This window comes from Urtica dioica, chromosome 11 (genome assembly GCF_054948205.1).
Source record: "Urtica dioica subsp. dioica isolate 48M chromosome 11, U.dioica_male_clone48M_v1_H2, whole genome shotgun sequence".
In the NCBI taxonomy this organism is placed as follows: domain Eukaryota; kingdom Viridiplantae; phylum Streptophyta; class Magnoliopsida; order Rosales; family Urticaceae; genus Urtica; species Urtica dioica.
The window spans coordinates 23,163,175-23,302,435 of NC_142766.1; the positions used below are offsets into that span (position 1 = coordinate 23,163,175).

At 35.7% G+C, this 139,261-nt stretch overlaps 15 protein-coding genes and 1 pseudogene across 15 annotated transcripts; 8 read left to right on the forward strand and 8 right to left on the reverse strand.

Moving 5' to 3' along the window:
* Positions 1–217: 217 nt before the first annotated feature.
* On the forward strand, positions 218–2,714 carry LOC149382623 (1-acyl-sn-glycerol-3-phosphate acyltransferase 3-like). The gene is made up of 10 exons (XM_089630865.1): positions 218–627; positions 725–847; positions 948–987; positions 1,049–1,122; positions 1,214–1,273; positions 1,360–1,437; positions 1,514–1,672; positions 1,772–1,897; positions 2,009–2,101; positions 2,179–2,714. Exons 1-10 carry the CDS (start codon positions 547–549, stop codon positions 2,488–2,490), a joined length of 1,146 nt encoding a protein of 381 aa, XP_089486991.1. The 5' UTR covers positions 218–546; the 3' UTR covers positions 2,491–2,714.
* Positions 2,715–2,849: 135 nt separating this feature from the next.
* LOC149382624 (xanthine dehydrogenase 1-like) lies at positions 2,850–9,206 on the forward strand. The gene is made up of 14 exons (XM_089630862.1): positions 2,850–3,113; positions 3,234–3,333; positions 3,420–3,528; positions 3,902–5,410; positions 5,528–5,770; positions 5,849–6,163; positions 6,309–6,548; positions 6,657–6,941; positions 7,057–7,278; positions 7,409–7,570; positions 7,693–7,827; positions 7,947–8,183; positions 8,277–8,450; positions 8,825–9,206. The coding sequence occupies exons 1-14, from the start codon at positions 2,978–2,980 to the stop codon at positions 9,065–9,067; spliced, it is 4,110 nt and encodes a 1,369-aa protein (XP_089486988.1). The 5' UTR covers positions 2,850–2,977; the 3' UTR covers positions 9,068–9,206.
* Positions 9,207–12,696: 3,490 nt separating this feature from the next.
* Positions 12,697–14,828, forward strand: LOC149382625 (uncharacterized). The gene is made up of 2 exons (XM_089602080.1): positions 12,697–14,386; positions 14,542–14,828. Exon 1 carries the CDS (start codon positions 12,791–12,793, stop codon positions 14,354–14,356), a length of 1,566 nt encoding a protein of 521 aa, XP_089458206.1. The 5' UTR covers positions 12,697–12,790; the 3' UTR covers positions 14,357–14,386; positions 14,542–14,828.
* A 3,210-nt stretch (positions 14,829–18,038) lies between these two features.
* On the forward strand, positions 18,039–19,928 carry LOC149382626 (uncharacterized). Its single transcript, XM_089601727.1, has 2 exons — positions 18,039–19,558; positions 19,711–19,928. Exon 1 carries the CDS (start codon positions 18,137–18,139, stop codon positions 19,535–19,537), a length of 1,401 nt encoding a protein of 466 aa, XP_089457853.1. The 5' UTR covers positions 18,039–18,136; the 3' UTR covers positions 19,538–19,558; positions 19,711–19,928.
* A 3,058-nt stretch (positions 19,929–22,986) lies between these two features.
* LOC149382627 (uncharacterized) lies at positions 22,987–25,146 on the forward strand. Its single transcript, XM_089601726.1, has 2 exons — positions 22,987–24,681; positions 24,861–25,146. Exon 1 carries the CDS (start codon positions 23,047–23,049, stop codon positions 24,637–24,639), a length of 1,593 nt encoding a protein of 530 aa, XP_089457852.1. The 5' UTR covers positions 22,987–23,046; the 3' UTR covers positions 24,640–24,681; positions 24,861–25,146.
* A 3,256-nt stretch (positions 25,147–28,402) lies between these two features.
* On the reverse strand, positions 28,403–30,797 carry LOC149382628 (uncharacterized). Its single transcript, XM_089630651.1, has one exon. It carries the CDS (start codon positions 30,760–30,762, stop codon positions 28,606–28,608), a length of 2,157 nt encoding a protein of 718 aa, XP_089486777.1. The 5' UTR covers positions 30,763–30,797; the 3' UTR covers positions 28,403–28,605.
* Positions 30,798–35,396: 4,599 nt separating this feature from the next.
* LOC149382629 (uncharacterized) lies at positions 35,397–37,923 on the reverse strand. Its single transcript, XM_089630650.1, has one exon. The coding sequence runs from the start codon at positions 37,892–37,894 to the stop codon at positions 35,600–35,602; it is 2,295 nt and encodes a 764-aa protein (XP_089486776.1). The 5' UTR covers positions 37,895–37,923; the 3' UTR covers positions 35,397–35,599.
* A 4,098-nt stretch (positions 37,924–42,021) lies between these two features.
* LOC149382630 (uncharacterized) lies at positions 42,022–43,576 on the reverse strand. Its single transcript, XM_089630654.1, has one exon. It carries the CDS (start codon positions 43,535–43,537, stop codon positions 42,161–42,163), a length of 1,377 nt encoding a protein of 458 aa, XP_089486780.1. The 5' UTR covers positions 43,538–43,576; the 3' UTR covers positions 42,022–42,160.
* A 4,150-nt stretch (positions 43,577–47,726) lies between these two features.
* On the forward strand, positions 47,727–50,187 carry LOC149382631 (uncharacterized). The gene has a single exon (XM_089630653.1). The coding sequence runs from the start codon at positions 47,751–47,753 to the stop codon at positions 49,812–49,814; it is 2,064 nt and encodes a 687-aa protein (XP_089486779.1). The 5' UTR covers positions 47,727–47,750; the 3' UTR covers positions 49,815–50,187.
* A 2,996-nt stretch (positions 50,188–53,183) lies between these two features.
* On the reverse strand, positions 53,184–54,123 carry LOC149382632 (uncharacterized). Its single transcript, XM_089630656.1, has one exon. The coding sequence runs from the start codon at positions 54,048–54,050 to the stop codon at positions 53,403–53,405; it is 648 nt and encodes a 215-aa protein (XP_089486782.1). The 5' UTR covers positions 54,051–54,123; the 3' UTR covers positions 53,184–53,402.
* Positions 54,124–60,140: 6,017 nt separating this feature from the next.
* Positions 60,141–61,137, reverse strand: LOC149382633 (uncharacterized). The gene has a single exon (XM_089630655.1). It carries the CDS (start codon positions 61,061–61,063, stop codon positions 60,368–60,370), a length of 696 nt encoding a protein of 231 aa, XP_089486781.1. The 5' UTR covers positions 61,064–61,137; the 3' UTR covers positions 60,141–60,367.
* A 6,022-nt stretch (positions 61,138–67,159) lies between these two features.
* LOC149382634 (uncharacterized) lies at positions 67,160–68,150 on the reverse strand. The gene has a single exon (XM_089629887.1). It carries the CDS (start codon positions 68,076–68,078, stop codon positions 67,383–67,385), a length of 696 nt encoding a protein of 231 aa, XP_089486013.1. The 5' UTR covers positions 68,079–68,150; the 3' UTR covers positions 67,160–67,382.
* A 5,895-nt stretch (positions 68,151–74,045) lies between these two features.
* LOC149382635 (uncharacterized) lies at positions 74,046–74,989 on the reverse strand. Its single transcript, XM_089600972.1, has one exon. It carries the CDS (start codon positions 74,915–74,917, stop codon positions 74,270–74,272), a length of 648 nt encoding a protein of 215 aa, XP_089457098.1. The 5' UTR covers positions 74,918–74,989; the 3' UTR covers positions 74,046–74,269.
* Positions 74,990–80,334: 5,345 nt separating this feature from the next.
* LOC149382636 (uncharacterized) lies at positions 80,335–81,809 on the reverse strand. Its single transcript, XM_089600971.1, has one exon. It carries the CDS (start codon positions 81,734–81,736, stop codon positions 80,549–80,551), a length of 1,188 nt encoding a protein of 395 aa, XP_089457097.1. The 5' UTR covers positions 81,737–81,809; the 3' UTR covers positions 80,335–80,548.
* Positions 81,810–85,024: 3,215 nt separating this feature from the next.
* On the forward strand, positions 85,025–87,197 carry LOC149382637 (uncharacterized). Its single transcript, XM_089601518.1, has one exon. It carries the CDS (start codon positions 85,025–85,027, stop codon positions 86,894–86,896), a length of 1,872 nt encoding a protein of 623 aa, XP_089457644.1. The 3' UTR covers positions 86,897–87,197.
* Positions 87,198–134,019: 46,822 nt separating this feature from the next.
* LOC149382638 (pectinesterase pseudogene) lies at positions 134,020–135,362 on the forward strand (annotated as a pseudogene).
* Positions 135,363–139,261: the final 3,899 nt, after the last annotated feature.

Sequence of the window (139,261 nt, forward strand, 5' to 3'; positions counted from 1 at the left end):
ACAATTTTTCATTATTAATCGGAATAGAACTCATTTGGGATGGATCCCACTTTTTTTTTTATTAATTTATTATAATAAGAACAAATAGAGAGGCTCCAGTTGAATATTCATAATTTAATACTGTCACATTCACATAAGCCAAAACGGGTTTGTTTCGTTAACATTTATATTTTATTGTTACTAGAGTATTTTGGCTTTATACGAAGGGAAAAAAAAAAAAAAAAAAAAACCAGCGGAAAAACAGGGTGTTATGACGATCGTCAATAACTACTTACTCTTCTTCATAAAGATAAGGGGAAAAAAAAAATAAATATCAAGAGCTTAACTAAAAAAAAGGGAATAAAAATCACAATGAAAAAAAAAAATTATAATAATAATCAATAATAGTATGGAGCGGTATGGTGTATTCGAAGCAAAAAGTTCGTTAATTCATTTGATCTCATTATCAACCACCTCTTTCAAATTTCCCAAAAAATCAAAGAAAAGAAAAGAAAAGATCTCTCTCTCTCTCTCTCTCTCTCTCTCTCTCTAGTCTCTACGTTGGCCATGGGTGTTGTAACTTCTCTGGTTATCGTTCCAATTGCAATCCTCTTTATCGTATCTGGTTCCATAGTCAATATCATTCAGGTTCTTTTTTCTTCTTCTTCGGAATCTAATCAGAGCAATAATGGCAAACAAATTATAAATATATTGACATTGGTTGGGATTGCGATTGCGATCTCAGAGCGTCTTGTTCGTCGCCGTTCGTCCCTTCTCGAAGAATCTGTATCGGAAAATCAACAAAGTGATCGCAGAGTTGTTGTGGTTAGAGCTCATATGGCTCATTGATTGGTGGGCCCACATTAAGGTTTGATTTATTTTAATATATATATATATATATATATATATATATGAACATTATTAACAAATGATAATACCATATTGTTGACTGGAGTTTGTTGACCCAGATTGAGCTTCATGCAGATTCAGAAACTCTCCAATTACTAGGTCAGTTTTATTTCAATTAAATTCAAATATCAAACCATAAACTATAAATTGTGATTGGCAGGCAAAGAACATGCACTTGTCATATGCAATCACAGGAGTGACATTGATTGGCTTGTTGGGTGGGTCTTAGCCCAGGTATATTATATACTAATTAATTTATTTAGTGTTTATGGATTGAATATATTAATAGACCTTATATGTTTGTGTAATTTAAATTTAATAACAGCGTTCAGGTTGCCTTGGAAGCTCACTAGCCATAATGAAAAAGGAAGCCAAGTTCCTCCCAGTAAGTAAGCTCTCAAATTATCACAATCAAATTTGTTTTGTTTTCATGACAATTAATTAATGGGTTTTGAGTAAAACTATATGCAGATAATTGGTTGGTCTATGTGGTTCTCTGACTATGTCTTCTTGGAAAGAAATTGGGCCAAAGATGAGACCACACTTAAGGTATTACTATTATTTACTTACAACAATGTCTATATTTTCTTTGTTCTTATTCGAAAGTGATTTTTCGAATGTACAGTCGAGTTTTCGGAGGCTAAGTGATTTCCCAATGCCGTTCTGGTTGGCTCTCTTTGTCGAAGGAACTCGATTTACTCAGTCGAAGCTGGTCGCGGCTCAACAATACGCCGCTTCGAGAGGCCTTCCCGTCCCAAGGAACGTTCTCATTCCGCGTACCAAGGTCAATAACCAATGAATTTTTTTCTTTCGATTCTGTTCCTTGCGAAGCAAGTTTCGGAAAAAAAGTTGATTTTTTTTTTCTCCGGTGAATATTGGTCAGGGTTTTGTGTCGGCGGTGAGTCATATGCGCTCGTTTGTCCCGGCGATTTACGACTGCACGGTGGCTGTTTCCAAGGCTCAGCCTTCTCCGACACTCTTGAGAATATTCGGAGGCAAATCCTCAATGGTAACAGAGGAAACTCGAATCTCGATTTTGTTACTCGCACAACAAGGTTCTTTTTTCTTTTTTTTTTTAATGTTCAAGTCACAAGCTTTTTTCCCCCCCACTTTTCAACAGGTAAAAATACAAATCAAGAGGTACTTAATGCAAGAACTACCAGAAACAGAAGATGGCATAGCACAATGGTGCAAAGATCTATTTACCACAAAGGTAAATGTGAAAATTGGACTAAATAATCCTGAACAATAATATTGAAAAATAAAATATTTTACTCATTAATCTCTCAGGATGCTGTGCTCGAGAAGTACTTCACAAATGGCGTGTTTGGTGAGTTGGAATATCGGGAGATCGGACGGCCCAAGAAGTCCCTCATCGTCGTGATTTTTTGGAGTTGCCTTGCACTGTACGTCACTGTAGAATTGCTGGTGTCGTTTTCGGTGATGTCGTCGTGGAAAGGCGTCGCGATCTTCATGGCTGTCCTCGCTGCCGTGACGCTGATTATGCAAATCCTCGTTCGATCGTCAGAGTCCGAGCGATCGAATTTGCCCGAATTGCCGTTTCATGATCCAATGAAGAAAGCACTTATCAACACAATTTAAGACATGGGAAAGAAAAACAAAAAACCTTTTCATATTGATTCTTTTTTACTTTCTCTAAGCTGTTGTGCTTAGAATGGGTGCATGGTGCATCTTTTGCAAAATTGTATATAATGCCTTTTTGCATCCAAATTTTTGCTCTCTATTTTTTATAGCAACTATTTTTTAGTGTGACAGCATGGAAGACACCACTTTGAGAATCAATGATTTATTTTAGAAATGAAATATGCAGAAGAGGAAGATTTGGAGTCATATTCTAAAAAAAGAAAAAGAAAAATTAGTCATATCATAATATAATAGATTCATTATAATGATGATGTTTTTTAGAATAGGACAAAATAGTGAGTCAGAGAGCATGGAATTTTTTTTATGTTTTATTATGAGACATTGTTGAGATTCAGACGGCAACGAACCAACGCTCATCGGTAATCACTTATCTCTTCTAAAACAACTCAACAAAACACCCAAATATTTGCGAGTGAGAGAGAATATGGGGTCGTTGAAGAGCGAGGAAGAGCTTGAGAAGATTGGAGAAGCTTCCAAGGAAGCCGTTCTGTTCGTCAATGGAGTTCGGAAAGTGTTGCCAGATGGCCTGGCTCATTTGACTCTTCTGGAGTACCTCAGAGGTACGCGAGAAAGTCGAGTGCTTTGGATTCGTACAGATTAGGTTTCTCATGTTGAGTCTAAAAGGACTCTAAATTTGGTTTAATTTTTTTTTTTTTTTTTTTTTTTTTTGGCGACGATAGATATTGGTTTGACTGGAACGAAGCTCGGTTGCGGCGAAGGCGGTTGTGGAGCTTGTACTGTCATGGTTTCATATTACGACGAGAAATTGAAGAAATGCCTGTAATCTTTGCAGTTTGAACAAAGAAGAAGAAAACCCTAGCATTTCGATTGATGGATTTTTATAACTTGGTTGCTGTGTTGTTCAGGCACAACGCCGTGAATGCGTGTTTGGCACCGCTGTATTCTGTGGAAGGAATGCATGTGATCACCGTGGAGGGGATCGGAAACCGCAAGTCGGGATTGCATCCACTTCAAGTAACTTCTCTTCTTCGGTCCCGTTTCTCGATTTCATTTTTTAGAACCGTGGTTTAATTCATCACATGTTTTTGGGAATGTGGTGAACTTTGACATTTTGCATTGATATAGCAGAGTTCATCATCTGATTTTGTTTTCCGAAATGTCTGCTTGGTTGTTTTGTTTCGATGTAAAATTAAAGAATGGGATTGAGCATCGCTCTATAATTTATCTTCGCTTTGTAACGAATTTAGTTCCGAGTGCCGTTGTATCGGTTATGTTTCTTGTACAAACAATTAGTGGTTGGTTAAAAACAGGACTTTCTTTGTTAAGACTGGTGTCTGACTTTATGGGCATGGAAGTTTCACTATTTGTTATGTCATTTGCTCTGCAGGACTCGTTAGCACGTTCTCATGGTTCACAGTGTGGATTTTGTACCCCTGGTTTTATAATGTCAATGTACGCCTTACTTAGGTCTAGTCAAACGTCGCCCAGCGAAGATCAGATCGAAGAAAGTCTCGCTGGAAACTTGTGTCGCTGTACAGGTTACAGACCGATCGTTGATGCATTTCGAGTCTTTGCAAAAACTGACGACTTGTTGTACACCGAAGCGTCTTCGCTGAGTCTTGAAGAACGAGAATTTGTTTGTCCTTCTACTGGAAAGCCCTGCTCGTGCAAATCAAAAACTGATAGCTATAACAAATGTGCTACCAGAACAGGTGCGAGTGAGAGGTTTGAACCGATCTCATATAGTGAGACAGATGGAAGCAAATATACAGACAAGGAACTAATTTTTCCTCCCGAGCTTCTTTTGAGGAAAACTACTCCTCTAAATTTGAGTGGGTTCGACGGGCTTAAGTGGTTTCGACCCGTAAGGCTTCAAAATTTGCTGGAGTTGAAAGCAAAATACCCAGAGGCTAAGTTATTGGTTGGTAACACCGAAGTAGGGATAGAGATGAGGTTGAAGAGACTTCAGTATCGGGTTTTGGTCTCCGTTACACATGTACCTGAGCTCAATAATTTGGCTGTGACGGATCAAGGCATTGAGATCGGCGCTGCTGTAAGGCTATCTGAACTCATGAAAGTCTTTAGGAAAGCCATAGTGGAGCGTAATGCCCATGAAATTTCTTCTTGCAAGGCCTTTGTTGAACAGCTGAAATGGTTTGCAGGTACGCAGATCAGAAATGTGGCATCCGTTGGCGGGAATATATGTACCGCCAGTCCGATATCGGACTTGAACCCATTGTGGATGGTTTCGAGAGCAGAATTTAGGATCATTGATTGCAAGGGAAATGTCAGAACTACCCCGGCAGATAAGTTTTTCCTGGGCTATCGTAAGGTTGATCTGGCGATGAACGAGATTTTACTGTCGGTGTTCTTACCATGGACGAGGCCTTTCGAGTTTGTGAAAGAATTTAAGCAGGCTCATCGAAGAGACGATGACATCGCGATCGTAAACGCTGGAATTCGTGTTTATCTCGAGGCAAAGGAGGACGATTGGTTCGTTTCAGATGCGTCAATTGCTTACGGTGGAGTAGCTCCGCTTACTATTTCTGCCACATCGACGAGTAAATTTCTTGTAGGAAAGAGTTGGAATGAGGAGTTACTTCAAGGTTCTTTGAAAGTCCTAGACAAGGATGTTTTGCTGAAGCATGACGCTCCGGGTGGAATGGTGGAATTTAGGAAGTCGCTAACTCTTAGCTTTTTCTTCAAATTTTTTCTGTGGGTTTCTCATCAGATAGATTCAGATAAAGAAGGAAGCAGAAAAAGTGTTCCATTATCCCATCTATCGGCTATAGAAAGATTCCACAGACCACCTGTTATTGGAAGTCAGGACTACGAAATTAAAAAGCATGGAACTGCTGTTGGTTCCCCTGAGATTCATCTTTCTGCAACACTCCAAGTAAGTGCTTGTAACATTGTTGCTTCATGATTTTGTAATTTCTTTTTCTTCAATTTTATTTATTTATTTCTATTTTTTTTCCGAGTTTATTTACTTTGTAATATTGAATTCAACTAGGTCACAGGAGAGGCTGAATATGCCGATGACACACCATTGCCTCCTAATGGCCTGCATGCTGTGTTAGTATTGAGTACAAAGCCTCATGCTCGAATTCTCTCCATTGATGATTCCAAAGCAAAATCTTCACCCGGGTTTGCAGGCATATTTCTTGCTAAAGACGTTCCGGGCGGTAATAAGATCGGAGCCATCGTTCCGGATGAGGAGCTTTACGCTTCGGAATTCGTCACTTGCGTTGGCCAGGTGTGAACAAACGAAATGCAAGCACTCCAATGTGTTCTGATTACTGGTTGACCCTCGTTTTTTTATTTTTATTTTCAGGTTATAGGGGTCGTTGTCGCCGATACGCACGAAAATGCAAAGTCAGCAGCGAGAAAAGTTCATGTTGAGTACGAAGAGTTAGTGCCGGTATTGTCGATAAAGGACGCCATTACTGCTGATAGTTACCTCCCGAATACAGAGAGGTGGATGAGAAAAGGAGACGTTGATTCGTGTTTCCGATCAGGGCAGTGTGATAAGGTCATAGAAGGCGAAGTAAATGTGGGAGGACAAGAACACTTTTACTTGGAGCCAAACAGCACTGTGATATGGACATTGGATGGTGGGAATGAAGTTCATATGATTTCGTCCACACAGGTAAAATCAACATATCCGTGCCCTTCTTACTAGTGCTATCATTACACTCTTTCCAGCTAGCAATTTTATCATACAATATGCTTGTTCATTCTGTATTTACATCGTCATAAGGACCTTTGTTTACATTGTCATAATTACTGTCCAGGCCCCGCAGAAGCACCAGAAATATGTTTCTCATGTTCTTGGTATTCCAATGTCAAAAGTGGTTTGTAAAACCAAGCGCATCGGTGGTGGTTTTGGGGGCAAGGAGACTAGATCTGCTTTCATTGCTGCCGCGGCTTCGGTCCCGTCATACCTTCTGAATTGCCCGGTCAAAATTACATTAGACCGTGATACTGACATGATGATCACGGGCCAACGACACAGCTTTCTTGGAAAGTACAAGGTTCCTTCTCGATACATGTTCTCAATTACATCAGACCGTGAAACTTGAATGATGTTGTTTCAGTATTCTTACTTTGACAACTAATTTGTGGGTTATCATGGTAATTAGGTTGGCTTCACTAATGATGGGAAAGTGCTGGCGTTGGATCTTAAAATTTATAACAATGCGGGGAATTCTCTAGACTTGTCCGGTTCTGTGCTTGAGCGAGCTATGTTTCATTCGGATAATGTTTATGACATACCGAACGTGAGGATTGTGGGAAAGTCGTGTTTTACTAATCTCCCATCTAACACTGCTTTTCGAGGTTTTGGTGGTCCTCAAGGAATGATGATTGCAGAAAATTGGATACATAGAATTGCCGTCGAGCTCAAGAGAAGTCCAGAAGAAATCAGGGTATGTTATGCGATGCTTGGTTTCTTTGTTTGTCGGTACATACATTCTATAGGCACTATGGTTTTTCTCTTATTTTATATTAGTTACCCATCAGCTTTCTATTTCCTTTTTTCAGGAAATTAACTTTCAAGGTGAAGGGTCATTATTGCATTATGGCCATCAACTTCAACACTGCACTCTGTCCCAGGTCTGGAACGACCTCAAGTCATCTTGTGAATTTTCAAAAGCTCGCCAAGAAGTCGATCAATTCAACAGTCAAAATCGGTGGAAAAAGCGTGGAATTTCCATGGTTCCTACAAAATTTGGCATATCCTTCACAACAAAGTTCATGAACCAGGTATGCATCTAGATCTCTCATATAATAAAAACCACAACTCAGAATTTCAGGACTATAATAATTTATTATTATTATTTTTTTATATCGAGTCTAATTTCAATTATTCGGATCCCTGATTACATGAGTGAAGGCTGGTGCTCTTGTTCATGTGTACACCGATGGGACGGTTTTAGTTACACACGGCGGTGTCGAAATGGGACAAGGTTTACATACTAAAGTTGCTCAGGTCGCCGCTTCTGCCTTTAATATTCCTCTCGCCTCCGTCTTTATATCAGAGACAAGCACTGACAAGGTAATCTTTGTTTCCTCTCAAATCTTAATCTCTTAAGAAACCGCCATTCTATTTTACCGAGACAAGCTCTCTCTCTCTCTCTCTCTCTCTCTCTCTCTCTCTCTCTCTCTCTCTCAATTAAGGTTCCAAATTCATCACCAACGGCGGCTTCTGCGAGTTCAGATATGTACGGTGCTGCGGTTTTGGACGCTTGTGAGCAAATCAAGAAACGCATGGAGCCCGTGGCTTCACAGCGTAATTTCAGCTCTTTTGCGGAGGTAGTATCGTCTTTTTTTGCTCTCTCTCTCTCTCTCTCTCTCTCTCTCGTTGTTTGTTTGTAGTAAAAATATTCCGCTTTGAAATCTCTCGTCTTTAACGATTGTTCTTATATCCTCAGCTTGCAGTTGCTTGCTACATGGAGCGGATAGACCTCTGTGCGCACGGTTTTCACATCACTCCCGACGTTGACTTTGACTGGAAAACCGGCACGGGGAATCCGTTCAGGTACTACACCTACGGGGCTGCATTCTCTGAGGTCGAAATCGACACCCTAACTGGGGATTTCCACACTAGAGTGGCAAATATTATTTTGGACCTCGGATATTCTCTCAACCCAGCCATTGATGTTGGTCAGGTAAGATCAAGAAAACACCTTTTTTTCGTCTTCTTGATATATTTTTCAGTTTCTTAAACAAACACCTTGATGACCCGAACTCGAAAAATGTAGATTGAAGGAGCTTTTGTACAAGGTTTGGGGTGGGTAGCTTTGGAAGAACTGAAGTGGGGCGATCCGGCTCATAAGTGGATACAACCGGGTCATCTCTACACAAGCGGGCCAGGAAGTTACAAAATCCCTTCTCTCAACGACGTGCCCTTCAAATTCCACGTTTCACTCCTCAAGGTATTCCTGAACAAGCGCGAGTCACATTTTGGTGTCTAGACTATTCTCTAGAGCAAAATGTTACTCAAACTATTGGTTTTGTCACATTTTTTTTAATTTTTTTTTTCTTCATGATATATAATGCCTGAACAACTTAAAAACATTTTACAAAGTTAAAATGTTTGTTTATAATTTCGAAAAAGTATAATTAACGCAAAATAATCCTTTAAAAAAATTAGATTATCTAACTTTTATTTAGTGTTTTTTGGGCTCATAATTTTAATATAATTAGTTTTTTTCAACAAGTTACACGAGTTTGTAAATACTTTTGAAGTTGTTTAGGTGCTAAATTTTAATCACCTACTATTGGTCTTGACTTGGTGCTGTTTTTGTAGGGGCATCCGAATGTGAAGGCCATCCACTCCTCAAAAGCCGTGGGAGAACCGCCGTTCTTCTTGGCTTCGGCCGCCTTTTTTGCTATCAAAGACGCGATCGCAGCCGCGAGAGCTGAGCTGGCAAACACCGATTGGTTTCCTCTCGACAATCCGGCAACGCCTGAGAGAATACGCATGGCTTGCCTCGACCACCTAACCCAGCATTTGGTCAGCCCCGATTTCCTCCCAAAGCTTAGCGTTTGAAACTACGCCCAGTTTTTCGTTTGTTTTATATGTATTTCGGCCATTGTTTGATAACAGTTTAACGTGTAGAACTAAAATGCCAACAAAATCCCAAGCTCGCATGTATATTTATGCATATATTATTATTAGCTTGTTGGAATTTGGATATATTTATGCATCAAATACTAGACATATTTTGTTCATAATAAGCCATCGGACTAAATACCAGATTTATATATTAGTTCTTAGAAAGGTGTGGCTTGGTCTCTGTACCAATCAGTTCCTGACAAATGAAGGAAAGTCAACTTTTGTTGGCCAATTCATGGATTTGGGGAGGGAAATGAACGTTATTATGCTAAATCACAATACAACGAGTCTTTTGTTGTCACTTCTCATTTTATATATTTTTATTACTCTGTTTTGAAATTTTGGTCCGATTTCCAGAACTCAATTGTCGACGTATTCAGTATCTATGGAGATCTTTTGAACAAATCAACATAAATTTATTATTTCTTTTGGTCAAACTAGAATCAGTCTTCCTAGAATTATTTATTAAAGCTTATATTTCCTTTTGCTCAAAAAAAAAAAAAAAGCTTAAATTTCATTGCGAAGTAGACATGCTAAGATTCTTCCAGCGGGTAAATAAAATTCAAGAAATGAAATTTATTATCAAATTTAGTTTTTACAATATTTAAAACAGTTATTTTTTTTTAAAGATTTTACTGAATATTTATTAAAATTATTGTTTGACCCTTAATTATTTTAATATCAATTAAAAACATTTGTAACTTTCATTTGTAAATTGTGACTGATAATTATAAAAAAGAAAAAAGTATTCGTTGAAACTAACCAATCCTCTACCTCTTTTTAAGGATTTAGTCAAAATTTCATTTTATTAAGAAAATAGCTCACGAAGCCGAAGTTAATTAAATTTATTGTTAAGTTAATTTATTTAACTGAACAGTTAATTTAATTAATTTCGATCAAGTAAGCTAGTTTCTTACTAAAATGAAACTCGAGCATGGATTATTGGGTTACTGTCCTGATTGCCCCAAAAACAAATTGACAACATTTCTCAATAAACTGTAAAATTTTAATTAATGAATTTTAACAATTCTCATATAATTGCGAATATTGAGAATAAACTATGAGGATAATTTATTCCAATACATGTTCGTTTGATTGTGTTTGACTTAGTTTATTAGGCTTGATTTTAGCTTTTTCTAAAGTCTTACTGTTTTAAAGTGTTTTGTAAAATAGCTTTTAGTAAAAATTAAAAATTGTTTTGTAAAATATAAAAAAAATGGAAAAGTAAGATTTTCTTAGTTTTTGAGAAAAACAGCTTTTTACAAAAGCAGAATTTAAAAGCATTTTTTTAACCTGACTATTCGCTTTTACATGTATATGAACGTTACAAGAATTTTTCGTTTTTAACAAGGACCTTAATTTATTTATTTAAATTTTTTTTTAACAGTAATAGAAAGGTCATTACAAAAAAATTACATACTTACTTTCTTTGTCAATACTTGAAAACTACCAAACTAATAAATGAATGGAGCCAAACTTACATGTAACATTAATTTGCTGAGCCGTGGTTTATTCCCACAAAAGGCCTTTAGTTCCATCTATTGTTTATATATATATATATATATATATATATATATATTGAAGAAAAAATTAGCCAAAGAGTGAGATGCAAGTCTTTAGACGTTATTAATTTTTTTTTTCTTTTCAGTTTAATGTTTTCTGACCTTGCGAAATTGCGATTGATCTCTTCTAGTTTTTTTTTTATAATGAATAAATTATAATTTGCAGATTGCATTGCATGTGATATTTTTTTGGCTAATTAATTTATATTATGAGTATGATATAAATAGTGCATTGATGGAGGGCAGTTGGAACTTGGATTCCAAGTAAGCGGAATCCCTATATGTATATCCATAATAAAATATAAATGGCTCTATCAATATGATCATGCATATATGACTAATATCATGAAACGGAGATCATTGCATATCCATATATTTTTACAAATTTTAATTGATCAAGTTACATTAAACCAATAATTGAGCAAATGTAAGCTCAACCTATTTATTTCTGGAAAGTTAACGCAAATAATCACCGGCCAAAATGAAGATTACCAACTGATTGAATATATTAGAAAGGATAGAGATGTAAATAAAACTTTGGTGGATCTGAGGTAACAAAAAGTGAAAGGAAAATGAAAATAATGGGAAACCAAAGAAAAACATTGGAATAAAATAAATGTACGTAAAGCAGGATGTGATTTCAAACTTAATGACGTAACATATTATTAATTACACTGAGAATAAAGATATATATGGATCCATTTGGCCTTTTAATCATGCTACAATTATAATATTTGTGTGGTTTTTCTTGCAAGTTAATAAAAAAAAAAACACGCAAACAGTGACACAGACTCACAAAACTAAACAAAAAAGACTTAGTCTTTTCAACTTAGGGCATATGATGCTATTGGCCTGTGGTTGTGGATCTATACATCACATTTGAAACACAGATATGATATTTCAAATGAAAACAAAAGATGATCCAACAAGGGGTTGATTTCTTTTATTTATTTATTTTGAATAATCAAGTTGTGTTAGATTAGTAAAACGATAGTTAGTTGAAAAACTACCATGCTTCGCCGACGTATTAAAAAATAATATCACAAATTTATCAAATAATAAACTAAACATTACTTTCATCACTTGAAAAAAATAGTAATTAAATTAGGTTTGAAATTTTCTTACCCCTGAACGTTTATCTCAGAGTTTATGCGAATCATTCAAATTATACTAAATAGTCTAAAAACTATATGACACGCATGCTTAATTTAACTACTCATTTATTTATCAGCACCTTTGATTAAAGAGCTATATTCTTACTGACCATACATGTAAAAAAAATGATGTTCCATAATATTGTTTGTTAATATTAATATGCAGGCTTTCATATTAATGACATGCATGCTTAATTTAACTACTCATTTATTTCTCAGCACCTTTGAAGAGCTATATATTCTTACTGACCATATCTGTAAAAAAATGATGTTCCATAATATTATTTGCTAATAGAATATTCTTGTTAATATTAATATGCAAGCTTTCATTAAGGTACCAGTCGGGACATTAGTACGGTGAATGTACTATTAATTTTTATTCAATAGTTTAATTTAATCACAATAAGTAGCGTAATATCTGATCCTTACGGACATTAGTTTCTTATCTAAAGCTTCACTCATTCCTCAAATTGTCAGCTTGACTATGTATTAGTTTTGATTTTTGGACCAAGTACTTGGATATTTCACATACCAATTAGTTAAACTGTCCTAATCCAGATTACTTGTTGGAATTATCGTTTCTTAACTAATCCTTTCGACAACATATTGCTGATATTTCATGGGGCGGTTGAAATAGTCTTAGCAAAAGAGGACACGTTCAACAATAAATATGTATAAAAGATCATAGAACACATCAAAGAATAAAAGTTTGCAAAAATATTACAAAGTTGACTATTTTTTTTAGATTAAAGAATAGGTTAGTTGGAGGGTCGGAAACTTCAGGGAGACTATACTAAAAATATTGTGCAAATATAGATGAAGAGATCATTATATAAAGTGTACTCTTCCAAAAGTATTAACTCACTCACATCAAACCCTAAAACTTAAGAAGAAACTAAAAGCTTAAGTTTTGAGGCTTTAACAATCAACCGTTTCTAAAAATGGCCAATTATTGGCCAAGCCTAGCCTGCGCGGTGGCAATATGCTTTATTGCCACCCAAGTAGCCGCATACGAATACAACCCTTACACTTATTCATCTCCGTCTCCTCCGCCGTATGTCTACAAGTCTCCTTATATACCACCGTATTCTTACAAGTCGCCCCCGAAATACGATTACGAGTCACCTCCACCACCCAAATATCACAACAAGCCTAAGTATGATTACGAGTCGCCGCCACCACCGAAATACTACTACAAATCTCCACCACCACCGAAATATTATTACAAATCACCCCCACCACCTAAATATTACTACAAATCGCCGCCACCTCCCAAGTATAGTTACGAATCTCCACCACCGCCATACAAGTATGAATCACCTCCACCACCACCATACAAGTATGAATCACCTCCACCGCCACCATATGTCTACAAATCCCCACCTCCACCACCCTACAAATACGAATCTCCACCTCCTCCACCATATGTGTACAAATCTCCTCCTCCTCCACCATACAAATACGAATCTCCACCCCCTCCACCGTATGTGTACAAGTCTCCACCACCACCACCGTACAAATACGAATCTCCTCCCCCACCACCATATGTTTACAAGTCCCCACCACCACCACCATACAAATACGAATCGCCTCCACCACCGCCATACAAATACGAATCTCCTCCACCACCGCCATACAAATACGAATCGCCTCCACCACCGCCATACAAATACGAATCGCCTCCACCACCGCCATACAAATACGAATCGCCTCCACCACCGCCATACAAATACGAATCGCCTCCACCACCGCCATACAAATATGAATCTCCACCACCCCCACCTTACAAATACGAATCTCCTCCACCACCGCCTTACAAATATGAATCTCCACCACCACCACCGTATGTGTACAAGTCCCCACCACCACCGCCGTACAAATACGAGTCCCCTCCACCACCACCTTACAAATACGAGTCTCCTCCACCACCACCGTACAAATACGAGTCCCCTCCACCACCGCCGTACAAATACGAATCCCCTCCACCACCGCCGTACAAATACGAGTCCCCTCCACCACCGCCGTACAAATACGAGTCCCCTCCACCACCACCATACAAATACGAGTCTCCTCCACCACCGCCGTACAAATATGAATCCCCACCACCGCCGCCATATGTCTACAAGTCTCCTCCCCCACCACCATATGTTTATAAGTCACCCCCACCTCCTCCATATGTTTACAGCTCACCGCCATATGTTTACAAACCGCCACCATATGTCTACAAACCACCACCATACACTTACAATTCACCACCGTATGTCTACAAGCCTCCACCGTACGTCTACAAGCCCCCACCATACACGTACACTTCACCACCGTATGTCTACAAGTCTCCACCGTACGTCTACAAGCCCCCACCATACACGTACACTTCACCACCGTATGTCTACAAGCCTCCACCGTACACTTACAGCTACAAATCACCACCATACACTTATGACTCACCTCCGTACGTCCACAAGCCATACAGTTACAGCTCACCTCCACCGCCTCTTGGTTACTAAGAAATTAATAAGTTTATGTGCACCTTTCACGTAAGTAATACTACATGCATGCATGCTAGCTCTTAAAACCTTCAATATTTTAGCTTTCCTTAAGATCGAATTCCGTACCATCAATTTTAATTACGATTTCACATGGTTTGCTTATACTAATATCTATTTTCTGTGTTTTTCTGTTGCATGTGCAGTTTATGCGTAACCGAACAAATAATTGCTGAAAAATATAGTCTCCTCGTTATGGTGCTTTTACGATATGGGCTGGATATTGTCTTGCGATCAAGCCGATTCAAGTACAAGAATAAAAGTGCACTTCAACATGGCGATTGGATTATTTGTTTTCGCAGATGTGATCTTTATTTTAATCGTTTGATATTTGTTTATAGAGAATATTGGTTTCGTTGTCGTTTTATATATCTATATTGATTAATAAAATTTATGATTTAAATACCCTTTAATTAATTTGGTTATGGATCCATTATTCGTGTCTCTCACCATGCAACAAGGTTTACACCGGTATTTTGTGTTACAAATAGTGAATACAAGATGGTTATTGATCAAGCAAAGGTATACATGAGAAATTTATCATTTTTCATCACCTAATAATCTATACTTGAACTGCAGATAAATTTACTTCACAATTAAACTAGCAACGTATAAATGACTCGCATAATCTAAACTTATTATTTAACAATTGCTTACAAAAATTACTAAATTATCCTAATATATTAAAGTACATGGGTATAGTGGTAGTAATGGGCCTACAACGAGGGATTGATTCTTAATGTGAGGTTAATAGAGGGCTTGAACTTGACAACAGCACTTTCTATTGACAACAGCACTTTCTATTGTTACTATCTTTGATGACTTGTTACTTCGGAGCTTCTGAAAATGGGAAGAAGAATAAGTAGAGAAGAAGGATTGAGGAAAAGCTCTGTATTAAATTACAGGGCAAACTATTATTCATCAACGTATTCAAATATCAAGTTAAAGGTAATATTTAGCCCTGCAGGACTTACTTACATGTCAGCAATGTTTAAAGAAATAAAATAAAACCTACTTATAACTAACTGAACGTAAACTTACATAATAAACAGTTTAATTATCTCGGACATTCAGCTGCGGCGAGAAGAGTGTTGTACGAAGGATTTCAAAGTCCGTCGTACATATATAACTGAAAATGAGTTTTCACCGCCGCGAAGTTTATGTGTGAAGTATTGTATCTCATTCTTTTATTCTCTCTTGTGCCCTTAGCCCAGTCACTGAAACTCGCGAAAGTTGTTCCAATCGAGGTATAACCCTTAATTTCTCTTCTTTTCCTTTTAATCGAAAGAGGAAATTTTAGGGTTTTTTTTTCGAATTTTTGAATCTTCGAATTTTAGCTTATTGGTTATTGCTTGTTTGTGTTGATTCAATGAATCCTGTCCAATCTCACGAGTTGATTCCGTCTAACTCTGAGGGATTTGAGTGTCCAAGGTTTGCTTCCTTATTCTATTTCTCATTACTTCGTTGTTATATGCTTACCATGTGTTTGATAAAGTTATTGCTAGAAAAGTTTTATTATTCATCATAAATTTTACCATGTGTTTTAAGCCGATTTTTGTAACTGAAGATTGATATCGTAGTGATAATTCCATGTGAATTTCTTCGAATAGATCACCATTAAAGAAAGCGTTGTTCACATCCATTTGATCAAGATGCCAATTATTTGTAGCAAATAAGGCTAGTTACTACTTGACTCTTACAAGTTTAGTTATCAGTGGCATCGTGTCCAGGTAATCCAAAACTTCATATTGGTTGCAGCCTTTTGGTACAAAAACTTCATATTTGTTGCCTATAGGTAAAAAGGAAGGTATTCTTGTAAACAAAGAATAATTAAGTACAAAAATGATAACTAATTGATAACTAATTCAAAATTTGGATAATTTTGACTCATTTGCTATACCATTAAGCCACTTGAAACGTTAGAATTTTATGTTAGCCAACGTTTTAATTTTTCAAAAACAATTAGCCTTCAGGCTGATGTGGCAAATAAAACCAACTATTCTATTCCTAATTTACCCCTATTAATTAAGTAATTATTTTTATATTAAAAAAATCAATTTCCTAATTAGTAGGATATTAATAATTGATTGAAATTTGAATTTATATTAGTCTCTCTCCTCAAAAATCGATATCTCTCTTTCCAAAATCGCTATTTCTCTCTCCAAAAATCATTCTTTCTCTCTGATACAGTATTGGAACAAGATGCAACGTCGGAACTTCGCGAATTAGTAGTGGTTTTCTAGTGTAAACGGACCAACAAAAACAACTAAGTTTCCAAATTCTATCGTTTCGGGCTCCAAAACGGTGTTTTCCATTTTCATTTTCTTTTATTTTCGTAAATTTTTTGTAAAATTCATTTTTATCTCGTGGTGGTTCTTCATCTTTCCTAACCCCTAATCTATATCATTCTCTCTTGGTTGAGTTTGTATGATTTTTTGAACTTTTCTACCAAATTACGTAGTTAATAATAAATAATAATAGTTAAATTGACAATTATTTTTTCTTCGGTTTATTTTTTTTTAATGAATTTTCAGTTAATTTTGGTTAATTATTGTTATTAGGTCGTTGAGTTAGTATGATATTTTTATTTTTACTTTTGAATCGTCATTAAATTTTCGTTAAATATTGTTAATAAATGACTGCGTTTTCAGATTTTTGGTGCATTCTAATTTTTTTCCGATGAAAGAAAAATCGAAGTGTAACGATTTTTTTATTTATTTTAGAAAAAATTAATTGTGTATATTTTATAGAAGTAGTTACTTAATTTGTGAAATTTTAATTACTTTTCTTTTTAATTTCTGAAAATAAACAATTTTAAGTAACATGTCATAAATAATTAATTAAAAGTTTAAAACGTTGGTTTAATTGAAATCTAACGTTTTAAAATGGTTAGTTCGCTTGTTTTTTTTTTTTTTTTTTTTTTTTTTTGTTAAATATTAATTTTGACTAGTTGGATGGAGGCACTCACCGTCTCAGCTATCCTACTTAGTCTATAAATTCTTTGTTTTTTTTTATTATAATTTCTTTGATTTAAACACACTCTTTATGAATTTTTCTTTTCGCTACAATCCCCATAAAAAAGCTATTTTTTTTAACTCTTCATATGTGGTTTTTATTAAGAGGCACAAGTGGTACATTGTCACGACCCTACTATAAATTAATTTCTTAATTAAAAAACATTGAATAGGACCTGATCCAAAAGGCATACTATTATTTTAATTTTATTTTATTGAAACCTTCACTTATTCCTCAAGTTGTCAGCTTGATTATGTATTAGTTTAGATTTTGGACTGAGTACTTGTTCTTTAACATATACGTACGTAGTGGTTAAGCTGTCGTAATCCAGGTTTCTTGATGAAATTATCGTCTCTCAATTTATCTCTCTTACAACATATTGCTGATATATTCAGGGGGTTGATACAGTCATCGTATAGGAAGACCCGTTCGCAACAAGAGTTGTATAAAAATTTATAGAGATAATTTGTTTTCTAAAAATATGACGAATTGACTTATTTGATTTCGATTAAACAATAAGTTAGTTAGGTGGTCGGAAACTTCAGAGAGACTACTAAAAGAATTGTGCAACCATAGCTGAAGAAATCATTATATAAGTGTAGAAGCTCTTCCTAAAGTATTCATACTCACTCACATTAAACCCTAAACTCACATTAAACCCTAATATTTAAGAAGAAATTTGAACCCTAGAGTTTTGAGGGCTTTCAACAATAACAGTCTCTAAAAATGGCCAATTATTGGCCAAGCCTCGCCTGCGCGGTGGCAATATGCTTTATTGCCACCCAAGTAGCCGCATATGAATACAACCCTTACACTTATTCATCTCCGTCTCCTCCGCCGTATGTCTACAAGTCTCCTTATATACCACCGTATTCTTACAAGTCGCCCCCGAAATACGATTACGAGTCACCTCCACCACCGAAGCATTACCAGTATTATCATAAATCTCCACCATACAAATACGAGTCTCCACCGCCACCGCCGTACAAATACGAATTGCCTCCACCACCGCCGTACAAATACGAGTCTCCTCCACCGCCGCCATACAAATACGAGTCGCCTCCACCGCCACCATACAAGTACGAATCGCCTCCACCGCCGCCATACAAATACGAATCGCCTCCACCGCCGCCGTACAAATACGAATCGCCTCCACCGCCGCCGTACAAATACGAATCGCCTCCACCGCCGCCGTACAAGTACGAATCGCCTCCACCGCCGCCGTACAAGTACAAATCGCCTCCACCGCCGCCGTACAAGTACGAATCGCCTCCACCGCCGCCATACAAGTACGAATCGCCTCCACCGCCTCCATACAAATACGAATCGCCTCCACCGCCTCCATACAAATACGAGTCGCCTCCACCGCCGCCATACAAGTACGAGTCGCCTCCACCGCCGCCATACAAATACGAATCGCCTCCACCGCCGCCATACAAATACGAATCGCCTCCACCGCCGCCATACAAGTACGAGTCGCCTCCACCGCCGCCATACAAGTACGAATCGCCTCCACCGCCGCCATACAAATACGAATCGCCTCCACCGCCGCCATACAAATACGAATCGCCTCCACCGCCGCCATACAAATACGAATCGCCTCCACCGCCGCCATACAAGTACGAATCGCCTCCACCGCCGCCATACAAATACGAATCGCCTCCACCGCCGCCATACAAATACGAATCGCCTCCACCGCCGCCATACAAATACGAGTCGCCTCCACCGCCGCCATACAAGTACGAGTCGCCTCCACCGCCGCCATACAAGTACGAGTCGCCTCCACCGCCGCCATACAAGTACGAGTCGCCTCCACCGCCGCCATACAAGTACGAGTCGCCTCCACCGCCGCCATACAAATACGAATCTCCTCCACCGCCGCCATACAAATACGAATCTCCTCCTCCACCGCCATACATGTATAAGTCACCGCCACCACCTCCATATGTTTACAGCTCACCACCGTATGTCTACAAACCACCACCGTATGTCTACAATCCACCATCATATGTTTACAGCTCACCTCCATACGTCTACAAGCCACCACCATACTCGTATGGCTCACCGCCGTACGTCAACAAACCATATGGTTACGGCTCCCCTCCACCGCCTCCTCTTGGTTACTAAGAAATTAATAAGTGTTTTCACGTAAGTTGTACTACATGCACGTTAGTTCTCAAAACTTTTAATTAACTAGTTTATCCTAAGCTAAAATTCTTTACCGTCACTTCTAATTAGGGTTTCTAATGCTCTATATATACTAATATTTTGTCGTGTGTGTTTTGATCTTATATTTGCAGTGTATGTGTAGTCGAACGAATAATTGCTGCAAAATATAGTGTCGTCATGGTGCTTTTACGATACGGACTGGATATTGATCACTTGCTATCAAGCCAATGAAAGGGTACAGGACTGAAAGTGCATTTCAACATGCCCGACTATATATTTTTTTGCCGCTGTGGTATTTACTTATTTGTTTGATATTAATGTATTTAATTTCTGTGTAATTATAGCGTCTGATGGGGTGATGAGGTGTTATCTGCTTTCTTGAGAATATTTGTTTATACAGTGATGAGGTGTTATCTGTTTTCTTGAGAATATATATTTGTTTCTTGGTCATATTATACTTTTATATATATTTTAATATATATACATATATATTGATGAATAAAATGCCTCAAATTTGTTTGATCGCGAATTGTAATGTGTGAGTTTACCACCATGTCAAAAGGAGTCACTAGCACAACACAACCATAACTGAGACAGTTTTTTTTTTCCTAAAAAATGAGACAGCTCTTTGTGTCACAGATTGCGGTGTTAAGGGTCATGCTCGACTGAGATCCGCACGCAAAAAAAACTATATCTTAGATCTGAGATTCAAATATAAAGAAACATTTAAAACTATTTCTATTACAGATTTGGGATGTACAAAAACCAGATCTAATAGGTTTGGATTATTAAAACATAATAAAAAAGCAAAACACGAAGATCAAAAAAATAAAAACAAATGTATTTTCCACTAGATCGAGATTCTTTCATTGGTCGAGAACACCGAAATCTTCGTATTTTAGAGAAGGCGATGACACTGAAGATTAAAAGCACAAGTCTTGATTTTTTGGGAGAGAGAACGGGGCGACTAGAGTTTAAGTAATATAATTTTTTTTTTAAATATAATAGTTATATATATATATATATATATATATATATATATATATATATATCATTTTCAGCTATCTAATAGCCTATGGGAATCCCGAAAAAGAATGAGAACCATTAAGATCTATGCAACGAAAGTTCATGATTCTTGGTTTAGATAAAACCGGATCAGGATCTTTCTTGGTCGTATATTATTTATACTACATTTTCTAAACTAAATTTAATCATTATAATCTTACTCCCTTGCATGTACCTATAGCTGATTCTGTAGATAAATGTACTATTGTTCATTAAGTGCATCAATGGGACATTATAAAGAAGACTCGTTGCGATGAGCAAATACTGAAGCGCTTTTTAAAGGTCTCTACATGAGATGGAGGCTGTGATCGATGAGCTTTGTGATCTTGTTAGCGAACTGGAAGATCTGAATTCCACTGTGATTTTTGTTATTTAAAATGAAAATTAGTCACTTGGCATTTTTGTCCCTTAAGTCGGTTAATAATTTAGCTGACTAAGCCTGGGCAAGGGAGTAGTTTCTTGTACAAAAAAGTTAGCTCATTACAAAAAGTTAGATCAAACCTAGATAAAAGCCTATTTTTTGTTATATTAACATTTTTTTTTAACTTTCATTACGACCTTGAATACCGAAGGCTATACTTATTCTGTATGTATAAATATTGGCATATAGATATGCAATATTCTTGCATCACGTGTGCTCACTTGATACGAACATAACTAAAATATTATTGCGTCAATTTTTGAAACATACTAAGCGTAAGAAATAATTGAAGCATGTATATGTCTGGCTAGTTCTAATTTGTTTTCTAATCATTCTAACGAATATAGTGCACTTACGAGCATACCAGAATATTCTCCTTTTCTCTGTACCATATTATTTAGAGTGCGCCTAACCCTAGAACAGTCAGATCTCTACATGTAATTACAGCATTAACAATTAAGAGTACGGTTACAAAGGAGTCGGAATATATGGACATCTTTGATCAAGGGAGCTATAGAATTAGATTGCCTAATTGACTTTTTAAACTCTTCTACAATGATGATGAATTCGTAAAATTACTTGCACCCAAAAAGATAAATAACCAATCTAACCAACCGTTGTCAGTCTTATTATGAATTTGAAAATCATAGTAAAGCTGATATATTTACGTAACAAAGTAAAATCTTATATAAGGGTTCATACCTGATTGTTGGATAAATATATATAAGGAAAAATGATATGATAGCCATTTAAAACTAATTGATCAATAATATAGTAAAAATTTTAAATTTTTCAGTAAAATAATCAAAGATGCGTGATAATTTTTTTTTTGACATCAAGATTATTATTTTTTTTTATGATTATTTTAAGTAATTTATCACTTTTAAAAAAATTAATCCTAGAGTCAAAATAATTTTTAAAATCTGAATATTGCATATTTTGACTATTTCACTCATTGTACATAAATTTTGGTTATTTTTTGCAAATTATTATTTTGAATTGACTATTTAGCTAAATCACCTAATATATAATATGAGAATTAAACACGAAAATTAAGTGTTGATTATCTATACAAGAGATAAGTTATATTGCTTGATATTTAAAGCATCTAAGCGTTTGCATGATAAAAGTGCAATGTCTCATTAAAACTTCGGTTTTGAAGAAGTAAGTTAGGCCAAATTTTAGGCCAGAATAATAATTCACTAGTAGTTGGTGCAGAAAATTAATAGAGATGGAAAATGAAATAACATAAAAAGGAAGTACGGTGAGAGGGTTTGGGGGGGATCAATTAATTCGTTATAATTAACAAAGTCGTCTCAGCTTATATATATATATATAAAAAAAAAAAAAACAAAACGTGATGTCATATATATTATAACACCATGTATACAATACAAACAGAATTGGAGTGTCGTATAGTGTTATAATTTTTGAACTTGTTGATCGACATATATATGAACGGAAATAAATTTGTTGTTTTCATTTTCTTTTAAAATACCTGTTAAATATCTTTAATAAAAACTCGCCTAGATATGCGCGCTCATATATAATATATATATATATAATATATATATATATATATATATATATATCTATATATATATATATTATATAAAGAAAAGAGTCAGTGTGGTCTCCAAATATTGCATGCGCTAATTATAATGCATGCATATGAAGAATATATTAATGGACGATATATATCATAAAGACGTCGCCAAATTCCCTATCTATGAAATAGATCAGTGCAACGTACTTCTATGAAAAAAGTCAAAAGAAAATGTATGGCTAGAGTTGATCATAGCTACCTGATATATAGAGAATTAAATGATGATTAAAGGCATGTATCTTAATTACAAGCAATTCAAGTAGAAAAAAGTTGGCTATATAAGGAGAGAAGTTGCGAGAATGGAAACATAACACACTACTGATCGTCAATCCAGTTTAATAGCAACAATAAGTTTGTGGTGCCATATAGAGAAATATGGGTCAGAAACTATTGCCTTCTGGGTTGATGTGGGTAGTTTTGTCTTTATGGATTGTAGTGATAATTGGTAACAGCAATATTGTGGAAGCAGTTACTCCTCCTCCTGATGACAAGTCAGCAATCATCAGTGAATCTAAGATACTAAATATTTTCTCTCCATTTTTCCCACCGATCACAATAAACCTGCCAGGCTTGCCACCGATCACAATTCCTTTTCCCTTCCCCCGGCGGCCACCTCCACCGCCGCCAACGGCCCGCCCGCCCCCACCACCACCACCTCCTCCGCCCCGACCCCCACCACCGCCACCTCCAACGCCCCCGCCACCATCACCTCCTCCGCCCCGACCCCCACCACCGCCCCCGACGCCATTACCGCTTACTCCTCCTTCTCCAATGCCCCTTCCGCCTACTCCACCGCCTAGACAACCGCCAACTCAGCCACCCAAACAACCGCCGACTCAACCGCCTAATAAGCAACCACCGACTCAGCCTCCCATGCAACCACCAATTTCTCCGCCGACTCAGCCGCCCAAACAACCGCCGACGCAGCCTCCCATGCAACCACCAACTTCTCCGCCGACTCAGCCGCCCAAACAACCGCCGACTCAGCCTCCCATGCAACCACCAACTTCTCCGCCAACTCAGCCACCCAAACAACCGCCGACTCAGCCTCCCATGAGACCACCGACGTCTCCGCCAACTCAACCGCCTAATAAACAGCCACCGACTCAGCCGCCCACGCAACCACCGGCTTCTCCGCCGATTCAGCCTCCAATGCAACCACCGATTTCTCCGCCGACTGAACCGCCTAGACAACCACCGACTTCTCCGCCTACTCAGCCTCCCATGCAACCCCCAGCTTCTCCGCCGACTCAGCCTTCAATGCAACCACCGTCATTTCCGCCAACTCAGCCGCCTAGACAACCACCAACTCAACCTCCCACGCAGCCACCGAATTCTCCGTTGACTCAGCCTCCAATGCAACCACCGATTTCTCCCCCAACTCAGCCGCCTAGACAACCGCCAACTCAACCTCCCATGAAACCACCGACTTCTCCGCCTACTCAGCCTCCCATGAAACCACCGACTTCTCCGCCGACTCATCCACCAGTGCAACCACCTACTTCTCCGCCGACGCAACCACCAATGCAACCATTGACTTCTCCGCCGACTCAGCCTCCCAAGCAACCACCGACTTCTCCGCCGACTCAACCACCAAGGCAACCACCGATTTCTCCGCCGACTCAACCTCCCATGCAACCACCGTCTTCTCCGCCAACTCAACCACCTGGACAGCCTCCGACTCAACCCCCAAATAGACAACCGCCGACTCAGCCACCTAGGCCACCTACAACTTTACCGCCAAATAGACAACCGCCTCCTCCGCCTCCTCCTAAAAATCCGAAGTCTCCTCCGCCTCCTCCTAAAAAACCGAAGTCTCCTCCACCTCCTAAAATACCGAAGTCTCCTCCGCCTCCTAAGAAACCGAAGTCTCCTCCACCTCCTAAAATACCGAAGTCTCCTCCGCCTCCTAAAAAACAGAAGTCTCCTCCGCCTCCTAAACAACCTCCACCACCTAGGCGTGTCTAGCATAATTAGCATATAAAGTTAAGCTTTCTTCAATGGTGAAAGGTGAGTTAATTAGTACCTTTAATAATTTAATTTTTACTCTTTCTATAAACTCATCGTTTAATAGAAAATCTAATTTATATTTAGACATGTTAATTATTTTGTCATGTATGTGTGTTTACTCTACTTACATTTTATTGAGTAGAATATCATTAAACTCTTCATTTTTGTATATTTCGTAGCGCGCTCATACGTGTACCGGCAAAATGAATAATGGCTGCATGGCTCGTCATACCAATTTGTTTCTATCAACACTCAATCAGGACAACCGTTGATGATGAAGAAATCTTGGTTTGGTCTAGTTATTTGCAGTTTTTTTTTTCTTTTTTCTTTTCTTCCTAAGGACACTTTATTATATCACAATGCACGTACTATGGGTATGCCGTAATTTGTAAGATCTATGTACTAAAATGAAATATTATATATGTATTCCTTGTTAAAAGGATGATGCTATTATGGTTTTTTCTTCATCTTTTTTTTTTTACTTGCATTGAGTTTTCTACTCTATCTCCGTAACTCTCTTAACTAATGATTGATGATCAGGTGATACATATGCGATGTGTCTATGAATAACATATTATATTATTTTTATAAAGAAAATCAGAAAAGTAGTCCACTTAAACGTTTAACATTGCTAAATAGTCAACGTTTGGTAAATCTTAGGTAAATAGCCGTAAATAATGACGTAGCCTAATATGTGGAGGTGACTATTTATCTAAGATTTACGTATGTAAATACATGAAAATTTATTTAAGATTTATCAAATATTAGCTATTTAGTAATATCAAACGTTTAAGTAGACTATTTTCCTAATAGATCCTATTTTTTATATAGCTGAGCTGAGAAAAGTTGCTATATATATATATATATATATATATATATATATATGAATGCAACTATATATATATATATATATATGAATGCAACTTTTCTCAGCTCAGCTATATACATACAATTAACAAAGTTATCGTCATTTTGCTATTAATTAACTTACTACAGTAAAAAAATGAATGTGTAATAATAATAATAGAATTTTGTAACTAACTAATCCATCTTAATCTTAGCGTTTGAGATTTAGCCAACGTTTAGAAAGTTATGAGAAAATAGCCAAATGTATGAGGTGACAGTGGAGGTAATGAGTTAAAATTCCAAAAGTGTCATTGAATCAATTTAGCGGTTTTTTTTCTCCTAAATTTGTCACTTTCTCTCATCTTTTAGTTTTGAATTCGTCACTTTCTCTCTCCTACTTTTTTCAAAACATTTTTTTTTCAACCAAACTTCAAAAATCCATATCTATCTCATATGAACTCGAAATTGAGTGATTCCAAATCTTACGGATTCGTGGCGCCAAGATCTTAAAAAATAGACCCATATTGTGTTGAATGAAAAATATTTTTAATGCCATAGATGTAGAAAAATCATGTTACTGTCTTAAATATGGAAATAACTGAATTTTTTTTTAAAATCATCTAAAAATAAATGGAAATTTATTGAATATTTCTGGAAAAGTCATTACAAACACATGTAAACATGACGCATTAAACATGTTTTTTCATCAAACACAATAGATCTATTTTTGAAGATCTCGGCACCACGAATCCGTAGGATTTGAAATCACTCAATTTCGAATTCATATGAGATAGATATGTAATTTTGAAGTTTTTATGAAAACAAAATGTAGGAAAGAAAGCAGGAGAGAGAAAGTAACGAATTCAAAACTAGGAGAGAGAAAATGACGAATTTAAAAAGCTAATGTCATAAAAGTAATTCTTATTAGGTATCACTTATGCCACACAGGCTGTTTGGCTATTTTTCAAAAGTTTGCAAACGTTGGCTATTTTCAAAACATGAATATTTTTGTTGGTTATTAAACTACAGTGCTCATAATAATACACTCATATAAACACAAAATTTTTATGTGCGTGGAGCTATAGCTTATTGATTGATGAGAATTTAAACACTTCACAAACTAAATATCAAGTGACCTTATCGGATATCAAATCCATAAAGACGGTAATTGGAGGTTGTTTAACTAATTACTAAATATAAATTGAGGGAAAAATTTTAGATTCAAAAGACTTATCTCAGTTATAAAAAATTGAATGATCGATATCAATTTCACTTTACTTTCGACTGGTCATTTTGATATTTTATTTTACCTAAATATTCTAGTTTATTGACAAAACTAGAAACATCAAGCAATTTATCAGATTAGAGACGTTAAATAAATTGTAAAACAAGAGACAAATAAATGGCAACTCAGTTCGGCCAGCCGGACCTACTTTTGGAGAGATGATACTCCCGGTGAAAAGAGAGCTTTACTAGAAGGTAGGATATGTACAACAAAAGACAACCACGGATGATACCCTTCCTGATTTCCTAATCTTTCAAAACTACCCTAGTGGCTTCTAACTCAAGCTCCCCCTGTGTTTGATCTCCCCTCATTTTTCACTTAAAAAACTCACCAAGTGTTTATAGAACGTTTATAACAATACGTGTTTTACAATGCTCGAAATACAACAACTTTGTAAACATGTTCCAATAATGGTAGTAAAAAATAACAGGAATAAACACACAAAGTACAAAGTTTTTCGGCGATGACGATCTGCTCAAAACATAAGTGTGTAACCTCACTCAAAAGGGTAAATATTTTTTTTAAATGACACATTTTCAGTTGTGTGTCATTGGTTAGGATTTCCCAATGCACCTGGAGAAACATATAATGACGCTTGTCTTAAACTAGCATGACACACTTTTATATTGTCTATTTCAATATAACGACTCGTATAGAAAGTAGAAACAAGAACAATGTAAGTCTTGGCTAATTTCATATAGGTACCAAAAACAACAAACTGAATCAAACACCATAAAATAATATGTTGAAAAAACTATCCGAATCCTACAATAAGGACATTATAGTGAATAGGGAAACACCCGATCGGTAATTTACCGTTCGAACGCCCGTATTGGTCCACACCACGAACCTTCGAGATCTAAGAAAGTACACGAATATCCTATGAACAAGATTTCCAATTAATATTCAGACAAGTTCTGATAAAATATATAGCAACAAAAAGATCCCTAAAAATCATGACAGCATATCATCCAATCATTTTAGATATCTTTGATAAACCGCTCGAAAGTTCAGAAAGGCTGCTGCTATGTCTCTCGACCCGAACAACTAAAAAACATGAAATAAAATAATCTCATCTCTTACAACGGTAGTGATTCTCAAATGATTACATAAGCTATGTTAATGCCAAAAATCATGTATAAGATTATATTTCAACATACAAAAATACAGCTGATTGCATAATTACACGATGCATACTAAAACGTTATATCTAAGCTTATATATATATATATATATACACACACATATATAAGCTTATTATAATATTTAAATAATAGGATAATATTTTAATCTTAACATAGGAAAAATAATAGCTACTTAGTAATGGAAATTTAAATTTGGGAATTTTAAGCATGCTCTTCTAGTCTTAGTTTTGTAAACTTCTTTTATAACGTTTATATTTAACTGAGTGTACGAGATAATTATACTCAAACTTAATTCTCCGCTTTCAGATTATATTACTATTTGTATTACAGAAGTTGAGGTAACTTTACAGCTAACCACTATAATTTTATGTAATTTTTTTTTTAGTCTTTTATAAGGGTAGGTCATTTTGTGGACTAAAAAGAAGAAAAAAAAAACGCTGAAAACTAAATCTTTAAAAATGCAACGATAGTTATGTAAAATAGATGTTGAAATAAAACTCGAACAATTTTCAAACTCTTATTACTCAAGAGAAGTACATGTGACCATCAATTAGTAATCAAACAAGTGCAAATATTTTGTCGATAAACACAAACAAAATTAAAAAATTTCAAATAAATTGAACCCTGGCTTTAACCACCATATTAAACTTAGTAGTATTGAGGAGGAGGAGGTGGCAAGCTGTAGACATAAGGTGCCTCAACGTGCATAGGTGGTGGTGGGGACTTGTAAACGTACGGTGGTGGGGGTGGAGACTTGTAGATGTAAGGAGTCTCGACGTGCTTCGGTGGTGGGGGTGACTTGTAGACGTACGGTGGTGGGGGTGGGGACTTGTAGATGTAAGGAGTCTCGACGTGCTTCGGTGGTGGCGGAGACTTGTAGACGTACGGTGGTGGAGGTGGGGACTTGTAGATGTAAGGAGTCTCGACGTGCTTGGGTGGTGGTGGGGACTTGTAGACGTACGGTGGCGGGGGTGGAGACTTGTAGATGTAAGGAGTCTCGACGTACTTCGGTGGTGGTGGCGACTTGTAGACGTACGGTGGCGGGGGTGGGGACTTGTAGATGTAAGGAGTCTCGACGTACTTCGGTGGTGGTGGCGACTTGTAGACGTACGGTGGTGGGGGTGGAGACTTGTAGATGTAAGGAGTCTCGACGTGCTTGGGTGGTGGTGGCGACTTGTAGACGTACGGTGGCGGGGGTGGAGATTTGTAGATGTAAGGAGTCTCGACGTACTTCGGTGGTGGTGGCGACTTGTAGACGTACGGTGGCGGGGGTGGGGACTTGTAGATGTAAGGAGTCTCGACGTACTTCGGTGGTGGTGGCGACTTGTAGACGTACGGTGGTGGGGGTGGAGACTTGTAGATGTAAGGAGTCTCGACGTACTTCGGTGGTGGTGGCGACTTGTAGACGTACGGTGGTGGGGGTGGAGACTTGTAGATGTAAGGAGTCTCGACGTGCTTGGGTGGTGGTGGGGACTTGTAGACGTACGGTGGTGGGGGTGGAGACTTGTAGATGTAAGGAGTCTCGACGTACTTCGGTGGTGGTGGCGACTTGTAGACGTACGGTGGTGGGGGTGGAGACTTGTAGATGTAAGGAGTCTCGACGTGCTTGGGTGGTGGGGGTGACTTGTAGACGTACGGTGGTGGGGGTGGAGACTTGTAGATGTAAGGAGTCTCGACGTGCTTCGGTGGTGGCGGAGACTTGTAGACGTACGGTGGTGGGGGTGGGGACTTGTAGATGTAAGGAGTCTCGACGTGCTTCGGTGGTGGTGGCGACTTGTAGACGTACGGTGGTGGGGATTTGTAGATGTAAGGAGTCTCGACGTGCTTCGGTGGTGGCGGAGACTTGTAGACGTACGGTGGTGGGGGTGGGGATTTGTAGATGTAAGGAGTCTCGACGTGCTTCGGTGGTGGCGGAGACTTGTAGACGTACGGTGGTGGGGGTGGGGATTTGTAGATGTAAGGAGTCTCGACGTACTTCGGTGGTGGTGGCGACTTGTAAACGTACGGTGGTGGGGGTGGAGACTTGTAGATGTAAGGAGTCTCGACGTGCTTGGGTGGTGGTGGGGACTTGTAGACGTATGGTGGCGGGGGAGGAGACTTGTAGATGTAAGGAGTCTCGACGTACTTTGGTGGTGGTGGAGACTTGTACACGTAAGGAGTCTTGACGTATTTTGGTAGTGGTGGAGATTTGTACACGTAAGGAGTCTTCACGTATTTTGGTGGTGGGGGTGATTTGTAGTAGTATGGACGGTGCACGTACTTAGGTGGGGGTGGAGATTTATAATAATACGGACGGTGCACGTACTTTGGTGGAGGAGGCGATTTGTAGTAGTATGGACGGTGGACATACTTTGGTGGAGGTGGTGATTTGTAATAGTAGGGACGGTGAATTTTCTTCGGTGGTGGTGGGGATTTGTAGTAGTATGGACGGTGGACGTACTTCGGTGGAGGTGGAGATTTGTAATAGTATGGGCGATGGACACGTTTTGGTGGCGGAGGTGATTTGTAGTAGTATGGACGGTGCACATACTTTGGTGGGGGTGGAGATTTGTAGTAATAAGGAGGATGACTTATGTGCTTAGGTGGCGGCGGTGGAGATTTGTAGTAATAAGGACGGTGAACGTATTTTGGTGGTGGTGGAGATTTGTACTGGTAAGGGTGTTTAACCACATGCTTTGGTGGTGGCGGAGGAGAAGAATAGACATAGGGCATGTAATAATCGGCAACCACATTTGTGGCCACAAGGCAAAATGCCAAAGCAAAGACTAACGGAGGCAAATGCCTCGGTAGTCCAAGGCGGATCATATTTAGGTGATTTTTGTGTTGGTGAAAACTGTGAGTTGATTGATAATTGCAAGAGATTAGCGCTATTTATATATTTAGCCCGGCACCATAATTATAGGGCAATTTGTATTTGTTTATTGAAAAAAACAGCCTGGAATTGCTGTCTAAGTATTACAACTATCTCAAATGTCTACTTAAATGATTTTTTATTATTATTAATAATTCATTATTTTAACCCTGATGAATATTATTTGGGAGTATTGTTTAAATTTCGTGTAGTGCCTTTCCACAACTTTATGACTTTATTTAATTGAATTATTTTTTTCTCATTACAGACCATTAGATTATAGTCAACGTGCAATAACGTTAGGTGATGCTATTTGGCTGGAATCTATTTATTGATCATGTTAAAAATTAAAATCCCAATATATATAATCATTTTTTTCCGAGTGAAAATAAAAATCGATTTAATTTTAATTTTAAAGAACTTCTGATTTATCATGGCGCATGAGGAGTACTCCAGCAGTTGGATTAAAAAAAAAGATGAAGGAAATGTTCAATATATCCTTGGATTTAGTTAGTATATATATATTATTTGCCAGCTAATCAGCGAGAACAATACATGTTTTTACGAGTTTGTAGAAGACTTGTAGGAACCATAATAACTTGTGGCTTTCTTCGTTCGTTCCTAAATTCACCTTATGACTAGTTCCTAGAGTATTATTGAGTAAAGGTTATACATTAAACTTATGTGTTTTTTCTTTTTATATTCACCGACATAAAATGATTGGATTATTTAAAATCAGTTCAGCCTTAGTATTCAAGTCGTGCTTCAATTTTCCAATAAACTTGAATCAATGAATGGGATCACGAACCTTATGGGACTTACTATGATATATTATTTCATTTTCTTCTGAATTTTAAAATTAGAAGGCTTGCTAATTTATTTATTTCTTTCTTTTTGAAGGTATCGTAACGATTTTTTTTTTTAGAAGTTCACAAATATGCTAGTGGTTAGCAGGTCAGTCTCTCATTATAATTGATCTATTTTTTTGTTCGTATATTTTAATGTTGTTGTGATTTTATACTTTTTGCATGTTTATTTACCTAATCCCATCATGTTGGTGAGTTGTCACATTGATTTTGTCACTATATTTTTCGATTTTCGGATGTTGCTTTCTTCTGGTATCCATACCCTAATTCACGTAAGGCGATTATTAACATCTTATGGTCATGTTTCTTGCTCCGTAATTTCTATCTTTCTTTCTCTTTTTTACCACCTGTCTTTTTATTTTTCTTTTTTACCTGTTTTGTTGCTCATTGTTCGTTGTCGTCTTAAATAAATGTTGCTATTTTATAATGACTAGTTATGTTTCGGTGGTTGCGGCGATTTGTAAATATATATAATGCCTAGATAATACGAAGATAAAAAAATGTCAACTTCGATTAAAACTCACTTTTCTAAATTAAAAAAAAAATTATGATTGACCTATGTGATATTCGATCCACGATTTATATATCGTGATGTCCCACCAAACATCTCAGTTTCATAATTATTATTATCTCGTCAATGTGCTTTCTGTCCGGATATTCTTTTATTAAAGACATACCGCGTAAGCTCATTTGAATAATTGGCCCAATCAAATAATTGTGAATGTTTTGTGTCTTCAATTTTTTTTTCTTATTGAATGAGTTGACCAGGCCAAGTTGTACGGAATTGACGGTGTAAGTATATAAAAAAAAATACTGGTCGTCCCTAAGATCAATTAAGCGTTAGAGCCTTGTCAAGACATAGAATTAACTGCTACAAGTTGCTGGTACTAGCTTTTACTCAACTAGATTGTTTGTTATCATAAAATTCGTATAGACGGTACAATCGAACTCGGAATGAGAAATTTCGTATAGAATCCGAGCTTTGTCAAGGTTGCTTATTCAATGTGTGCTTTGATCGGTTCTTTCTATATGCGTGAGACCACGGTATATCCGCTATATGTTGATAAATGCCGGGTTACATAAATTATAACTTCCAAGATCGTGATCTACACAGTTCATGACCACGTTTCGATATTTGTTTGACTAGTCTTTAATGATCGGGTCTGCTCGATGGTCTATCCGCGATCTTAGCTTAGTTATAAGTTCAGTTTGCTTCTCTCTACACGTGCGAGCTTCTTAGGCACATTGTGGCATACTCAGCTAATTAATTATGGTTAGCTTAGATTATTTACCATTGTTATCATAACTTCTATTAACATCAACGTGGAAATGGTTTTACTTTTAATAATTAATAGAATTCATATTAAAACTAGTCTAAAAATTATTGACATGAAACCATATTAATAGTTTTGGTTCATTGGAGTATGATTTCTTTATAATTAATAAAATATTTTAACAATAAGCAAAAAATTATTAATAAGTTAATTTTCTCTCAATTTTAAACAAATATTCAATTTGTATTTTATATTTTAGCCAATAAATTTTATTTAAAAATATATTGATGAATACATATATATTTATATATATATATATATATATATATATATATATATATATATATATATATAAAATAAGATCATACCCTCGATTCCTTATGATTATAATACACATGTATATAAATGATTTCCTTTCGAAAGTCCAATGCAGTTAATTGACCTTATCAAGCATAGCTGGATTTTTTTTTAGTCAAGAGAAAGAACAATTATGCGTAAAAGCATTGTCAAGCCATAAAAACTGGAACGAGCTTAGCATCGATAGTGATGCTGGTTTGTACCAAACAAGGTTGTTTCTTAGAAAATTCGGAGAAAAGGTACAATCGATGTAGCAAACTCTAACCCGGAATAATAAATTTGATAAGCTTATGGGTGGTGTCTCTCTCTCTCTCTCTCTCTCTCTCTCTCTCTCTCTCTCTCTCTCTCTCTCTCTCACTATATATATATATGTATATATATTATAATCAAGGTTCAATAGAAAAATATTAATTATAAAACAAGCGAACATTTATTTTTGTTTTTTACTGGCTAAGCTGTAGATATAATGTGCATAAGTACACGTCTATTTGAATCGTATTCGTTCAAAGTCTTATGCTTGCTATTCGTACGTAGCTGGATACTTATTATTTAATAATAAATTTACAGCTTTTCGATGGTGATAGTGGCCTCAACGTCGGAGAGAGATTGACTTAGTCCCGGTAAAATTAATTAAACTGATTGCAACTTGGATTTATTGATATAGAAACAATAAAAAGGTATAATGAGAGCTTTTACTGCTGACTCAGGATTACAGGTATCAAACATTATTTTTTTTTCCACAAATTACTGCAAGACTTCAAAATATTATATATGCTTTTCACTAAACTAGGTCAACACTGTGCAAAGCTTGCAGCAAAATAAAAGACATGAAGGTTTAATCAACTTCAAATACATTACTGACGACCTTACAAAATAATCACATTAGTTAAATATTGGATTAAACAACACAATGAAGTGCACCAATAAATAAATAATTATGTTTTGTTATATACGAAAATATCATTGAGTTCCATCTTAAGACCAATTAGCAATGAGAGCAGTAATTCATGACTTTTATAAGTACTTATTAGTTCTCATTCACTTTAAATGCGGGATTCCTAACACGTCTCTCAAGATGACGCCTCTTTGCGTTCGCTCATTTTGGTCCGAATCTCAATGATTGTATCGGATACCCGTTTGGGCTTAATGGATTCTGATACCATATGAAAATATCACGTGATTCCATCTTAAAATCAATTGGCAATAGAGAGAAATAATGCATGACTTTTATAAGTACTTGTTAATTCACATTCACTTTCAATATGAGGTTTTTAACCTACCGCACTAACAAAGAAGTTATTATATTCAAGATGTAAACCGGTAAATAATTCCAACATTTATTTATCTTATATTGGTAGACTAATTGACACCAAACATTCAGTTAAAAAACATACCAAACATTCACAAAATGAGAACAGTACCAATTTTTAAATGACCATGACATTGAATTTTACGTACAACAACAATATAGAAGGGAAAATCATAGAAAAAGAGCTTCATATCCCTAGAACATATCGACGAATCTTATGATCGATATCCATTTATCTTCAGCTTTCTGGCACTACCATTGTTTTTTTTCTTTAATATTTGTGATCCTGCAAATTGTTTCTAATAAAAAAAAAACGATAATTTGCTATAATCATTTAAAGTGTATATATAGACATTACTAGCATTTTACTTGAAAAACTACATATAATTATTAATGCCATCTCGTCTCAGGGCGATGAGCTGGATAACCTCTGATCAAGATAGCACATATACTCAAAGAACATAGTAATCCAAATCGAGGAAGGCTTCAAATGATCATATAGAGAAGTACGTTTGGTACTGGAAGGTGTAATAAAAGATCTTTTATAAACAAAATAACGAATTACGGTGCCATTTAATTTTTCCAACTTCATACAAAGCAACACTATTACTAAACATTTAACACGTCATGCCTACAAATAATACTATTATAATGATCTCAAATATTTTTTAATAAATACCTACAATTAGAATACCAAGAATTAGGTTCTACAACGTTTGTTTAAATTTTTTTTTTCCATATTTTCATAATAAATTGCAAAAAAGAAAAACAAAAACGGGGGATAAAAATAATTTCACGAAAAAAAAATACCATAAATAAAACATAACCAATGCTGGAATAATTTTCAGAAGCTTATTATTGAAAGTAGAGTACATGGGATTATGAATATTGAAAATAATACCGGAAATATCATAATGAAGAAAACATATATGAATAGTTACTCAAACAAGTTCAGCTGCATGGATATGGTTTTTTAACCTCATACTTAGTAGTATTTAGGGGGTGGTGGTGAACTGTAAATGTAAGGAGTCTCGACGTGCTTCGGTGGTGGTGGTGACTTGTAGACATACGGTGGTGGGGGTGGGGACTTGTAGATGTAAGGAGTCTCAACGTGCTTGGGTGGTGGTGGAGACTTGTAGACGTACGGTGGTGGGGGTGGGGACTTATAGATGTAAGGGGTCTCGACGTGCTTCGGTGGTGGTGGAGACTTGTACACGTACGGTGGTGGGGGTGGAGACTTGTAGATGTAAGGAGTCTCGACGTGCTTCGGTGGTGGTGGGGACTTGTAGACATACGGTGGTGGGGGTGGAGACTTGTAGATGTAAGGAGTCTCGACGTGCTTGGGTGGTGGTGGAGACTTGTAGACGTACGGTGGTGGGGGTGGAGACTTGTAGATGTAAGGAGTCTCGACGTGCTTGGGTGGTGGTGGAGACTTGTAGACGTACGGTGGTGGGGGTGGGGACTTGTAGATGTAAGGAGTCTCGACGTGCTTTGGTGGTGGTGGAGACTTGTAGACGTACGGTGGTGGGGGTGGGGACTTGTAGATGTAAGGAGTCTCGACGTGCTTCGGTGGTGGTGGAGACTTGTAGACGTATGGTGGTGGGGGTGGGGACTTGTAGACGTAAGGTGGTGGGGGTGGAGACTTGTAGATGTAAGGAGTCTCAACGTGCTTGGGTGGTGGTGGAGACTTGTAGACGTACGGTGGTGGGGGTGGGGACTTGTAGATGTAAGGGGTCTCGACGTGCTTCGGTGGTGGTGGGGACTTGTAAACGTACGGTGGTGGAGGTGGAGACTTGTAGATGTAAGGAGTCTCAACGTGCTTGGGTGGTGGTGGAGACTTGTAGACGTACGGTGGTGGGGGTGGGGACTTGTAGATGTAAGGGGTCTCGACGTGCTTCGGTGGTGGTGGCGACTTGTACACGTACGGTGGTGGGGGTGGAGACTTGTAGATGTAAGGAGTCTCGACGTGCTTGGGTGGTGGTGGGGACTTGTAGACGTACGGTGGTGGGGGTGGGGACTTGTAGATGTAAGGAGTCTCGACGTGCTTCGGTGGTGGTGGAGACTTGTAGACGTACGGTGGTGGGGGTGGGGACTTGTAGATGTAAGGAGTCTCGACGTGCTTCGGTGGTGGTGGAGACTTGTAGACGTACGGTGGTGGGGGTGGAGACTTGTAGATGTAAGGAGTCTCGACGTGCTTCGGTGGTGGTGGGGACTTGTACACGTACGGTGGAGGGGGTGGGGACTTGTAGATGTAAGGAGTCTCGACGTGCTTCGGTGGTGGTGGCGACTTGTACACGTACGGTGGTGGGGGTGGGGACTTGTAGATGTAAGGAGTCTCGACGTGCTTGGGTGGTGGTGGCGACTTGTACACGTACGGTGGTGGGGGTGGGGACTTGTAGATGTAAGGAGACTCGACGTGCTTGGGTGGTGGTGGCGACTTGTACACGTACGGTGGTGGGGGTGGGGACTTGTAGATGTAAGGAGTCTCGACGTGCTTGGGTGGTGGTGGCGACTTGTACACGTACGGTGGTGGGGGCGGAGACTTGTAGATGTAAGGAGTCTCGACGTGCTTCGGTGGTGGTGGGGACTTGTAGACGTACGGTGGTGGGGGCGGAGACTTGTAGATGTAAGGAGTCTCGACGTGCTTGGGTGGTGGTGGAGACTTGTAAACGTACGGTGGTGGTGGTGGAGACTTGTAGACATACGGTGGTGGGGGTGGAGACTTGTAGATGTAAGGAGTCTCTACGTGCTTTGGTGGTGGTGGTGATTTATAGACGTACGGTGGTGGAGGTGGAGACTTGTACACGTAAGGAGTCTTGACGTATTTTGGTGGTGGTGGAGATTTGTACACGTAAGGAGTCTTCACGTATTTTGGTGGTGGAGGTGATTTGTAGTAGTATGGACGATGGACGTACTTCGGTGGAGGGGGAGATTTGTAGTAGTATGGGCGATGGACACGTTTTGGTGGTGGGGGTGATTTGTAGTAATATGGACGGTGCACGTACTTTGGTGGGGGTGGAGATTTGTAGTAATAAGGAGGATGGCTTACATGTTTAGGTGGCGGCGGTGGAGATTTGTAGTAATAAGGACGGTGAACGTATTTTGGTGGTGGTGGAGATTTGTACTGGTAAGGGTGTTTAACCACATGCTTTGGTGGTGGCGGAGGAGAAGAATAGACGTAGGGCGTGTAATAATCGGCAACCACATTTGTGGCCACAAGGCAAATTGCTAAAGCAAAGACTAACTGAGGCAGATGCCTCGGCAGTCCAAGGCGGATCATGTTTAGGTGATTTTTGTGTTGTGTTATTGAGTTGTGATATTGTCCTTGAATCGGGACTCTATATATAGTGATCTTTCGGACTTTGCTATTTGTTTTAATATGTTTGTTATTTCTTTAAATACAGGCTGGATTTGTCGTGTTACCAATATGCTTGATAGTAATGTCAACTTGTGCTTTGTCTTGGCTGTTGATGATTTAAAAGAATCATTGACTTAAATAGTTAATAAAATAAGCTTGTTATATATTGGTATCTTATATGCAGTGCTTTCCCACTAACTTCCTATATTCGTATTTTATTATTCAAGGCAGTGCAAGTTTATTTGTACGTTTTATTTTTTGGTTAGATATGATATTTTAATATATGTAAGTTTTTGACGTTTAAACAAACTTCATATGGTCCATTTTTCCATGTCGGGACGAGTCTACACACAATTTATATTATTGAGTCATAATTGCTTACTCAATGAAACGATGCGGTTTGATATTAGCTAGAGAAAAGGAAACAATTTAACAACCATAGATATTTAGACACGTAAATTCATGCATATATGTTGTCTCAGTAATATACAAAATACTCATGATGTTGAAACTGTAGGTAATGTATCAATTCATAAAATTATATCCCTTGTTATATAATATATCCACATCAAGAGAGTTAAAATGTTTCATTCACGCACCTAATATCGTTAATTGAATATTCGTATTCTATATTTTATATTGCTTGGAGCTTTGCAACTACTAGATAATCTGGGTAAGTTGATCAGTTTCGACCCAAATGAAAAAGGTTACGTGACAACTTAATCCTTCTGAAATTTTATTGGGAGCCCGAATCCTTTGCTTGATAGCTAAAGTAAAGTTTCAATTAATTTGTCATTGTTCGATAAACTTTTAATTAAACAAATTAAAATTATACAGACAGTTAAATGAGAAGTTGGAATCATAATCAAAAACCGTATTATGAAATGTGATATCGAAACTTTTATCCCAGAACCATCCGAGAAATGAAACGAAACTGGGATCCTCATTTAGTATCATATTTTTAAAGTTGTATTTTTTAATCGAAAATATAGGAATTTTAATTTTTTTTTAAATGCATTCATGATTAAAATAAAATGAAAAAATAAATATGGAAAATATGGGATTTTCTGTTACCATTTTTTATGGTTTCGGGAGTCCCATTTTCCCGCAAAATAGGGGGTTAGTCCAGGGGATCCCATTTTTCGGATTCCATATGATCAGCTTTATTTGCTGGTGAATTAAAAATTTCCTAATCCCTGAGAGAGAGAGAGAGAGAGAGAGAGAGAGAGAGAGATAGAGGTTTTTATTCATATTTAAAAATAATCCAATTGAAAAAAAACTAATAAAAAAAATTAATTCATTGCTACATCATTAAAAATGATTATTTTGTATAAAATACCGAAACATTGGATGTTTTGCAATTTTATTTGGCTTACATAGAATAACTTTTCCCCAAAAAAGTAAAAAATACACTACACATTCGAATTTTAAACGAAAAGAATAATTAGACTTTATTTAATTTTTAACATATATATATATATATATATATATTTTCTTGAACAATTATCCTCATTTACTTCTTTTTTTTTCAATTATTTCTAATGACAAATTGGTAAAAGAAAAAACAAGGTTTTCTTTGACTTTTAATGAAATAATACGACAACAAGGATATAAAAAAAAAAGTTGAAAACAAAAACGTTTGTTTGAAATTATTTTATATGATTTATTTGATCATTTATGTTTGTTGCACGGCTTATAACTGTAGGCTGGGTAGGAAGGGGCGGAGCCTTTTTTTTGCTCTGAAGGGGCGGAGCCTTAGGTTTAGGAGAGGTAGCCCCACATAAGAACCAGCAAATGTCTCACCTGAATTTTTAGAAATTGCAAATTTTATCTTAAAATTTTAGTATTTTTTATTCAAATTCATATAATTTTCAAATATGTCATTTTTTCACCTTAACTTAAATTTTTGACTCCGTCCCTAATTTTGGGAAAGACAAGTATCCACACTGATAAGTGAAATTCGTTCACACTTATCTATGGCTCTTAGATAAGAATCGGAACTTGTTCTTAGTGTTTTTGATGTTATTTTGTAGTTTTTTTTTTTTTTTTTATGTTTTCAGGATAAAGAGAGTGAGAGAAGGCTGTGGTGCGAAAACGGGCTGAATCGGAGCTAAATCGAGGAAGTTATGGCCTTTTGAAGTCAAGTCAACAAAAAGTCAACGACGGTCAACAAGAAGTCAACGTTTCAAGGTTGGCGCGCCACGCCTATTGTATGGCGCGCCGCTCCCTGATGCTTAAATTTTACACCGAGAGCTCGAGCAGACGACGCGCAAGAAAGGCGCGGCGCGCCTTCAGAATTTTCATGAGTGGCGCGGCGCGCCTGTTATGTGGCGCGCCGCGCCAGTTACTTTTTCAGTGTTTTTGGAGCTCGTCTTTTAAATCATTTTTGGCCCTTGGATCTCATCCAAGGGTCCATATTTGCTCCGAAAACCTCTCTTAAACTCTCATATACACTTGTTCAAGGAGGAGGGGGACAAGCTTTAGAATAGAACATTTTTTACTTTTGTTTTGAAAACTTGAGAAAGAAAGTGAGAGAGAGAAAGCTAGGGTTTGACACTCATTTTGTTCTTGAGCTTGGGGGTGAAGAAGAAGAGGGAGAAGTGACAACCTCCATCATCCTCATCACCTCCATTTGTTCATCCTTAACTCTATCTCTTTTATTTATTGTTCTTTATTTATTTACTCCACTTATTGCTTTGTTGAACATCTTTTAAGCTTTCAAGTATTCTATTTGAGTTTTTGTTGACTTCCTTTATCTATTGAGCATTGAGTATTGTGATTACTTTATTGTTTTATCTAAGTGGAATATTGAAGTAGTGCTTGAAGTTAATGAAAGCTTTATTTGGTTGTTGAGATTAGCATTCAATGTCTTGTTTCTTTAATGTTTTACTTCTTTTACTTATTTCAATTTTACTTTGTTTATTCTTAATCATGAGTAGCTAAGTAGATTTGGGGTGCGATGCAGTTGAGTAGTTGAGTTGGTTGGTCAAACATTTGGATTAGATTGGTGCTTCATGGTTGGGTTGAGAGTGAAATTCTATGGGTATGGGTGTGTGTTAGCGCTAACTAGAGTAGCTACCTAGTTAGTGAATCTTAGACAAGTTTAGACACCGAGAGGTAATAAACGAGTGAGCTCTTCCCATCCCATCTTTAACCTTCCTAGAGCTATAGAAAGACTAGGGGGTAGTTGTAGTTGATTGAAATTCCGGGCTAAATGCGGTTTTGTGTTTTAATAGAACTCAAACCGAGAGGTGTAAGTTCGACACATAGCTAGATTCCTAAAGACTCGAGAGAGATTAGTGAATGTTATAGGAGGGATTGAGACAAAGTTTTAACACTCTAAACCCGAGCTTAGAATCGTATCTTGACCGACCGACTCGATAAAATAACAAAATCGTGCCCCTTCCTTTTAACTTGTGTTTAAATATTGTTTTCACTTTTGTTTACATTTCATCTTGTTCTCAAAACAATAAAAAAACCCCCATTTTTTTATTTCCATAACTCGAAAAAGAAAGCTAGTGAGTTTGCTTCGGAAATAATCTAGAGTCTTTGCGGGATCGATATCCGTGCTTTTGCACTCTATTACTTGACGACACGTTCGCTTGCGTCATGTAGAACTTTTCTTTATTTAAGAAAATTCCCATCACACACCTGTCAATATGATTTCCCATGTCTCCTTAAATACTAACCTATTGTGTATTGCATTAATTGGAGAATTATTAAAACCTCCAAAACAGTTGCAAAACAAATTTGGGTAATTTATGTTCTCTTTAATGAATGGTGTAATCGAGCGAGTTTAGCTCAATAAAGCTAGTGTATATTCCTATATATACACCTCTCTACAAACAATATTTTGACTAATTATAATGATTGTGATCCTATATATTACCAAGCATAAGAAATATGGCTACATAATGACCTGGGATACAAGTATCCCGTCACTAAGTATCCCGTCACTAGACATACAGAAACATAAACAACGATAAGTTAGTTATAAAAAAGTTCATTCTTGAATTTAGAGTACACTAAATCATGAATATTAAAGGAAATAAGAGAAAACTCACAATAGAAACAACAGAACATACATAAAACATTATTTTAAAAAATGGAGCATCATAAATTTTTACGTATCATATGAAGCTTAAGCTGTGGTGGAGATTTGTAGAAATATAGCCGTGTGGATAGAAACTAGTAGATGTAAGGAGTTTCAACATGCTTAGAAGGTGGTGGTGACTTGTAGACGTATGGTGGCGGGGGTGGAGACTTGTAGATGTAAGGAGTCTCGACGTGCTTCGGTGGTGGTGGCGACTTGTAGACGTACGGTGGTGGGGGCGGGGACTTGTAGATGTAAGGAGTCTCGACGTGCTTCGGTGGTGGTGGGGACTTGTAGACGTACGGTGGTGGGGGTGGAGACTTGTAGATGTAAGGAGTTTCGACGTGCTTCGGTGGTGGTGGCGACTTGTACACGTACGGTGGTGGGGGTGGAGACTTGTAGATGTAAGGAGTCTCGACGTGCTTCGGTGGTGGTGGGGACTTGTACACGTACGGTGGTGGGGGTGGAGACTTGTAGATGTAAGGAGTCTCGACGTGCTTCGGTGGTGGTGGGGACTTGTACACGTACGGTGGTGGGGGTGGAGACTTGTAGATGTAAGGAGTCTCGACGTGCTTCGGTGGTGGTGGCGACTTGTACACGTACGGTGGTGGGGGTGGAGACTTGTAGATGTAAGGAGTCTCGACGTGCTTCGGTGGTGGTGGGGACTTGTACACGTACGGTGGTGGGGGTGGAGACTTGTAGATGTAAGGAGTCTCGACGTGCTTCGGTGGTGGTGGGGACTTGTACACGTACGGTGGTGGGGGTGGAGACTTGTAGATGTAAGGAGTCTCGACGTGCTTCGGTGGTGGTGGGGACTTGTACACGTACGGTGGTGGGGGTGGAGACTTGTAGATGTAAGGAGTCTCGACGTGCTTCGGTGGTGGTGGGGACTTGTACACGTACGGTGGTGGGGGTGGAGACTTGTAGATGTAAGGAGTCTCGACGTGCTTCGGTGGTGGTGGCGACTTGTACACGTACGGTGGTGGGGGTGGAGACTTGTAGATGTAAGGAGTCTCGACGTGCTTCGGTGGTGGTGGCGACTTGTACACGTACGGTGGTGGGGGTGGAGACTTGTAGATGTAAGGAGTCTCGACGTGCTTCGGTGGTGGTGGGGATTTGTACACGTACGGTGGTGGGGGTGGAGACTTGTAGATGTAAGGAGTCTCGACGTGCTTCGGTGGTGGTGGCGACTTGTACACGTACGGTGGTGGGGGTGGAGATTTGTAGATGTAAGGAGTCTCGACGTGCTTCGGTGGTGCTGGTGATTTGTAGTAATAGGGACGGTGAACTGGCTTCGGCAGAGGCAGTGATTTATGGTGGTATGGGTGGTTAATCATATGCTTAAGTGGTGGGGGAGGAGAAGAGTAGACATAAGGCGAGTAGTAATCGGCGACCACATTTGTGGCCACAAGGCAAAATGCCAAAGCAAAGACTAGTTGAGGCCAATGCCTCGGCTTCCCAAGGCTGATCATCGTTTGGTGATTTTATGATGTGAAAGTGAGTTATGATATTCTTGTTTGATTGGCCTTTATATATAGTGATCTCTTGGACTTTCCTATATATATGCTTACCCACAATTGTTAATTGTTTAATTGCTAGATTTATCGTGTTACCATTTACCAATATGCTTGGTACTTTGTAGTGATGTGAAGTTGAGAGTTGCTGTCTGTAAAAAAAAAAAAAAAAAAAAAAAAAAAGAAGCTTATTGTGTTATCGACGACTAAATTTTTTTTATTGACCTAAATAGTACTAAAATAAACATGTGTTATCTAACCGCACCATATTTATGTAGTAGTGCTTTCCCACTAAGTTCGTGTATATATAATTATATTTGTCACACCATGTTAAATTGTATTTTGTTTTTTTGGTTAGTTAAGATGTTTACTGTCAATAAATATGATTGGTTAATTATTAGAGGCATATATTATCCGCATTTATAAATATATTTCGCATATCCATATATTATACACACGGATAATTATATTCATAGCAGTGTTTTTATTTTATTTTTATATTATATGTCCATCTCAAGAAAGTTAGAATGTTCTATTCACGCACTTATAAATATTCATGTAGTTTATATTGCTGGGAGTTCTTTACTTTCCAACTACTAGGTAATCTGGGTAAGTTAACTAATGTCGGTGAAATAAACAATTGCTTTAAAGTTTTATTCTTTCCATTCGTTAGAAACTGAGCACCAATATGATTGCATCTCTGCTTGTTATTAAATAACTTTTGGAACCCAGTTGGAACGTACTCCTTTGAGATACTATTGGGTTTCTCTAAATTCACTGAAAATAGTGCTTCTTAATATCTAATGGTTTATTTTAACTGATATTGTATAAAAAAAAATGTTCAAAATTTTGAAACTTGGGAGGATATATAGTCATAAAATTAGTGATAAAAATGTCAAATGAAATTTAGTGTTTTTTTTTTATATTTTTTTTTTATTATATAATAAGTGATATTCAAGCTCAATTCTCGAAGTTATTTATTCCATTCGGTGTAGGATTTGCCGCATGATGTTAAAAAAAATACGTCTATTTTAATATTAGACACTTAAGACAATGAAAAATAACCTTTCTTTAATTCTAGTTTGCACGACGGAAGAAAACTTTTGTATAAATTAAGTTTGACTCTACGAGTAAAATCTTCCATTTGTAATTTTCCAGAATAAGACAACGGAAAAAAAATTATATAATGATTTTTTTTTCTATTGTATAATCTCCAAGTTGTACTAGTGGCGGGGCCCCTGCAAGAAGGGTCGGAGAAGAAGGACGAGCTCTGAAATTGTACTTTTTTTGGGGGGTAATTTAGCTAAATAGCAAATTTAAAGTATTCGATTTGTAAAATAGTCAAAGTGTGTCCAAAATTAGTGAAATATCTAAAAATGTGCAGTAATCAAGTTTCAAAAAAAAAAAAATTGACCTTATGATTATTTTTTTTTAAGTGATAAATTACTTAAAAATTTAATTTTCATGTCAAAAACAATTTGACAACGTAGTTTTGGTTACTTTTGCTGAAACTTTGGCTATTTTACTAATCAATTAATTTCAAGTGACTATTTTGTATAATTTTTTCTCCTTTTTCTTCTCTTGTAATATATCTCCATAATAACAATTCATTTTATTCATAGCGAAAACAAAGTAATTTATATACATTGTTGACATGCAAAAATGTTACAACAATTGTCATTGCGAAGAATACTAGGCTCCGAGCACATAAAGGTTCCAGATATGATTTTCTCTAAATATAGACGAATCTAGTAAAATAGAATATAATTGAGTGTGGTTTCTGATAGGTGAGTCTTATGGCGTGTACTTGTGTTCAGCCTCATTTCTTTGTTACTTTGCTTTCCTTTTATAGTGGTGAGTTTGAAGATCATGGAGTGATCAGGCCTATGTTGTGCTAGTTCCTTTATAAATTCTCCTTATTTCTTGGGAGTGGATGGTTATTTTGTATAACCGCTTAGAAGTTATTTTCACTAAGGTAATCGTTGAGCACGTATTCTCAACCTGTTATTATTTAATTATATGATGTGGCCACGTTTTTTTTAAATTTGACTAGTCTTTTGACCTAGTAGCTTATCTTCTCTTCGAAGTTCTGCTCGATAGGGTTAGTTCTTATCTTATGGTTGTTCCTTAAACTTAATTAATGAGCTTTCGGCCCTAATTGACTTGGGTTCAGTACTGAATTCTTACTGTTCTCGAAAGGTCCGAGCTCATGTTCGGAGTGTCCAAGTACGTGTTCGGACTGTGCTAATTAATTATATGAATAACATAAATGGAAATAAAATTTTACCTTAGTTAATATGAATGAAGCTTCGTATTGGAATAATTGCATGAATCATGGAGGGTTATATAGTTAATATAAAAATATTCCCGCGAATCGGGTTGGTTCGTAATTGAAGGCCACGACACAGCTCTAATCCAGAATATGGAGACTTCGTCATTATTCTGTGAATTGTGATACGGAAAATATATAGCTGTTAGACGTGTATTATATTATGGATATATTATTTAGTCAATGGCAGCCCAACATGAAAAGAGGAATAATTATTTGCCAATTTGGGAAACATGCAAAATAACGCGTTCAAGTTTTTAATAAGAAAATCATATCATCCTATCATTTAGCTATATATCTATATATTATATTATAGATACACCCAATTGTCACAATCGTCGTCTAGCATTACTGATTATATTATTATATAAATATATGTACGTTCAACTCTCGCTCCATGACATGCTCAGCATGAATACTATAGATAACATTAAAATAAGATGCAAGTAATGACTCTATTCATGAATCATACGATGGATACATTGTCGGATTTTTCAAAACACACGTCTTCTAATCATTGAGTTTATCAATAAAAATAATATGCACAAAACATCAAAACTGTCCAAGTAAAAATAAAAGGCTATAATAGCCTTTTTAATCTTAATTTATCTTTACCATAAATTTATGTCAACCTCAATCACAAAAAGTTTTGTAATTAATTTTACCGCATGTAAAATAACCGAGGAATTTACACATTATAGTTGAGGTTATTTACATTTTAATTTTAATAAATTTCACGGTGTGATAAATTGATCATTTTATTTATTTATTTAGCACGAATAGCCTCTAAATTTTGAAAGCATCTATAAGTTTTTTTTTCTTTTTTATATCTTATTTCCATTTTTTTTTTATAAAATCTCAAGAGTAGACCCTTGCCCTTATTAATATCTAAAAAAATGAGTACATGACAAAATCATAAGCAAAAGAATTCTTGAACGGAATTTTGTTGATTTGATGATTATAAGAAAGTGTACTACAAATTTTGTTGTTCAACTTAATATCGTTGATTTGGTGATTATTTGTTTCACGTGAACTTATTATTTTACCATAAACAAAAATTTAATGCTACCTGATAGATCGTAAGAAAATCAAGGAAAGCTTAACCCAAATCAACCTTGAGATTCAGAACATTTAGGGAGAACAAATATAAATAGGCTAAATAATTGAGATATTGGTTGGTTTTGAAAGGAGATCCTATTGTGTTTAAACCTTGACAAACTCAACAAATCCTCGACAAGTTAAAGCAGTATAATTTTTTCTTTATCTTTAAATTCAAATATCAACATTTAAAGACGCAACACACAATTTAGTACATATATGGTAGAAAATATTATAACTAATATAAACTTTCAAGGAAGAATCGAACGAGCAAAAAAAATGGAAGGCTCCTACATATATGTATTTGTGAAATTTTATGCTTTCGTTAAGACTACGGTTTGTTTATTTTTTATTTTATTTTTACTTTTTTAATATAAATTTTCTATGTAAAGAAACAAACTTGGATGTAACATTCTGAAACCATACCAATCATTTTAATACCTACTTTTCTAATTTAACTAATTCACATACTATATACAGGGAACGCAACATACACCACGTTCAGATGGAAACATAAATAAATAAATAAATAACTCAACTAGAACATTTTATTTTGAGACGTTTGGGTCAACGAAAAATTAAAATTTGGAAAACGTCGAATTGAAATTTCAATCATTATATAATATAAGACTAGAAATACCAGCCTGTTTAAAAGGATCACTATATAATGAGAAACCATCCCAACCCATCAACACAATGAACAATCATTTGTTAGAAAAATTGAATAGAAAACAAAAAGAATTTATGGGAGTCTTAGGAAAGCCGAGGCATTGGCCTCGACTCCTTTGTGCTTTGGCATTTTGCCTTGTAGCCACTAATGTGGCTGCTTATGACGACTACAAGCCTGATTTCTACGCTTCTCCAACCCCACCAAAACAAGTCGAACTTCCTTATGTAAACAAACCATTGCCTTCGCTATCATATGTCTACGAATCTCCACCACCACCACCGTACGTCTACAAGTCTCCACCACCACCGAAGCACGTCGAGACTCCTTACATCTACAAGTCCCCGCCCCCTCCACCGTACGTCTACAAGTCCCCACCACCACCGAAGCACGTCGAGACTCCTTACATCTACAAGTCCCCGCCCCCACCGCCGTACGTCTACAAGTCCCCACCACCGCCGAAGCACGTCGAGACTCCTTACATCTACAAGTCCCCGCCCCCACCACCGTACATCTACAAGTCCCCACCACCCCCGAAGCACGTCGAGACTCCTTACATCTACAAGTCCCCGCCCCCACCACCGTACGTCTACAAGTCCCCACCGCCCCCGAAGCACGTCGAGACTCCTTACATCTACAAGTCCCCGCACCCACCACCGTACGTCTACAAGTCCCCACCGCCCCCGAAGCACGTCGAGACTCCTTACATCTACAAGTCCCCGCCCCCACCACCGTACGTCTACAAGTCCCCACCGCCCCCGAAGCACGTCGAGACTCCTTACATCTACAAGTCCCCGCCCCCACCACCGTACGTCTACAAGTCCCCACCGCCCCCGAAGCACGTCGAGACTCCTTACATCTACAAGTCCCCGCCCCCACCACCGTACGTCTACAAGTCCCCACCGCCCCCGAAGCACGTCGAGACTCCTTACATCTACAAGTCCCCGCCCCCACCACCGTACGTCTACAAGTCCCCACCACCCCCGAAGCACATCGAGACTCCTTACATCTACAAGTCCCCGCCCCCACCACCGTACGTCTACAATTCTCCACCACCGCCAAAGCACATCGAGACTCCTTACATCTACAAGTCCCCGCCCCCACCGCCGTACGTCTACAAGTCCCCACCACCGCCGAAGCACGTCGAGACTCCTTACATCTACAAGTCCCCGCCCCCACCGCCGTACGTCTACAAGTCTCCACCACCGCCAAAGCACGTCGAGACTCCTTACATCTACAAGTCCCCGCCCCCACCGCCGTACGTCTACAAGTCTCCACCACCGCCGAAGCACGTCGAGACTCCTTACATCTACAAGTCCCCGCCCCCACCGCCGTACGTCTACAAGTCCCCACCACCGCCGAAGCACGTCGAGACTCCTTACATCTACAAGTCCCCGCCCCCACCACCGTACGTCTACAAGTCCCCACCGCCCCCGAAGCACGTCGAGACTCCTTACATCTACAAGTCCCCGCCCCCACCACCGTACGTCTACAAGTCCCCACCGCCCCCGAAGCACGTCGAGACTCCTTACATCTACAAGTCCCCGCCCCCACCACCGTACGTCTACAAGTCCCCACCGCCCCCGAAGCACGTCGAGACTCCTTACATCTACAAGTCCCCGCCCCCACCACCGTACGTCTACAAGTCCCCACCGCCCCCGAAGCACGTCGAGACTCCTTACATCTACAAGTCCCCGCCCCCACCACCGTACGTCTACAAGTCCCCACCGCCCCCGAAGCACGTCGAGACTCCTTACATCTACAAGTCCCCGCCCCCACCACCGTACGTCTACAAGTCCCCACCGCCCCCGAAGCACGTCGAGACTCCTTACATCTACAAGTCCCCGCCCCCACCACCGTACGTCTACAAGTCCCCACCGCCCCCGAAGCACGTCGAGACTCCTTACATCTACAAGTCCCCGCCCCCACCACCGTACGTCTACAAGTCCCCACCACCGCCGAAGCACATCGAGACTCCTTACATCTACAAGTCCCCGCCCCCACCACCGTACGTCTACAATTCTCCACCACCGCCAAAGCACATCGAGACTCCTTACATCTACAAAGCACCTCCACGTCCTAAACATGTTGAAACTCCGTATGTGGTCCAATCTCCACCTCCACCGGCATATGTCTACTAATAACTTTCGACCTCAAACATTTCCATTCTTCTTTTATCCACAAACCCCTGCCCTAGCCACCTAAATACGTCCAAGCTCTTCACATTCTCTAGATAATGAGTCTCTCCATCCACCACCATATACTAGCCGCCCTGCTGAATTTGTATGTTAATCACTTTTACTACCTTGCATGTTATTTAAGTGTTCCTCCAGCCATCTCATTTGAATGCTTTACTTCGCATGGATTGTCATGAGATGTTATATGTGCTTATTTATTAGTATTTTTTTTCCAATCTTTAATCATTTTTATTTGTATTTTTTGTGATTCCCTGCATTGTTTTCCTTCTATAACATATTCATTTTGTTGCAATTATGCAATTATAAAGAGTGAAATGCATTCAATATATATATATATAATTTTTATCTCTTATGTTGTTCTTTTTGTTGTGTTTTTTATTCTTATAAAAAAAGAAGAAATTTATTTTTTCACGTATCTAATATTTTCTGTTTTTTATATTAAGAGGATTTTAAATATTTCCCGCGAAATGGAGGAAAACGATTAAAAGCAACAATCCGCTTTTAATGTTGATACTAAACTGTTTTCACCATTACACGGGAGCGTCATTTCAGTGCAAAAAAAGTTTGACTTATAAGTGACGCTGAAGGTGATTAGCTTTTAAATATATCGCTTAGAAGCGACTGACATTTAGAAGCGAACCTTTAGAAGCGACTTTGTTGCTTCTAAAGTCACTTTTAAAAGTAAAATATAAGCGACATTTTTTACTTTAGAAGCGATACTATCCGTGAATTTCAACTCAGACTGTGGTGCTCCTTGTGGTGGATGTTAACAAGCGCACGACGTACTTTTTTGATCCCATGAATTCGAAAAGAGTGCCGTCTCATTTGAATTCGATAGTTGACTTGTAAGTATATGAACTTAAGTTTATGAATTTAAAATTAATAATTATGATAGTAGAATTTGATTTTGAAATATTGAATGGATTATTGGAAATGTTCGAACCTATATTGGTATGTTTAGGTTTGGATTTTGGTGTATTCGAACCTGTGCGGGAAATTTTGGTAATATTCGAATTTGTATATTAAAAAGAAATAAAAATACATTAAATGACGTGCATATAAAAATGCCTTTAAAACTTGTGAATTGCGAGAAAGACATGTGGATTCCACGTCGGATAGCTTTAAACCACGCTTCCATATAACCGTTTTCTAAACCTTTAGACCGTTCCTTGTAACCGCCTTCTAAACCTTCTGCCCTCAAATTTTACGTGTCTCCTACGTGCCATAGCTTTAGACTATGTTTTTTTAGACGCCGTCTAATAGTTTTAACGTTATGCGATACGACGTCACTGTTTTAAGCGCATTCTTTAGTTTTCCAAGGCGTTTATAAAGTTCCTTCTATCACTGTTGTTGTAGTAGTGGACCTCATCATCAAAATGATTTTGAGTATTAGTAACACTGGAAGAACTAACAACAGTAGACAGAAACATAATTGAGAATATGTAATTCTTTTTTCTTTGCCAAATTTTAACTAATTGTTTGTAGTTTGACTGAAATTTTAGCTGTATTAAGTATTAACCATCAAAGTCAGATTTTCAAACTGGTAATTAATTAGGTAAGTATGCAATATAAAAATCACGCAATACTTTTTAAAAAAATAAATAAATAAATAAAGTATTGCGAGATTTTTTTGGTAATGAGGTAAGTATACAATATAACAAAATACATAGTACTGGAATTTTTATTTATTTTTAGGTTAAAAAGCATTGCTAGATTATTTTTATTATAAAAAAAAAAAAAAAAAAAAAGTCTGATAAATTGCTCTTCTCAGGTCTATGCATAACCGAAATATTTGAGAAAAATATCTCCACTCCACGAATAATTTTTGCAAGTAATTAACATATATGTCAGAAGAAAAAAAATTAGGTAGAACGTGATTCACGCGAAAACTTTTTTTTTTTATTTGCTGCAGAACCTTTTATAAATCTTTCGTTTTGAAAGCAACTCGGCAGCGTACGTAGTCTCTATCTGAGACGTTTAGTGCATTTCGGTCTAAATTACAAAGAATACATTGTCAAAGTTCACATTGATCCTGTATTTATGGATAGAGTGAGAGAAGCTTTTGTCAAACACACAGGATTGGAAATTCCTGACATTATTTTTGCTATAAATACAAAACTTGTGGGACCGTGAATCATGCCTCTTGGAAACGACTCGCAGTTTCTAGTTATTGTCGAGCACACATATGATGACTTATCACTGTAATGGATATGCAATTATCATGTATCTAGCTGCTATATCAACTTATGTACTTTGGAATTAATTTATATATGTTTGACAAACAAAAATGCTTTGAAGACGTATAGAGCACAATGAATATTTAAAATTTAAGTAGGATTGTCCTTTAATATAATTACGAATCTAGTACAAGTGAAAAATCAATTAAAGGTATCAATGTGTGAAATTTGTAGCGTTAATATATAATATAGACAGTATTCATGGATTATCATATGGTTCTGTATATAGAAATAAAAATGGATTTTTATTTATTTATTTACAAAGTAGTCAATTTAAACTAAGTGTTTAGTAAAATAGTCAAAGTTTCATAAATTAGTGTATTTTAACAACTTATATTGTAAACATACTAATATACCATTAATGTTCGGGTGAACCCGTTTTTTCATAATTTCAAAATAATTAATTTAGGTGTCAAAAATTTAATCCTGCTCAGTCACAATGAGAAGGCAGCGACGTGTCAAGATATTTATCCTGCTTTTAAAAAATTTAATCCACTGTTCAATAACAAAAACATTCAAAACCGAAAACGAAAGAAGAAGAAGATGCATGTCAAAATATTTAATTATGCTTTCAAAAATTTTAATCCACTGTTCGAAAACAAAAACACTCAAAACTGAAAACGAAAAAGAAGAAAATGGTGATGGTGATGACCATCAAAACCCTGTCAGACGCGCCACTATTCTGGATCTCGATCAAGGAGGCTCAAATCCAAACTCAGACCCCGAGAGCCAACCCGGCCGTGCCTCGAACTCTGTCGTCGGTGGCGAAAAAGCTTCCGTCTCCTTCGAATTCTCGATCCAAACCTTCGTCGGATCAAAGAGGATGAAGATCGTTCAAAGTTTGGCTCAATCCTTTTGATTTAAAATATGAGTATTTTTGTGATTTTTTAAATTTTGAACTATTTTACCTCAATTTTGCAAAATTTAACTATTTTGCTAAGTCCAAAGTTTAAATGACTAGATAGTCGAATCACCCAACAAAAATAAACATTATCATTTTTACCCCATATCTCTATTCATCATTATGTACTTTTTACGCATCCATTTATTTCTTCAAGCACAATTTCGACAGGGATGGAACAAAACACTTTAGACTTTTTTCATGAAATTAATGCAGTACAATCGATAATACATATGGGTAATCACGAGACCCTTATTAAAAATAAAGGTACAATTGCAATAGGTATGAAAGTAAAACCATTAAAAGAAATTCTTAAAACCCACACACATGAAAACGACTTATTCAAGTATAAAAATCATATATTTTTATGGTAACCACGAATATAAAATACGCTTAATAGTGAGTGGGAGGCGGCGGCGATCGGTAGTAGTATGGAGGCGGAGATTCGTTGACATATGGCGGCGGTGGTGATGGAGACGGTGGTGGCGGAGACTTGTAGACGTAGGGAGGTGGTGGGGACTTCTTAGGAGGGGGAGGGGATTTGTATACATATGGGGGCGGTGGGGACGGGGAAGGTGGCGGTGGTGACTTGTAAACGTACGGAGGCGGTGGTGATTTTTTGGGAGGAGGTGGAGACTTGTAGATGTACGGTGGTGGCGGTGAAGGTGATGGTGGTGGTGGAGACTTGTAAACATAAGGAGGCGGTGGTGACTTCTTAGGAGGCGGCGGAGACTTGTAGACGTACGGAGGTGGTGGGGACGGAGAAGGTGGCGGGGGAGACTTGTAAACATATGGGGGCGGAGGTGACGGGGATGGTGGTGGTGGGGATTTGTAAACGTATGGTGGAGGAGGAGAGTGAACCGGCGGCGGTGGTGATTTGTATTGGTACGGAGGAGATCTGATGTATTTTGGTGGTGAAGGATAAACCACCTGTTTTGGTGGCGGTGGAGAAGAGTAGACGTAGGGTTTGTAATCGGCAGCCACAGCTGTGGCTACCAGGCAGATTGCCATGGCATAGTAAACTATCTGAGAGCTCACCATTTTCTGGCTAGCGCTCGGTTTCTTTAACTTGTGTTTGCTTAGATAGGTTCTAATGCTTTCAAGTGTGTTATGATTTGTGATTTGCATGGTCTTAGAGCCCTTTATATAGTGGTTCCCTGACTTACTGAAAAGGATGACGTCATTATTTAGTCAACAAAACAGGCTGGATACGTAATTATAAATTAGTATGGTTCAAAGAGCCCCTTATTTAATATTTTTGGTATTTAGCAAAATTTCAATGCTCACATCTCGAAATAATTGATAAGTGACATACACCCGCCTAACTTTTTCCCTTTATTTTCCTTCGACGTGATTTTGTGCATTCCCACCACTATATACGACGTGTATTCTCTTGAAATATAGCGGAGGATAATGTAAATAATGATAATTACAAAAAACAAAATGCTATGGGACTCCAATATTACGAGAGAGAACGAACATCGATGTATTTCTTATGATTACAATATATTTACAAGTATAGACTATTATAAGAAATATGATTAATTATGAGCTTTACTATGTTTTGTTACAGAGCCCATCTTACATTTGTTTCAGTCTTATGATGTCTATTAATATGTATCATTGTACGAATAACGCTGGCCGTATGTGCATAACTTGTTTTTAATTACATTCCCTAGGTAGACTTCAAAATTTAATGTGAGTTTCATTATTTGCATGCATGGTTTGTCCATAAATCATCAAAAATTGTGAAGAAGCAAATGGTGAAGTCAAGAGAGAGTAGGTTTGAAAATTAAAGAAGATGTATACATGAACGTACGACTACAAACTTGATTGAAGTGTGTTAGGTAAGCAATGCTCATATTTTTCTTTTGTATTTTTTGTTATTATTTGGCAGGTAGACATTGAAATAATAAAATATATATATATGAAGTCAAAGTCTATGATTGTAATTGTAGACATGGGACCACATAGTCTTAATTCTAGTTATTATTTTGAATATTATCAGAAGAACCATATATTACCACAAATAATATATGCTGGAAGTTGTATGGTTTTCTAATTATCTAAACAGCCGTAAGAAATTAATAGCTTTGTAAAATATCTGGTATTTCTGTAAATATATTAACAAAAAATTAGCTTAATAATCCACCGAAAGTCTAAGAATTTCTAGATAAGCCAACTTTTTGCAAATTTTTTATAAATAACTATCTCAACTTATTTACGGCACTCAAAAATACAAAAATACCCAAAAATATTCCCACCTATTTTGAGTTTTTTTTTTTGTCTTTTTGAGTGCCGTAAGTAAATTGAGGTGATTATTTACATAAAATTTACAAAAAATTGGCTATTATACAAAATGTTATAAGTCAAATGGCTATATAGCTAAAAGACCCATATATTAAAGTAGTTCATATACGATAAATTTCAAAATTTACATGTATTAAAAAATGAAGCTAATATTTGTATCTACAACATAAATATTGTCAAATGTTTTTTGGAAAAACGAAGAACGCAAAGATCATAATTGAAATAAAATAAATTCGTGAAATAAAATATTGATTGAATGCGACTAAGATATAATTGATAAAATGAGTTCATCACACATAATGAACAAAAAACATTGAGTGATAAATATTATGAATATAATTTGAAATTAAGATATTTTATTTACTGTCTAAATATTTATACAATATCAAACACTATGGAAAAACAAAGAATGCAAAGAAAAGAAAAAAAAATGGAAATGTGATGAAGAAATCATAACATGAATTCTCATACAATTTCAAGCACGATTTTTTCACATTGATTTAAAAAAAAAAGTGAAAAATATTAAAAAAAAAAAAAAAAAAAAAAACAACAACAACAAAAAAAAAAAACTAAAAAACTAAAAAAACAAAATCAAGTAACCGCGTCGGATTGCTTTAGACCACGCTTCCATATAACCGCTTTCTAAACCTTTAGACCGCGCTTCTTTATAACCGCCTTCTAAACCTTCTGTCCTCAAATCCTAAGTGTCTACTACGTGGCATAGGTTTAGACTACGTTTTTTTAGACGCCATCTAATAGTTTTAAAGTTATGCGATACGACGTCACTGTTTTATGCGCAGTCTTTAGTTCTTCAAAGCGTTTATAAAGCGCCTACTATCACTGTTTTTGTAGTAGTATTTTGAATATCAGTAACACTGGAAGAACTAACAACAGTAGACTCATCAGAAACATGATTGAGAATATGTAATTTTTTTTTTCTTTGCCAAATTTTAACTAATTGTTTGTAGTTTGACTGAATTTTTAGCTGTCTTAAGTATTAACCATCAAAGTCAAATTTTCAAACTGGTAATTAATTTGGTAAGTATGCAATATAAAAATCACGCAATACTTTTTTCAAAAAAATTAAATAAATAAAGTATTGCGAGATTTTTTTTGGTAATGAGGTAAGTATACAATATAACAAAATATATAGTACTGGAATTTTTATTTATTATTTGGTTAAAAAGCATTGCTAGATTATTATTATTATTAAAAAAAAAAAAAAAAAGTCTGATAAATTGCTCTTCTCAGGTCTATGCATAACCGAAATATTTGAGAAAAATATCTCCAACGAATAATTTTTGCAAGTAATTAACATATATTTCAGAAGAAATAAAAAAATTAGGTAGAACGTGAAAACTTTTTTTTATTTGCTGCAAAACCTTTTATATAAATCTTTCGTTTTGAAAGCAACTCGGCAGCGTACGTAGTCTCTATCTGAGACGCGTAGTGCATTACGGTCTAAATTACAAAGAATACATTGTCAAAGTTCACATTGATCCCGTATTTATGGATAGAGTGTGAGAAGCTTTCGTCAAACACATATGATCGGAAATTCCTGACATTATTTTTGCTATAAATACAAAACTTGTGGGACCGTGAATCATGTCTCTTGGAAATGACTCGCAGTTTCTAGTTATAGTCGAGCACACATATGATGACTTATCATTGTAATGGATATGCAACTATCGTGTATCTAGCTGCTATATCAACTTACGTACTTTGGAGTTAATTTATGGATAAATTACACTCGTACCCCTTGAACTTCTGACCATTTAACAACGTGATCCCTACTTTTATTTTTCTTACAGCGTCGTCCTTAAACTTTCATATTCTTACAAACTTAGTCCTTTCGTCAAATTTTTTCTATATTCCGTCTATTTTAACTTGTGTAATCGACATATTACAACTTGAATATTTAAAATTACCTATATATCATTTATTTAATTATATAATATTTAAAATTAATAAATTAAAATTAAAAAATTTCATTTTTCATTTTGTTTGTTGTCTTTTTTTAATACTTTTTTTTATACATTTCCATTATACTTTTTTTTCACGATAATAGAAAATTAATAATAAATAATAATTCATTTTTACAATTCATTTTTCTTAAAAATTCATATTTTACATAATTATTTTATTTTTATTTATTTTTTATATAATAAATAATAATATTAAATAATTATAAAATCAATATTTTTTGTCATTTTACAATTTTGTCCCTGTTTAAATAGTCACATGCCAATCACATGGGCAAAAATGGATGGATGCTATAAGAAAAATAGAAAATAAGGACCACGTTGTTAAATGGTCAAAAGTTCAAGGGGCATTTATGTAATTTATCCTTAATTTGTATATGACAATCAAAAATGCTTTGAAGACGTATAGAGCACAATGAATATTAAAAATTAAAGTAGGATTGTCCTTTAATATTATCATCAAGGATTGAAATCTCGCATCCCACGGCCATACCGCACCTCTAATTTTGGGGTATCTCGTCTCGTACCGTGGTATTCCGCAGTATTTGATGAACGTTCGGGGTATCTCGTACGTACCGTGTGGTAAACCGCATTCCGCGGGATATATCGTAAAAAAATGATATTCCGCGGGATATTTAAACAAGAAATACAATTTGAAAAAATACTTTTCAATTTTCATGCGTACATAGATAAAACATAAATTTAAACAAAAAAATTTCGCATAGAGTTTCATTCATAAGCATAGTTCATATATATACTAAAACTTAATAATTATTTTAAAAGGTATTACAAATTAATATATATATATATAATTAATATTAAGATCCAATAATAAAGTTAATAATATATTTAATATTAGATATATATGTATATTTGTTTTGTTTACCCATTAATATTTGTGTATAGCTTTTTGGCATATATATATATATATATATATATATATATATATATATATATTCGTGTATGGTTTGAGTTTGGCTGTAGAAAAATGTACACAATGATGTGAGCCAAAGTGGAATTGGAATAAAAAATTGTGAGATAAAAGCAATAACACTACACGCTGTAGAAAATACACTTGAATGTGTGATTATTTTGACATCATATCATTATCCAACGTCTTAAAACTTTTATCTCACACATTCACTTTGGTATGCAATTTGTATAGCAAAAAAAAGTCCCACATCATTTGTGTATACGAGTTATCTTAGTTTTGGCCATTATAAATAAAGAAGGGAACTTTATTCAATGTTAAAGATTCAAATTGTAAATAGGCCCGTTGAAATGAACGGCCCATATACAATTTAAACTTTTTTTAAACGTGTTTTATTTTTTGTCGCGAGAGGAAAGCGCGAGAATTTGCGAAATTTAACAAAGTTTGCGAGATATATTCATCTCCCTCTCGCGCGAGAATTTGCGGAATGTAACAAAGTTTGCGAGATATATTCATCTCCCTCTCTCGCGTCATTGCGAGAAACGAGATCTCGCGCAAGATTTAAATCATTGATTCAAATCATTGCTTGATGTATATATATAAGCTGTGATTTTATCTTATATTATTGCATGAATATTAAAAATTTTAGGATTGTCCTCTAATATAATTACGAATCTAGTACAAGAGAAAAACCAATTAAAGGTATCAATGTGTGAAATTTCTAGCTTTAATATATAATATAGACTCAGTATTCGTTGATAATCATATGGTTCTGCATATAGAAATAAAAATGGATTTTTTTGTTTGGTAAAAGTAATCCGTTTAAATGAAGTGTTTAGCAAAATAATCAAAGTTTCGTAAGTTAGTGCATTATAACCACTTATATTGTAAATATATTAAGATACTTTTAATGTTCGGGTGAACCTGTTTTTTCAAAATTTCCAAATAATTAATCTAGGTGTCAAAAATTTTAATCCAGGTCATCCACAGCGAGAAGGCAACGACGTGTCAAAATATTTGATCCTGCTTTCAAAAATTTTAATTTACTGTTTAATAACAAAAACACTCAAAACCGAAAACCGGAGAAGAAGAAGATGCGTGTCAAAATATTTAATCCTGCTTTCAAAAAACTTAATCCATTGTTCGATAACAAAAACACTCAAAACCGAAAACAGAAGAAGAAGAAGAAGAAGATAGCGGTTGTGATGATCGTCAAAACCCCGCCAGATGCGCAATCGTTCCGGATCTCGATCACGGAGGCTCAGATCCAGACTCGGACCCCAAGAGCCGACCTGGCCGTGCCTCGAACTCCGTCGCCGGTGGAGAAAAAGCTTTCATCTCCGTCGAATTCCCGATCCAAACCCTCGCCGGACCGCCGATCGAAGAAACCTCAACCGGATAGTCAAGAGAACCCTATCTCGAATAGAAACCCTAACTCCAGACAGATCTTGGCGGAGATGTCGCTGGACAATCCCGATATAGGCATGTTCCTTCTGAAGCTCGCGCGAGACACTATCGCTTCCGGCGATGGTCCGGTGAAGAGGCTTTGGACTTCGCAGTGAACGGATCTCCGGCATCGCGGAGTCGCCAAAGATGACGACGATCCTCCGCCGTCGAACTCGTGGATATCGACGAAGACGAGGAGCTAAGAGTCTCTCGTGCAAGGATTTGGACCAGAGAGCTAGGATGAAGATCATTCAAGGTTTGGCTAAGTCCTTTTAAAATATGGGTATTTTTGTGATTTTTTAAATTTTGAACTATTTTGCCTCAACTTTGCAAAGTTTGACTATTTTACTAAGTCCAACGTTTTAAATGGTTAAATAACCAAATCACCCAAAAAAAATAAACATTTATCATTTTTACCCCATATAAGAATCCATTTATTTATTCAAGCACAATTTCGATAGGGATGGAACAAAACACTTTAGACTTTTTTCATGAAATTAATGCAGTACAATCGATAATACATATGGGTAATCACGAGACCCTTATTAAAAATAAAGGTACAATTGCAACAGGTATGAAAGTAAAACCATTAAAAGAAATTCTTAAATATCCCAAACACACATAGAAAACGACTTATTCAAGTATAAAAAATCATATGTTTCTATGGTAAGCACAAATATAAAATACGCTTAATAGTGAGTGGGAGGCGGCGGCGATCGGTAGTAGTATGGAGGCGGAGATTCGTTGACATATGGCGGCGGTGGTGATGGAGACGGTGGTGGCGGAGACTTGTAGACGTAGGGAGGTGGTGGGGACTTCTTAGGAGGGGGAGGGGATTTGTATACATATGGGGGCGGTGGGGACGGGGAAGGTGGCGGTGGTGACTTGTAAACGTACGGAGGCGGTGGTGATTTTTTGGGAGGAGGTGGAGACTTGTAGATGTACGGTGGCGGCGGTGAAGGTGATGGTGGTGGTGGAGACTTGTAAACATAAGGAGGCGGTGGTGACTTCTTAGGAGGCGGCGGAGACTTGTAGACGTACGGAGGTGGTGGGGACGGTGAAGGTGGAGGTGGTGACTTGTAGACGTACGGAGGTGGCGGTGATTTCTTGGGAGGGGGTGGGGATTTGTAAACGTAGGGCGGCGGTGGTGACGGGGATGGTGGTGGTGGGGATTTGTAAACGTATGGTGGAGGAGGAGAGTGAACCGGCGGCGGTGGTGATTTGTATTGGTACGGCGGAGATCTGATGTATTTTGGTGGTGAAGGATAAACCACCTGTTTTGGTGGCGGTGGAGAAGAGTAGACGTAGGGTTTGTAATCGGCAGCCACAGCTGTGGCTACCAGGCAGATTGCCATGGCATAGTAAACTATCTGAGAGCTCACCATTTTCTGGCAAGCGCTCGGTTTCTTTAACTTGTGTTTGCTTAGATAGGTTCTAATGCTTTCAAGTGTGTTATGATTTGTGATTTGCATGGTCTTAGAGCCCTTTATATAGTGGTTCCCTGACTTACTGAAAAGGATGACGTCATTATTTAGTCAACAAAACAGGCTGGGTACGTAATTATAAAATAGTATGGTTCAAAGAGCCCCCTTATTTAATATTTTTGGTATTTAGCAGAATTTCAATGCTCACATCTCGAAATAATTGATAAGTGACATACACCCGCCTAACTTTTTCCCTTTATTTTCCTTCGACGTGATTTTGTGCATTCCCACCACTATATACGACGTGTATTCTCTTGAAATATAGCGGAGGATAATGTAAATAATGATAATTACAAAAAAAAACAAAATGCTATGTGATTCCAATATTAGGAGAGAGAACGAACATCGATGTATTTCTTATGATTACAATATATTTACAAGAATTATGATTAATTATGAGCTTTACTATGTTTTGCTACAGAGCCCATCTTACATTGTTTCAGTCTTATGATGTCTATTAGTAGGTATCATTGTACGAATAACGCTGGCCGTATGTGCATAACTTGTTTTTAATTTAATGTGAGTTTCATTATTTGCATGCATGGTTTGTCCATAAATCATCAAAAATTGTGAAGAAGCAAATGGTGAAGTCAAGAGAGAGAGTAGGTTTGGAAATTAAAGAAGATGTATACATGAACGTACGATTACAAACTTGATTGAAGTGTGTTAGGTAAGCAATGCTCATATTTTTCTTTTGTATTTTTTGTTATTATTTGGCAGGTAGACATTGAAATAATAAAATATATATATGAAGTCAAAGTCTATGATTGTAATTGTAGACATGGGACTACATAGTCTTAATTATTATTTTAAATATTATCAGAAGAACCATATATTACCACAAATAATATATGCTGGAAGTTGTATGGTTTTCTAATTAGCTAAACAGCCGTAAGAAATTAATAGCTTTGTAAAGTATCTGGTATTTTTCTAAATATATTAATAAAAAATTAGTCAAATAAACCACCGAAAGTCTAAGAATTTATAGATAAGCCAACTTTTTACAATTTTTTTGTAAATAACCATCTCAACTTATTTACGGCACTTAATAAGACAAAAATACCCCAAAAACATTCCCACCTATTTTGAGTTTTTTTTTTTTAGTGTCGTAAGTAAGTTGAGGTGACTATTTACAGAAAATTTACAAAAAGTTGACTATTATACAAAACGCTATAAGTCAAATGGCTATTTAGCTAAAAGACCCATATATTAAAGTAGTTCATATACGATAAATTTCAAAATTTACATGTACTAAAAAATGAAGCTAATATTTGTATCTACAACATAAATATTGTCAAATGTTTTTTGGAAAAAGAAGAACGCAAAGATCATAATTGAAATAAAATAAATTCGTGAAATAAAATATTGATTGAATGCGACTAAGATATAATTGATAAAATGAGTTCATCACACATAATGAACAAAAAAACATAGACTGATAAATATTATGAATATAATTTGAAATTAAGATATTTTATTTACTGTCTAAATATTTATACAATATCAAACACTATGGAAAAACAAAGAATGCAAAGAAAAGAAAAAAAAATATGGAAATGTGATGAAGAAATCATAACATGAATTCTCATACAATTTCAAGCACGATTTTTTCACATTGATTTAAAAAAAAAAAGTGAAAAATATTAAAAAAAAAAAAAAAAAAAAAAAAAAAAAAACTAAAAAAAAAAAAAACAAAAAAACAAAATCAAGTAACCGCGTCGGATTGCTTTAGGTACGCTTCCATATAACCGCTTTCTAAACCTTTAGACCGCGCTTCTTTATAACCGCCTTCTAAACCTTCTGTCCTCAAATCCTAAGTGTCTCCTACGTGGCATAGGTTTAGACTACGTTTTTTTAGACGCCATCTAATAGTTTTAAAGTTATGCGATACGACGTCACTGTTTTATGCGCAGTCTTTAGTTCTTCAAAGCGTTTATAAAGCGCCTACTATCACTGTTTTTGTAGTAGTGGACCTCATCATCATAATGATTTTGAATATCAGTAACACTGGAAGAACTAACAACAGTAGACTCATCAGAAACATAATTGAGAATATGTAATTTTTTTTTTCTTTGCCAAATTTTAACTAATTGTTTGTAGTTTGACTGAATTTTTAGCTGTCTTAAGTATTAACCATCAAAGACAAATTTTCAAACTGGTAATTAATTTGGTAAGTATGCAATATAAAAATCACGCAATACTTTTTTCAAAAAAATTAAATAAATAAAGTATTGCGAGATTTTTTTTGGTAATGAGGTAAGTATACAATATAACAAAATATATAGTACTGGAATTTTTATTTATTATTTGGTTAAAAAGCATTGCTAGATTATTTTTATTATAAAAAAAAAAAAAAAAAAAAAGAAGTCTGATAAATTGCTCTTCTCAGGTCTATGCATAACCGAAATATTTGAGAAAAATATCTCCAACGAATAATTTTTGCAAGTAATTAACATATATTTCAGAAGAAATAAAAAAATTAGGTAGAACGTGAAAACTTTTTTTTATTTGCTGCAAAACCTTTTATATAAATCTTTCGTTTTGAAAGCAACTCGGCAGCGTACGTAGTCTCTATCTGAGACGCTTAGTGCATTACGGTCTAAATTACAAAGAATACATTGTCAAAGTTCACATTGATCCCGTATTTATGGATAGAAGTGTGAGAAGCTTTCGTCAAACACATATGATCGGAAATTCCTGACATTATTTTTGCTATAAATACAAAACTTGTGGGACCGTGAATCATGTCTCTTGGAAATGACTCGCAGTTTCTAGTTATAGTCGAGCACACATATGATGACTTATCATTGTAATGGATATGCAACTATCGTGTATCTAGCTGCTATATCAACTTACGTACTTTGGAATTAATTTATGGATAAATTACACTCATGCCCCCTGAACTTTTGACCATTTAATAACGTGGTCCCTATTTTTATTTTTCTTACAACGTCGCGCTTAAACTTTCATATTCTTACAAACTTAGTTCTTCCGTCAAATTTTTTCTATATTCCGTCTATTTTAACTTGTGTAATCAACATATTACGACTTGAATATTTAAAATTACCTATCTATCCTTTATTTAATTATTTTATATTTAAAATTAATAAATTAAAATTAAAAAATTTCATTTTTCATTTTGTTTGTTGTCTTTTTTTAATACTTTTTTTTATACATTTCCATTATCCTTTTTTTTTCACGATAATAGAAAATTAATAATAAATAATAATTCATTTTTACAATTCATTTTTATTAAAAATTCATATTTTACATAATTATTTTATTTTTATTTATTTTTTTATATAATAAATAATAATTTTTAATAATATTAAATAATTATAAAATCAATATTTTTTTGTTATTTTACAATTTTGTCCCTGTTTAAATAGTCATATGTCAATCACATGGGCAAAAATGGATGGATTGTTGAGAAAAATAGACGGAAGGACTAAGTTTGTAAGATTGTCAAAGTTCAAGGGTGACGCTATAAAAAAAATAAAAATAAGGACCACGTTGTTAAATGGTCAAAAGTTCAGGAGGCATTTATGTAATTTATCCTTAATTTATATATGACAAACAAAAATGCTTTGAAGACGTATAGAGCACAATGAATATTAAAAATTAAAGTAGGATTGTCCTTTAATATTATCATCAAGGATTGAAATCTCGCATCCCACGGCCATACCGCACCTCTAATTTTGGGGTATCTCGTCTCGTACCATGATATTCCGCGGTATTTGATGAACGTTCGGGGTATCTCGTACGTACCGTGTGACAAACCGCATTCCGCGGGATATATCGCAAAAAAATGATATTCCGCGGGATATTTAAACAAGAAATACAATTTGAAAAAATACTTTTCAATTTTCATGCGTACATAGATAAAACATAAATTTAAACAAAAAAATTTCGCATAGAGTTTCATTCATAAGCATAGTTCATATATATACTAAAACTTAATAATTATTTTAAAAGGTATTACAAATTAATATATATATATAATTAATATTAAGAACCAATAATAAAGTTAATAATATATTTCATATTAGATATATGTATGTTTGTTTTGTTTACCCATTAATATTTGTGTATAGCTTTTTAGCATATATATATAATTTCGTGTATGGTTTGAGTTTGGCCGTAGAGAAATGTACACAATGATGTGAGCCAAAGTGGAATTGGAATAAAAAATTGTGAGATAAAAGCAATAACAATACACGCTGTAGAAAATACACTTGAATGTGTGATTATTTTGACATCACATCATTATCCAACGTCTTAAAACTTTTATCTCACACATTCACTTTGGTATGCAATTTGTATAGCAAAAAAAAGTCCCACATCATTTGTGTATACGAGTTATCTTAGTTTTGGGCATTATAAATAAAAAAGGGAACTTTATTTAATGTTAAAGATTCAAATTGTAAATAGGCCCGCTGAAATGAACGGCCCATACACAATTTAAACTTTTTTTAAACGTGTTTTATTTTTCGTCGCGAGAGGAAAGCGCGAGAATTTGCGAAATTTAACAAAGTTTGCGAGATATATTCATCTCCCTCTCGCGCGAGAATTTGCGAAATTTAACAAAGTTTGCGAGATATATTCATCTCCCTCTCTCGCATCATTGCGAGAAACGAGATCTCGCGCAAGATTTAAATCCTTGATTCAAATCATTGCTTGATGTATATATAAGCTGTGATTTTATTTTATATTATTGAATGAATATTAAAAAATTTAGGATTGTCCTTTAATATAATTACGAATCTAGTACAAGAGAAAAACCAATTAAAGGTATCAATGTGTGAAATTTCTAGCTTTAATATATAAGATAGACTCAGTATTCATTGATAATCATATGGTTCTGCATATAGAAATAAAAATGGATTTTTTTAGTTCGTAAATGTAATCCGTTTAAATGAAGTGTTTAGCAAAATAATCAAAATTTCATAAGTTAGTGCATTATAACCACTTACATTTTAAATATATTAAGATACTTTTAATGTTCGGGTGAACCTGTTTTTTCAAAATTTCCAAATAATTAATCTAGGTGTCAAAAAATTTAATCCGGCTCATCCACAGCAAGAAGGCAGCGACGTGTCAAAATATTTAATCCTGCTTTCAAACATTTTAATCCACTGTTTAATAACAAAAACACTTAAAACCGAAAACCGAAGAAGAAGAAGCTGCATGTCAAAATATTTAATCCTGCTTTCAAAAAACTTAATCCATTGTTCGATAACAAAAGCACTCAAAACCGAAAACAGAAGAAGAAGAAGAAGATGGCGGTGGTGATGATCGTCAAAACCCCGCCAGATGCGCCATCGTTCCGGATCTCGATCATGGAGGCTCCGATCTAGACTTGGACCCCAAGAGTCGACCTGGCCGTGCCTCGAACTCCGTTGCCGGTGGAGAAAAAGCTTTCGTCTCCATCGAATTCCCGATCCAAACCCTCGCCGGACCGACGATCGAAGAAACCTCAACCGGATAGTCAAGAGAACCCTATCTCGAATAGAAACCCTAACTTGAGACAGATCTTGGCGGAGATGTCGCTGGACAATCCCGATATAGGCATGTTCCTTCTGAAGCTCGCGCGAGACACTATCGCTTCCGGCGATGGTCCGGTGAAGAGGCTTTGGACTTCGCAGTGAACGGATCTCCGGCATCGCGGAGTCGCCAAAGATGACGACGATCCTCTGCCGTCGAAATCGTGGATAGCGATGAAGACGAGGAGCTAAGAGTCTCTGGTGCAAGGATTTGGACCAGAGAGCTAGGATGAAGATCATTCAAGGTTTGGCTAAGTCCTTTTAAAATATGGGTATTTTTGTGATTTTTTAAATTTTGAACTATTTTGCCTCAACTTTGCAAAGTTTGACTATTTTACTAAGTCCAGCGTTTTAAATGGTTAAATAACCAAATCACCCAAAAAAATAAACATTTATCATTTTTACACCATATATAAGAATCCATTTATTTATTCAAGCACAATTTCGATAGGGATGGAACAAAACACTTTAGACTTTTTTTATGAAATTAATGCAGTACAATCGATAATACATATGGGTAATCACGAGACCCTTATTAAAAATAAAGGTACAATTGCAACAGGTACGAAAGTAAAACCATTAAAAGAAATTCTTAAATCCCCAAACACACATAGAAAACGACTTATTCAAGTATAAAAATCATATGTTTCTATGGTAAGCACAAATATAAAATACGCTTAATAGTGAGTGGGAGGCGGTGGCGATCGGTAGTAGTATGGAGGCGGAGATTCGTTGACATATGGCGGCGGTGGTGATGGAGACGGTGGTGGCGGAGACTTGTAGACGTAGGGAGGTGGTGGGGACTTCTTAGGAGGGGGAGGGGATTTGTATACATATGGGGGCGGTGGGGACGGGGAAGGTGGCGGTGGTGACTTGTAAACGTACGGAGGCGGTGGTGATTTTTTGGGAGGAGGTGGAGACTTGTAGATGTACGGTGGCGGCGGTGAAGGTGATGGTGGTGGTGGAGACTTGTAAACATAAGGAGGCGGTGGTGACTTCTTAGGAGGCGGCGGAGACTTGTAGACGTACGGAGGTGGTGGGGACGGTGAAGGTGGAGGTGGTGACTTGTAGACGTACGGAGGTGGCGGTGATTTCTTGGGAGGGGGTGGGGATTTGTAAACGTAGGGCGGCGGTGGTGACGGGGATGGTGGTGGTGGGGATTTGTAAATGTATGGTGGAGGAGGAGAGTGAACCGGCGGCGGTGGTGATTTGTATTGGTACGGCGGAGATCTGATGTATTTTGGTGGTGAAGGATAAACCACCTGTTTTGGTGGCGGTGGAGAAGAGTAGACGTAGGGTTTGTAATCGGCGGCCACAGCTGTGGCTACCAGGCAGATTGCCATGGCATAGTAAACTATCTGAGAGCTCACCATTCTTTGGCAAGCGCTCAGCTTCTCTAACTTGTGTTTGCTTAGATAGGTTCTAATGCTTTCAAGTGTGTTATGATTTGTGATTTGCATGGTCTTAGAGCCCTTTATATAGTGGTTCCCTGACTTAGTGAAAAGGATGACGTCATTATTTAGTCAACAAAACAGGCTGGATACGTAATTATAAAATAGTATGGTTCAAAGAGCCCCTTATTTAATATTTTTGGTATTTAGCAAAATTTCAATGCTCACATCTCGAAATAATTGATAAGTGACATACACCCGCCTAACTTTTTTCCTTTATTTTCCTTCGACGTGATTTTGTGCATTCCCACCACTATATACGACGTGTATTCTCTTGAAATATAGCGGAGGATAATGTAAGTAATGAAAATTACAAAAAAACAAAATGCTATGCGACTCCAATATTAAGAGAGAGAACGAACATCGATTCATTTCTTATGATTACAATATATTTACAAGTATAGACTATTAAAAGAAATATGATTAATTATGAGCTTTACTATGTTTTGTTACAGAGCCCATCTTACATTTGTTTCAGTCTTATGATGTCTATTAGTATGTATCATTGTACGAATAACGCTGGCCGTATGTGCATAACTTGTTTTTAATTTAATGTGAGTTTCATTATTTGCATGCATGGTTTGTCCATAAATCATCAAAAATTGTGAAGAAGCTAATGGTGAAGTCAAGAGAGAGAGAGTAGGTTTGGAAATTAAAGAAGATGTATACATGAACGTACGACTACAAACTTGATTGAAGTGTGTTAGGTAAGCAATGCTCATATTTTTCTTTTGTATTTTTTGTTATTATTTGGCAGGTAGACATTGAAATAATAAAATATATATATGAAGTCAAAGTCTATGATTGTAATTGTAGACATGGGACCACATAGTCTTAATTATTACTTTGAATATTATCAGAAGAACCATATATTACCACAAATAATATATGCTGGAAGTTGTATGGTTTTCTAATTAGCTAAACAGCCGTAAGAAATTAATAGCTTTGTAAAATATCTGGTATTTCTGTAAATATATTAATAAAAACTTAGCCAAATAAGCCATCGAAAGTCTAAAAATTTATAGATAAGCCAACTTTTTACAAATTTTTTGTAAATAACCATCTCAACTTATTTACGGCACTCAAAAAGACAAAAATACCCAAAAATATTTCCACGTATTTTGAGTTTTTTTTTTGTCTTTTTGAGTGCCGTAAGTAAGTTGAGGTGATTATTACAGAAAATTTACAAAAAAGTTGGCTATTATACAAAACGTTATAAGTCAAATGACTATATAGTTAAAAGACCCATATATTAAAGTAGTTGATATACGATAAATTTCTAAATTTACATGTATTAAAAAATGAAGCTAATATTTGTATCTACAACATAAATATTGTCAAATGTTTTTTGGAAAAACGAAGAACGCAAAGATCATAATTGAAATAAAATAAATTCGTGAAATAAAATATTGATTGAATGCGACTAAGATATAATTAATAAAATGAGTTCATCACACATAATGAACAAAAAACATTGAGTGATAAATATTATGAATATAATTTGAAATTAAGATATTTTATTTACTGTCTAAATATTTATACAATATCAAACACTATGGAATAACAAAGAATGCAAAGAAAAGAATAAAAAATATGGAAATGTGATGAAGAAATCATAATATGAATTCTCATACAATTTCAAGCACGATTTTTTCACATTAATTTAAAAAAAAAAAAGTGAAAAATATAAATAAATAAAAAACAAAATCAAGTAACCGCGTCGGATTGCTTTAGACCACGCTTCCATATAACCACTTTCTAAACCTTTAGACTGCGCTTCGTTATAACCGCCTTCTAAACCTTCTGTCCTCAAATCTTACGTGTCTCCTACGTGGCATAGGTTTAGACTACATTTTTTTAGACGCCATCTAATAGTTTTAAAGTTATGCGATACGACGTCATTGTTTTATGCGCAGTCTTTAGTTTTCCAAAGCGTTTATAAAGCGCCTACTATCACTGTTTTTGTAGTAGTGGACCTCATCATCAGAATGATTTTGAATATATCAGTAACACTGGAAGAACTAACAACAGTAGACTCATCAGAAACATAATTGGGCTAATACTGTCACAGATGTTAGAGAAGATGAAGGGTTTACACTTGTGAATCTTCATGATGGGTTGAATCAATTTCAGAGAGATCCATTTATTCTAGCTTCACAAGCAAAGCAAGTATTCTACTCTAGAGAAAATGAATCATCGAGTTGGTACGTTGTGCTGAAAGCGCCACCAAGAGGATTTCATGAACTAGATGAATTTGATGAAAATGAATATACTACTTATGCACCACATGATGTACACATGCTTTTACAGAGATGATCACATTGTGTGATATGCTGGTACTTTTGTTAATTTTGTTCCAGTATTTTTCATATAAGATTACAATTTTATTGATTGTAAGTATATTCTCTATTTATTTGTTTATCATTGGTTTTATGTTTGTTTAACTTATATATAGTTTTATCTTTTAAAAAAATTATGTACCTCGACATTGTAAAAAAGATGTTGCAATAAATGTTATGACTACATTTTTACGATGTCGTTACATTGAAGATTTTGCGACATTTCATTATTGTCACTTAAAGTGTATATCACGACACTTTATTCTCTAATGTCGCTAAATCATCCAGTCTAACACAATTTTACGACATTTTTAACGAAAATGTCATTGCACACATTAAATGCTGACATTATCACCCAAATGTCATTAATTAGGTGTGGGGAAAAGACATATTTCTTGTAGTGCTTAAGTATTAACCGTCAAAGTCAAATTTTCAAACCGGTAATTAATTTGGTAAGTATGCAATATAAAAATTACGCAATACTTTTTTCAAAAAAATTAAATAAATAAAGTATTGCGAGATTTTTTTTGGTAATGAGGTAAGTATACAATATAACAAAATACATAGTACTGGAATTTTTATTTATTATTTGGTTAAAAAGCATTGCTAGATTATTTTTATTATATAAAAAAAATAAGTCTGATAAGTTGCTCTTCTCAAGTCTATGCATAACCGAAATATTTGAGAAAAATATCTCCAACGAATAATTTTTGCAAGTAATTAACATATATTTCAGAAGAAATAAAAAAAATTAGGTAGAACGTGAAAACTTTTTTTTTATTTGCTGCAAAACCTTTTATATAAATCTTTCGTTTTGAAAGCAAGTCGGCAGCGTACGTAGTCTCTATCTGAGACGCTTAGTGCATTACGGTCTAAATTACAAAGAATACATTGTCAAAGTTCACATTGATCCCGTATTTATGGATAGAGTGTGAGAAGCTTTCGTCAAACACATATGATCGGAAATTCCTGACATTATTTTTGCTATAAATACAAAACTTGTGGGACCGTGAATCATGTCTCTTGGAAATGACTCGCAGTTTCTAGTTATAGTCGAGCACACATATAATGACTTATCATTGTAATGGATATGCAACTATCGTGTATCTAGCTGCTATATCAACTTACGTACTTTGGAATTAATTCATATATGACAAACAAAAATGCTTTGAAGACGCATAGAGCACGATGAATATTAAAAATTAAAGTAGGATTGTCCTTTAATATTATCATCAAGTATTGAAATCTCGCATCCCACGGCCATACCGCACCTCTAATTTTGGGGTATCTCGTCTCGTACCGTGGTATAATTCCGTGATATTCGATGAACGTTCGGGGTATCTCGTACCGTGTGGTAAACCGCATTCCGCGGGATATATCGCAAAAAAATAGTATTCCGCGGGGTATTTAAACAAGAAATACAATTTGAAAAAATACTTTTCAATTTTCATGCGTACATAGATAAAACATAAATTTAAACAAAAAAATTTCGCATAGAGTTTCATTCATAAGCATAGTTCATATATATACTAAAACTTAATAATTATTTTAAAAGGTATTACAAATTAATATATATATATATATATATATATATATAATGAATATTAGATCCAATAATAAAGTTAATAATATATTTCATATTAAATATATGTATGTTTGTTTTGTTTACCCATTAATATTTGTGTATAGCTTTTTGGCATATATATATATATATATATATATATATATATATATATAATTTCGTGTATGGTTTGAGTTTGGCTGTAGAGAAATGTACACAATGATGTGAGCCAAAGTGGAATTGGAATAAAAAATTGTGAGATAAAAGCAATAACACTACACGCTGTAAAAAATAATACACTTGAATGTGTGATTATTTTGACATCACATCATTATCCAACGTCTGAAACTTTTATCTCACACAATTTGGTATGCAGTTTGTAGAGCAAAAAAAAGTCCCACGTCGTTTGTGTATACGAGTTATCTTAGTTTTGGGCATTATAAATAAAGAAGGGAATTTTATTTAATGTTAAAGCTTCAAATTGTAAATAGGCCCGCTGAAATGAACGCATATACAATTTAAACTTTTTTAAACATGTTTTATTTTTCGTCGCGAGAGGAAAGCGCGAGAATTTGCGAAATTTAACAAAGTTTGCGAGATATATTCATCTCCCTCTCGCGTCATTGCGAGAAACGAGATCCCGCGTAAGATTTCAATCCTTTATTCAAATCATTGTTTGATATATATATATAATTAATTTATATATGACAAACAAAAATGCTTTGAAGACGTATAGAGCACAATGAACATTAAAAATTTTAGGATTGTCCTTTAATATAATTACGAATCTAGTACAAGAGAAAAACCAATTAAAGGCATCAATGTGTGAAATTTCTAGCTTTAATATATAATATAGACCCAGTATTCATTGATAATCATATGGTTCTGCATATAGAAATAAAAATGGATTTTTTTGTTTGGTAAAAGTAATCCGTATAAATGAAATGTTTAGCAAAATAATCAAAGTTTCATGAGTTAGTGCATTATAACCACTTACATTGTAAATATATTAAGATACTTTTAATGTTCGGGTGAACCTGTTTTTTCAAAATTTCCAAATAATTAATCTAGGTGTCAAAAATTTTAATCCAGCTCATCCACAATGAGAAGGCAGCGACGTGTCAAAATATTTAATCCTGCTTTCAAAAATTTTAATCCTCTGTTTAATAACAAAAACACTCAAAACCGAAAACTGAAGAAGAAGAAGATGCGTGTCAAAAAATTTAATCCTGCTTTCAAAAAATTTAATCCATTGTTCTATAACAAAAACACTCAAAACCGAAAACAGAAGAAGAAGAAGATGGCGGTGGTGATGATCGTCAAAACCCGCCAGATGCGCCACTCAGATCCAGACTCGGACCCCAAGAGCCGACTGACCGTGCCTCGAACTCCGTCGCCGGTGGAGAAAAAGCTTTCGTCTCCGTCGAATTCCCGATCCAAACCCTCGCCGGACCGCCGATCGAAGAAACCTCAGCCGGATAGTCAAGAGAACCCTATCTCGAATAGAAACCCTAACTCGAGACAGATCTTGGCGGAGACGTCGCTGGACAATCCCGATATAGGCATGTTCCTTCTGAAGCTCGCGCGAGACACTATCGCTTCTGGCGATGGTCCGGTGAAGAGGCTTTGGACTTCGCAGTGAACGGATCTCCGGCATCGCGGAGTCGCCGAAGATGACGACGATCCTCCGCCGTCGAACTCGTGGATAGCGATGAAGACGAGGAGCTAACAGTCTCTGGTGCAAGGATTTGGACCAGAGAGCTAGGATGAAGATCATTCAAGGTTTGGCTAAGTCCTTTTAAAATATGGGTATTTTTGTGATTTTTTAAATTTTGAAATATTTTGCCTCAACTTTGCAAAGTTTGACTATTTTACTAAGTCCAACGTTTTAAATGGTTAAATAACCAAATCACCCAAAAAAATAAACATTTATCATTTTTACCCCATAAAAGAATCCATTTATTTATTCAAGCACAATTTCGATAGGGATGGAACAAAACACTTTAGACTTTTTTTATGAAATTAATGCAGTACAATCGATAATACATATGGGTAATCACGAGACCCTTATTAAAAATAAAGGTACAATTGCAACAGGTACGAAAGTAAAACCATTAAAAGAAATTCTTAAATCCCCAAACACACATAGAAAACGACTTATTCAAGTATAAAAAATCATATGTTTCTATGGTAAGCACAAATATAAAATACGCTTAATAGTGAGTGGGAGGCGGTGGCGATCGGTAGTAGTATGGAGGCGGAGATTCGTTGACATATGGCGGCGGTGGTGATGGAGACGGTGGTGGCGGAGACTTGTAGACGTAGGGAGGTGGTGGGGACTTCTTAGGAGGGGGAGGGGATTTGTATACATATGGGGGCGGTGGGGACGGGGAAGGTGGCGGTGGTGACTTGTATACGTACGGAGGCGGTGGTGATTTTTTGGGAGGAGGTGGAGACTTGTAGATGTACGGTGGCGGCGGTGAAGGTGATGGTGGTGGTGGAGACTTGTAAACATAAGGAGGCGGTGGTGACTTCTTAGGAGGCGGCGGAGACTTGTAGACGTACGGAGGTGGTGGTGATTTCTTGGGAGGGGGTGGGGATTTGTAAACGTAGGGCGGCGGTGGTGACGGGGATGGTGGTGGTGGGGATTTGTAAACGTACGGTGGAGGAGGAGAGTGAACCGGCGGCGGTGGTGATTTGTATTGGTACGGCGGAGATCTGATGTATTTTGGTGGTGAAGGATAAACCACCTGTTTTGGTGGCGGTGGAGAAGAGTAGACGTAGGGTTTGTAATCGGCGGCCACAGCTGTGGCTACCAGGCAGATTGCCATGGCATAGTAAACTATCTGAGAGCTCACCATTCTTTGGCAAGCGCTCAGCTTCTCTAACTTGTGTTTGCTTAGATAGGTTCTAATGCTTTCAAGTGTGTTATGATTTGTGATTTGCATGGTCTTAGAGCCCTTTATATAGTGGTTCCCTGACTTACTGAAAAGGATGACGTCATTATTTAGTCAACAAAACAGGCTGGATACGTAATTATAAAATAGTATGGTTCAAAGAGCCCCTTATTTAATATTTTTGGTATTTAGCAAAATTTCAATGCTCACATCTCGAAATAATTGATAAGTGATATACACCCGCCTAACTTTTTCCTTTATTTTCCTTCGACGTGATTTTGTGCATTCCCACCACTATATACGACGTGTATTCTCTTGAAATATAGCGGAGGATAATGTAAATAATGATAATTACAAAAAACAAAATGCTATGTGACTCCAATGTTAAGAGAGAGAACGAACATCGATGTATTTCTTACGATTACAATATATTTACAAGTATAGAATATTTAAAAGAAATATGATTAATTATGAGCTTTACTATGTTTAATTTGTTACAGAGCCCATCTTACATTGTTTCAGTCTTATGATGTCTATTAGTATGTATCCTTGTACGAATAACGCTGGCCGTATGTGCATAACTTGTTTTTAATTACATTCAAATTTAATATGAGTTTCATTATTTGCATGCATGGTTTGTCGTCCATAAATCATCAAAAATTGTGAAGAAGCAAATGGTGAAGTCAAGAGAGAGTAGGTTTGGAAATTAAAGGAGATGTATACATGAACGTACGACTACAAACTTGATTGAAGCGTGTTTAGGTAAGCAATGCTCATATTTTTCTTTTGTATTTTTTGTTATTATTTGGCAGGTATATATACATTGAAATAATATATATATATATATATATATATATATATCTATATATATATGAAGTCAAAGTCTATGGTTGTAATTGTAGACATGGGACCACATAGTCTTTTTTTTTTTAAGGCAGCTTAGCTGCAGTGGGGATTGAACCCACGACCTCCACACAGGAGGTGGTGTGGAATTACCACTAGGCTATACTAGGTACCACTGATCACATAGTCTTAATTCTAGTTATTATTCTGAATATTATCAGAAGAACCATATATTACCACAAATAATATATGCTGGAAGTTGTATGGTTTTCTAATTAGCTAAACAGCCGTAAGAAATTAATAGCTTTGTAAAATATTTGGTATATTTCTGTAAATATATTAACAAAAAATTAGTCAAATAAGCCACCGAAAGTCTAAGAATTTCTAGATAAGCCAAATTTTTGTAAATTTTTTGTAAATAACCATCTCAACTTATTTATGGCACTCAAAAAAATAAAAATACCCAAAAACATTCCCACCTATTTTGAGTTTTTTTTGTTTTTTTTAGTGCCGTAAGTAAGTTGAGGTGACTATTTACAGAAAATTTACAAAAAGTTGGCTATTATACAAAACGCTATAAGTCAATGGCTATATAGCTAAAAGACCCAATATATTAAAGTAGTTCATATACCATAAATTCCAAAATTTACATGTATTAAAAAATGAAGCCAATATTTGTATCTACAACATAAATATTGTCAAACGTTTTTTGGAAAAACGAAGAACGCAAAGATCATAATTAAAATAAAATAAATTCGTGAAATAAATTATTGATTCAATGCGACTAAGATATAATTGATAAAATGAGTTCATCACACATAATGAACAAAAAACATTGAGTGATAAATATTATGAATATAATTTGAAATTAAGATATTTTATTTACTGTCTAAATATTTATACAAAGAAAAAAAAAATATGGAAATGTGATGAAGAAATCATAATATGAATCCTCATACAATTTCAAGCACGATTTTTTCACATTGATTTAAAAAAAAAAAGTGAAAAATATAAAAAAAAAAAAACAAAAAAAAAAACAAAATCAAGTAACCGCGTCGGATTGCTTTAGGCCACACTTCCATATAACCGCTTTCTAAACCTTTAGACCGCGCATCCTTATAACCGCTTTCTAAACCTTATGTACTCAAATCCTACGTGTCTCCTACGTGGCATAGGTTTAGACTACGTTTCTAAAAATTTACACTTTTGACCCATTTTCTAAAAGATTTACATTTTTTATCCTGAAAATTTAAATTTTTATTAGTATTATAGGGCACCAAAATATTGAATCGTCTTTAACCCCGATGAGTTTCGGCCGGCCCTGCAAGTTTATATGACCATACGTGTTTAGGCTTTGCTTTAGACATCTCAATTTAATTTAATTATTTATTATGTGTGCGCTATTCAAATATTCACGATGGAGGTAATGTTTCAATTCATAACAGTGTTTGTTTATTCTATATGTCCATCTCGAGAAAGATAAAATGTTTTCTTCACGCACCTAATACTCATGTGTTTTATAGTTAGCTCAAAATCCATTTATAGAAAGTAGGTTAAAATACTCCCATATTTATTTTCTTTTTCTTTTTTATTTCCTTTTCATCTGAAATATAGCAAATTTACATCATTACCCTCATAGAATCTCAGATCCTATAACCCTTCTCTCAGCCCATTTCACCCTTTCACACCTTATTGTTGTAGATTGTATACTCGGGAGCTTCGTATGAATTATGGAGCCCCAACTAAGTTCCACATCCATAGAAAAAGTGAATGCATTTATCAGATATGAGGCTAGATCTAATGAATAAAAAAAACAAAAATTGATGGGATCTGAGATCCAATGGTACTAAAATCATATATAAATATGGATATTGTTGAAACATACTTCAAAAAAAAAAATAATAATAATTCCAAAAAATAGTGGTACAAAGGTCAACCCCGTGATACGTACAAGACGAATCACGGTGGTAATAACGGCCCTTATCTCCAAACCGCATCCCCGACAAGTCAAGAAATACTATCCCACCACCGCACAAGAAATTTTTTTTCGCCTGTGATAGTATAATTTTTTTTTTTTTTAAGGCAGCCTTTCTACAATATCCCTTGGAATTAAGGGTAGGGTAATAATAAACTGCCAATATATTTGATGATTTAGAGTCAATTGAATAAATATATGTGTCATCAATGGAAAAACAATTAGAAATTGTCAAACCCTTAAACTAGATGAAGTCGAATAAAAATATTTAAAAATGTTAAAATATGATAATTAAGAAAATTATTCACAACTAATATTAAAATATGTATTTTGTATTCTTTTCAATCGATGGAAGAAACAAATGTATATAAAAAAAATAAAAAATAAAAAGTATATAGTTTAAGGGATTAATTTGGTCTAATTTTTTAGGCGTCAAATTGAAACGAAATATACAATTCTGGGGGGAAATGTAATTTACCCACCCTATTGATATATTATTTATACATATAGGAAGTCCACTGAAAAACAAGTTGAGCTCACAAACATTGAATTGCGATCATTTTGGTTTACATTATCACATTGTCGTTCATGCATTTGGAACTAATTTAATATTCTGTTATCTTTCCATATATATCATCTTTGTCAAAGATGCTGAATGACATTGGATGCATTAATTAGCATTTGTGTAGATAAAATATACATGGAGAGAGATGATAAAATTGAATTTACCAAATGCATAATCCGTACAAACAATCAACCGAGTCTTCAACCATAGCATTAGACTTGTTCGTTCCCTAGCACGTACCAATCTGATGTACTAGAACATTTCAAAAACATATATATGATTGAAAAGCTTGAGAATAGCAAAGTTAGGTGAATAAACAAATCACTTTATCATCGGCCAAACAAACCATTTATTTACACTTCAGAGAAATTTTCTCCCATGTGCATAATAAGCTTTCTATTTACTATTATGACTAAAATATTATTACGCCGTCAGTCGAGAAAATTTCAGTAACCATTTTGTGTTTGTATTTTGACTGTTTGAATGAACAATCGTAACTATTATTCTCATAGATATATTAGCATACAGTAATTGCTCTTTCAAAAGAAAAAAAAAATGCTAGAGCATTCATTGGATGATATATATATATATATAATCAAATGGAAAACACCATTACTATATTTATCTAATGTGTTTGAATGACACGTTTATGGTGTACGTTTGACAAAATCATCACATATGTAGTTAATATTTATACCTCAATTAAACTTTGTGGTTACGATGAATGCCAATTTTGACAAACTAAATAATTTGGTCGAGTTTTACACGCCAAAAAAAAAAAAAAAAAAAAAAATACTCTAATAATTATGTGCTTCAAATAAATTATTGAATGATTTTATATATATATATATATATATATATATATATTGAAGCTATTGAAATTAAAGATCAATTGTGAGGAACTAGTCATATTTGACGAATTATTTTGTCTAAATAGCCAAAGTTTGTAATGTCATTTGTGAGGAACTAGTCATATCTATATGCATTACTTTTAATACCTTATGCAAAAAGAAAAGGAAAAAAAATAAGCATGTTAGACTAATTTGTATTGATATAACCTCGAATAAATGTCATTCCGTTGAATTTTCGCTTTCATTTATTCTAATTTTACGTTTGGCTAGATATTTTTGCGGATTTGTTCATGCGCTCTTCGTGTAAATCCAACTGTGGGTTGAGGAAGCAGCATCTATAGCCATAGTTTGAGTTTTATTTATTTATTTATATTTCGAGGTTATGAAGGTTCGGAAGAGTTTTTAGTGTGAAAAAATAAAGGAGAATGACAGACATCACTACTCACTAACACTCATGTTTCTTTTTTCTCTCGTCCTCTACTTGTATATCATATGCTCGTCATGTGAAACCATATTGGGGGTCAAGGAAGCATCTCTTTTGTCATTTTATGATTTTATTATTATTATTATTATTATTATTATTTAAGGGTTTGAGTTTTTTTTTTTTTTTTTTTTTTTTTTTTTTTTTTTTTGCAAGACGTCGAATCCATGATGACTAAAATTTCTACTAAGATTAGTTATTTTGGGATACATCTCGCGTGGTGGAAACATTTTTTACAATTTTTTTTACTCCACAAAATGCTGAACCGACAATGATTATTATTTTTTTTTCTAAGAGTAACAAGTCACCGTGGGTTCGAGATTGTGTGTGGTGGAAAAATCGCAATGGTTTTTCAACGTAAATACAGCCATATGTGTAATAAAAAAATGTCGTGATATATCAAGTACTCGTGACTCGTATCAAGAAACACCTTATATTATTTCTTTCACACACACGTAATGTAAAATAACGTCGAGTGATACAATATTAATGTATAATATCCACTCAATGCTCATTTATACTCATACTGTTAAAAGAACAAATAACATTATCATTTTACTCACATCTCTAGTCTATATTCTGCACTTTTTCTCCTTTTGTAAGGGTCCATCCATTTATTTAAGTGTCATTTCGATAGGGAACACTTTAATAAGGATCAAAACATATAGAATTTCATAAATTAATGTAGTACACTCGATAATACGTACACGAGATGATTTCGAAACCTTAATGAACATAGAGGCCCTCTAGAAAGGTATAATTGCTCATATAAGAAAGACAAATCATGAAGAAGAAAAAAAAACATTATTCAAACCCAAATGGAAAACGACTTATGCAAGTATAAAAATCATTATATGGCATACACAAATTTAAAATATGCTTAGTAACGCGTGGGAGGAGGCGGCGATCGGTAATAATATCTGGGAGTCGGCGGTGGTGGAGACTTTTGGACATACGGAGGCGGTGGTGATGGAGACGGCGGTGGCGGAGACTTGTAAACATACGGGGGTGGCGGAGACGGAGATGGTGGTGGTGGAGACTTGTAAACATATGGGGGCGGTGGAGATGGAGATGGCGGCGGAGGAGACTTGTAGACATACGGAGGTGGAGGAGACGGTGATGGCGGTGGTGGAGACTTGTAAACATATGGGGGCGGTGGGGATGGAGATGGCGGCGGAGGAGACTTGTAGATATACGGAGGTGGAGGAGACGGTGATGGCGGTGGTGGAGACTTGTAGACGTACGGTGGTGGTGGGGATGGGGATGGTGGTGGTGGAGACTTGTAGACGTACGGAGGTGGAGGAGACGGTGATGGCGGTGGCGGAGACTTGTAGACATACGGTGGTGGCGGGGATGGGGATGGTGGAGGTGGAGACTTGTAGACGTACGGAGGTGGAGGAGACGGTGATGGTGGAGGCGGAGATTTGTAGACATACGGTGGTGGTGGGGATGGTGATGGTGGAGGTGGAGACTTGTAGACGTACGGAGGTGGAGGAGACGGTGATGGTGGAGGCGGAGATTTGTAGACATACGGTGGTGGCGGGGATGGTGATGGTGGTGGTGGAGATTTGTAGACATACGGTGGTGGTGGGGATGGGGATGGTGGTGGTGGAGACTTGTAGACGTAAGGCGGAGGAGGCGATGGAGAAGGAGGAGGTGGAGACTTATAGATATAAGGAGGTGGTGGTGAAGGAGATGGCGGAGGCGGAGATTTGTAGACATACGGTGGTGGTGGAGACGGTGAAGGTGGAGGTGGTGACTTGTAGACGTACGGAGGTGGCGGTGATTTCTCGGGAGGGGGCGGGGATTTGTAAACGTAGGGCGGCGGTGGTGACGGGGATGGTGGTGGCGGAGATTTGTAAACGTATGGTGGAGGAGGAGAGTGAACCGGCGGTGGTGGTGATTTGTATTGGTACGGCGGAGATCTGATGTATTTTGGTGGTGAAGGATAAACCACCTGTTTTGGTGGCGGTGGAGAAGAGTAGACGTAGGGTTTGTAATCGGCAGCCACAGCTGTGGCTACCAGGCAGATTGCCATGGCATAGTAAACTATCTGAGAGCTCACCATTTTCTGGCAAGCGCTCGGTTTCTTTAACTTGTGTTTGCTTAGATAGGTTCTAATGCTTTCAAGTGTGTTATGATTTGTGATTTGCATGGTCTTAGAGCCCTTTATATAGTGGTTCCCTGCCTTACTGAAAAGGATGACGTCATTATATGGTCAACAAAAAAGGCTGTATTTTTTATTATATAATTCAAAGAGCAATTTAATGTCTTTGTATTGAGCAATATTTCAATGGTTACATCTCGATATATAATTGATAAAAATGACATACACGGTACACGTACCTAACTTTTCCCCTTTATTTTCCTCCAACCTGATTTTGTGCATTCCCACCAATACATACGACGCGTATAGCGAAAGATAATGTAAATTATATCATTACAAAAAACAAAAACAAAAACAAAAAAGAATATCGGTGTATTTCTTATTATTACAATATATTTACAAGTACAGGTATAGGATAAGATTTCGGATGAAGAGAGAGATTTATTATGAGCTATACTATGGTGCTTCATGATGTGAATATCCCTTTCCATGTATAGTAATTCAGTTAATTATAGACTTCGTAATTTAGTATAAGAATTTTCTCATGTGCATGGTTTAATTTGTTAACTTATTCATTATATACTGTATCGGTGTTAGAAAACGTCAAAGAAGCTAATGGTGAAGTCAAAGAGAAACGTCAAAGCTAATGGTAAAGATATTTAAGGGGATGTACGATAACCAGATGTTTTTTTTTTTTGTGTATACTTGGAAATTTTAAACAAATCAAAATAACCAGATGACCTATTCGCAATATAAAAAATTAATATTCCGTAGATGAATTCAAATAGTATGAGTGTAATATCGAAATATGACATAATCCGAGCAATATATACTGGCACAAGATATGTTTATTGCATTTGAGCAAAAAATTATAAGAAAATAATCACGGGCGTTAAAGACCACAAATTTTCAAAGGTTATTTTAAAAATCGAAACTGAATTACACAAAATCAAACTTTTACACATATTTAATTGAATCTTAAATATATGCGTTACTTTACTTAATTGAATAGCCTTAGATACATAGTTTTTAAATAAAAATATTTCAACATTTTAGTTGACCACTGTAGTCACGTGCGTTGAGTTAAATGGAAGAAAGGGGTTTTTTTTTTTTTGTTATAAGACACATAGTTCTATATATTGAAATTATGTCTTTGAAGTAGTTTTGAAAGTAAGAAATATATATACGTGATAAATTAGAAATACATTTATATATATTATATATTAAAATTACATAATTTGTGCAACTGTTACATAAACTATTTCATGCAATTTCTGCAATATTACTATTAATGAGTAGATCATGAGAACGTAATAGATGTGGAATAGGTACGAACACATGAATTGGTACTCCAATTTGACCAATGATGCTTGTGTTTGAGGAGTATTTTTCCGATGGAAAAACAATTTACTATAATAATACGATACACTATAGATTTACACCCAATAACTCCCTCACTAGCTACTCATCGTAAGTCTATATATGAACTATAACTCATGCATGCTCCCCAAAAAGCCGAGATCCCCTCGCTTCCACATAATATCTTTGAGACTTCTACAAACATGTTTTCTGTTATAAAAAAAAACTATAAACCTAACTATAGCTTCTAGATCAAGCGAAAAAAAAAAAAAAAAAAAAAAATCTAGCTAGCAGAGGGACAATACAATCTCTAAAGAGAAAGCAACAAAAGTCGTTATTTACTCTCAAAAACTAAAACTAATTCTCTAAAATAATAAAATCGTAGTTTTGATGTGTCCAAATTTCTTATTAGATTAGATTTAATTGGGCAGAAATCGTCGCAGATCCTCTCAAACAATTCATGTAACATTTCGCTGAAAATGTTCAAGAAGCCCATTTCGACCTATAACCTTCTATTATATATTTCTCGATTATTGTAGTCATCAACCCAATCAATAAAGCCCAACAAGTTGAGCAAACATTGAGTTGAGATCATTTTTGACTTGTACTTTTGCTCATACATTTTCTTTATTGAACTAATTCTTTAATATTCTGTTATCTTTCCATATTTCCTCTTTGTCAAAGATGCCTTTTTTTTTTAACAAAACATTATCAGAGATGCTGAAATACATTGGATGCATTATTTAGCATTCATTTAGATTAAAAAAAATAAAAAAATTACTATTTATTTTCCGTAAATTTGTCTGCAGAAATTAAAACGTAACTAAATTTACCAAGTATAAGTTCCGTACAAGCAATCAATTGATCGTGTCCTCAACTAGCACTGCTAAAAGAGTCAATGTTTATTGGGGGCTATAAGACCCGCGAATTTTTAATGTATGTTTATAAGTTTGTCTTCAGATTGATCTCAGAGATGAAATTAACATAGTTGGGCAGTGATAGTGAAACGCCACTCCGGAAATGAGTCAAAAATTGGTTGAGTGAATCGCTCCCAAATCATGCATAATAACAAGGTCATTAATAAACTGGTTGTGAATTTGTGATAAGAAACTCCCGATTTTCTCTCCCTCAATTGGAAACGCCAAAGGTGGTTCAGTTTAATGATCACGAGATTACAGGTGAGATTTTTTTTTTTTTTTTCCGGTTATATATTTACTACGTTTCGAAAGAAAATTTGGGTTGGATTCTCTCTCGATGAATAGCCCAATCATTTGATATGTCGATTCATACAATCATTCTGATGTCGGTAAATAAATAAATAAAAAAAAAAAAAAAAAAAAGCAAAATCTAATACTTGTCATAAAGTTGAATATGCGAGCCAATGAAGAAACCCCACAAGTATTAATATAACTAGGATGATTCCTTCAGGGTTTCTACTCGCAAAAACATGTCTTGCACTCGTTGATTTTTTCTTCATTTATTATATATATATATATATATATATATGGGATTCCAGCATGAAAATAAATAAATTCCACCAAAAGAGCATCTTACCGAACGTTATCGCACATTGACTAATAATCTAATAGACGGAACGAGCAATATTTTCTATTTATTTAAATAAAGTTATGAAGTAATGCGAAGGCACAACTACAAGTTCGAAGTCACGAAAATAATTTTCTTTGGGAGATGAAAATAATGAATTGTTAATACAGACAGTTTGTCAACTATAAATTTGAGGTAGTTGCAATCCTTATTAGGCAAACCAAGCCTGTTTTATTGATTAACAAATACAACTTGTCCAAAAATTATGGTGCATGGCTAACTATAAAAGGACGAATATCTTGCCATTATCATTCAATTCAATTTTAAACAACAAATTGCCAAAACATGATCAGCCTTGGGAAGCCGAGGCATTGGCCTCAACTAGTCTTTGCTTTGGCATTTTGCCTTGTGGCCACAAATGTGGTCGCCGATTACTACTCGCCTTATGTCTACTCTTCTCCTCCCCCACCACTTAAGCATATGATTAACCACCCATACCACCACAAATCACTGCCTCTGCCGAAGCCAGTTTACCGTCCCTATTACTACAAATCACCACCACCACCGAAATATGTGCACCGCCCATACTACTATAAATCACCTCCACCACCAAAGTATATCAACCGTCCCTATTACTATAAATCTCCACCACCACCGAAATATGTGCACCGCCCATACTACTATAAATCACCTCCACCACCAAAATATGTGCACCGCCCATACTACTATAAATCACCTCAACCACCGAAGTATGTCCACCATCCATACTACTACAAATCTCCACCACCACCAAAATATGTAAAGACTCCTTATGTGTACAAGTCTCCACCACCACCGAAGTACGTCGAGACTCCTTACATCTATAAGTCTCCACCACCGCCGCCGTACGTCTACAAATCCCCACCACCACCGAAGTACGTCGAGACTCCTTACATCTACAAGTCCCCGCCACCACCGCCGTACGTCTACAAGTCCCCACCACCACCGAAGTACGTCGAGACTCCTTACATCTACAAGTCCCCGCCACCACCACCGTACGTCTACAAGTCCCCACCACCACCGAAATACGTCGAGACTCCTTACATCTACAAGTCCCCACCACCACCACCGTACGTCTACAAGTCCCCACCACCACCGAAGTACGTTGAGACTCCTTACATCTACAAGTCTCCACCACCGCCGCCGTACGTCTACAAATCCCCGCCACCACCGAAGTACGTCGAGACTCCTTACATCTACAAGTCTCCACCACCACCCCCGTACGTCTACAAGTCTCCACCACCACCGAAGTACGTCGAGACTCCTTACATCTACAAGTCCCCGCCACCACCACCGTACGTCTACAAGTCTCCACCACCACCGAAGTACGTCGAGACTCCTTACATCTACAAGTCCCCACCACCACCACCGTACGTCTACAAGTCCCCACCACCACCGAAATACGTCGAGACTCCTTACATCTACAAGTCCCCGCCACCACCACCATACGTCTACAAGTCCCCACCACCACCGAAGGACGTCGAGACTCCTTACATTTACAAGTCTCCGCCACCACCGCCGTACGTCTACAAGTCCCCACCACCACCGAAGTACGTCGAGACTCCTTACATCTACAAGTCTCCACCACCACCACCATACGTGTACAAGTCTCCACCACCACCGAAGTACGTCGAGACTCCTTACATTTACAAGTCCCCGCCACCACCACCGTACGTCTACAAGTCCCCACCACCACCGAAGTACGTCGAGACTCCTTACATCTACAAGTCTCCACCACCGCCGCCGTACGTCTACAAATCCCCGCCACCACCGAAGTACGTCGAGACTCCTTACATCTACAAGTCCCCGCCACCACCGCCGTACGTCTACAAGTCCCCACCACCACCGAAGTACGTCGAGACTCCTTACATCTACAAGTCTCCACCACCGCCGCCGTACGTCTACAAATCCCCGTCACCACCGAAATACGTCGAGACTCCTTACATCTACAAGTCCCCGCCACCACCGCCGTACGTCTACAAGTCTCCACCACCACCGAAGTACGTCGAGACTCCTTACATCTACAAGTCCCCGCCGCCACCACCATACGTCTACAACTCTCCACCACCACCGAAGCACGTCGAAACTCCTTACATCTACAAGTCTCCGCCCCCACCACCGTACGTCTACGATTCGCCACCACCACCGAAACACGTTGAGACACCTTACATTTACTAGGTGATCTTCAGACCGATGCGTGTGTATGTCTACAAATCTCCGGATCCCACACACTATACATTTGAAGAGCTCGTATGTATGAATCATTTTTCTTCCCGTCCCCTCGCATATATAACCATGCCTATTTGAATGATGGGTTTCGCATGGTTTGTCATAACATGTCTTATCTGTTTTAATATTTTTTCGAATAATGAATTGTTGTGTTTTTGTTTCAAAATTCCTTGTAATGCTTCCCTTCAAGAACAATTTCAGTTTGTTGCAATTATGCCCAAAAAAAACAAGTGACAGTCGTGATTCCCTATTATTTATTATTATTGTTATTTTTTTTTTTTAAACGTTGGCGGAACGAAATTTTTTATTCATAACTCTAGGGATGATCAAAGAATTTCACATATGCACGGATGATTCAAAGAGGATAATTTTTTATAATAGCGCAATTACCGTTCTTTAACAAAGCATCAATGTTCAGTTAAAAGACCGGTACTACGGGCTGTACAACTCAGCCAAGAACCTAAGCTTTAATTAATTATTATTATAATTACTATTATGATTATTGTTATTATTATTATGTCAATTGTTTCTCGTGTGATTAGAATACCATATTCTCACCAGCATATGTGATTATATTTACTTCTTTACAAAGGATAGTTAATTAGATCTGGTAGTTCTGATCTTTGTGCGAACTAGGAGTACTTTATCCAAATATACATACAATAAGTTATTTTACCGCAACTCGGAGGCCTATAAGATTACATTCTTTGTTGTTCCGGACGATCCTTGAAAGAAAAAATTTGTGCCGATTTTCATTCAGTCAGACACCTTCATGTTGAGATTTGTTAACAAGTAGCCTATTTATAAAGGTGAAATTAAAATTATAGTCAAACTATCATTATTTTCAAAGAAATAGCTAATTTTATTTTGATATCCAAAAATACCCTTTACATAGCAAATCTAAAGCGATTTAATTTGTTGTTCATCGGCGATTTCACAAATTAGCTCGCCGAGGAATACGATCCGTACAGAGAAGATCTACAGAGAGTCACGATTTTTTGTTCTCGGAGTTGAAAGTAGAGCTTCGGGGATCAGATTTGTGATTTCGTATCCGTTGAGGTAATCCAAAATATTGACAGATCGAATCTCGGACCAAAGTTAGGGTTAGGAGATTAAACGAAAATTCGACCGTTCTAGTGTTTTGGGCGAGCTAAGGGATTCATGGACTCATGATCAATCAGTCATTGATAATTTTTCCTATTAAATCATACTTTTCTGTGAATCAGTCTGAGAGACACGAGCGATGTCGAAAAGGGTGCGGCTTTTTGCGCCCGGGAATATCGTGCGAGTCGCCAAGAATCTTCGGGGTCTATGGGGATTGCCACGAGACCGCCAAGTTCATCTCGACCACGTTCTCGAGGGAGATTGTTCTCAGAGACTCGAATCGGTTTCATTATTTCAAGAATAGGTCTTGTTCTTGCAGAGGCCTTTGGTAAAAGAAGATTGAATAGTTCATAGATATCGTGTTCCTAATTTTATCCTCAATTTTGTATTAAAAGGCTGTAATATATAACCAAACCCTGCCTTTTGAGTCATGGATTTTCCAAAATATGTTAATAGTTGAGTTATAATTTTAAAGTAGAAGTGTTGTTTTGGCTAGTTGTTTAAGTCAGAGCACACTCTACAAAATTTATCCACTAAACAAATATTAAAAATGTAATTAATAAATAATTGACTTAATAGAATTTAACGACTTGCCTTCTGATAATTAATGGTATTTTCATCCAAAATTCCTAAGAGGGGTTTTTTTTTTGTAAACTTTAATGCGTCAGTTTTTATATTTGAATACAATAGAATTACTTTAAGATATATATACTCATTTATCATTTTTTTAAAATAAACTCATTACCAACATATATCCATATCTATATTAAAGCACTATATCTCCCGGGATCAAAATATGTTCACAAATTTTCATTTGCACTTTTCTTGAGATTACTTAATATCTATCACATAAACTTAAAGTCTGTTTGGTTTTCATGAAAATTTCTTTCTTTTTATTGACATCAACCAATCTGAAAATGATCTTTTTTATTTGGCGTAAACGAAGACTTGGGATAATGAAATAATAGAAAGAAAAAAAAATTCACATAAAGGGTACTAGTACTCCCAAAATAAGAATGAGAAGTAAGATATAATAAGAAAACGTTTCGAAAACGAAATAATCCAAATAATTTCCACAAAACAAACAAGTTACAATTGTTCACATACTTAGGTCGGCCGTAGCTCCTAAAGGCCTCTTCGATTTTCCTATTTTCTCACTTGGGCCCCTGAAGACTCCGGGCCGACCCGGCTCACACACTCGTAGTAAGACAATGATTATAAGAAAAAAGAAAAAATAAATACTCATAAAAAAAACAAAGCACAACACGTAGAAAGCCGAGTTGTTCAAACACAAATTGCAAATATATATTGGTGTCATGGTAGAGAGTGAAACACTATGTGCTAGGTGGCGGAGGTGATCTGTAGTAATATGCGACCGCGCGATCTGTAATAGCCACGTGAGCTTCGAGCCATGATTTGTAAGGGTCCCGAGACGGTGATAACAGTGACGGTGGTTTGTGATCGGCAATCACAACAGTGGCTACCAAGAAGATTGCCAAGGCATAGTAAACTAGTTGACACCTCACCATTCTCCGGCGATCTATATGCCTTCCTTCTTGTGCGTGTGTTGTGAATTTCATGGTCTGCGGGGACAATTATATAGTGGTTCTTTCGATGACACCGGATATGCCTTATTGTTTTGGTCAACAAACATTTGTCTTAAAATAATATGATTCAACTAGTCATTTTTATTTTATGTTCTTGGTTTTTAGCAGTATTGAAATAGTCATCTCAGTATATTTTTTTTTCTTCTTCTTATCATGTGTTATTTTATGCATTCCTCTTCGATTATAATCTTTCGGGTGGAAGAAAATGCGAGTTATTTTATATCACGTTATTTATATATGAAATTATACAGTTGGCGAATGCTTATACATGGTGGTAGGTGTGATAATTTCATGATTATATATATGTGAAATTATACAGTTGGCAAAAGCTTAATGGTTATTTATCTATATTTATAAGAATTTAAACGTATTTGACCTCGCGGAGGATCACATGATTCACATCATATAGGTAACTTCTTAGAAAGTTTACTAAGGAAACGCACGAGTGATGACAATATATGCTTGGAAGACTTCTATAATAATGAGTGAGGTCAGTCGTTGATCCAGAATAATAATAAAGTTTGAAGTGAAGTGTGTAATAATTCATGCCTTTATATAATATACTTTAAAAAGCTATAACATTTCCAGGAAAAAAAAAATTCTAAAAGAAATATATATCTTGAAATAGCAATGTATCATAAATTCGAAGCGCGTTTTAAGTTAGTGATGGTCACATTTTTCTTTGTATTTTAATATAATTTGTTAACTAAGTAGATTAGGAAATACTAACAATATATATATATATATATATATATATATATATATATAGTCAAAGTCCACGGCTATTCTGTTCTGATGGACATGGGACCATGTCATCTTATTTTGTTTGTTTTATAGAAGAAATTTCCTTATACACTCGCTAACATATAAAATTTATTTTGCTAAAAACAAGTTTAAACTATAGTCTTATCATTTCAAAATCATACATGTTTAAACAGAAGAATTTGTTACAACTAGTCAATTTCTTAATTTCTTATAAAATTTTAGTCAAATTTTTATTTTATTAAAAAATAGTCTCTCATACCGAAATAAATTATATTAATTTTTTTAATTAATTTCATTTATTTTGATCTAGTGAACTTGCTATTTTTTAAATAAAATAAAACTTTAACTATTTTTTAAAAAGAGAGTGAACTATTGAATTACTGGTGTAATTTTCCCTTTGTTTAAATTAAACTACAATCTTATAATTTCAAAATCATACACATCTGTTTAATTTTATACTAAAAACACTTTAACTTTCAGTACTTCCTATCTTTCCCCTTCTGCTCACTTATCTTCTCTCTCTCTCTCTCTCTCTCTCTCTCTCTCTCTCTCTCTCTCTCTCTCTCTCTCTCTCTCTCTCTCTCTCTCTCATGTGTAAAACTCCAATAATACATTCAGTCTATTTTCGAACTAAAAAAAAAAAAGCTTAATGCTCAAATCAAATTTCTTTTTTTCAGCTAATTTTGTATACGTGTCGAAGATTTTCGAGTATACAATGGGAATAATGGAAAATTTCTAACATAGTACATGAATTTAAAATATCGAAGTCGTATGGTAGAAAAAATATAAAATAGTATTTAAAACGGCAACATTTTAAAATTAGGATGTGTTTTTAATCTTTTTAAGCATAATATTTTTTCAAATTATAAATTAAATTTTTTATAGATAAAATATTAACCAATAAACAAAATTTAATCGAAATAACTAATAAAATTCATACATCCCAAGAAATGTTCAAATTGAGACTTTGATTTTTGAATTTTACAGTAGAATCTGTGATCTTGATGATTTTTGAATGTCGATTTTTATCATTTCCTCTATTTGTGTTCTCCACGATTCAAATTTTAGAGATCGTTGTATTTTTATTTTTTGTGCGAATGAATAAAGGTAAAATGTGATGTACATATAAATTAGTTGAAATGGAGTAAACATCAATAAAATAAAATAACGATAAAAAATTAATAAAATGAAGATTTGTGACACAATTATCTATTTTAAGATAAAATTTCCTCATTTCAACAAAATAGATATCACAAACTCGAAATTTTTTAAAATATTAAACTCGATATTTCAACATAGAGCATATATTCTTTTCCCAACTTGTAAACACGCTACAATTTCCACTACAATATCCAACACACAGACAAGGTACAATAGCTCACATTATTAGGCCATCTCATGCAAGGAAAGCCATGTAGAGGTAGAGCAACACAAACTAGTCCCTCTCGTGGCTGTAGAAACCTGACTTATTCAAACATAAATTTGCGTATGATCATATTATCTTGATAGCTACAAACACTAGATGAGAGGAGGAGGAGGCGATCTGTAGTAATATGCAGCTTTATTGCCTTCAATCGATGATTTGTGGGCGTACCAACGCGGCGGAGGAGATCTTTCGTAATATGAAGCTTTCTTTTCTCCGATGGCCGGCCCAAGAGCCATCCATGATTTCTGCGGTGGCGGTGGGGATTTGTGTTGTTGACGTGGATATCCGACGTGTTTCATTGGTGGCCTCTTTGAGTTCACGTAGGGTTTGTGATCGGCAACCACAGACACAGTAGAAATGGCTACCAGCATGAGAATCGCCAAGGCATAGTAAACTAGTTGACACCTCACCATTCTCGCTCAGCTATATATATTTCTGATAAGCTTTTTTATATTTGTGGTTTGAGTTTGCTTAGATATGTTGTGAATTGCATGGTCCGAGACCTGCCCTTTATATAGTGGTAGTACTAGACTATTAGTACTATCTCAATTAAGGACGTTTGATATTAGAGTCAACAATAGGCTGAGTTCGCTGTCTTATATGATATGATTCAAATAGCGGCTCTGTGTGTGGTGACGATGCAATCAAAATACGATTTATTTTAAAAAAAAAATTAAAATCAGACTTAATAAGCAATGCCAAACAATTTCAGTGTCACTATTTTATGCTTTTTGTTTTTAGCATTTGATTATTTTTTCTCTTTCTATAAAATGATGGTACTCTTATAAGGAAAATGAGAGAGTTAGGCATCAGAGACAGTAAGATGCGTATTCTTGTCGGAAGCTCACCGCATGAAATTCCAATTTAAGTGCTTTGACCAAAGACAATTGGATGACTTTCTAGAAAGTTTTGTAAGAACAATAAATTGAATAAACTAGTGATCGATGAAGTTGTGTGGAAAGATGACAGAAAATTAATTAAACTAGTGAAATGCAAGAACAAATTCTTAGTCAAAGTAATCTCTATTTAAATACTATGCGTCTCTTAATAAACACGTATCATTGGTTCTAACCTGCTCAATTTTGAAACGCAAGCTTAAAAACAAAAACAAAACAAAAACATATTTTTGAACGTTGATTGTATTTTCAAACATATTTATTTCATCTCTGCTTTTGTGTTTATCTATTTAAAATATTAATACATTTATTAATATTTTATTTTAAAATATATGCGTATAGCTTATATTCTAGATTTAAGTCTATTTTTTTCAATTGTATCCGGATTGTATGTTCCCCACCATGCGTCATTCTAAATCAAAATAGACCAAGTCAGCAATATTTTTTTAAGTATTTTGTACCCTTGCGATTAAAAATTGTTACTCATAGAATTTACGCCGGAGCTAATGGCTCGGAATCCCAAGAACAGTAAAAATTCAAAGATATTTGTTCGAGTAGTCATATAGGACCAAGAGACAATAAAGATAAAGAATGATCGTTTAAAATATAAAAATGAACATTACCAAGCAAAACTTTCTAAAGAAAATAAATTAATAGGTCAAAGATTAGTCAAACAAACATAACACGTGGAAATAAATAAAAAAAACTTAAACAAAACGCACGTTTTAACGGTTATTCTGAACACTCGGACGAGATAACCACCCATCACACACGTTCTGAGAACGGTTATTCAATAATTACTAGGAACATGGGCTTGATCACCCCCACGTACTCAGGCCTATGCACTATAAATATAGGGAGATGCTACGACAATCCACATATTTGATACAAAAGCATTCGACCATAATACTTCATCTATTGTTCAACACCCTTATATACATTCTCTCTTTTACTAAATTTGTCTGTATTTAGATAAAGTCTTGTCTGTGAACTTAAAGCTTTCGGAACTGCGCTTGGAACCAAGTACTCTTCGCGTAAGATAATTATTATAACATTTTTTGTCTGTCAACAAATATTAATTGCGATATAGTGCAAACACAAAGGACCTGGATTCATTTGAATTAAATTACTGTTTATCCTAGCTATTTATTTTTGGGCAGTGTAGCGAAATAGTCAAAATGAAACTATAAAATTTGTTTTTAGCGTATGTTTCACAATTTTTAGGAAAATAGCCAACAGGTTTACGTGGCAATAATTAAAGTTTAATTTGCCCTTATTTATTAACAAATTCGTAATTTTCTCTCTCCTACTTTTTTCCTACACTTTTTTTACATAAAAACTTCAAAAAACCATATCTATCTCATATGAACTCGAAATTGAGTGATTCCAAATCCTACGGATTCGTGACGTCGAGATCTTCAAAAATAGATCCATTGTGTTTGATGAAAAATCATGTTTAATACCATAGATGTAAAAAAATCACGTTACTACCTTAAATATGGAAATAACTGGAAATTTTTTAAATTATCACAAAAATAAAGGGAAACGTAACTATGATGCATTAAACATAATTTATCATCAAACACAATGGGTCTATTTTTGAAGATCTCGACGCCACGAATCTGTAGGATCTGAAATCACTCAATTTCGAGTTCGTATGAGAAAGATACGAATTTTTGACGTTTTGATGCAAAAGAAAATATTTGAAAAAAATAAGAGAGAGAAAGTGACGAATTTGTTTATAAATAAGGGCAAATCAGACCTTAATTATTGTCACATAAGTCATTTGGTCATATCCCTAAAAATTGTCAAACATAGGTTAGATCCAAAATCACATGTTTAAAGTGACCTAGTTACTTACAAATCTCTTTATTTTTTACTGGTAAGTTATTTTGAACGTTTCATTATTTTGAACGTTTCATTAGTTTAGTTTTTGTTTATGCAAGAAACCAGATAATATTAACAAAATAATTAGCTAATTAAGTCACCATATATTGCCTATTAGCTAACAAACTAATTAGTTTTTGTCTATTAATATATTGCCTTGTACTCGACTTGATATGCTTTTATTACTTCTTTCTTTTATTATTTTCTTGATTTGAACTATAGAAAATTTAATTGAATGAATAACACCATATACGTAAGCGTAACCAGTTACAGGTCTCTTTTAATTGATAGAGTATATGTATGAAAATAAATGGAACGGTCTGGATCGATCTGCGTCAAAACCACAATTTATAGATTTATAATTTCACCGGAACAAGCTTCGTTGAAAATAAATTACAAGTATCCACACCCATCTAAACTTCTCGTGCTCACCCGAGTTTTATCAACTTCAGTCTTTCATGTCGAAAAAAAGTCACCTATTTCATTAACTCCATATAGAGAGTCACTTGGAGACTCCTTATGTGTGACTTATTTATTCAAGCATAAAATAATTGCATATATATCTTATTATCGTAGCTACAAAAAAAATATTATACCCTCTTAGGAGGTGGAGGTGATCTGTAGTAATATCGAGCTTGTACATCTGTAGCAGCCTCAACAGTCAGCGATGATTTGTAGGCGTACGGAGGCGGAGAAGGAGATGGCGGCGGAGGAGGTGGTGGTGGTGCTGGATATGTGTGTTGGTGACGTGGATATCCGACGTGTTTTGGCGGCGGTGGAGAAGAGTAGACGTAGGGTTTGTGATGATCGGAAACCACGGCAGTGGCTGCTACAAGGCAGATTGCCAAAACATACCAAACTACTTGACACCTCACCATTCTCCGGCGAACCTCTCACTATTATTCCTAGGCCTTGTATCTTTATTTCTGTGTGCGATGTGTGAATTAATTAATTGCGTGGTCTGAGATCTGCTTTATATAATGCGTTTCTCAACTACTCCGCATGACGACTTTTCGTATTTTGGTCAACAATTAGGCAATATTTGAATAGTCGTTATATATATATAGCAATATTTTCAACTCATCGACGCTGCTCACCCACCCCTTTTTTGTTTCTATTCTTCAACGTGATTTTATGCATTATTGTGAAAACCTAATCTTGTTTGTGGGGTACAACGGAAAGAAAGTGCGGGATATACTTATCTCACGTTACACGGGAAATTGTCAGGTGTAATGGTTTTAAGATTATATAAATATGAAATTATATACAATTGACGGAAGCTTTAGGAAATCATATTGATAGTATGCCTCTTTTTTTTTAAGGAAACTTGTTACCTGAAAACTCTAACATTTAATTAATAAACTTACTTGACCAAAGACAATCTCATAATGAGCAACTCCTTGGAAAGTTTACCAAGAAATAAACGAACGAGTGAGAATATATGCTTGAACACTTTTGCGATTAAATTGCATTTCTTGATGAAATAGCGATGGGCATGTACGAAAACTATATGCAAGCACATACACCAAAAAATTTATATAAATGTACGTAGAAGTTATTAAAACACGTATATGAAGAATTTGAATTAATATATGAAGTAGTCTATTGCATTTAAGGATGTGAATAACATTGTCCATAAAACTGTTTCTGATCTATTGAAGACAACTTTTAATGTTGAATTCCCAATTTGTATATCACGAGATTTTCTTTACGGTATTAATTGTTACGTTCGAGTGTGTGTGTGTATATATATATATATATATATATTTCCGACCTCCGAAACGTCAAGGAAGGTAATGAAATTTAAAATTAAATTGGATGTACGACAATAAATTCGAAGCGTGTTAAACAAGCGATAGTCCTATTTTTCTTTTTGTATTTTATCTTATATCTGTCAATTAGGTAGACTAGGAAATAGTAAATAAATTACATAGTTTATAGTCAAAGTCTTCGGCTGTTCTATTTGACATGCATGGGACCCTGTGATCTTATTTTATGAGGGAAAATTCATGATAGATATACACGCTTACATCATAAATTGATTAAAATACATATTATAATGTTATTTGTAAGATCATTTTTGAAAGAAAGCACTTATTCAAGCTGACTAATTATTCAAGCTGACTTATTCAAGCATAAATTTGCATCTACTGGTACCAAAGATTAAAATACCTTTTACCGCAACCGCATCACACTTCTAATTTTACTGGTAATTAACCTGCCTCTACCGTACGTCTAGACTATATACCGTGGTTTTGTAGCATATTGTAGGGTAAAAATATAATATACATATATATTATGTATATTAAACAATTAAAATTTTGCGGTATATAAGAAAATACGCGTAATTTGAGGAAATAAAAAAGTTAATTATTTTATAATTTGTGCGAAAGTTGGGGTATTTGCAAAAGTGCTAACATTTGATTGATTTTTAATGTTTTGTCACACTATATGGAAGATACAAATGTTTATTTATTGGGTAATATATTTAGCAAAATAGCCAACTTAAACGTTGAGAATTGCTAAATAGTCAAGGTTTGGTAAATATTAGATAAATAGCTAATTTTATATATTTACAAATGTAAATATTAAGTAAATAACCACTGTCATATTAAGTCACGTCATCATTTATGGCTATTTACCTAATATTTAACAAACTTTGGTTATTTAGCAATATCAAACGTTTAAATTGACTGTTTTTCTAATTTTTTGTTATTTAATTTTGTTTTAATGTGGACTTATAATGAAAATAATTTTGAACAAAATACATTGAAACCCAGAAAGCTAACGTGGCGTCATGTCTCTAGCGTAGGCTTTGTGATCAGAAACCACATTAGTGGTGGCCAAAGCATGGTAAACTAGTTGACAGCTCACCGTTCTCCGCCGAGTGCTCGAATATTTGTGTTTGCTTAGATATGTTGTAATGCTTTCAAATGAGTTGTGCATCGCATGGTATGCGAGCTACCCTTTATATATAATGAATTTCTCAATTACTCTAGAAAATAATTTTTGAAGTATCAATACTTTGTGAAACCCGGCTTGGTTCAGTATTTTTTTCTCCAAAAATCATGCTATTTGTGAAAAATCGAGACCAAAATTCATAAAGAAATCAGAATTCTAGAGTTAGTTTCTCCGTGCGGTTGTGAGGGATCTTCACTGTTTACTGTCGAATCTGTGGAATCCTCATTGCATACCAGCGGAAAGCCTGCGTGAGCATAAATAAGAGTCTTGATTTTGACAGCTTTGAGAATTTCATGAAAAATAGTGTTTTTGATGAGTTTTCTTGTTTATTTTTATGTTTAAGTTCAATTTCTTAGTTTGTAACATCATTATTGTCATTACATGAGTTGACTACATGGACATGTACGAACATATGTACTTGACTATATGTTCATTACATAATTTGGTATGATTATTGTTTGTCCGTTATCCCGCGATGTTTATCCGGAGTAATCATTTTATTGGTTTTTTTATTTGAACCATGTTATATGGTGTATTATGTTGAACTTTTTCTTTTTGGTTTATATTTTGTATTGAACTATTTAATTTAGTTTGTGTTGGGTTTGTGGTGAACTATTTCATGTGGTTTATTTTGAACTATTTGAATTATGCATTGTAATGTAATGAAGATATTGTAGACTATTTCAATTTTTATTCTATGTTACCACGACGGTAACGATAACTTCATCGGTATATTTTACCCTTTATTTTACTGTATACCACGGTAAACCAAACCATGGTATACCAGCAAAATCTGAGTCCTTGTACGACAATGATAACGGTATTTTGATCATTGGTTTCTATAACATTTGTTCCACCACTAAAAAAAAAAAATATACAAACAAACATTATCATTTTGCCCTCTCTCTCTCTCTCTCTCTCTCTCTCTCTCTCTCTTTTATGAATCTGTATTATTATTTTTATTTTTCTTCTTTCGACTGAATCCGCATGGTAGTGAGAGGAGCTATAGCCCCCCTCAAAGTTTTTTGTTTTGCACTTTTTTCTCATTTTTATTTTATTTTTACATTTTTTTACTCTCAAAATTTACAAATCAGCCCCCCTAAATTTTTGTTGCAAATTAACCCTCCTTTTTTTTATTGAAATTCCTAGCTCCGTTATTACTGATGTAAAAAATAAGCTCATATTGAGAACATTTGTACTTAATAAGTTAAATACAATTTTACTTAGGTTTTTGTTTTCCTATTTTCTTAAAGAAAGCTCCATGCAAATAAAAAAAAAAAAATATATATATATATATATATATATATATATATATATAGATTCTAAAACATTTTGTTCTGTAAAAAAAATAGCATTTTACGTCAAACTTTTCATTGTAAAGAAAAAAAAAATAACAAAAACAAAAACCATTTTATTTCTTCAAGCATAATTTCGATCGGGAACACTTTCATATTGGTACTGGACACGCTTGTATATTAAAAGTATATTACAATCGATATTACACACGGCCTGTATATATTTATAGTACAATCGATATTACACACGGGTGCTCTGGGACCACCCTTATTAACAACGTACGTACTCGTAAGAAAACCCATGAAAAGCAAATACTCTTTCAAACCCAAACGTACATAAAATAAAAATAAAAAACATAATTTAGTTACTGAAGCATAAAACTCATAATTTATAGTAGACCCACGTAATCTAGAATTTGTAGGTAAAGCTTAGAGTTACGGCTTGCGAGGCGGCAGAATGACGTACAGAGGAGCTGGCGGTGGCGACCCTGTGACGTACTGTGGTGGCGGCGGTGACTTCCCTGTGATGTACGGAGGTGACTGCCCTATGACGTTCGTAGGCGGTGGCGGTGACTGCACTGTGACGTACGGAGGTGGTGGCGGTGGCGGTGACGGCCCTGTGACGTACGGAGGTGGTGGCGGTGGCGGTGACGGCCTTGTGACGTACGGAGGCCGAGGAATGCGGTACCGAGGAGGACCGTGGGATGGTCGTTGGCAATATCTGCCGTAAGGCCGATCTTGACAACGAGGGTTAGGGTAGCGTATATTATCGGCAACCACAACAGTGGTGGCCAATATGAAAATTGCCACCGCGTAGTAAACTAGCTGACACCTCAACACCATTCTCCGGTGAGCGCTCAGCTTCTTAAGCTATATGTATATATATATTTGTGTTTTTTTTTTCTTTGATATATGTTGTAATGATCTTCAAATGTGTGTTGTGAATTGCATGGTATGAGGGCCCTTTATATAGTGGCACTCGTAATTACTCCGGACGAGGACTTCTTACATTTTTAAGTCAACAAATCTAGGTGGATTTGGTATTGAAAAAATATGATTTAAATATATACTCCGTTTTAATATTTGATAATTAATGGGATGAAATATCCATTTTTAACTATTTTTTGTTTTTAAACAAAATAATCGGCTGTGCCATAAGTAAACAAAATAGTGAAGATTTTAAGGTCTCTCTAGCTTATTAGCCTTTTTAAAACTTAGAATTGTGAAATAGCCAACGTTTTAGTAATATTTGGTAATTAGTCAATCTTTGATGCAATAAGACATAATTACCCTTATTTTTTCCCCTAATTCTTTACCAAAAAAAAAATTAAACGAAAATAATTTATTTATACCTAAATACTCTCTCTCTCTCTGTTACATTTTTAGGCATAACAGAGGTTAAAAAAAACAGCATCTCGCAGTTAATAGTCGGTAATAACTGTTAATAGGTTTCTGGTAGAAACCTATTAACAGTTATTACCGACTATAAGTTAAAACAGAAGCCTATTAACAGCTATTAACGATTATTAACTGCGATTTTTATGATTTTGACATTTATCAATGGCTAAAAAAATGTGACGAGAGAGAGAGATAGAGAGAGAGAGAGAGAGAGAGAGAGTGAACATGAAAAATAGAGAGAGAGAGAGTAGGGATGGCAATTTGACCCGTTACCCGCGTTCCGGCCCGTTACCCGATTTATTCGGGTCGGGTAATACCCGTTCTTTTTTGGTAAACGGGTAATACCCGTTCTTTTTTGGTAAACGGGTAATACCCGTTAGAGTTTTAACGGGTCCGGGTACGGGTAACGGAATAGTCATCCCGTACCCGGTTACCCGGGACCCGACCCGTTAACTTTTAAATATTTAAAAAGATAACAAATTTTAATATGTTGCAATGAAGATGACCAAATTTACAATGAAAATGATCAATTTGCAATGAAGACTTCTTTTGTATTTTTATTTATTTATTTTGAATTTTAATGTTCTTTATATTGTAGTGTCCCTATTGTAGTAGCATTTTGATATTTTTCACCTAAATTTTATTATTTTTAAATTTTATATTGTTGATGGATTTTTATTTTATAAACGGGTAAGCGGGTCTACCCGACCCGCTACCCTTTTTTTAAACCGGGTAAATGGGTAACGGGTCCAATATTTTTAACCCGTTTACCCGGCGGGTATCCCCGTTACCCGGTCCGTTTCAAAATCCGGGTAAACGGGTCCGGGTAACGGGTAAAAAATTATAACGGGTACGGGTAACGGAATAGGTGTACCCGGCTTTACCCGTACCCATTGCCATCCCTAAGAGAGAGAGATAGAGAGATAACTGAGATCCTAATAATTAGAGATTTTGAATAATAAATTACATTTTATTAATTTCGAAAATAAATTATATTAACTAATTAATAAGGGTAAAAATGGTATAAACAATGTGCCACATAAGCAGAATGGCTATAAATCAAAAAAATTTGAAACGTATGACAGAATGAAATTCTTAGGTTTGAATTGGCTTAATTAGTTACAAAACTCAGATTTTAATTAGTTTTAACAAAATAGCTAGGCATTGAGCTGTCAATACAGTCTTTTGTTAGTTATTCAATGGATTGAACATCAATACAGCGTGATTAATCTATCTTCTCCATATAAAAAGTTGTGAATCATTATTAAGAAATATGACTCCGATTTTTTTTTTTTTTTTTTTTTGAGGAAAGTAGTACTATTTACTTTATTTCATTTTGATATTTTTCTCCCTCACTTTTTTTTTGTATTCTTTGCTTTAAGAAACTTTATATAAAGCGTCTACAGTGGGAATAAGTTAATTGATTTTGCTTTAATGTGTGTCACTCATTAAAGAAAAATCACATGAGGAAGACTAAGTGCACTTTATAAAAACAAGATATCCATCTTCTTCTATTTTTCTTTCAAAAACTTACTATTTAAAATTTTAAATATATCAAAACTAAGAATGATATACTTAGGACAATCTCATGAAGGGGTGAGTACTTCTTACGAAGCTTTTCCGAATGCACACTATTGAGGAAAAAATATGCGGAAAAATATCATTATATAAACTCTCAGTTTCAAGTGACATAAAAAAACGCATATATTTTATGCATTATCATAATAAAATAAAATAAAACCAATTTTTTACTTCATGACACAAAAAGTCCTATGTTAAAATTTTGTGATAAAAAACCCTTATATTATATTTTATTATTTAATCCTAATTATTGTTGATTTTTATAAACAAATTTGTTTAAAATTAATAGCCAAAATTAAAATTATATTAATATTTAAGAACATCTATCTTAAAATTTCGATGACTATTGTTTAAAATATTTATAAACTAGAAAAATATTTGTTAAAATGTAAAATGTTTATAACTGCCATGAATATTGGTCTCGTCAACCCACATACCCAAAAACTCACTCTTAAGAATGAGGACAAGGAGACCTTCTCAGGGCAACTCCAACCCAATTCTTATATTTGGTGTTAATTCAACACAACTTTTGTGTTGATTTAGCACCAAAATTTTTTCCAACTCCAACCACAACACCAAATTTCACACTAAAAATAATATTCACCATTATTTTATTATTAAAATAAAACAATCGCTTTATTAATAAATATTTCAATAAATAATTATAATGGTGATATTTTTTAATTAAGTGATTAAAATAATTTAATACTTACCAATATTTAACAAAAATTAAGATAAATAAAAAAAAAGATAAATAAAAAAAAACATTACTAAAAATATTACATTTAATTTAAACTTTGTAACATATATTTAAATTTTTATGTTTTAATTGAACTTTGTTTTGATATTTTTGTAATCAATTTATGAGTTTTTGTGTTTTATAAACATTTATAAGGTTAATATATGTATATATGAAAAAAAAAACCTTTGAATTTAATATGTTAATTTTTTTTTTTTTTTTTTTAAAAGCAATGGCGTGTTGTACAGTAGCACGGCATATATGTCGTGCCACTGTTTAAATCACCAAATTTGGTGTTGGCTATCACGTGTGATTGGAGCTGTTTTTACACTATATTTGGCGTTATGCCGTTGGGTTGGAGAAGCCCTCATGCACATTAGAAACGCTCATACTTTCTTTCCTATCACATAGCACCCAACGACCTATTTATTTTCCCCTTCTTTTTATAAGTTCTTCTGTATTTAGAGCAATCTATACATCTTGTTCGACAACTACAGTACTCGATATGTAGTTTGTATTTCGATTCGTGGTTGTGACATTTTGTTTTTTTAACAATATATATAAACTGTAAAATTAATAACACAAACGACAAATTCAAATTAATATAATATATACTGAAATTTTTGTACTGTTATTAATACGATTAGCAAGGATTGAATCATATATACACATATCTATATCTATATGTGCTTAAAGTTGAGACGGGATAAGTCTTTAATTGCACAGCGCAAAGAGTAAATTAAATATGGGACATGTGGAACCTTGGGAGCTAAATCTATGAAAATAATGTAAAATTACCACCACCACTGGACCAAGTTATTGATTGATATAATGGGCGTGTTTGGTACAACTTTTTTAAACCTGTTTTTGCTGTTAGCAAAAACTAAACTGCAATCATGTTGTTTGGTAAAACATTTTTTAAAAAAAACTTTAAAAACGATTTTAAAAATTGTACATGAGTCACAAAAGTTAGGAATCTTAAATTAAAAAAAAAACGTTTTTGTATTTGATATAAAATTACTTTAATATCCTCACGTGATTATCCATAACATTGTTAAAGATCTATGCATAGAAAGACATGCACTAACAAGACACACTTCACTTGACAACTAAAAAGAGGCCCAAGAAAAAGATCAAAATATTTCTAAAAAGCTCTCTCAGTAATTTCAAGTCTGGAGAAAGAGAGATCATTGAAGGAATTGGTCTGTATTTCAAAAACTATTCCCAATGTTTGGTTTGCATAAAAGACAACCAATTATATATACACATTGATAAGTCTTCCTGTCATTTATTTTTAAAATCAGTAATAAAAGAGAACAAAATATCATATACACAGTTATTCTATTGATTCGTTTTTGCCATTGTTAAGTAGTCTATAGTTTTTTTTTATATATAGTATAGTTTTAGTTTATAGTTTATTAAAAAGAATATTAATAATTATTATTTAATTTTTAAAAACATGACTATTTTTATCTTTTTACTATAATATATTTATTTTATCAAACGCAAAATCAGTTTTTGTTACCAGCAACAACTGTTTTATAAACAGTTTACCAAACACCTGTCGGTTTAAAAAAAAAAAGCGTATTTTAAAAAAACAAAGTTATGTCAAACGATGCCAATATATACTGTCATAGATACAAAAACTCTACATTATATTGTATCTTATTATTCTTCTTTATACCAGGAAGTCAATGACATTGGATGTTTTTGTTTTCGTTAAAATGGCCAGTATTTAACTATATAGGTTTAACAATTTATATATCACTAGTTTCATTACGGTATTTGATTATATTAATGTATATATTTCTCGACCTAAGCAATGCCATCCGCCGAGTCAAGAAAGAGAGGATAAATTTTATTTGTTGGACTCAAAAGTGAAGTAATATTATGGTTAAACCTCATACTTGTAAAATATTTAAATTGGACTTTTGGCTCAAAATCAGATAAAAATCCTCTTTCAATCCATTTTTTTCCTTTTAAATATTTGAATTTAATTGAACATCATCCAAAATCGTCTTAAGTCATCGGAAATCATCTTATTAAATCATCTTAAATCTTTGAATTTCATCCGAAATCATCGAAAATCATCTTAAATCTTTGAAAATCATCTCAAATATTTGAATTTCATCGTATTTTATCGGAAAATGCAATGAATTTCATTAGATTTAATCTTAAATCATCTATTTCATAGGGAAAAAAAATTCTCAAATTCAATTAAATTTTTCCAAAACTGATTCAAATCATCTAATAATCATTATTAAAACTATTCTACAACAATTCAAACACGAATAAAGATGAAAATCTTACTTTTTTTGTCATGTTGAACATCGGAATCTTAAATAATAATAAAAAAATTAGAGAGTGAAATAGGAAGAAAAAAAAATGGGCTGAAAATGCATTTTTATCCGATTTTGATTCAAAAATTCAGTTTTTGATGTTTTGCAATTATAAAGTATAGCTTTGATAAATTTTTTATTTTATTTTTGAGGTCCATAAAATAAAATTTCTCAAAGAGAGTAGGTATATATACATATAAATTTTTTTTGTAGTATTTCATTTTTCACATCATGTAGATAAATATGCAATAACATACATCAGACATTGAAACATAAATTAGGATCAGTTTGAAACTTTACTACAACGTGGAATATTTTTCTTATAGCAATTAGTGAGATTTGAACTCTCACTCACACAAGTCACTTAAAAAAAAGGTGGTGCACGTAGGCAGATAGTGACTGTGGGTTAGAAAATTAAATTGGGACGTATGCATCATGACAATAAATACATATTTCTTTTATATTTATTTTTATTTGGGTAGACTATGAATAGTAAGAAAATATATAGTCAAGGTCCATGGCTGTTCTGTGGTAGAGATTGCGCCACGTCATCTTATTTCGCTTGTTATTTTCATATTATCAGGACATAATTCATTCAAACGATGATAACGTCCGGCAACTTAGCAGTTGGCATCAAACTGATAGGCAAAACTATTACGTACGTAGCGACTCTAGCAAATAAATTTGAAACATGAGTAAATTTGATCTAATTTAGCACAGTAGCTACAATTTACAAAAAAAAAAAAAAAGGAAATACTTGGGGTTAATAATCGTGGAGACATAAATAAAAAACCAAGCAATGATTTTATTTTACTCTGTATTTTAATCTTATGCAATAGACTAGGAAATAATGACAAACTGTATAGTCAAAATTCCACGAGTGTTCTATTGGACATGATCACGTCATCTTACTTTGCTTCTTTAAGTATCATTATTTTTTAGTTTGAGGATAACACGCCATTTGATTTTTTTTGTCCATGTGAATTTTATATTTTTTTTACACAAATAATATTAAATTTGTGTCATTTTACCAAAATCAACCAAAACATAAAATTTGATAGTTCTATTACTAAAATCAAGAGAGACAATTATTTTCCTACAAAATACTATTCCGTGATTATTTTCCTAATTTGTAAGAGATGTTGGTGTTGGACTTCGTCCCTCATCATTATTGAACTTGTGGGCCCAAATGAAGAATTTAGTCTAGGCCCAAAGAGTAATCTTAAAGCCCGGAAGCATGGCCCATGACAAAATCGCCAAGCTCAGACATCCGAGTCTTAGCCTGGCCCAAATAAGGAACAATCAATCAAGCTCTCCTCGAGTCAACTCTACAATCACAACTCTCCGACCTAAGGCCGTCTTAGCTCGGCCTGACCTGTTGAAGACTTCCTCAAATGATTTCCTGCGTACGAGGATATTCTATTTTGTACTTTTGTTGTAATAAATTAACCCCAACTAACCGACTTAAGTCACTCTAAATAAATCAAACCAAACCAAATCGATTATTATTGGTTTGGGTTGATTTGGTTTTAGTACCATAAACGGTTTGAATTAAGTTATAAAAATGAGAAATCCAAGATTTCGAGTCGGGTTCATGAAACAAACAAATTCGAAATCCCAACCCGATGTACATGTCTATGTTAATATTAATTTTTATACAAGTTGATGAAAACTTAAATGAAATGGTTACATTGATGATGAACTTAAAGTATGGGTAACTTCCGGGAAATTAGTTTATTCAGAAAACGTAGGAGTGACGTGAGGACAAACTTGGAAGACTTATACGAGCGACGTCAATCGTTGAGACAAATAAATATCAAGCAATGCTTTCATTTTTCTTTGCATTTTATTCTTATGCAAGTAGACTAGAAATAGTGACAAACTATATATATATATAGTCAACGTCCACGGCTGTTCTATGGACATGTGGGACCAAGAGGTTATCTTACTTTGCGTTTCTAAGTGAGTGCTAGGTAGTTTCTTTTTCATCTCTTACTTTTCTTTTATTTCTTTTTCTTTTGAACTTAATTTTTTGTAACTTTTTTTTTTTCGCTTATGAGTGAATACATCGGTTTCGCAAAAGAAAGTACATTGATAGTGTTTTTTAATATAAAAGACCACGGTTGTTTATTCTATGACTCGTGGTCGTAGTGTTGTTTTTATCGCGAGAATCGCCGATACTGTTCTGAATACTATATATATATATATATATATATAGGTCATCAATTTAAGCTTTATTATTTTCTTTCCATGCTATCATTATTCGCCGGGACAATCGGCGATACCATCGCTCGTAAAAAAAATTAGCTTTTTTTTATATTATTTATGCAAAAAATAATAATAAAGACGATTCAGTGAGGAGGAGGAAGAAGAAGAAGACGTGGGGTTAGTGAACTCGCCGATACGGCCTCAGTGTCAGTGACGTGGACTTTCTTTTTACGTGTTCCAGTATCGTTCATCACATGTAGATTACATTTTGAGAAAAATGTTACAGTTTTATAAATACAATAATTTCCAACCATATCCTTTTAAACTGCCTAATATAAACCAAATCCTTTTATATTAAAATTAAAGGATCCTTTGGAAAGTCGATGCACTTTAGCCCCGGGGAAGTTTTCCTTTATTAAGTTTCAGCCATGCTAGACAACCACATTTTAGTAATAACATAGTTTTTTTTTTTTTTTTTTTTTTTTGCTCTGAAAGAATAGTAATAACATAGTTTACTGAGCGTTTATTGTATGTAAACAGATCATGCACGTAAGGGAAAAAAACAAACATCACCATATTTATTTTACCAACTCAGTATTTCGATAGTTTGATATGGATATAGAAAGACTTGTATAAATAGTAGCCACACAGACACAGCTGGAATATTGCTTAGACATGTGGTGGTGGTCTGAAGTGTGGCCATCCGCCGCGGTGGTACGGCGGTGGAGGTGATCTGTAATAATAAAATGGCTTCATCGGCGGCAGAGCGATTGTCCTGGCAATCACAGTCGTGGCAAGCAGCCAAATTGCCAACACATAGTAAACTAGTTGACACCTCACCATTCTGATCTGTCTCACACTCTCACTTATTTCTAAGCTTTTATATATGATATAATTATTGTGCTTTCAATTGGGTTGTGAATTGCATGCTCTGATACCTGCTCTTTATATAGCTCTTCTCCCTCACCTACCCTAGAAAAATAATATATTTTTCAATAAATAATTATCATTTGTATTTTTTATTAATATTTTTTTTTAATTATAACATTCTTTTAATAATTTTTTTTTTTTTTTTTTGTATCGGTACGTATTTAATCATTTTCAAATACCGATATATAGGCGATATACCATCTGTATCAGACTATCAGTAATCAGTACTGTCGCGATAAGCATAGAAATCAGTACCTCTTTGAATTTTTTTTTCAATTTTGTGCCTTTAACTTGAATTTCTGGTTCCGCACTGGTGGAATGAATACTTGAAATGTGTGCCGTTGTGACTGATTAATCTCGAGAAACTATACAAATGACTAGATGATTATTTAAAACATTTATAATCGACCATATATACCGTATCATTGATTCAGAACCTAGTATATTGTATCTTCGTGATGCCTATGTGAGGATGTGAATTTCATCATCCAAGTAAGTGGTTGATATTTTTTGTTATAGCTTTTTAATTATTGAAGACTACGTTTCACTATAGGATAATGTTTAGTTTTCGAGGGTGAACGTCTTCGAGTTAAAAACTGTTCAAGACAATGATATTTTAGCAAGACAATGCGACCGTTACTGACCCCCTTTCATTGTATTTGTCTTCATCTTCTGGATCAACGATTGACCTCACTCACACAAGTCTTCCAAGCATATATTGCGCTCACTTCTACGTTAATGTGATCATCTTTTATCAATATATTCTTTTGAATAACCCTTTATAAAAAATAAAAATAACCTTTTTGTAAACATCATCTTTTAATTTATATACTAATTGTTAATGTGATCATCGGTAATTGTATCACAATTTATGATATTTTTCTTTTATTGTATCAGGATTCAGGACACTTTTTTGTCCACACTTCAAAAAAGAATTTTTAGCAATGTATTATAATACATTGCATAATAAGTAGTTAACTTAGCGTTTATTATTTAATATGTAAACCACTATCTAGTTTCTAACACATTTGTTCGATTGCGGGATAAAAAGAATTAGAATCTGTATTATCTATTTATTTAAGCTTTATATTGATAGGGAACATTACTTTCATATATGGATAGACACTCTCAAAGTAGAATCGATGTTACAGGGGTAGGGTTGGCAACGGGTACGGGTAAAGTCGGGTACACCTATTCCGTTACCCGTACCCGTTATAATTTGTTACCCGTCATCCGGACCCGTTTACCCGGATTTTGAGACGGACCGGGTAACGGGGATACCCGCCGGATAAGCGGGTTAAATTGCCATCCCTAAACAGGGGTGATCTCGGACCGTTACTAACAGCGTATAGTTGGTGACAATAAGCAGAAGAAGAAAAAAAAACGACGAAAATAAGATGTAGACGAAGAAACCCAAAACATAACATAGGAAACAACTTGATGACGATAGCTAATCGCCGAAGGGTTCGGCGGCGCTGTGACAATTAAAAGTGGCATTTTTTTAACCGCTTAATCAGTTAAAATATTAATAACCGACAGATTAATTTTAATTATTTGTTTTGGTTAAAATTAACAAAATGGTTCATTTTATAACCGATTATTTCATGGTTAATCAACTACTTGTAAACAAAATATTAAGACTAATAAGTATCTTTTAATCGTTCAAAAAAAATCTCGAATGATCGGTCAAATTCATTTGAATAGTTAATTATTAAATGTTTAAAATAATTGAAGGTTTAATTACTTAACCATTTTGATCACCTTCATAGATAATAGCGTGTGTGTGGTGTGAATTCTGCTTGGTTTGAGGTGCCCTATATATATTGGCTGTGGTTCTCTCAATTAGTACTCCACGTAGGACTTTTCTTTTAAGTCAACAAACAAGATAGATTTGTATTGAATGACTCAGATTGTCCCTTATCTTTGATAATTTGGACGAAATATCCATTTTTAACTAATGTTAAGTTTTCAAGAGAAATATTCAATGTTCCAAGTCTTTAAACAAAATACCAAATATTTTAAATTTTCAAACAATATGCGCATTGCTCTTAATAAACTATAGTTATACACTCGTTAGTTTTTCTATATATCAGAATAAGTATCATCGTGATTAGTCTCGCTTCGCATCTCAAGCTGTGAATCATTATATTGAAATATGATTCCCTATGATAAAATTTAAGTTTTGACAACATTGGTGTGAAGAATTGAGAATCGTTATTTTTTAATTGAGTTCGTTATAATATTTTTCACCCATGTTTGTTTTCATTTCTATGTGCACAATTTATTTTGAGATTTTCGAGATTTGATCTTTTGATTTCTTTGTAGTTTTATTTTTCTATATTGCATTCATTATTTTTTTCACACACAAAAAAATTATATTGCATATATAATATATACAGTGTGATTAATTTTCAATTGATTAGTTTTAATGCATATTAGTATTACTCATTTTTATCTTCATTTTATGTGATTAATTCATATATTTTCAAAAAGTGTATTCTATTTGTGTTCTTGGAATTTGGTTTTCGTGCTTCTAGATTCTTTTGTTATATGTTTTTGTGTTCTTCGTGGTATTCAGTTTTGAGATTTTCTAGCATTATAAATAATATTTTCTAGCACTAAAATCACAAAGAATAACAAAAACATTCCATGAGTTTTAACTAAAATCACAATAATCTCTTGTATTTTGAACTTGCTATAAATTAGTCCCACGATATTTATTTTTATTGATTTTTGCCTATAAATTTCTTTGAAATACTAAAATACCCATTAAATGTAATGAAGATTAATATAAATGTATATATTTAACTATATTAATCGGCTTGGAAATATTAAAATATCTTGATTTTCTTTGTATTTTATTCTTATGCCAGTAGACTAGGAAATATTAACAAACTATATAGTCAAAGTCCACGGCTGAGATCTATTGATCATACGTACGGGACCACTTCATCTTACTAGGTAGTTTCCTTTTCATATCTTCTTCATTTTTTTAACTTATTTTTTAATTTATCTTCTTTTTTTGCTTATGAGTTTGCAAAATAAAATACATGGGTTTGGATGAAAAATCTCACATAAATAAATTTGTAATACTGCGGTAACGATTTTTTTCTGACTAACCACAGATAGTCAAATAATTAATATACACTGCTTTTATAAAGACAACGCTTTTTTAAGCTTTAACTCGTGGTCATGGTTGACTATTATTATTATTATTATTATTATTATTATAGGTTAGGGTTTTAAATTATCGTAAGAAGAAAATGTACGCGGGCGAGCGAACTCGCTGATCTGGCCTGTGTCGGTGACTCGGCCTTAGGTGGTTTGGAGTTCAAAACACACAAAAGTAAATAGTCAAGAGGAATCGAAACTTAAATAATTGGCTTGAAATTCATTTATCTGTAAGAGAAGATGGCCGTTAAAGTTCAGGGAGAGTTAGGAAACGAAGTTCCAACAGATTAAAAATGCTTAAGAAAATAAGACACCTAATACAAAATGTATGCATCATGATAATTAGCGTTAAACATGAGTAAACTATATATCATAAATCAATTTGCTTATGGCCTGTTTGAATTTTGATAGGTCAATCAGGTATAAGTTAAATGACATACATATACTTAAGTTTTTTACCGTGCACCAAAATTTCCTAGTAAAAGTAGATTTTATAATAATAGGATCAGTAAGGCATGATAATTTTATAACCCTGTTTTAAGACGTCCTTTACATTTCTGATTAGGGATCTTAACGTGTCTCATCAAGATTGCGGCTATTTCTATGCACTATCTTGGAAAATATCTGATTAATATTTTTAGGTGATCATTTTAGCTTTTGGAGCTCGACGTATATTACATGATTATATGATTCTATTAATCAAAATCAATTGACTACCTGTTTAAAAAAAAATCAATTGACTTTGAGAAAGAGTAAGTCAAAATGAAGAAGAATCATTTAATTATTTGACAAGTTCTATCTACTAATTTCTGATCTCGTTAGAGCAAAGAGTATATATAAATACAAATGATATATATAGTGTTAGAGATTAACATATGTAAAGCAACAAAATACAGTTGGCAGTTGACAACGGCGGAGCCAGGACGAGAGCAGCAAATTTGATATAAACAAAATTATTCTAAATTTTGTAATTTTATAAAGTTTGGGGGTACCAAACATAAACACGTGGAGGAATAAACTACAGACACTGATCAAGATACAGTTGCTCACACATGAAAAAAAGGAGAGATATATATAGAGGAGGAATAACATATATAGAAAATAAATAAAAACGACTTAATCCAGAAATCTAGAATATGCTTAATCGTACGTGGGAGGCGGCGGCGCTTCAGTTGAAAACGCAGCAGCATACCCCGTGGCGGTTCATGTAGCAAGACACCGTCCCCACCTCATCAGCCGACTGAATGTAGTCCACCTTCCTGGGGCAACTTTGCGGCGGCGGCGGCGTCGGCCGCGCCGTGTGGTGATGGACCACCACGTGGTCGTGCGAACTCTTACTAAATATGATGGGCCTGGCACCGGCGACCATAATAGCAGTGGCTAGGAGAATTGCAAAGGCATAGTAAGCTAGTTGTTGACGCCTCACCATTCTCATCTCTTTCTTCCAACCTTATACATTTATTTATGTTTCTCTTTGCTTTGCTTAAATAGCTCTTGTAATGCTTTCAATTGGGTTGGGTGTGTGTTGTGAATTATTGTAGGCAAACCCGGCCCATCTGCAAGGAAACTAAAGCAAAGGCTTTAGGCCCCCTCAATCAGAAAGAAGGCCCAATTTTTTTTTCATTTACATATTTAAAAAAAATATATATGTACATACACTCCATACCAAATAGGCTTTGACTGTTGGAATCTGGCCCACGTGCAGACATTGGGCCTGGAAGTCTGCCAAACACAATCATTAATATCAAAGCTTTTTTTTTTGTTTGTGTAAGACACTCCACTGTAACAAAGCAAGCGACATTTCATTTTCTCCCCAAAAGAATAATGAAACAGCGACTAGTCAGTGACGATGGCAAAACCGTTTCTTTACCAACATGAAGAAGGAAGACAATGAATTAATTTCAGGTTTTATCTATCTTAATTTTATTTTTCCTTCTTAGTGTGTCTTGCTTGTTTCTTAGAATTAAATTAATTTTTGTGTGTTCAAGTGTGATTTTTTTTTTTTTTTGGTCAAAGTGTGAATTTTTATTTCTTGGAATATGAAGGAGAACGTTGACGTGTATGCTTAAAGCAGTCCAAGCTGGACTTGAGCTCACGTGAACCGCACATGTGACTTAGACACGTCAGCATCTCTAACTAATTATTGTTATGATTGTTAGTCAGTTAATACAAGTCAAAGAATGTATATATACTCTCGATGTAACAGACTGAAAAGTAATGAGAATAATCAATCATTCAATCAGCAAATTCAGATCTCCAAATATCTCTCACTTCTACATTCCGCAATTCTTCTCTTGGTATCAGAGCCACAGACAAACGTCAATGGCTTCATCTGCTTCGATCCAGAGCAACTCGTTTCCGTTCGCCGCGAATCTTGTTCCGACGACGCTGAAACTAGATCGAGAAAACTTTTTCTTCTGGAGATCTCAGGTACTTGCAGCCATCAGAGCGCATGACCTAGAAGGATTCCTCGATGGATCCAAGCCATGTCCTCCGAAATTCGTCGAGCTCCAAGAAAGCTCTGTGTCGGAAACAATGGCGACTGACGTCAACAATGGCGATCAGACAACCAGAACTGGAGGCGTGCAAACCAGAGCCAATCCTGATTTTGGAATCTGGCATCGCACTGATCAAGCGATCATGTCCTGGCTTATGTCCTCTGTATCAGTCTCAATGCTAGGACACATCGCACGATGTGCAAATTCATATCAGATCTGGTGCACCTTATTACAAGTCTTCGCCGGAAGTTCCAAGGCACGTCTACTCCAACTCAGGCTTCAGCTGCAAACAATCAAGAAAGGATCGCTCTCCATCAGCGACTTTGTGATGAAGATTCGCAACATTGCTGACAATCTCGCCGCCGCGGATCAGTTTGTTTCTGACAACGAACTTCTCCTCTATGTCCTCGGAGGTCTCGACGCCGATTACAACTCGGTAGTGGCGATGATCACCTCCAGGCCAGACTTCGTCTCTCTGGCGGAAGCACAATTCATTCTCCGGTGTCACGAGACTCGTCTCGAGCAACAAAACACCGTGCTCAACGCAGATCTATCTCATGCATCTACAAATCTGTCAGAGAACAGAGGCCAGCGTGGACGCGGAAACCAACTCAATAGAGGACGTGCAAGAGGGAACAGAGGCCGTTGAGGTCGCGGAAACAGATCGATCTGTCAAATTTGCAACAGATCTGGCCATATTGCGTCATCTTGCTGGTTCAGATTCGATCAGTAGTATCAGTCACAGCCAACCAACACCTCTAACAATGCTTATCCTCAGTCATCAGCTCTAGTTGTCTCAGAAGATGTGAATGACGATCAGGCATGGTACATTGACAGCGGCGCAACGAATCACATAACCTCCAACTTCAACAACCTCGCTGTTTCTTAAGACTACAAAGGGAAAGGGAAATTGACCGTGGGAGACGGTAATTCTATCCCTATCATTCACACTGGAGATTCTTGCATAGCTACTAAACCCAAACGACTTGTTCTCAAGAATATCTTACATGTGCCCAAGATAACAAAGAATCTTGTGAGTGTCTCTAAATTTACTAGAGATAACGATGTTATTGCTGAATTTGTCTGTGATGGTTGTGCAATCAAGGACAAAACAACGAGGCAGGTTCTTCTAACAGGAGTGCTCAAGGATGAATTGTACACACTGGACCTGTCAAAGCTCAAAGGAAGGTCTGGCACGGCAAATGCGTTTCTCTCCAGCAACTCTATCCAAGAGAAACCTATCCAACAAAACAATTCAAGTGTTGTTTGTAATACTGAACTGCTGTCAATACCTAGATATCACAATAAGTCTAGAATTAACAGTACTCTATGGCACAAGAGATTTGGACATCCATGTCCCAAAGTGATGTCACATGCAATCAAACAGTTCAAAATCAAAGACTGTAATGTCAAGGTTTGTAATTCCTGTCATATTGGAAAATCGTGCAACTTACCTTTTCCCAGGTCAAATTATATGCGGATCTATGGGGGCCATCCCCCTCACCCTCCATCGACGGATACAAGTACTATGTGGCTTTTGTGGACGATCACACACGCTTCACCTGGCTGTATCCACTGCACAGCAAAGCAGAAACCAAAGAGGTGTTCATCATTTTCAAGGCTCAAGTAGAAAGATTCTTCAACACCAAGATAAAGTGCCTGCAGACAGATTGGGGAGGGGAATTCAGGGCACTACAGCCTTTGTTACAGAAGCTTGGAGTCATGTTTCGACACCCGTGCCCACACACACACGCTCAAAATGGCCGAGTTGAGAGGAACATCGATATGTGGTAGAGCTTGGGCTCACGCTGCTTGCTGAGAGCTCAATGCCAATCAAATTCTGGTGGTATGCCTTTTCTACAGCATGTTTTTTGCTAAATAGGCTTCCAAGCTCAGTCATAGGTCACAAAACACCTTATAACCTAGTACACAAGCAAAGCTTTGATCCTAGACTACTCAAGGTTTTTGGTTCAGCATGTTTCCCACACTTGAGACCATATAACAGGAACAAACTTGAGTTTAGGTCTGACCTATGTGTTTTTCTAGGATATAGTGATCACCATAAAGGCTATCGTTGTCTTCACTCATCAGGAAAAATTTATATAGTGAAGAGTGTTGTGTTCAATGAGCAAAACTTTCCCTTCAAAAATGGCTTTCCATTCACTAACCAGCCAAACACTCAAACCCAGACACCATCACACACCATAATACCTCTTCCAAATCCCTTATACCAAACACAACCTCAGATACATAGCCTGCCCAAAACAGCCCAAGCCTTACTCATACAACACACACAAACTCAGAAAATTCTGAAACAATGATACCCCCAATCCCATGTGAACCCTCACCTACACACACAAGACCCATAAATCCTGTTATTTCAGAACAAACACTACCTCTAGAGTCATCCCCACCCTCAACCCATGTGTCACCCCCACTCTCAAACTCATCACACCTACCTCAAATGTTCAGACCAGCCTCCTCTTCAACACATCAAATGACCACTAGAGCAAAAGCCATGATATACAAACCTAAGCCACTATCAGATCATATAGCTCTTCTCAACCACATATCAGTTGTTGAGCCGTTCAACGTCACCGAGGCCATAGCTGATTCACGATGGAAGGCTGCCATGGATGATGAGCTCAAAGCACTTGCTCAAAACAACACCTGGAAACTTGTACCTCATGAACCCGACATGCCTCTCGTTGACAACAAGTGGGTTTTTCGGGTCAAGTACAAACCCGACGGGTCGATCAATCGCTTCAAAGCCTGACTAGTCGCCAAAGGGTTTCAACAAACACCAGGTGTGGACTATTTTGAAACATTTAGTCCGGTTATCAAGCAACCAACAGTTTGACATCATTCTCACACTAGCTGTCACAAGAGGGGTGGGATGTACAGCAAATTGACGTCAACAACGCGTTCTTGAACGGTGATCTTCAAGAAACTGTGTATATGCATCAACCAGTTGGTTTTCAAGATCCTGACAAACCACACATGGTCTGCAAACTGATCAAAGCATTGTACGGGCTCAAACAAGCGCCGAGAGCATGGTATGACAAGCTGCATCAATACCTAGTCTCGTGGGGTTTTCTCAACAGCAAGTGTGACACGTCGCTGTTCATCTACAACGAACACGGCATAACTCTGTTTTTACTAGTTTATGTCGACGACATTTTGATTACATGAAACAGTCATTCACATGTTCTAAAGGTCATAGCTGATCTCAATGTCGCATTTGCGTTGAAGTCCTTAGGCTCACTGGGCTCGTCGAGTCACTTTCTTGGGTTTGAGTGTGCACGAGACTCGACTAGTCTTCTCTTATCTCAGACAAAATATGCCTATGATCTCCTGGTCAAAGCCAATCTCGCTGAGGCGAAGCCATCTCCCACACATATGGTCTCCTCAAAAAGCCTTTGCTCGAATGATGGGAGTCCTCCGTGTGAAAGCCCCACCTTGTATCGCAGCATCGTCGGTGGGCTTCAATACCTCACCCTCACACGACCTGACCTAGCCTTCGCAGTCAACAAGCTCAGCCAATACCTCTAAGCTCCAACTGACCTGCATTGGAAAACGTGCAAGCGTGTCCTGCGTTTTGTCAAAGGCACTCTGAGTCATGGTCTCACATTTCACCCAGCTTCTCGTCTCACCTTAGAAGCCTTCTCTGATGCCGACTATGCGAGCTGTCCAGACAACAGACGATCAACGACAGGCTATGTGTGTTACTTTGGAGGAAACTTAGCTGTGTGGTCAGCGCGCAAACAAAAGGTTGTTTCCCGTTCGAGCACAGAATCAGAGTACAGAGCACTTGCTCAAACCTCAACTGAAATCATCTGGCTTCAGTCACTTCTAGCTGAGCTCAACGTTCCTCTAGAATCTCCAACGGCGGTGATCTGGTGTGACAACCAGGGTGCAGGGTCATTGGCATCAAACCCAGTCTTTCACGCCCGGACAAAGCACATCGAAGTAGACGTACACTTCATTCGGGATCTTGTGTCTAACAAGACCATCGATGTGCGATACATTCCTACAGAGGAGCAACTTGCCGATCTCTTCACGAAGGCACTACCAGAAACACACTTCAACGAACTCAGCAAACGCCTGGACCTCAGACCCGGAGGACGTCTAGCTCACAGGGGTGTATGAAGGAGAACGCTGACGTGTATGCTTAAAGCAGTCCAAGCTGGACTTGAGCTCACGTGAACCGCACATGTGACTCAGACACGTCAACATCTCTAACTAATTATTGTTATGATTGTTAGTCAGTTAATACAAGTCAAAGAATGTATATATACTCTCGATGTAACAGACTGAAAAGTAATGAGAATAATCATCATTCAATCAGCAAATCCAGATCTCCAAATATCTCTCACTTCTACATTCCGCAATTCTTCTCTTGGAATTGTAGTGTTTTCTTGGTTTAATTTAAATATGTCTAGTAAAAAATATCAATCGGGGTATGATGTCTGGGTTGGCTATGTTGTCTATTGAAAATGATTTGCTGGAAAAATTAGAATATAATGATTTGATCAATACTTTTGCATCGCAAAAGGCAAGAAAAATCAAGTTTTGAAGTTGTGTGTGTGTGTGTGTGTTTTTGCTTTGCAGGTTTCTCATGTTCTGTGTGGTGTGAATGAAGAATATTGGAGTAAAGAGTTTGAAGATGAAGTTCACGGTGGAGATAGTTGACAAACATATTTTTGTTGAATATTTGTATTATTTAATGATATTACACTTATGATTACCACATGTGAAGTTTATTTTACGTGTGTTAAAAAAAAAACCCGATTTTGTAGATTTTCTTTAGGCCTCCAATTTCGTTAAGCCGGCCCTGATTGTAGGGTCTCTCAATTAATTAATTACTCCACAGGAACCACTTGTGTTTGTGTATTTGAATAATACTACTCTCCGTTACTGATATTTGAAAATTTGAACAAAAGATCCATTTAACGAGCGTTACGTTTTCAAGCAAAATGACCCATGGTACTTTAATTTCCTAATTAAACAAAATAGCAAACGGTTTTTTTTTTTTTTTTTTTTGGTTGTAGTTTTTAAAACGAAATAGACCAATGGTTATTTTTGTACTAACAAGATGCATTTTTTTTTGGAAACTCCCTACTCACAAAATTCAAAACTAAGCGTAATTCTCTTAGGATAGTCCCATGCAAGATAGTCATTATTGCGCTATTACACAAAATGGAGTACAATTTTTGCTTTTATACGTCACTTGCTTGAAAGAGCGACGTCAAATGTAAATTTTTATTTTAAATATCGATTAAATAAAATAAAAAGATGCCAAGGGTAACTAGCATATATATATATATATATATATATATATATATATATATTAAAAATTAGGCTTTGCAATTTGTATATCACTAGTTTTAGAAAGAGAGTAGGTAAGGAAATTAATTGGGATGTATTATCACTATACATTTGCGTCTCTTGTCCTATATATTTTGGATTGGACATTTAATCATGGGTCAAGCGGCTATATAGTCAAATAGAACTTAAGATTTTGCAAAATAGTCATAGTTTGTCAACTATAAGAAAACTAGCCAAAGTAAGATTAATCTAGGTTGAATTAAATTTAATCCAAACGAACTATAAAGACATAATGTAAGGTTTATGACGGCTGGATTAAAATTAATCGAGGCATGATTAAATTTAATGACAATCTGGAAATCGAGGATCTGAAGCAGAACCGAAACATCTCCTTCTTCGGTGACGCGATTCTTGCGTCCTCGACCCTCGCGATGTTCCCGATCGCTCCGACGGCGGCGGCGAAACCGGATCGCTGCGGGAGAAGACTCGACGGTCTTAGGGCGCCTTCTTCGAAGACGATTCTCCGAGCAACGTCGTCACTGGAGGCGGCGATGACGGAGACAGCGAGGGCGGCGAGATCGCAGAGAGGAGTGCTGGTACAGCCTGGGCTTCACGGAGCGGAGGTAGTTCGCCTGGTTAGGGATTCCGAGTCCTCCGCCGTAGGCGTGGTGAGACTGGAACTCGGCGAGAGTCCGCTTTCCGATGAGAGTGGTGGCGTGGGGGCTCTGGCGAGCAACGCGGCTGGTCCAGAAAGATGGCTATTTGAGAGATGGCTATTTTACCAAACAAATGAAACTATGGCTATTTTGCAAAAGCAATAGTTTGAGATTGGCTAGTTCATACCATTTATTCATTAATCATCTAATTTAATTCCAGACGGTGTAGCAAAATAGTCAAAATGAAACTATGAAATTTGTTTTTAGCCTATATTTCACAGCTTTTAGGGAAATAGTCAACAGGTTTATGTGTCAATAATTAAGGTCTGATTTACCTTTATTTATTAACAAATTCGTCATTTTCTCTCTCCTACTTTTTTCCTACACTTTTTTTTTTTACATAAAAACTTCAAAAAACCATATCTATCTCATATGAGCTCGAAATTGAGTGATTCCAAATCTTACGGATTCGTGACGCTGAGATCTTAAAAAATAGATCCATCGTGTTCGATGAAAAATCATGTTTAATACCATAGATGTAGAAAAATCACGTTACTACCTTAAATATGGAAATAATTGAAATTTTTTGAAATTATCGACATAAATATAATTTTTCATCAAACAAAATAGGTCTATTTTTGAAGATCTCGACGCCACGAATTTGTAGGATCTGAAATCACTCAATTTCAAGTTCGTATGAGAAAGTTACGAATTTTTGAAATTTTGATACAAAAAAAATTATTTGAAAAAAATAAGAGAGAGAAAATGACGAATTTGTTAATAAATAAGGGCAGATCAGACCTTAATTATTGCCACATAAGTCATTTGGCTATATCTCTAAAAATTGTTAAACATAGGCTAGATCCAAAATCACATGTTTAAAGTGGCCTAATTAGTTACAAATCTCTTTAATTCCCTTTAATTTGTTAAAATTCCATAGATATCTTATATTGAATATGGGAATATCCAAATTTTCAAATATTCTATAAATATCACATATTTTTTTTGTCGTTGATTTAAATGAAACGATAAAAAACACACTAAGAAATAGGGATATAAACAAAACTTCCGTTTATACACTTTTTTTTTTGCTTATTAGGACACATCAATTAGCCACGACACCATATTGACAGTCTCTACTCGTGTCTTAACGTGTCTAAGAGTTAGATTTCCCTCAATTGTTTGTCTTTTGCCTTCGGCTTTACTCAAGTTAGCTTCCGTAATTTTAAGATTTTATTGAGCTTCTTGTAGATCAATGTCACTACCCTTCTCAGCATCCTTTATTAAAATAGTGATCTCATTATTTTTTATTCTTGCGAAACCTCCAATGAGAGCTATCGTTAATCATTGGTCATTAAGTCATATTCTCAAAATAACTATGTCTACTAATGTGTCGTTAAATGAAACTATAAACATTAAAAATAATAAAATAAAGTCGGGAAGAATTGTTAGCAACAATGATAAATATTGTAAAAATAAGGTATTCATAGAATAAGAATTAGAAATACACTATTTTTTAAAAAAAAATGAAATAGCTTGGGTTGTTTTCACATTTAACATTTTGGTGGACCTTTTAACTTATCCAAATATTTATTTATATTTTATACACAAAAAATTAGGTAACTAGCCAACTAAGATATACGTAATTGTTATATAGTTAACGTTTCGTAAATTTTAGATAAATAGTCATAAATGACGTGACATTCCTGGTTTGCCCTTTTATTGAAATAAAAAGTCAACCGTTTACGTCAAGTTATACATGTAAACATGAACGTGACTATTTATCTAATATTTACGAAACGTTTGTTAGCTATATAGAAACGTGAAACTGTAAATATAACTATGTAGCTAATAGACTAAATAAAAAAGTAATCTCAATATCTGAAATCATAAATGTAGTAAACAAAATTTCATCCAGATATGGGTTTTAAGTTGAAAATATTTATAAAAAATAAGATATATTAGAAAGAGTAAATAAGTTAAATATATGGAAAGATCGGATATTAAACTATAGTTCAATAAATAAATGCAAGAACGGAATACTAAATGAGTCTATACGTCTCTAAATATAAAACTCATGCTGTTTAGTTCTAATATATTCTGAACATTTGGTTTGGAGAGAGAGAGAGAGAGAGAGAGAGAGAGAGAGGGAGAGAGAGAGAGAGAGAGAGAGAGAGAGAGAGGTCGTCACATCCAACATGGCATTACTATTTGTCTCTCAAAAGCAACAAGATCGCTGCCGACGCAATATTTTCAATGGATATATTTCTCAATCAATCTCCTCCTGAACTCGAATTGATCTCCGGCGCAACAAAACCTAATCCCCACAATTTCTGATAATTTGTTATCAATTAGCACGAATCTTTCGCAAACTAATCAACAAAAAAAAACAATGAATTCATAGAAAAAGAATTTTTTTGCTGGCTTGTCCTATTCGAAGAATCTTAATGGTGTTTAGGGTAAAGAGCGCGGCACAGAGAGGAAGTAAATAAAATTAATCATTTTTATTTTACTATTAGGGTATTTAGGTATTAACACAAAAAAGAAGTGAAAACGTGACTAAAACGTGATACATAATTGGATGTTCATCAACAAAACTTGACAGAAAGATTATATTTGTTGTAATATAAGATTATAGGGTCGATTTTGTGACTTTTCAGACATTGAAGGGTGAATCGTTATTGGTGTTAAAGTTGGTGGGAGAAATATGTAATTTATCTATTATTTTTCACATCATGTAGATAAATATGCAATAACATACATCAGACATTGAAACATAAATTAGGACCAGTTTGAAACTTTACGACAGCGTGGAATTTTTTTTTTACAGCAATTAGTGAAATTTGAACTCTCTCACATAAGAGTCGCTTATAAAAAAAAGTGGTGCACGTAGGCAGATGGTGACTGTATCGGGACGTATGCAACATGCGAATATATATATATATATATACATATATATATATATATTTCTTACTTCGTGACAGATGTTGATGTTGAACTACGTCCCTTATCAGTATTGAACTTGTAGGCCCAAATGAAGAATTTAGACCAGGCCCAAAGAGTAGAAATCCGAGTCTTAATCGGCCCAAGTACGGAACAATTAACAAAGCTCTCCTCGAGTCAGCTCTACAATCACAACTCTCCGAGCTAATTAAGGCCGTTTTAGCTCGGCTTGACCTGCTGGAGACTTCCACAAATGATTTCCTGGAGACAAAGATGCTAAAGACCATCCAAACATCTTAACGGCTCCATCAAGACCGGATCAAACGTGATACGTGGCACACCACAATAGAAAGAAGACTGAACTTTTTTTAAACCGTCCCATTTAAACTCGAAGAAATTTAGGTTATTACCAACCCAAACCGCTAGTGTTTCGGGTTGCTTTGGTTTTTGATAGTCATGAAATTGGGTTGAATCAAACCGACCTCATATCGTTAGATTAAGAACTCATGCTCATATGAAAAACGAAAAAATTAGATCAATGTAAAATAAAAATAAAATACACCTTATGCTTTATAATTTCATCATGAAAATATAAATGCAATATTAAATTAGTTAATTGTTTTGTAAGTGTATCTTTGTGTTCATGATAGTTGACAGATAAATAATATAAGTAGACTCATTATGATCTTGATGATCTATTTATATTCATTTCTACAATTTTTATTTTATTTGTTATTTATGAATTTTTCTCGAGGTATAGATTTTTTTTTACGGAGTATGAAATTTGAGATGATAGATGACTTATTAATTTTTAGTATTTTCATGATTTTTATTGAATTTATTTGAACGATTCTATTTCGTACCTTTGTTGTAATAAGTTAACCCGAACAAACCGATTTAAACCACTCCAAATAAATCAAACCAAACTAATTTTTATTGGTTCGGATTGGTTTGGTTCTAATACCATAAACGGGTTGGATTGGTTTATAAAAATGACAAACCGAATATTTCGGGTTGGATTCATGAAACTTACAAATTCGAATAATTCAACTTGATGCACATGCCTATGTTAATATGAGTTTTTATACAAGTTAATGACAACTTAAATGACACGGTTACATTGATGATGAACTTAATGTATGGGTAACTTCTGGAAAATTAGTTTATTCAGAAAACGTAGTAGTGACGTGAGGACAAACTTGGAAGACTTATACGAGCGACGTCAATCGATGAGATAAATAAATATCAATCAATGCTTTCATTTTTCTTTGCATTTTATTCTTATGCAAGTAGACTAGAAAATAGTGACAAACTACATAGTCAAAGTCTACGGCTGTTGTATTGGACACGTGGGACCAAGACGTTATCTTACTTTGCGTCTCTGAGTGCTAGGTAGTTTCTTCTGCATCTCTTCCTTTTCTTTTATTTTTTTTCTTTTGAACTTAATTTTTTGTCTTTTTTTTTCGCTTATGAGTGAATACATCGGTTTTGCAAAAGAAAGTACATTGATAGTGTTTTTTAATATAAAAGACCACGGTTTTTTATTCTATGACTTGTGGTCGTAGGCTCGTAGCGTCGTTTTTATTATTATAATATATAGGTCATGGTTTGAAATTATCGCGAGAATCGCCGATACGGCCTCAGTGTCAGTGACGTGGGCTTTCTTTTTACGTGTTCCAGTATTGTTCATCATATGTAGATTATTTTTTTGAGAAAAATGTTACAGAAGGGGATACTGTTGGTTAAGATAATGTTTTATAAATAGAATAACTTCCAACCATATATCCTTTTAAACTGCCTAATATAAACCAAATCCTTTTATACTAAAATTAAAGGATCCTTTGGAAAGTCGATGCACTTTAGCCCCGGGGAAGTTTTCCTTTATTAAGTTTCAGCCCATGTTAGACAATCACATTTCAGTAATAGATGCTCTTAATAACATAGTTTACTGAGCGTTTATTGTACGTAAACAGATCAAACACGTAAGGGGAAAAAAACAAACATCACCATATTTATATTACCAACTCAGTATATCGATAGTTTGGTATGGATAGAAAGACTTGTATAATATTGTCCTAGTTGACACCTCACCATTCTGATTTGGCTCACTTATTTCTAAGCTTTTAGATATGTTCTAAATATTGTGCTTTCAATTGGGTTGTGAATTGCATGCTCTGATACCTGCCCTTTATATTGCTCCAGAGAGAATGACTTTTTTCTCTAGTCAACAAAACAAGATGGATTTGTATTGAAACAATAGTATTTAAATGAAGGATTAAATTATGATCGGGTGTCTTTGGGTATCAAGTTTGAAAACTTCTCTGTAAAAACAATATGTTCTCATCATCTTATTATCAGAACATATTGATTCAATATTATACGTGACATCTAGCATTAGATAGAATAACAATAATTTTAAATATTAAGATTTGTCTGTATATCACAAGAACTGTGACGGTATTATTCTATTCCTCAATATTCATATTAATGTATGTTTTTTCAACTCCGGAAATATCAAAGGAAGCCAAGGGAGAGAAGTCAAGAAAGAGATAGGTAATGACTTATCGGACTATACGTTCGAAGCGTGTTTAAGTATGCAACGGTTATATTTTTCTGTTGCATTTATATTTGTTAATTAACTAGACTAGGAAGATAAGCAATATATATATAGTCAGAGCTCGTGGCTGTTCCACTGTAGATATGACCCATGTCATGAGACCGCGTCATCTTATTTTTATTTTGCTTGCTATTTTTATATCATCAATAATATTCAGGACCCTTCCTCAAAAAAAAAATAATAATAATAATAATATTCAGGACCCTTCCTCAAAAAAAAAAAAATAATAATAATAATATTCAGGACCCACCTGGCAAAGTCAACCGTTTGTATTCGTCGTTGCTTTTTTTTTTTTTTTTTTTTTTTTTTTTTTTTTTTTTGTATACCACAATTATTTTGTTTAAAACCTTGAAATATTGGCTACTTTCCAGTTCTTGTGAATTCATATTTTCTTTTTATTTCAGCATTATTTTGATAATTTACGCTATTCTACAATGTTGTAATGTTTAGTCCCTATAATTTAAGCATTATATCGTCTTACTATTCATCCATTTTCATTTTTATTGGTAAGTTATCGTTATATTTGTGATAGAAAGTAGAAACTAGATGGTGCTAAGAACTAGCAGGTAATATATATATAATAGAAGAATCCTCTCTATTCACAAAAGCTTTTTACTGGGTTATATTATTTTACTTTTCAAAAACTTTTAATTATTTTTACTGGTTTGGTCGTTCAGCTTTGGTATGATGACGCAAATACAAATTCACATACATGGTCAAGCAGGCACGAAGCCAAGTGGTGGCCCCCCCAGTTTTTTTTTGCACTTTTTACCCAGTTTTTAATTTATTTTTACATTTTTTTACCCTCAAAATTTACAAATCAGCCCCCCCTGAACTTTTTGTTGCAAATTAGCCCCCCCTAATTTATATTCCTGGCTTCGTCCCTGTGGTCAAGAATAAAATAATCTCTGAAACCATGAACTTCACATTTGATAATCATACACAGAGACAGCGTAGTATTAATAGAACCAAACAAAGTTACCCAAGTCTTTGGAGACCAATAGCCAAAAGCATGCCATATCATTGAAGTGTTTAAACAAGATTCCCATTTCCCCAAAGTGGGCTTTACCTCAAACAATATCCATCAAAGGCCCTAAAACCTGTTACACCATCAAGTCTTTTGTATTTAGTAGAACCCAAAACAGCAATACCTAGAGAAAAATAAAAAATCTCGACGAAGTCTATGATTCATTTTTCAGTAATTGATAGATTGGGTGACATGTAAATTTAAGTACTGTAAACGGCACGGTTAATAAGTTTCTTTTTTTTTTTTTTTTTTTTGGCTCAGAGGAAGCCCATTTGAAGCAAGAGTTCTGTGTTTGTGTCAAATGTCAATACCCAGATCGAACTTTCTGTGTGATGTCAAATGCTTTAGCTGAAGCCAGTGATTGTGCAGAATTTGCGATCAGACTTTTTTCCTTTGGTTAGGAGGTTTGACAACTCATTTGTTTTACTTCTCCGCAGCCTATTATTCACAAGTAAAAATAACATATCAGAGATAAACTCCACTGCTCCAGAGCTAGAGACCAGAAAACAAAGTAAAAGGAGTGAGAACAGTAATTGAGGATAAATTGTTTACTTGGGTCTCAAGGCATATAGACCTGTTTTAGTTTTTTCAGAATCTTTCATCTGCTTGATAGCCAACTCCGGACAAATGACAATTTGGCCCCTATTCTTCTGTTTCTTGACAATTCCCCTCCTCGAACTTGAACACTTTTTTGATGATTTCTTGCAAATTTTTATTTTGGAGAAGAAGAAAAAATTATGTAAAATATGGACATTTTTAAATTTGCCGTCTAATCTAAACACAAGCTTACCTCCGAAAATGATTGTTTTTCGCTAGTTTGTAAGAGTTTAAAAATTAATACATAAGTTTGCCAAGAGGAAAAGATAGGGTGCCAAAGTGTCACCCTCCGTATAGTACGAGGAACCATGAAAAAAAAAATCCAAGCTTAAAGACACACGGGTTAAGAAATTCACAGCAGCTTCTTTAGTCGCCATGACAACAAGCGCCGAACCTCTCTTCTCGTTCTCGGTGATGTTTGTGATGATATCCTCAACCTTACCAAACTTCGCGAACAACTCTCTCCACCAAATAATCCTCTCCGATTTTCTCCCAAGAGACCTCGAGTATCTTCAACTTATCAACTCCGAGCCTAGAAACGGAACCTCTGTTCTCTTTCCCGGCTCCATCAACCTCTGCTGAGGAAACGCCCGAGGTTTGATTATTCGTGTGCATCGCCCGAATCCTCGAGATCTCCGCTTTGAGCTGCTAAATGATATTCTCCTCCTCAGCCCGTTCCCTTGCGGTGGGGTCGCGGGTAAAAGAAGCCTTACTCATTTCGACAACTAAGTCGACACTAATCTTTGAAATGTTTAGTTCATTCTAACACCGATATCCGTATCAAAGTTGGCATTTTTCTTTTAAAAGAAAGTTCATACCCACTCGTTCACATCTGATCAGAATACTATTGAACAATCACCGAAATGTTCTTTTTGCCGTAAAAAAGAACGAATTCTTCAAAAGTAGCACAGAAAAGAAGACCGTTTTTTTTTTTTTTCTCGAAAACAAATACAAAGCAATCTAGGCTGGAAAAATAATCAAAGCCAACCCCCAAAGTGTTCTTTTTCTTCTAATTGCAAGTTTATTGCGTACGAAAAATAATCCAATCAAAATAAATAAATAACCCATAGCATTTCATGAAACAAATGAAGCTCATAAACAAAACAGAGTGTCAAGACCTACTCTCTCAATCCCTAAACAGATACCAGCATCAAATCTCCCAAAAATCATCCAATACAACATAAAGAACACAAATTTATAGAGAAAAAAAAACATCACAAGTTGCAATAATAAAAAACAACAAAAACTCAATTCTGAGAGAGATAGAGACGTACCTTGGCAGCGGAGGACCACGGCGACGGAGGAGAGGCGAATCTAAGAAAGAGGGAAAGGGCGTGAGAGAGAGAGAGAGAGAGCGCGACATACCTTTGCGGTGGAGGAGAACACCGATGGCGGCGAATCAGAGAGGCGGAGGCGAATCAGAGAGGCGGAGGCGAATCTGAGAGAAGATTCACGAAGCGGAGAAGGCAGAGGCGACGTACGGAGTGCCTGTGGTCAAGTAGTTTACTTTTTTTGCTTTTAAGTAATTTCCCTTTTTTTTCCCTGTTAGAGCAAAACAGCGGAATAAACTAACGATTCAAACGATTAACCAAATAAACCAGTTTCGCGATTGAAACTTCTGCGCAAGCAATCAAGAACTCAGCGAGAAAAACGAACAGACAAGCAGAACGAAAGGAACAAGAGACACAAACGATTATCCTGGTTCGGATCAATGTGATCCTACATCCAGCTCGGGCGTGAGAGGCCCTGAAACGATCCACTAAGAGAAACCACCAAATCCGGTTACAACGATCGAGCTTAAAACAATCTCAGAACGATCTTCACTCTCAATCGCTCAATGTTCTCAAACGCTCTCTCTTTTGTTCTCTCAGCAATACAACTCTCAAAGTATTCAGCAAAAGTCATATTCAGTTACAATGACTCATAGGTCCTTAAATACAAACTAACAGGTGATCCACTCGACGATTGCTTCGCTGCTACGCTATCCACCGCGTGGACTCTCGCAATGCTGACGTGGACCAATGATAAGACACTATTAGTTCACAAATCTCCACCTTGTCTTGTCATACTGATCAGCTTTGGATCTTCCTCTCTCACGCCCTTCCTTCAAGTCTTCAGGCTTTGACCAATCTCAGCAAGTCCAACGCAGATCTGAACTTGCTGACTGGTACTGGTTTTGTGAAGATATCTGCAGGATTCACCTCAGTTCCAATCTTCTTAACTCTGACTTGATCACTGTTGATGATCTCCTTGATGAAATGCAGACGCACATCAATGTGCTTGGTTCTCTCATGGTGCACACTGTTTTTGGACAGATGGATTGCACTTTGAGAATCACAAAACACTGAGGTCTCATCATTCACCCAGCCAAGCTCTTTTACAAAACCTTTCAGCCACATTGCTTCCTTTATAGCCTCAGTAAGAGCTATGTACTCTGCTTCTGTGGTTGAGAGCGCCACCACATGTTGCAAAGAAGCTTTCCAGCTTACAGTGTTGCCTCATACTGTAAACACATATCCAGACAATGACCTTCTCTTATCAAGGTCACTTGCATAGTCTGAGTCACAATAACCAGTAACTGTGAACCTTTGATCTTCTGAGCCCTTGAACACCATTTTCAAATCCAGGCTTCCCTTGATGTACCTGACAAGCCATTTAGCTGCATCCCAGTGTTGCTTTCCAGGTTTGCTCATGAATCTACTGATTAGGCTCACACCTTGAGCAATATCTGGTCGAGTGCTGATCATTGCATACATGCAGCTTCCAACACAGCTTGAATAAGGAACATTCTTCATGTACCTCGCCTCTGAGGATTCTTCTTCATCTGTGACTGATCTGAGCTTGAAATGTGCCCCAACAGGTACTGACACACTCTTGGCTTCACTGAGGCCAAACAAGTCCACAAGCTTTCTGAGATAGTTGCTCTGAGAAAGAGTTAGCCATCTCTCCTTCATGTTCCTTGTGATGTCCATACCTAGAATTCTTGAAGCTGGTCCAAGATCCTTCATCTCAAACTCTGCATTGAGCTGAGCCTTCATTTTCATAACTTCAGATCTGTTCTTGCAGGCTATCAACATGTCATCTACATAAATCAGTAGATACATGTACTCTTTAGTCTTTAGCTTGGTGAAGTACACACAGTTGTCATGTTTGCTTCTTGAGAACCCTTGCTTGTTCATGAAGTCATCAAATCTCAGGTACCACTACCGTGGTGACTGCTTGAGGCCATAAAGAGATTTCTTCAGCAAACATACTTTGTCTCCTCTTGTGAACCCTTCAGGCTGGCTCATATAAACCTCTTCATCGAGCTTACCATGCAGGAAAGCTGTTTTTACATCCAGCTGCTCTAGCTCAAGATCATACATGGCAGTAGCTGATAGGATAAGCCTAATTGAAGTATGTTTTACCACAGGTGAGAAGACCTCATGGTAATCAATGCCTTCAACTTGGGAGTACCCTTTTGCCACTAGCCTTGCCTTGTATCTGGCTTTCTCAATTCCAGGAATTTCTGGCTTCAGCTTGTAGACCCATTCGCACCCCACAATTCTCTTGTTCACAGGTCTATCAACCAATATCCATGTCTGATTCTTGCTCAAAGAATTCATCTCTTCTGACATGGCCTTGTGCCATTCATTCCATTCTCTGCAGTTCTGTGCTTCTCTGTAGCTTGAGGGTTCTTCTTCAATGGCTTCTGCAGTGTTGAGTGCAAAGGCTATGAGATCTGCCTCAGCAAACCTTGGTGGTGGGACAGTTCTTCTTCTGACTCTATCTCTGGCCAACTGATAATCACTGAGCTCATCAGAATTATCAACTTGGTCTTCTTCCTGGCCACTATCAGGGTCTTGAGTCTCTTGATCTTGAGGCATGTTGTCTCTCTGATCTTGTCTCTGTGGTTCTCCACCTTGATCTGTGTCCTCATGTAGGTCATTAATGGTAGTTTGCACCTGTTCCTGACCTGCAGTGTACTGATCAAGCTGTGCACTTGTCTGTGGATCAGAGTTAGTTTTATAAAAAACCTTTTCATTAAAAACAACATCCCTACTGATCACTATCTTCTTTTCATCAACAAGCCAAACCCTATATCCCTTAACACCATCAGGATATCCTAAGAAAATTCCCTTTCTTGACCTAGGATTCAATTTACCTTGACTGATATGAACATAAGCCATACATCCAAAAGGTTTTAGATGATTGTAACTAGGTTTGTGTTCAGACCATACCTCTTCTGGTACCTTGAAATCTAGTGAGGAGTTTGGTGATCTGTTGATCAGGTAGCATGCTGTTGAAGCTGCTTCAGCCCAGAACCTCTGACTCAAACCTGATTATGAGAGCATGCATCTCACTTTATCCATGATTGTTATATTGAATCTCTCAGCTACCCCATTCTGCTGAGGTGTGTATGCACATGTGTGTTTCCTGGCTATACCATTTCTTACACAAAAGTCATCAAACTCACTATTGCAAAATTCAAGGCCATTATCTGTTCTAAGCCTTTTGACCTTTTTGTTTGTCTGGTTCTCTATAAGAGTTTTCCAGGCAACAAACTTGTCAAAAGCTTCATCCTTTGTTTTCAGAAAATAAATCCAGACTTTCCTAGAAAAGTCATCTACAAAGGAGATAAAGTATTGACATTTTGAAATAGACTGAGTTACCTGAGGAGAACCCCATAAATCTGAATGAATGTAATCCAGAGTACCTTTTGTGTTGTGAGTTGCCTTTGTGAAACTTAGCCTGTGTGCCTTACCTATAACACACGTTTCACAGAAAGTCAACTCTTTGATCTTCTTGATACTGATGAGTCCCTGCTTGCAGAGTTCTTGTAACCCTCTTTGGCTCATGTGACCAAGTCTCTTGTGCCAAAGTTCAGTCTCCTCTGAGGTTTCTTGGACTGAGTCTGATTCACCTAGAACTGTGCTGCCTTCAAGAACATATAGACCATTCTCTAGCCTGCCCTTGAGAGCCACCAGGATTCCTTTGAAGATCTTCAAGACTCCACCTTGAGCCTTATAGGAGTAACCTGCAGAATCAAACACTCCAAGAGATAGTAAGTTTCTTTTGAGATCTGGAATGTACCTCACATCTTTGATGATTTTGCAGGAGCCATCATCTTGCTGAATCTTGATACAGCCAATGCCATGAACATCACAGGATTGGTTGTTTCCCATGAGTACTTTTCCAGTCTTCTTTGACACAAAGTCAAACAGCCAGTCTCTCCTGGGTGTCATATGGAAAGTGCACCCTGTGTCCAAGATCCACTGCTCCATTGGATCTTCTTCAGTAACTGCAAGCACTTCTGCTTCATGCAATCCACTTGAGAGATTTGCTGAGTCTTCTTTTGGCTTTGCTTGGTTTGGATCCTTTTGATCCTTTTTCCGGTCAGGGCAATTTCTTCTCCAGTGTCCTTCTTTGTTGCAGTGCCAACAGACATTCTTGTCTTTTGATCTTGACTTGGACCTGGACTTGCCACTCTTCCCTTTATCTTTCTTTTCTGATCTTCCTCTCACATTCAGGCCTTCACTTCTTGAGGGCTTGAGTTGAGACTTCAGATCCTGTTCCTTTGAATAAGCTGCAGAGACAACCTCATCCAAAGACAATTTTTCTCTACCATATTTCAAAGTATCACGTAATTGTTCATACGCTTTAGGAAGAGAGTTGAGAAGAAAAATAGCCTGATCTTCTTCCTCTATCTTGACGTTCAGACTCTCCAGATTTGAGATCAATTGTGTGAACTCATCAATGTTGTCATCGATTGACTTTTGCTCATCCATCTTGAAGCTATAAAACTTCTGTTTCAGATAGATCCTGGTAGGGAGAGACTTTGTCATGTACAAACTCTTGAGTTTTTCCCACATGTCAAATGCGGTCTTCTCCTTCACCACCTTCCTGAGAATCTGATCGCTTAGACTCAAGATTATCGCATTCTTGGCCTTTTTGAGAATTTCTTCCTTCTTGTCAGATTTGAGAGACTCTGACATTTCTTCTGTGTCCTTCAACGCTTTGTCGTGCCCTAGATTTCCGAGATGTGCTTCCATTTTGATTTGCCATAATCCGAAATCGTTCTTCCCATCGAACTTATCGAAGTCCGACTTGAAACTTGCCATTGTCGGATCTTGATCAGGGATTCGATTCAGGCTAGGGTTTCAAGATCTTGATCGTCGATGAGATACGCGTTGATCAACCTGTTTCTACACAAGAAAAGGCTCTGATACCAATTTGTTAGAGCAAAACAGCGGAATAAACTAACGATTCAAACGATTAACCAAATAAACCAGTTTAACTTCCTGCGCAAGCAATTAAGAACTCAGCGAGAAAAACGAACAGACAAGCAGAACGAAAGGAACAAGAGACACAAGCGATTATTCTGGTTCGGATCAATGTGATCCTACATCCAGCTCGGACGTGAGAGGCCCTGAAACGATCCACTAAGAGAAACCACCAAATCCGGTTACAACGATCGAGCTTAAAACAATCTCAGAACGATCTTCACTCTCAATCGCTCAATGTTCTCAAACGCTCTCTCTTTTGTTCTCTCAGCAATACAACTCTCAAAGTATTCAGCAAAAGTCATATTCAGTTACAATGACTCATAGGTCCTTAAATACAAACTAACAGGTGATCCACTCGACGATTGCTTCGCTGCTACGCTATCCACCGCGTGGACTCTCGCAATGCTGACGTGGACCAATGATAAGACACTATTAGTTCACATTCCCAATTGGATTGTTTTGGTCTGGCTATTGGTCGACAATCGGAATTCAATATTTAATTATTTTTTTTGGATTATTATCGCATAATAGCAAGGGGTTTGAGAATACTTATCCCTGTTATTATATATTCCGGCAGTTTACCTTTTTCCCATTTTGGATATATTACTGATTGTTATATAAGAGTAAAGAATTTCAATATCGGAAGTATACAGTAATTAGTTTTTGGTTGAGAAAAGGAAACTTCCAAAATGGATAGGAATGTGATTGTGAGAGAACTCCAGTCCTATAAATACAACCCATGCATGGAAGAAGAGAAAACACACCACAATTGTTTCAATCCAACAAAAAAATCCAATTCCAAAAGTAGACATACACACGATCAGAAAATACGAATGGCTTCCAAAGTGATGAGCTTCATGCTGACACCATCAGTCGGGAATCAGAGCTCCTCGCCGGCGCAATCGCTCACTGAGTTGATTCAGGTATACATATTTATTTGTTATACATAAAATAATAATCTTGAATTGTTATTGGTTTTAAGAACTACGCAGGACTTATACATAATTAATCTTGAATACGCAGGGCGAGAAGAAACCTCCGAGCTGTAGTAGCATTAAGACATGCCCTACGAGAACGCTGTTCCTTCCAGCGCTGCAACTGCAAGGGAAGGGAATCCACGTGGCAGACGCCGTAATCGTGAGCGCGGACAATTCCGGAGACTTCAATACCATCCAAAAAGCCGTCGACTCTGCGCCGAATAACTTGACGGTCCAAGACGGCTTTTTCGTGATTTACTCCAAAACAGGCAAGTACGACGAACATATCGTCATTCCAAAGGAGAAGACGAACCTGCTTTTGCTCGGAGACGGAATCAACAGCACTGTCATCACCGGAAACCGGAGCGTGGCCGGAGGATACCAAATGCCCGACACAGCCAGTTTCAGTAAGTAGCAATCAATTACTTATATTAATCTAATAATAAAACCCTAACCCTAACTAATGGTGAATTAATTGATGAATTAAAGGTGTGTTGGGAGCAGGGTTCGTGGCGATGAACGCGACGTTCGAGAACACGTTCGGACAGGGAGCTCAGGCATTGGCGGTGAGGAACGGGTCGGAGCAGTCGGCGTTCTACAAGTGCAGCTTTCTTGGCCACCAAGACACTCTCTACGCCGCCGCAGGGAAACAGTTGTACCGCGAATGCGACGTCTACGGCACCGTCGACTTCATCTTCGGCGACGCCGCCGCCGTCTTCCAGAAGTGCCGCCTCCTCGCCCGCAGGCCCGTCGGGGCTACCGTGGTCGTCACCGCGCAGCAGCGCGACAAGAGCGACGGGCCCACCGGGACGGTGATCCACGGCTGCAGCGTCGTCGCCGCTGAGTCGGGCGTGGAAACGGGGTCGGTGTTCTTGGGGCGGCCTTGGGCGGACTACTCTCGGGTGGTTTATATGCAGTCGGAGATTACCAAAATAATCAATCAGCTTGGGTGGATGCCCTGGCCGAAGCACCCTGGCAGAGCAGACACGGTGTCGTACGCTGAGTACGCCGATTGCGGTGACGGCGCTCCCAAGGACGCCATGCGGGTCAACTGGAAAGGGGTCAGATTCATCAAAGACTTGGCTGAGGCACCGGAAGCTGAGTCGTTTACGGTTTCCGCTTTCATCGCCGGTGCTTCTTGGCTTCCTGCTACGGATATTCCGTTTGATCTCGGCCTCTACCCATCACCCAAGAAATAGTTATTAATTAATAATAATTACATCTCTCTCTCTCTAAATATATATATCCCATGATAGTTTAATTATTTCGTACGTCTATGTTTATTACTTACTTCCTTTTTCATTCTCTCTGCATTTTTACATAAACAAACATAATTATTAGTTGTTCTTATAATTACATTGCATATTGTATAAATAGATTTATTCCTTGCTTTTTTTTTTATTATTAATAAAATAAAAGGTTGCTTTCTTAATTGTGAGCTATTGCTGCGTTGCACTACTTTTTTTAACTATTATTTCACAATTCGGATATAGAAAAGGTGAAGAAAAAAAACAAATCTTGGCGTTTATAATATTCTGGACATAATTATACTAACGGATCAAGCCTTTAAACACCAGCAAATTTTAATAGAAGAAAAAGATACTTCACACGTCCTAAACGATGAGTCGTACAATTTTTATTTATGCTGTTACTGTTTTTATAAAATATATTCCATATTATTAGGGCTTTCATTATCTAGTTTCCTTTTTATTAACTATTGTTATTCGTAGTTTCCCTTTTCAATAAGCTCATTTAATGTAAATAATAAATGCTTGCGCCAGAAACTTTTGAGTAATTTTCTTAGTACGTGGATCCAAGATTTTATTTCATTAGCGCTTGTATGGATAAGAATGTCAATTTTCCATATTGCTACGTCCGATAAAAAAATATTGTATATAACATCTAGAATTCCTATGAAAAAGCTATAGGGGAATACATAGGGAATCTCTCGGTTTCGTGTCAACTTTCCATTTTGTGAATTTGTGGGATAAATAATAAGACCATGCATAGATACAAAATGTATGCATCATAATAATGAGAATTAAACATGAGTTTGACTATAAATCATAAATCAATCTGTTATAAGTTGAATCAATCTGTTATAAATCATAAATCAAACATGTATGACCTTGTTTGAATTTTGATAGGTCAATCTGTTATAAGTTGAATGACATACATATGCTTAAGTTTTGGACCAGTGATCTTGTAAGCTTTGCATATATTAAATTATTATATTTAGAAACCAATTCACTCATGACCTTATAAACCTTATTAAGTCTTGTCCTAATTTGGTTCGGAAGCGAACTGTGCTACTTCAAAGCTATGGCTAGCTGACTTGGTCAATCATTTGCTTGGATTGTTCATTTGGTACATAATACAATTAGAAATTTTTAGACGTCCATAACTTAAAATTGTTCATGTGATGATACCAAGCCAAAATGAAGAAGAAAGATTTATTTGCGAAATTCTATCTACTTTCTCGTTAGAGCAAAGAGTATAAACAGAAATCTAATGACAAATACCCACTAATAAGTTATTTACAAATGTAATAGACAATGGTTGCTAAGTTGGCCTAATGATAATTCCACGCATATTTAAGTTGGCTTTAAGTTCCAACTGTTGGACTACAAAAATAATTTTTTTTTACATGTGCATGATTTATCCTCTTTCAGTTTAACGACTTTTTATTAAATAATGTAATTTTGACTAATAATGCTACTTGCACTATGCTGCTAATATATTATGTAATTTTAGCAAATATTGTCATTTCTTATAAAAAAAAAAGAAGAGATATAATAGATGAACTTAAACAACCTTCTAACGGCAATATAAATACACATGGCAGTTAGACAACAGGGGAGTGTGAAAAAAAAATTATTCAGTGGACATATATATATATATATATAAACCATATAATTTTAGACCTAAAACACAATAATAAAACTGTAATTTTCAAAAGTTCGGGGCGGAGGAATAAAATACAGTTGCTCACACATGAAATCCAGAATATGGTAAGTTGGGTGTGGGAGGTTGAGGAAGCACGACCATAGTTGGAGTGGGCGGCGGCGGCGGGCTGTCGACGGTAACGGTCATCATTGGCGGCGGCGGTGCGCAGCAACAGTCACCTGCGGGGTTTTTAAAGCAGAAAAGTACCAATACATGAGTCTGGTATTCGGGAGTGCATCGATCCGCCATGTGTGGTGTTGGTGGCTGCAGCCGTGGCTTGTGGGTGGGAGTGGGATAAACGGTCACAAGTAATTCCCGGCGTTTGAGAGCGGCGACCATAGTAGCCACCAAAAATGCCCAGCCATAGTAACCTATTACCCAACACCTCATCACCATTAATTCTCAATTACTATTATGTTTGTGGTGTGTTGCTGCTTAGATTTTGTGTGATGTGAATTATTGCAGGGTCCTCCTATATATACTGCCTTTCTCAATTACTCCTCACAACGACTTCTCTCGTTTTGAGCCCACAAACAACTAGGATTTTTATTGAAATCATTATATTTGAAAATTTGGAACAAAATATCCAGTTTTATTGAAATATTAGTATAATTTATTAGCAAAGAAGGTTGAGATTATACATCTATAAATTATGGTCTCGATCGCACAGATAGATTGTTGAGTTTATGCAGATAATATGTATTAAATGCAATAAATCCGAAATTAAGCGCAATTCACTTAGATGGTCCCATTAAGGGTGACTTCTTGGAAAGTTTTCTCCAAAAAGATGCTAGCAAGAACAAATTATGCCTGAAAAACTCATCTCGGTTTACAAGATGAGTCATAACTGCACTGTTACACAAAAAAAAGTACAAGCTGCATTACGTACGTACGTCGCTTGTTTTAAAGAGCAACGTCAATGTATGTTTTATTTTAAATATCAATAAAATAAAATTAAAATGCCAAGGGATAACTAGACTTTGCAAAAAAAAAAAAAAAAACAAATTAGCCTTTGTAATTTGTATATCACGAGTTTCATTAGGTATTTAATTATATTAATTTATATTTTCGACCTCAGAAATGCCAAGTGAATCATAGGTCTAGAAAGAGAGTAGGTAAGGAAATTAAATGGCATGTATCATTTTACATTTGCGTCTGGTCCTATATATTTTGGATTGGACATTTAACCGTCTAATTTATTTCTCTTTAACTTGTTTAAATTCCATAAATATCTTATATTGAAGATGGGAGTATCCAAAATTCAAATATTCTATAAATATCACATTCTTTTTTCCGTTGTTTTAAATAAAATTTGAAACCAAGAAATCACTAAATGAGACTATAAACATAAAAATGATCAAATTAAAGTAAGATAAATTGTTAGCAATGATGATAAAAATTGTAAAAATTAATAAGGGATTCTTGGAATAAGAATGAGAGATAAAATATTTTTGACAAACAAATTCAAATAAGGTATCTCTAGTAGTTTTACATTCAATTTTTTGGTTGACTTTTTAAATTATCCAAACATTTATCTATTTTTTTATACAAAAAAAAAAAAGTAATCTCAATGTCTTGAAAATTTAAATTTATTTATGTCGGAAAATGGACGTAAATAGTACTTTCTGTAATATTTTATAGTAACTTGTAGACAAGATTGTTATTTTTCAAAATTTATAAAGTTTTAGGACGAAATTCATCACATAAGATATTATATTTTATGAAAATTGTTTTCATAAAAAGTATTAGTTAAGAAAAACAATTTTTTAACATTTTAGTAAAAAGAATGAGTTCAGTACAATTATGTTCATTTTTATTTTCATCATAAGGTATTAAGTATTAACGTTTTTTTTAGGGAAAATGACACAAATATACCATGTGTTTTAGTGAAATGTCGAGTTTAACCTTTGGTTTTCAAAAATGTCGAGTTCATACACTCTGTTTAACTAAAATGATGAAATTATACCATCTGTTTAACTAAAATGACGCAATTATACCCTGAAATAGACAACAGCACAACGAATCTTTTTTTTATTGAATTTTCATTAACGTTGATTATAATATTTATATATAAAAATCGACAGTTGATAGTCATCAAAATCACAAATTCGAACATATAATCAAGGATTTAGAGTTGCAATTCGAACACAGA

What these genes read in the sequence shown, in the direction of transcription:
- LOC149382637 (XM_089601518.1), top strand. Translation starts at nt 85,025, where the DNA reads ATGATCAGCCTTGGGAAGCCGAGGCATTGGCCTCAACTAGTCTTTGCT.
- LOC149382629 (XM_089630650.1), bottom strand. Translation starts at nt 37,894, where the DNA reads ATGATCCGCCTTGGACTGCCGAGGCATCTGCCTCAGTTAGTCTTTGCT.
- LOC149382630 (XM_089630654.1), bottom strand. Translation starts at nt 43,537, where the DNA reads ATGATCAGCCTTGGGAAGCCGAGGCATTGGCCTCAACTAGTCTTTGCT.
- LOC149382635 (XM_089600972.1), bottom strand. Translation starts at nt 74,917, where the DNA reads ATGGTGAGCTCTCAGATAGTTTACTATGCCATGGCAATCTGCCTGGTA.
- LOC149382634 (XM_089629887.1), bottom strand. Translation starts at nt 68,078, where the DNA reads ATGGTGAGCTCTCAGATAGTTTACTATGCCATGGCAATCTGCCTGGTA.
- LOC149382625 (XM_089602080.1), top strand. Translation starts at nt 12,791, where the DNA reads ATGGCCAATTATTGGCCAAGCCTAGCCTGCGCGGTGGCAATATGCTTT.
- LOC149382626 (XM_089601727.1), top strand. Translation starts at nt 18,137, where the DNA reads ATGGCCAATTATTGGCCAAGCCTCGCCTGCGCGGTGGCAATATGCTTT.
- LOC149382628 (XM_089630651.1), bottom strand. Translation starts at nt 30,762, where the DNA reads ATGATCCGCCTTGGACTACCGAGGCATTTGCCTCCGTTAGTCTTTGCT.
- LOC149382627 (XM_089601726.1), top strand. Translation starts at nt 23,047, where the DNA reads ATGGGTCAGAAACTATTGCCTTCTGGGTTGATGTGGGTAGTTTTGTCT.
- LOC149382631 (XM_089630653.1), top strand. Translation starts at nt 47,751, where the DNA reads ATGGGAGTCTTAGGAAAGCCGAGGCATTGGCCTCGACTCCTTTGTGCT.
- LOC149382624 (XM_089630862.1), top strand. Translation starts at nt 2,978, where the DNA reads ATGGGGTCGTTGAAGAGCGAGGAAGAGCTTGAGAAGATTGGAGAAGCT. An exon ending in ATCTTTCTGCAACACTCCAA is followed by an intron (nt 5,411 to 5,527) that starts GTAAGTGCTTGT and finishes GAATTCAACTAG; the next exon opens with GTCACAGGAGAGGCTGAATA. An exon ending in CAACAAAGTTCATGAACCAG is followed by an intron (nt 7,279 to 7,408) that starts GTATGCATCTAG and finishes ACATGAGTGAAG; the next exon opens with GCTGGTGCTCTTGTTCATGT.
- LOC149382633 (XM_089630655.1), bottom strand. Translation starts at nt 61,063, where the DNA reads ATGGTGAGCTCTCAGATAGTTTACTATGCCATGGCAATCTGCCTGGTA.
- LOC149382636 (XM_089600971.1), bottom strand. Translation starts at nt 81,736, where the DNA reads ATGGTGAGCTCTCAGATAGTTTACTATGCCATGGCAATCTGCCTGGTA.
- LOC149382632 (XM_089630656.1), bottom strand. Translation starts at nt 54,050, where the DNA reads ATGGTGAGCTCTCAGATAGTTTACTATGCCATGGCAATCTGCCTGGTA.
- LOC149382623 (XM_089630865.1), top strand. Translation starts at nt 547, where the DNA reads ATGGGTGTTGTAACTTCTCTGGTTATCGTTCCAATTGCAATCCTCTTT. An exon ending in AGAAACTCTCCAATTACTAG is followed by an intron (nt 988 to 1,048) that starts GTCAGTTTTATT and finishes TGTGATTGGCAG; the next exon opens with GCAAAGAACATGCACTTGTC. An exon ending in TTCTCATTCCGCGTACCAAG is followed by an intron (nt 1,673 to 1,771) that starts GTCAATAACCAA and finishes AATATTGGTCAG; the next exon opens with GGTTTTGTGTCGGCGGTGAG.